At 40.5% G+C, this 144,179-nt stretch overlaps 2 protein-coding genes and 1 non-coding gene across 3 annotated transcripts; 1 reads left to right on the forward strand and 2 right to left on the reverse strand.

The window, feature by feature from the left end:
- Positions 1-23,714: 23,714 nt before the first annotated feature.
- On the forward strand, positions 23,715-23,821 carry LOC149005275 (small nucleolar RNA R71). The gene has a single exon (XR_016170092.1). It is a non-coding gene; the product is annotated as a small nucleolar RNA R71 (small nucleolar RNA).
- A 13,828-nt stretch (positions 23,822-37,649) lies between these two features.
- CUL4 (cullin4) lies at positions 37,650-71,417 on the reverse strand. The gene is made up of 17 exons (XM_089169295.1): positions 70,829-71,417; positions 66,567-66,682; positions 66,115-66,461; positions 64,223-64,403; positions 63,957-64,079; positions 63,554-63,841; positions 61,948-62,073; positions 61,670-61,771; positions 61,519-61,572; positions 39,460-39,566; positions 39,292-39,352; positions 39,041-39,172; positions 38,791-38,928; positions 38,585-38,665; positions 38,415-38,495; positions 38,219-38,299; positions 37,650-38,085 (listed from the first exon to the last, which is right to left on the reverse strand). The coding sequence occupies exons 1-17, from the start codon at positions 71,184-71,186 to the stop codon at positions 37,972-37,974; spliced, it is 2,490 nt and encodes an 829-aa protein (XP_089025421.1). The 5' UTR covers positions 71,187-71,417; the 3' UTR covers positions 37,650-37,971.
- Positions 71,418-84,993: 13,576 nt separating this feature from the next.
- Positions 84,994-85,398, reverse strand: LOC149005277 (uncharacterized). The gene has a single exon (XM_089135832.1). It carries the CDS (start codon positions 85,396-85,398, stop codon positions 84,994-84,996), a length of 405 nt encoding a protein of 134 aa, XP_088991958.1.
- Between the last annotated feature and the right edge of the window lie 58,781 nt (positions 85,399-144,179).

Here is a 144,179-nt window from a genome sequence, read left to right on the forward strand (position 1 = left end):
CTTTAGGATACAGCAGAGGCTCGACACCTTGCAGTGGACTCATCTCTTTACTGAGGATCTGCCGGTATACCCTGAGCTAGTGAGGTTGTTCTTCAGCAACCTTACTTACACCGAGGAGGCTAGAGGTCCAGGGCATCCACTTAGACTTGTCCTCAGGAGCAGGGTCCTTCAGACTCAGATTCGCTTTTCCACCAGATCGTTAGCCGAGATCTTGCGTATCCCTCACTACCCAGATCAGTGCGTATGGATACCTGCAGGAGCAGCTATAGATAGCTACTTGATGCCATATGAGCTGCGCGAGATATGCTCTACATTGTGGGACAGCCGCCGGTGCTTCACTCCGAGGAACAGCGGACATATGACAGATTCTGCACGAGTTATCGGTCGCATTGTCGGTCAAAACATCATGCCAAAGGCTGGACATCATCATAGGATTACAGTGATGGAGGCCATAGTCATCTATCGGATTTACATGGGTTTCGAGATCGACCTTTCCTACATCATACAGCAGGTCATGCTGGATCTGGTTTTGCGGCCTAGCATGCGGAATCTTTGCTATGGGAGGTTACTGACTTTGATCTTCAGGCATTTCGGGTTCAGTTTCGAGGATACACCAGTGGACACTGGTCCACGAGGATACGTCATGGGGACTAGGATGGTACGTCAAATGGGACTGACACAGACAGTGAGATCTCCTGGTCCAGAGGGTGAGGAGGATGATGAGACAGAGGATGAGCAGGAGTCAGAGGATGGTGGAGAGGATATCGGTCCTGACTGTGATGATGATCAGGCCGGAGATGATACTGAGATGCACGAGACAGTGCCGGAGCATCACGATTTCCCTTCCTCGCAGTTCGAGACAGGTGGTCCTTCTCATGCGGTTCCAGAGACTTCGGATCTTAGTGCACAGATGAGATCAATGACTTCCATGCTGGAGAGGATGGAGGTCAGACAGGAGCAACTATATGAGAGGATGGAGTCACGACAGGATAGGATAGAGTATCAGGTGGCTCAGCTATCAGAGGAGTTTCGAGCTTACAGAGATCAGAGGAGATCACCTAGATAGACTGTACTAGGATTTTCATTTATACTTTTCAGATGTAGCAGTTGTAAAACTTTTCTTAAAGTTAACGAAGTTCTCCCTGTTTCACTTTATTATTGTGTATTATGCACCTTTCTTTTATTGCATTAAGTGACAATTGTTTAAGTATAATTATTGTGCATTATTCACAATTATCCAGTAATGCTTCATTAATAGTTTCTAGTCCAAGTGTTCTATTATCCACTTCTAAGAGTAGATGAGTCACTTTTGAATCTATGACTCAGGAATGTTCTGTTACTGTTTTCTGTGGTTAGGATTTCCTTGAACTTTGGGCTCTGATACCATTCTGTCACATCCTCCCAGCCGGTACCCTAACTGGCATACCCGAGAGTGTGATCCACAGCCCCGAAGATCAAGTATCGAGGAAATCATCCTCCCACATATGCAATAACATAATCATGACCAGAAATAAATCAAGGTTTAATATTATAAACAAGGTTCAAAACAAGAAATGAACAATCAGAATAATCAGAGTGCGGAAAGATACCAGATATCCAATGATATCAAAAAGGAGTGAAGTGAGGCGGAAACTCACTTTACCAAAATAGCGGAACGTAGTATAAAAATCAAAAAGGGATTACAACTGAAACAAATGTACTAATAAATAAACAAAGATCAAGGGTCTTCAAGTTTATAGATAACGTCTTCATAAGTATGGACTTCATCAATCCAATGAATCCGTTCTAACTCTATGCCGTTCTCAAAAGTAGTGCGCAGCTTGATCCGCCGGGGGATCATCAAAGTAATTTTGATCGTTGCCAGCACTTTGCGTGTAATACGCTTCATCAGCTTGTGCTTCACTGTACTGCTCGTCATAGTATTCTGTACCTGCAGGAAAATCTAACAAAAAGAAATATACAACAGGGATGAGTTTCGAAGAAACTCAGTAAGGTAGTTAATCCATAACATCATAGATAACATGTGGCAAAACATAACATGATGCAATGCAGTATGAAACAAGTAATGTATGTATGCATCTAACTCTATGTATGCTGGTCTCTATGGCAGACATTCTTTAAGTCATAGCACCGTACTTCTTTGGGAAGGTCACGCATACGGCTCCGGTTGGTAGTGGGTCCGGGCATCCCTCTCGGACAAACCATGGTAAGGGGTTAAGTCAACACACTCTCTCACAACCATTTGGCATAAGTATAGGCGCATGTCAGGGAAAAGCCTAGCCCAATGCAAGACATCTACTCAGTTACATCAAGTAAGTTCTAGATACTTCCATTCCTCCCCTCTCGGGATCCTTTCCGGTATCCTTCACACTAGAGTCACGGATATTACTCACTAGACTCATCAACCCTATTGGTTATCCACATATGGTAAACGGGAAGCTCTCATGTCCTCTCATGGATATAACTCACCGGTCTCGAGCGCCCATGAGCCCAAGTCTAGCCATATGCATCCCTCCAATAAATGGCCCCCACATGTGATTCCCGTCCTCTCACATATATAACTCACCGGTCTTGAGCGCCCGTGAATCCCCATTGCTACCACGGGTCGTTCAGTCTCAATACCCTTCCGAATCGGGTCTGATATAACAGAGGTGTATCCTAGCCAAACACTACTAGGCATCCCTAGGTATGACAACCATTGATTCGGGAAAGCGTCAATGGGAAACCCCGGAAACATCCCATACTATTTCCGATAATGTCCAAGGACAAAAGTGTCAAAAGGACACTTCCCAATCCCAAACCAAACTTAAGCAAACACATTCTCAGATCAGTAATGACATACACAACCAGTAGTTCATCATATAAAAGAGAATGTAAAAGCAACATCAGATTAAGCAGTAATAAGTAATTCATATAACATAAACAATGAAAAGATGATATAAATAAGTGCTACTGTTCCCACAGTAGGAGATCAGAATTAAAATACAATAACAGTAGGTAATCTCATAGTTTCATAAAGTAGAAACCAGAGAACAAGCAATCTATGTAGTTAAGGAATTAACTGTCCTTACCTTCTAACTTGAATGAAATCTTAAAGAATCAAGTATGATCTTGACAAAACCTGAGAAGACAGTCCTAAACAAGTGCACACAACATGTTAGGAAAGATGCATAAAGGAAAAGATCATAAATCAATCGAAACAGACCAATATTGAGGTTGCTGTACTCATTGGTCGATTGATTGGTCTGTTGGACCAGTCGACCAATGAGTCGACCAATGCGCATACGATGGCCTGCAAGAATCCGAATTTTGAGAATCCAGAACCGAATTCGATGGTTCAAAAGGGTACAATTAAGAGGGGAATTATCATGGTAGTATTCTAGGGTATAGAGGATATCAAACCATAACTCAAAACAGTTCTCAAGTTACAACCTAGAAATCATGAGGTTAACCTGATTAGGGTTATCATAGGTTAGGAGGGAAAAAACTAGAAAGATTAAAGATAATGAAGTAGGATATGAAAGAATTCAGATCTAGTAAAGGAAACATAATAATTGGGTTACCATGATTAAACTAGAGGTTCTTGATCTTACCCAAGAATTAGGGTTTTACCCTTTTTGGTTCCCTCAAAAAGTAATTGTTAGATCTGGATGAAGGGAGATAAATTGTTAGCCAAGAATAACAAGAAGGGTCATTCAATGATGAAGTTTAGGTTAACACAATATTACTCAAGAAGATTTTCCTTCACAAGGGAGGTTACCAAAAGTTCTCCAGACAATCACACAGATTAGGGTTTCAAAGAATTAGGGTTAGGGTTTTCAAGAATTCAATAGGTAGGGTTTAAGAACATGATGATGATCATGAGTCTTAAAGAATATGGTGAGATCAAAGAATTGATGATTACAAGAATGCTTCATCCCCTTTCTGATCTCAATGAAAACAGAATAAAAGAAAGAAAATTCAAAGATAGAAGAGAGAGTGGTTGAGATCATACCTTTGCCGTAGAAAGATGAAGAATTCTTCAAGTCTTTGAAAGAGATCACCAAAGAATGCAAGGGAATGGGTTAGATTAGGGTTCTAACTCGTTCCAGAGGCTTAGGAGGTAGAGGAGGCGGAGTATTCTCGAGATTAGACTTAAATAGAAGTGACAAGATTCAAATTGCAAAAACAGAATCAATTGGTCGATTGATTGGTCGATTGATCCAATCGACCAATGAGTCGACCAATCAAGACAGCAACTTCAAAACAGGGAATTGAAGGCTCAGATCAAGTCCAAACATCAAGGGGTTTTGCACACCTCTAGAGTGACATACCTAGGAGTTAGAAATGCCTTTGAATCAATACAGAGACCACTCCAAGACCATCAACTAATCCAATCTTCATCCGGGTGCAGTTTCCACCATTGGAACACTAGCATCAACACTCATGGATTCCAATTCAGCCATCAATTCTTCAACAGAAATGGCCCAAAGATGACTTCTTGCCTTACTTCGGGTCACTGGACCTACAATAAACAGAGTTTCCGGATTAGGGTCAGGGCTGGGTTTCACAAGACCCGTAGACAACCCATGAGAGGACATGAAAGCTTCTCGTCTATTATATGTGGATGACCAATAGGGTTAAGAGTCAGCGTAGTCCGAGTTGGTTGGTGCCATAGGATAAGATGACTCCAGTAGGAAGGATACCGAAGCAGTTGTGAGAGGCATGAGGGGAGGTACCTAAACCTAGGTTGATGTGAATCAGTAGATGATTTGCATTGGGCTAAGTATAACCCTGACATGTGCTAGTACTCATACCAATGGTGGTGAGAGAGCAGTGACCTAAACCCCAGTCATGTTGATAGTCCGAAAGGGATGCCTTGACCCCTTACCTAGGATCTCAAGACCGGTAACCAACCCATGAGAAATTAGAGTGACAATACCTTCCCAGAGGAGCCTGGTGTTCTATCTTAAAGCATGTCTGCCATTAGAGACTAGCATCTATTAGAGTATAGTTGCATTCTTGCATATTGTCTCATCTCACATTGCATTATGTTATGTTCTTGAATTGGATTGAAATTGTTATTTGCATGTGAACTACTCATTGAGTTCTTTTGAGCTCACCCTTTGGGTAAATGGTTGTTTAGATGACTTTGCAAGTGAAGAAGAGATCTTGAGCTCCTTCCCATATACCATATAATTGAGGAAGCAATGGGAGTTGACGGTAGCTCGTGGTACGATCTGGGTACCGGTATGGAGCTCTATTACGACTCCGATCAATAATGATAGAAGACGCCTCACACGCCAATGGGACTACGAGCTGGATATCGATCCTAAATTGCAAGAGTACAAGCCATTGGAAATGAAGGTGAAATTAAAAGAAAACGAACCACTAAAATACTTCGAAAATTTTTGGTCGTTTCCTTTATTCCTTTTAGTTGTATACATTAGGTTTACTTTTACTTCCACACTCTATTACTCTGATTATTTGATATCACTTCCGCACTCTGATATTTGTTTTGAGATCCTTCTGAGATCCTTACTTTTGATTTAATTCTGTAATTATATTAATACATGGATTGATTCTTGCTCATGATTGTACTATTGTGTGGAATGGTTGGTTGATTGTCTAAGACTTGATCTTTGGGGTTGTGGATCACACCTCCGGGTATTCAGGTAGGGTACCGGCAGGGGGGATGTGACAATCTCAATCTCTTATCCACATCAAAATCTCCAGTATCCCGACATTCAAAGAAGTGTAATCATCTCAATTAGGTGACATGTTCTTCCAATTTGTCCGCCCTTTTGACCTTGGTAGGATCTTAGGGCCTTGAGCTTTGTCCATTTTCGGAATTCTTCTGTTCCTTGCTCACAGCCTTGGCTTCTCTCTGTTGGGCATCAATAACATCTGAAACCTCTACTTGCTTTTGACACTTCTATAGTAGATCGGCATATGTGTCAACTTGTCTTGCAGAAAGACCTCAAGCAATCAAGGATGCATTATCCTAGTGTACAATGTTGTCTTCACTGCCTATTCGTCTAAGTTCTCAACCTCCATGGATTCTTTGTTAAAGCGCCATAGGAAGTCCTGAATGAACTCGCTCCATCCTAGTTTGATGGTGAACTAGGTCTTCTTAGTTTGGATCCCACTCTAGAATTGGCCAATAAATTTCCTAGCTAGCTCATCAAAGCCTATGATGGATCCAGATGGGAGACTGGGAGAACCACTTTTGCATTGCCCCGTTAAGGACAAGCCAAACACTCTGCAAAGGATCTCGTTCAAGTTCCTAGCTACGGCTATTATTTTCTGATATTAGCTTATGTGTGCCACCGGGTCTTCACTTCCTTTAAACAATGAAAATGTCGGGAGCCTAAAATTATGGGGCATCTTATACATGGCAATGGCCTCCACAAAGGGGGTTTTCCTAATGACTAAGTATATGTCATCTGTTGTTCGCCTATCAACGAGTTGGCCCAAGCTCTCATTGATGTTGGCCAATTCCAAATTGATCTCCGTTGTCCTAACATTTGGGGTGTGCTCACTCCCCTCATTCAATCAAGAAGTTGGAGTGTGTTTTGACCCCTCTCTCAAGCTGCATTAGTGTCCCGGTCCAGCTTCCGCCTGACCTTACTGGCTTTTCTTCCTCTCCCCTACTAGGCCATTCTCCAATTCTTCTGAGCCTCAAATGTAGATCTCCAACCTCTGCATCCTCTCCATCTCCTCGAGCTTGGTCTTCTTCCAGTGGTTTCCGGAAGTTCTACCCTTCATTCGGTTGGTGATCATGCCTGAGTTGACGATGATACCAAGGAGAGTGACATCTCCTTTCCTCCCGACTGCGCCTCCATGCTTCCTCTTGGTTGTACAAGTTTGGGTTTCTAGGAACCCCAATCTACTGAACTAGGCTCCTCAACAATGCCTACATCTCATGAAACTATTGCTACATGTGATCCATCTATTGCTAGGAAGCTAGGGTGAAGGCCAAGGCTTTATCCAAGAGCCTTTCTCTATCCACCACCTCTTCTTCCTCACATATTGCTTGTAACATTGTCAACTCACCACATGTGGTGGTGGCGGGATTTGGTTCACCTCCACCCCTAGGGATGTTGATTCCTCTAGCTCAAGTTTCTAGTATTGACCATGGCTTTTTGAATCGTTTCCCAGAAATGATACCAAAAGATTATGCGTTTGATTCCTGTTTGACCACCAAAGGCCTACATAACAAACGTCAAATGCAGGTAGATTCTCTGGTTAGGGAGCCGCCTCCAATGGCTAAGTTAGTAGATGCACCACTCCAGTGCTCAAGCCAGTCAGAGAAAATGCTAAGCTTTTAGATTGAATGACAATTAGAGGGAAATGATTCAGTACCTCCCATTCGTGGTGGATGCAGATTTATATATCATACCTAGTTTGGATTTGCATTCGTTGGTACCTAAGGGCGAGTCCTTGATGATCCATATGATTTCTATGTCTACAATCTTTCCTCTCAGCATCCCTTTCCATGATTCTTGAATCGTTAGGGGATCGTGGTCTACAATTAGGTTTTCTTAGGTTAACACTGATGGGTTCGGCCTAGTCTACCACATCCATGCGCCCCGGTTAGAGTTGGTTGTACTCGGGCTAATTTCGCACTTATCAGTCATGAAAGATATTTCCAAATGGAGCATGGACCAGTACCTTTGGGTCTTAGATCTGAATATTGCCGAGCATCTTTGATGCTTGATCTTTTTATTGATTGGTGCGTTGGTTTTCATTGGAAGAAAACTTTATTGTGTTGGATTTTCTCTATTGTGAGTGTCTCTTTTTACTATATTTGGAAGCCTCGAAATGCTTATGTTAAGAAGGGGAATTGTTTAATTGAGGTAAGGTGTTAAACACTATCTTATTTTGGCTTAGTGAGCTTTCAATTGAGCCCCCAGGTAATCAAGTGGATTCCACAGTCCCTTCACCTGTAGTCTCTCATTTAATTGAGCCATTTTACGATTGGCGTCTGGTCTTGACCATACGAGTTTGAGCCCATCACTCTAGAAATCAAACCTATGGAGGTGGATGACCACGATGAAGACCCCATCACTCTAATGGATTTCAAGAGGAGAGAGAAGGTCAATCTAGAAAGCATAAGAAGGAGGTTTTGGCATGTCCTTAACCAGTGCTAGAGGACTCAAAATTCGAGGTAAACTATACCATTAACCAAGGCTTGAAAAGACCTTTTTACCCTCCGAAGCCCATCATAATCGGCTTTCTCATGAAGGAGATAATAGGGCCTATCACACCCACCCAGCCAGTACCCTACCTGGCTACCCGAGTGTGTGATCCACAGCCCCGAAGATCCAGTATTCGAGGAAATTATCCTCCCACATTTACAATAACATAATCATGAACAAGGCATTATATAAACAAAGAGATCAAGATAAGATACAGAGGACGACAATATAATCAGAGTGCGGAAAGAATGATACCAATATAATAATCAAAAATGTAGAGTGTGCGGAAAATCACTCCACAAAATACAGTGGAAAGTAGATCGAAAGTCAAAAAGAAGATTACAACCGATTTCCAAAAGAAATGGAAAGAAATATGTAATCAAACTAAACTAAGGTCTCTTCTAACTTATAAAGAATGGCTTCATAAACATAGACTTTAGAAACCAAGCACGGCCGCTTCCACTCCAAGATAGGGCTAATCCTAGTACGCAGCATGATCACACAAGGAATCTTCACCGTAATCTTCGTAATAGCTAGCACCTTGGGAGTAGTATGCATCATCGGCTTGTGCTTCATAGTACTGGCCTTCATACTCGTCAGTACCTACAAAATAATCTAACAAAGATGTTTGCAAAAAGGAGTGAGTCCAAAAGAACTCAGAAAGGCAAGTTATATCCATAGCAACTTAGTAAAACATGATAACACAACATACATGATGCAAGATGACATGAGACAGACAAAGCATGTATGAATCTAACTCTATGTATGATGGTCTCTATTGGCAGACATGCTTTAAGTCATAGCACCATACTTCTTTGGGTAGGTCTCAAATCACTCTTCCCTCAACCATTTCGGTATCTTGGGTTCTCCGGTGGAAATTGGGACTTGCATCCCTCTCGAACAATCCATGGCTGGGATTCAGGTCACCACTCTCTCACATCACCATTGGTCCAAGTATTGGCACATGTCAAGGTCAAGCCTAGCCAAATGCAAGTCATCTACTTGGTTATATCAAGTTAGAGTCAGATACTTCCATTCCTCCCCTCTCGGGATCCTTTCCGATATCCTTCTCACTAGAGAGTGTATCCTATGGCTACAACCAACTTGGACTACGAACTCATCAACCCTATTGATCATCCACAAATTATAGATGGGAAGCTCTCATGTCCTCTCACGGGTTGGCTACCGGTCTTGAGCGCCCATGAGCCCAAGTCTACTAAATGCGACCCTATAATAAATAGCCCCTCACAATGTGATCCATGTCTTCTCACAGGTTGGTTACCTATCTTGAGCGCCCACAAACCCACATTACTGCCACGGGTTACTCGGTCTCAATAGCCTTCCGAATCGGGTCTGATATAACAGGGACATCCTAGCCAAACACTGCTAGACAAGTCCTAGGTATGACAACCAATAATCCGAGAAAGTGTCAAAGGGCACCATAGGAAATGTCCCATAGCACTTCCACTGATCTCCAAGGACAAAAATGTCAAAAGGACATTCCCCAATCCCAAATCATATCTAAACAATCACATTCCCAATTCAGTCATAACATATACAATTGATATTCCATCATATAGAAAAATACATAAAAACATGATCAAGTAATAAGTAACATTACATGAATAAGTATCCGTACATGATCCAAGTAATATGAGAGTACATGAATAAGGTCCTACTGTAAAATCCAGCTTTTACCTAACCTTGACCCGACCCGGTCATTGTTATGTTTGTAGGTCCAAAGACCCGAAGTGGTGGTAGGAGGGACTTATGGGCCCTACTGGTTGATGACGTAATGTCGGGATTCCAGTTTATGGACATTGATGATGCTGCTCCTTCCTTGAGCACATTACAAGTGCTAAGTTAGAATCTACGCACTGATGAAGAGCGAGACAGTTGAAATAGCAAACGGACTCCTGTGCATAATCCGAAGGTACTCCCTGAAACTAGACCTCTTGAGTGAACTGTAGGAGAAAACCCCATGCAATTTGACCTTGTATAGCCCTCCAAGTCCGCACCTAAAGTTGCTGAACTATTCTGTAAAATTTCTGCAGAGATTGTTTTGGTCGATACTATTGGTCGATACCATCGACCAAAGGTATCGACCAACAAGTCTCGTTGAGCCCGCATTTAAAGATTCTTGGAATATTCTTTTCTATTTATTTATTCCTCGAGACTGGAGCCCTATTCTCGCGTTTTTAACATCTGGGAACGTGAGAGAGCCTCCCAAGAACTCCTCCTTGGTAGTGGTGAAGCATCTTCTTCATCAATCATTGCCAACCACTCATTCCTACTTTCTTGTTCCACTTTAAAGGTATGACTCTCTCTCCTAATCACTTTCTCACTCATCTTTTCTCTATTTTACTGTTGGGACCATGGCCAAGGTGCTGCAACCTTGCATACACCTTGCCATGAACCTTCTAAACCCCATACAATGATGTTTTCACCGATATGACTATGATTGATTCACCTCATGATCATTGACTACACATTTCCATGATTTATTGCTTACCAACTTGCTTTATTTACCAAAACTGAGATGAAGCTCATGATTAACCTAATCTATACCTTGCATATGTGCTCCATGTTACTTCTAAACGATTCCCTACCTAATCCCCCATGTTTTCCCCTAATTTGCATTGAGATATAGCCAATGCCATGATCTACAACTCTTAACCTTAATATGTCAATTTGGGGATTTCCAAATGGACCATTGGATTATGAAAGTTTCTTGATAATTAGTGTCCCCATGTTGTGCTTAGACTATCCTCCAAGTTTCATGTCAATCCGAGACCCGGAAGACCAAATCCGGGCAAGAATCCGAAAAGCCAGCTTGCCGTCGTCCTGGAATTGATTTGGTCGATACTATTGGTCGATACTATCGACCAAATGTATCGACCAATAGAGTTCTTGTCAGCAACTTTTGCCCGATTCCGATTCGTTTGATCTCCGATTGTTCTGATTTCTTCTCTAACCTTTCATATATGCTTGTTTAGGACTTTAAGACTATTTGGGCCACTGCTTGTGATCTTGGACCATTCTCTTCTCCGATTCAAGGTAAGGATAGTTATCGATGTAATTACCTAGGATATGGAAATCTTGACTTGGTATTCCTAACCTAGTAAATATAGTTTCTATTTCATATTCTTATCGTGTTAGACTTGCTACATATGTCTTTTAACAGTAGCTTTGTGTTTTCATTATATTACTCCAATGTTTTATCATGTTTATCAATTTCAATATATGATGACTTATGTCAATGTCATGAATTGAATGTTTATTATGACGTTGTATCTTGTGAACTGATATGATGAACTTGGGCATGTGATTGCTTAAGTATAACTTGGGATTGAGGGGTACCCTACATCGGTGCTTCTGTCCTTGGACATCGGAGGGAATAGTATGGGATGTTCTTCGAAGGTGTCCATTGACGCTTTCCGGGTTATTGAATGACATGCATAGGATTTGTCTAGATGTATGGCTAGGATGTCCCTATCATATCAGACCCGATTCGGAAGGGCATTGAGACCGAACAACCCGTGGTAGTAGTGTGGATTTGTGGGCGCTCAAGACCGGTATCCACTCCGTGAGAGGACATAAATTGCATTACGGTTACCCGAAAGGGGCCATTTATTGGTAGGGTTACAAATGGCTAGACTTGGGCTCACGGGCACTCAAGACCGGTGAAATGATCCGTGAGAGGGATGTGAGAGCTTCCCGTTTACCATTTGTGGATGACCAATAGGGTTGATGAGTCCGGTGAGTAATATCCGTGACTCTAGTGTGAAGGATACCGGAAAGGATCCCGAGAGGGGAGGAATGGGAGTATCTGGAACTGGCATGATATGATTAAGTAGATGACTTGCATTGGGCTAGCCTATACCCTGACATGCGCCAATACTTAGACCAAACGGTGATGTGAGAGAGCGGTGACCGAAACCCCAACCATGGATTTGTCCGAGAGGGATGCAGGACCCAATTCCCCCGGTGATGAGTGACTCGAGACTACCTAAAGAAGTATGGTGCTATGACTTAAAGCATGTCTACCATAGATGACCAGCATACTTAGAATAAAGTCATATTGCATTATATGCCTCATATCATCTGCATCATTTTATGATTATCTTGTGGTTTATGTGTGGTGGGATAACTTCCTTGCTGAGTTCTTTTGAACTCATTCCCTTTTCGTTGCAATATTTTGTTAGGCTATTCTACGGGTGATTACTCCGATGGCACCCTCCCCGAGGCGGACCCAGATACCTCATACTACCATCCGGAGGCTGGCTACGTTGAAGACTTCGGTGACCATACCGAAGAAGATTACCAGGCGTACTGTGGTTAGCCCCGGAGTTGTATGGGAGCAGTCATGTTGGGTCTCCATGGTCCTCAACTTTGAAGAAGATATATTTATTATGGAGGAGACTTATGAGTAGTTACCCCTTCTTTTGTGACAATATACTTAGAAGAATTGTAATAACTTTAACTTACCTTTATAACTTGAGACTTGTACTTAACTAAATTTTGACCTCACTTCCGTTTGGTGAAGGAGTGGATTCCGCCCAACGCCTTCTTAATTTATCCGATTTGATATTTATTTCCGCACTCGATTATGTCTGACACCTTATTTCTGAATTCCATGATCAGTCATTGTTAGTTTATGATTATTATCTGTTCATGATTGTATTATCGTCGATGTGGATTATGTGGTCCCTGAACTATGGATCTTCGGGGCTGTGGATCACATCTCGGGTATGCCAGATAGGGTACCGGCTGGGTGGATGTGACAGAGTGGTATCGAGCCCCTGTGTTCAGTAAGACCCTAACCACGGAAGCGATGATGGAACATTCCGAGTTACCGATCAAAAAGGGTAACTCAACTATTCTTAGAGCTGAATAATAGATAACCGAGATTAGTAACTGAATAAATGAAACTTAACTGATTATGGAATAAGATACAATAATATAAGCAAAACAACTTGATCTCATTAATCACATAAGAAAATTTTTACAAGTCTGAAAGAAAGTACATCTAGGAAACATAAAAAGGAAAACTCCTAATGCTATCTATCTAGGTGATCTACTCCGACGATCTGTCTGAACTAACCGCATTACCAAGCGCCATTTTCTTGACCGACCATGCACAGAGGTCCTCACCTATCTCTATATCAGGAATCATCAGTGTGTCCTCTAAATCCACCTGGAAGTACTGGAAAATGCATGTCAAGACCCGGCCGAAAGCTAAGTTCCTGACCCCGGGAAACTCAACTCGGTCTATCATGATATGCTGCATGATGTGAGCCAAGTCTATCTGCACGCCAGTGTAAATGCAATAGATGACTAGTGCCTTCATAATCGTCACCCTACTGTGATGCCCTGCCTTCGGAATAATGTTTCGCCCGACAAAGCGAGCGATGACTCGGGCAGATGGTATCATAGAAGTGCCACTCCTGGGCATGAAGCAGTTCTCATCGTCCCACAGAGTCTTGCATATCTCGTGTGTCTCGTATGGAATGAGACCCTCCAGAATGTCGGTGTGAGGAGGGATCCACAAGCGAAAGTCTGGTACTGACGGCACTCCCAAGATCCCAGCCAACTCGCTGGTAGTGAATGTGATCTCAACGCCTCTGACCACGGAGCAGATGACAATCCGAGGACCATCTCACGGGTCATCCTCGAATCGGTAGGTCAGGTTACTATAAAAGTACCTGACAAGCTCTGGGTAGACTAGATATGACGTGGTGTACAAAGATAACCATCCCATCGCCTCTAACCTCTCCCGTATGCGAAAGGTCTCTAGCTCATCTAAGACTACCAACCGCCCGTACTCGATCGGTATGTCATAGAAGTAGTGCTCGAACAGGAACTCTGCCTGAGGTGATATGAAGAGGTCCTCCTCGGTCACCTCCTGCCGTGGAGCATGTCCTATACCTCTGTCAGCCCTCCGTCCTCCTCTGGGCATGATGAACCTGCGGAGACAAGAAAGAAATTTCATTTTGATTAATTCCCTTGTTCATTTGTTAGATGAAGGGCATTTTTGTAATTTTTCGAAATTTTGAAATTGTTGTGAAAATGCGATTCGAACATACTAGCATGTGTATAAGACTTGGATAAACATGCTGGGATGTTTCGTTTGGTGAAAATCTAACATCTTGGCCATGTAGAAGTGAAAATTCAGCAAGAAGGTGAAGGAAGAAATCCCTCTTTGGGCTATGTTTGAGATTTTTCAAAAGTTGGAATTTCGGCAAACCGAATGTGGGAACACCTTCCCCATGGTAAATTAGTCATGTGGGACTTGGTTTCATGTCAAAATTCATTTTGGTTTAAAAATGAGGCAAGTATTTGTAAAGTTGGAAATATTGAGATGAATAGTGATTTTTGAATCCAAGAATGTGAAATCTTGTGTTTCATGCTTAGTTTGGCTTGTAAAATGGTGGGAGCATGTTTCTAAACGTCCCTAGACATGATTCTAACCATTAGCATCAACCATTTTGCCGTTTTGAAGAAAAATCATATCTTGGTAAATGAAAACGCAAGAAGAGAGAAGAAGAGAATGAGACTTACTTGTGTTGTTGATCAATGCAAGCTTGCAAGAGTGTTGGAAGTCTCAAATCACCCCTAAAACCCTTAGAGACCTTAAGGAGAAGTTTTCCCCAGAGCCAAGTTTGAAATGGAAATGTTTTGGAAATGAAACGGGTGAACCATATATTCTGTTTTTCACGCATAATGTTTTTGGTCGATACTATTGGTCGATGCCATCGACCAAATGTATCGACCAATAGGGAAAAATTTCTGCTTTTGGGCTTTTGTGGAAATCTGATTTGTGATTTGTTTCTTGTCAATGTTGGACTGTAATCTTGCTATGTTGATGATTTTAAGCATGATTTGGGCAGTCTATTCTATTGATCAAGTGATTTTGACAAGTTGATTTTCGATGTTGTAAATTTCCGATGTTTGAAGAATGGTGCTTCTGAGGAATCGTTTGATTGGTTCTAATAATTCCGGAGTTGAAGATGTGCCTGCTGGGACCCCGGACCAGAAAAGACAAGGAGAGCACCCCGCCCCTAATGGAGTTCCCGATGCTCCTGAAATCGGAAGCTTCAGAGACATTGCTAGCATTATGACCAACATGTCGCAGCAACAAGCGGCGCAGTTCAATCAAATGATGACGAGATTTTTGGCTATGCGAGAAGAGAACCGAGCAAGTGGTTCAAGAAACCCTGGCCGAGCAGCTCCGTATGTGGAGAGGTCCACTGAGATCCCGCATACCAAGCTGATGGAAAGTTTTCTTAAACTCCAAGTACCATCTTTTACCGGAATGACCAAGGACACCCTCTTTCCTAATAGATGGTTGAGAGAATTGGAAAAGGCATTTAGACACCTACAGTGTTCAGATAATCAGAAGGTGTTGTTTGCAGAACAGAAGCTCCAACATGAAGCTGATGCATGGTGGACCTCCACCAGGCCTATTCTCGAGAACCTTCATGCTGGTGTGGTTACTTGGGAGTTGTTCAAGGAAGCATTTTGTAGGAACTATTTCCCTGAGTCGGTAAAGGATGCCAAAGAGGCGAGAATTCATGGCATTGGTACAAGGTGCCCTTTTCAGTGGCTGGAATACCAGCAAAAGTTTGAAGAACTCTTTTTCTTCACTCCTGATTCTTTGAGTTCCGATGTTGCCAAGGCGAAGAAATTTTTCAAAGGGCTACGACCTTCGATCAAAGTCCACCTCACTGCCTTACCTCTTGGAGACTATGCTCGGGCCGTGGAGAATGCGAAGAAAATTGAGGAAACCGAGAAGGAGAATGTGCGAGCACGAGAACCTTGGCAATCCGGACCTTCTCGGATTTGTTGATCGTCTCGACCGTCGTTTTGTGAGGCCTGCACCGCACCCCACTCCCACCTATCAGCCCCGGAGTGTTGGGCCGAGTCCCAGTCTTGCTCATGTAGGCCAAGATGGCCGACTAGTGGGACCCGACCGGCGGGAATTGTTCAGCCTTCTCTACCCGGAATGGTACACCCCGTGCCTGCATTTCGGAGACCTCCAGTGGCAGCTACCTCTGTTGGACCGAAGGATAATGTTTGCTTCTTTTGCAAACAGCCCGGCCATTTTGCCGACCTCCGCCCCAAGAAGTCTGTTCAGCCCGGTGCTCCTGTTCGTAAGAGTGTCCCCGCCCTCCCGCCGGCAGAGTCTTCCAGATATCCTGTACCGACCAAGAAGCTTGTCATGATGTTGTTACAGGTACATTGTTAGTCGCTTCTTTACTAGCATTTGTATTGTTTGATACGGGTGCATCTCATTCATTCATTTCATTTACTTTTGCTGTGAAGACTAACCTAACACCCAAATGTTTGTCTAGTTATTTATCAATTTGTACCCTGTTGGGTCCGATGTTAAACTAGATAAAGTGTTAGAGGAATGTCCTGTTTGTGTTTGTGGTTTGAACTTGAATGCAAGGTTGGTGTTGTTCGATATGAGAGATTTCGACGTGATCTTGGGAATTGATTGGTTGACATCCTACAACGCTGTGATCTTGTGCTCTTCAAAGAAGATCCAATTCCGATTGGAGGGGAATTCAGTTTTGGAGTTCCAAGGAAGGAAGGGAAGAGTGAGCAAGAAGACTTTGACCGCTTTAATGCAAGTCCACTCCCTAGTGGAAGATGTTTCATCTGGAAGCAAGGTTAAGGAAAAGAAGAGACCTGAAAATGTCAGTGTAGTTTGTAACTTCGCTGATGTGTTTCCAGACGATTTATCAGGACTACCCCCTGATAGAGAGGTTGAGTTTTCCATAGACTTAACTCCTGGAGCGTCTCCGGTGTCTAAAGCTCCTTACAGGATGGCGCCTACCGAGCTAGAGGAGTTGCAAGCTCAGCTGAATGAACTCCTGGATAGAGGTTTTGTGCAGCCAAGTGTGTCACCCTGGGGAGCTCCGGTCTTGTTCGTTAAGAAGAAAGATGGTAGTATGCGCCTATGCATTGACTACAGAGAGTTGAACAAGTTAACGATCAAGAACAGATACCCGTTGCCTCGGATTGATGACCTGTTTGACCAGTTGAAGGGCGCGTCTGTTTTCTCCCAAACCTCTGCTAAATCCAATGGGCTTCTCCCAACTCAACATATGGCTTACCTAGCATAGAGAAATGCCTTCAAATCATGTCCAACTAGGCTTTAAGTCCATCAACTAGACTCTTCTACATCAAGGTGCAGTTTCATTTCTAAATCTGCCAAAGCTTCCAAATATGAACACCATCATCAACTTCCATGGGTTCTGGGTCAAACACCATGTCTTCCACTAAGATGGCCCATAGTTGACTTCTTCCTCCACTTCTGGTCTTCGAACCTACAAACAACAGGGTTCCCAAGTCAAGATTAGGGTTGGATTTCACAAGGCCGGTTGGTCGGAGGCAGTTAACTAGCTAGGTCTACCGCCCCTACCCAATTTTGAGGCAGATTCAGAATTTCGGGTTTAAACCTTATTTTATTTTTCTCTAACCCCATAAATGCATTGTTTATGTAAGAGGGAGGCTAAGAACATGGGAGAGAAGGAGAGCTCGTGATTTTGAAGCTTCTTCACTCCTTTGGTGGTGACAAATTGCGAGATATGAAGGAAATCACACAATAAGGTAAGGAGACTTGAAAACCCATTCACAACCTCTCTTTTGATGCATTTATGATGAGATCTTTGCATTGTTGTGGTGGTTATTGTTGTTGAGAAACATTGAATGCTTATTATTGCCCCGATTAATGTTTCCCAACCTTTATGAGAGTTGGTTCGTGCAATCCCTTGCATTTGAAACCGATTCGAACCTCTCTGAGATGCCTATAGGCGGACACAGAGAGCCCAAATTCAGTACCTGTAGAGTAATCTAATAAAAGATATTGCACAAAAAGGAGTGAATTCAAAAGAACTCAGCAAGGCAAGTTAATCCACAACAACGTAAATAACATGATTGCAGAACATAGCATGATGCAATGTGATATGAAACAAACAATGAATGTATAAATCTAACTCTATGTATGCTGGTCTCTATTGGCAGACATGCTTTAAGTCATAGAACCAGACTTCTTTAGGAAGGTCTCAATCACACAACGTCGTTTGGTAGTGGGTCCGGCATCCCTCGGGACAATTCATGGCTGGGGTATAAGTCACCGCTCTCTCACATCACCATTGGTCTAAGTATTGGCACCTGTCAAAGTAAAACCTAGCCAAATGCAAGTCATCTACTTAGTCATATCAACTCAGATCCAGATATGTCCATTCCTCGCCTCTAGCAATCCTTTCTGGTATCCTTCACACTAGAGTCAGCATAGTCCCTGACTACGGACTCATCAACCTTACTGGTCATCCACAAATAATAGACAGGAAGCTAGTCTTGAGCGCCCATGAGCCAAAGTCTACTATTTGCAACCCTACCAATAAATGGCCCCCACAATGTGATTCATGTCCTCTCACGGGTTTGGTTACTAGTCTTGAGCGCCCACGAATCCCCATTGCTACCACAGTCGTTCAGTCTCAATACCCTTCCGAATTGAGTCTGATATAATAGGGGTATTTCTAGCCAAACACTACTAGACAAGCCCTAGGTATGACAATCAATAATTCGGGAAAGTGTCAAAGGGCACCATTGGAAACATCCCATACTATTCCCACTGATGTCCAAGGACAGAAATGTCGAAATGACACTTCCCAATCCCAAATCATACCTAATCAATCACATTCTCAAATCAGTCATAACATACACAACCGATATCTCATCATATAGAAAGATACACATAAACATGATCAATGGCATATGTAACTGATAAGAATAAGTATTCATAAATAAAAGAATACATGAACATGATACTACTGTAGTTAAAGTACTTGCATTAGTAATAGAATAATAAGAAAATACATTTATGGTAGTGAATCTAAGAGAATCCCAAAATAGAAAGTAAGATTCATGCAATCAATGTAATTATGGAAATAATTGTCCTTACCTTAAATAGCTTTGATGAATATCCAAAGATCAAAGAGAGTGGTTCCAAACTTAGCAAATAAACCCTAAATAATCATAGATACATCATTAGGTAAGAGGCCTAAAAGATCGAAGAGCAAACGAATCAAATCGAGCGAAAAACAGAGCTACTATCTTGCGTGGTCAATTGGGTGGTACCTTGGTCCAGTCGACCAAGCAATCGACCACCTGAGACAGTACGAAGCAAAAATGTGATTTTTTATCCGAAACTCAATCTACAAGATCCGAAACTCCACGAAACTTGGAGGAAACCTCTAGAACAGTAATCTAACACTAAAATAGTATAGATTAGCCACTAACAATGATCGAAAATACTACTTACTAATTTGGAATCATGACTTTCTAATTTGGTAAATCCTTAGTTTTCGATGAAAACATGCTATGAATCCAAAGGAAAAACTAAAGATGATCAGATCTCATTCTAGTAGATGATAAGCAAGAGATCATACATGAAAAACATCATGCAAAACAGATCTATCATGCTTAAGTAATCGAATCTAGAGAATGATCATGGTTTCATGAAAATTTCACAAGGATCACAGCAAAGATCAATGTGAATGTCATAAAACCTTACGAATGAAAAGAGCTTGTAGAAGAGATGAGATACAGTAGGAGTAGATCAATACAACATAACAGCGATTACTAACCTTTGATTGAAGAATCGGAGATGAGAAGCTTGAAGTCTTGCAATGTTCTTCACAAACTCCAAGGAGAGGCTTTGAGAGAGTCTTCTGATCGTGTTGCTAACCAATCAAAAATAAAATCCTATACTAATCTAGCAAGGAGAAAGTACGGGGTCGAACTATGGGGAACTAAAAGGCTAAGTTACTAAGATTGAATTTAACAAAACTAAATTTAAACTAAATCTATTAATTAATGCAAAAACTTAAACTATGAATATGTGAAGATCTTTGGGATTTCGAATCCCCAATGCTTTTCCCTAACCGATATAACTCTATACTTCAAAGTAAATTAAGGATGATCTTCCTAGATATGCCCTATTTTCGCAAGACTGTCGTCCTTCACGGAAGCTTGGCATGCTTAGTTCGTTGAGTTATAAAACACCTTTGGCCAAACTCAAACACAATCAACTAGAAGATATAGAACAATCAACTTAATGAAATAAGCATGGTTCATCTACATCCCAAAGAAAAGGAACTAGCTACTCATTATCACAAAGTTCATAAGAAAAATAAAGATGAAACATAGGGAGAGAGAGAGATGTGGTCTTCTTCTTCAGCAATGAGAGAGATCAGAGCCGCATTCGCCGTCTTCTTTTCTGTGGTTGGCTTCTCTTTTATGTCTCCCGCACACCATGAATCCCCTCTCTTTACCCGTCGATTTGACCTTTATTATTTCGGAATTTGCAAAAACTCAAAACTGTAAAGTTGTATATATTTTCAATATCATTCTATAGCATCTTGAATCATCAAAATCCAAGCTCATACGAGAGAGATATGCCCAAAATACTGAAGGTAGGTCTGTTTACCCGATTTTCAGATTTATTACCAATTTTGTTCCTTAGACCTCCACCTGTTTCCAATTTGGCTAAGATCTCACTTTTCATGATTTCTTGAGCAGCAAGATTGAATGCCATGATTTAAAATCCACCAATATCTAATATATTTGCCAATTTTACTTCATAGTATCTCTAATATCCAAAATCACCTTATTCCTGAAAAATACACAAAAATACTCAATTAGCTCTCTTTAATTAAATAAGTATGGGGAATTAAATCAAATAAATAATGGTAAATGCATGCTTATCAAATACCCCCACACTTGAGTGTTTGCTAGTCCTTGAGCAAAACAAGACAATAAAAGTAATACAGAAAATAAAGAAAGAAAAACCTAACTCACTTTCGTAAGAATCACGGTTGCACTTAGCATGTGCAACAAGCCTTTAAACCCCTAGGTTACCCTAATGGACGAGTTGTGTCTCGTGAGTGTTTGCAGAGAATATACACACAAAATTCTTAAGTGTTCTTCTAATTATTCTGGCAGTAGTAAGAGTAGAAAGATAGATTCCAAGACAAAGACACTCCACTAAAGATTAAAGGGAATATAGGCACCCCCACACTTAAGCTCTTACACCCTCTCTCGAGTCTAGCTCTAGGCAAACAATTCAATCGAGAAGTCTCTTCTTATCTTCATTCTACCAATTCACCCTCAGATAAGACTAAACTAGGTACCAAATAATACCAAGAACTCAAGATCTAAGAAATATTGACCTTCTTAGACATTTCTCCTTTATAAGCACATTTATTCACTTCTTTCATTAATGGTCACAGTTCTAGTCCGTGCAATGTCTTGCCTCTTAAGCTTTCTAGATGGCCTATGTAATGAGTGTTGGGTCAGCCGCTCTCAAGCCAGATGGCCTTAAGGGACTAGGTGTAGAATACCCCTCGAACTTACTTACTCAAGCCAATTGGGCTACAGGCCAAGACTGGACCAAAGACACCCCAACTGTTTGATGCGAAGCACGATGTTGGTGACACCGAGACCCAGTTACTAAGAAGGAGGTCTAACCTTTAAATTTCAGCATATTTTTTTTTCTTTTTCTTTTTTCACATTATACTTCAATTCACTTCACATTTAAATAGTCTAAAATCGGTCTCAACTTGTCACCATAAGCACAAGGCAATACAAGATAACTATATGGTCAAACCTTTTGGACTACCTAGAATTCCTATTTTTCGATTCAACCTTGGTCTCAAAATGTAAAACCCATTACTATTCTCTCAAGAGGGTGTTCATTACATCAGATGGGATTTCTAAAACACTTAACTCTCATTTTGTATCTAAGCAAGGAATTAAAACATCTATCTTACCAAAGCCAGAAAAAATTGGGCACTTCTCATCTTTGTGACAATGCTCTACCAACTATCAACAAGTCTTACTCGAGTTGACACCCCCACACACACACTTAAATTATGCAATGACCTCAGTGCATGCTAAGATATATATAAAAAAAATGATAGAAGCAAATAGAGGAAAGAGTGTACCCGATGTTTGAAATCATGATAGAGCACGCAACAGTAAAACCTAACAACAAACAAAGAAAAGAGAAGAAAAAGAACAAGAAATAAAATCTAAACAAATGGGTTGCCTCCCATTAAGCGCTAAGTTTAGAGTCTTCAGCCAGACTCAGTAAGAAGCAGCCAATGGAGGTGGAAGCTCAAATCTAAATGTGAATGGTGACTGCTCCAAAGAAGTGGAAGAGTCTAACAATGTGTTGACTTCCTCAATATTTAGGTTATATTCCCCAAATGGCAAGTAATGTTGTAGGGGATCATCAATAAGAATGTTTAGAATATAATCAACCACTACCTCATCAATAAAGTTAATCGCAAAGCACTCTTCATCTCTATTTGGGCTTAAAGATACATTCTTTATAGAATCTGGAATTGAGGACTCAAGACCTTCAGGGAAGGGGGCTTTGGGAGTGTAAGATTCAGGAGTAGGACCCTCTACAATCGGAATGTGTAACCCCTTACAAGGAAATTGATGGGAAATACTCACAGGTGGTGTTTCTTTACTAGGCTTGTGTGCATCATTGCCAGTCTCATGGGTCAAATCAACCTCTTGTCGACTCTCAAGATCAATGGGCAATGTCTTAGGAGTAGGCAAAGGTGCATAATATTCCTTCCCACTGCGTGTCACAACAGAGATTGCTTGGACTTGTTCCTTCCTAGACCCAATTTGATGATTAGGGTTACTTATTGGTTGACTAGGTAACTGGCCAACCTCCCTCCCTACGATGGCATCAACTAGTTGTCCAAGTTGGATTACCAATTTGTTAATGGATTGAGAATGGGAATGCAACAATTGAGTGTTTTGCTCTAATCCACTAAGTGCTTTTAGTACCTTATCCTCAAATGATGAATTATGTGAGGTTGTGAAGATGATGGTTGCTCATTCCTCTAGGCATTTTGGTGCATATTAAATGGAGGTGGCCTATAATGTATTTGATTAGAGGGATTGGGCATTGAGTTTCGCAATGAAAAATTGGGGTGGTTTCGCCATCCTGGGTTGTAGGCATTGGAATATGGATCATTACCCAATTTAGAGACTCCTTGTGCCAAATGTGCATGCTCCTTAACAAACTCAGGGTATTGTGTAACCAAATAGCAATCACTGACATGATGGGATAGGCTAGAACATAAAGCACATGCTTCAATCTGATTAGGTGGAGAGAAACTTGTAGGAAGTGGAGATGGGGTTTGTTGTCCTAATGACAAGAGATGGTCCAATTTCTTTGATAGCAAGTCAACCTTAGTGCTCATCTCAATGGTAGGATTGATCTCATAGAGACCGCTCCTCTTTGGTTGCCCAATGGATGGAATCTCAGTCCTAGCTGTTGAAGCATGGTGTTGGGAGTTTTCACTAAGGGTCTCAAAAAGTTCCCATGCCTCATTCTCATTCTTGTGCATGAAAGTCCCACCACAAGAAGAATCAACCATTTGCCTATGTCGGTCTCCAAGGCCATCATAAAAGCATTGAACCAATTCCCATTTAGGAATAGCATGATGGGGGCACTTTCTAAGCAATTCTTTTAGTCTTTCCCAAGCCTCATGAAATTGTTCTCCTTCTTGTTGGGAGAAACTCGTTATCGCTCTCCTAATGCTATTGGTACGACCAATGGGGAAGAACTTTTTAAGAAACTCCTGTTGTATTTCTACCCAAGTGAAAATTTTAACATTGTCCAAAAAATGAAGCCAATGCTTAGCTTTATCTTTAAGGGAGAATGGAAAAAGAAGTAACCTTAAAGCATCAACTGAGAGGTTTTGAATTTTAACCGTGGATGACACCTCTAAAAACTCATCTAAGTGCTTATAAGGCTCTTCATTGGCAAGTCCATAAAAAGATGGTAGCATTTGAATCACACTAGATTTGATCTCATATCGAGCCGCCTCTATGTTAGGCAACTTAATACAAGAAACCGGAGTATATATCGTAGGAATGAAATGCTCACACAAGGGCCTCATTGGAGGCTCATAGTTTGCCATGGTTCTTTGCCTTCTAAGGTTGGCCAAAGTCTCTTCTAACTCTAAGTCAAGTGGAGTCAACTCAGGGTTTAGGGACCAACGACCATGCATACAAACAGAAGAATAAAAAAAAAAGAATAAGCTAAATAAGTAAAATTAAAAGAAAATAACAATAGCAAAAGGGAGAGTTTAGGACGTACCTGAAACGCAATCCACGTGATCTTTCGAACAAAAGTTACACATGTGGGATCTGAGGGATGGGGATTTTTAAAAATTAACCTAAACAACCCAATCTAATGCAAATATTACAATTGAAAAGTCCTAAATACAATTATATCTAAGAAAGAAAAGACAGCAACCTAAACTAATTATCGAATCGCTACTCTTGCAGTTACCTACAAAAAAAAAAAAAAAAGAGATTAGTTAAATAAGCAAAGAAAAATTAAAAATTAAAAACACTAAAATTACTCTAAAAATTATGCCTAATTGACAAAAATCAATCCTAGCAACCGTGCTTTGGTTCCCCGGCAACGGCGCCAAAATTTGATCATGTCGCTAACCAATCAAAAATAAAATCCTATACTAATCTAGCAAGTAGAAAGTATGGGGTCGAACTATGGGGAACTGAAAGGCTAAGTCACTTAGCCTGTGCAACAAGCCTTTAAACCCCTAGGTTACCCTAGTGGACGAGTTGTGTCTCGTGAGTGTTTGCAGAGAATATACACACAAAATTCTTAAGTGTTTCTAATTATTCTGGCAGTAGTAAGAGTAGAAAGATAGATTCCAAGACAAAGACACTCCACTAAAGATTAAAGGGAATATAGGCACCCCCACACTTAAGCTCTTACACCCTCTCTCGAGTCTAGCTCTAGGCAAACAATTCAATCGAGAAGTCTCTTCTTATCTTCAGTCTACCAGTTCACCCTCAAATAAGACTAAACTAGGTACCAAAAATACCAAGAACTCAAGATCTAAGCAATATTAACCTTCTTAGACATTTCACCTTTATAAGCACATTAATTCACTTCTTTCTTTAATGGTCACAGTTCTAATCCGTGCAATGTCTTGCCTCTTAAGCTTTCTAGATGGCCTATGTAACGAGTGTTGGGTCAGCCGCTCTCAAGCCAGATGGCCTTAAGGGACTAGGTGTAGAATACCCCTCAAACTTACTTATTCAAGCCAACTAGGTTACAGGCCAAGACTGGACCAAAGACACCCCAACTGTTTGATGCGAGGCACGATGTTGGTGACATCGAGACCTGGTTACTAAGAAGGAGGTCTAACCTTTAAACTTCAGCAATTTTTTTTTTTTCACATTTTACTTCAATTCACTTCACATTTAAATAGTCTAAAATCGGTCTCAACTTGTCACCATAAGCACAAAGCAATACAAGATAACTAGATGGTCAAACTTCTTGGACTACCTGGAATTCCTATTTTCCGATTCAACCTCGGTCTCAAAATGTAAAACCCATTACTATTCTCTCAAGAGGGTGTTCATTACATCAGATGGGATTTCTAAAACACTTAAACTCTCATTTTGTATCCAAGCAAGGAATTAAAACATTTATTTTACCAAAGTCAGAAAAAATTGGGCACTTTTTATCTTTGTGACAATGCTCTACCAACTATCAACAAGTCTTACTCGAGTTGACACCCCCTGTCACATCCTCCCAGCCGGTACCCTATCTGGCATACTCGAGAGTGTGATCCACAGCCCGAAGATCAGGTATCGAGTAATCAACCTCCCACATAAACAATAACATAATCATGAACAATAACAATAAAAGTGCGGAAGATAAACCATAAATCCAATAAGGAAAGAATGAATCATATATAAATCAGAGTACTAGATAAAATCAGAGTGTCTACATCAGATAAGTAAAGTGAGGCAAAATCCCACTCTACAACCAACGGAAAAGTAGTTCTAAAAGAGAATAAGCAAGACAAAATCTAATCCCAGTAGCAAGTACCATGGGTAATTAAATTGTTCTCCACTTTATAGACAACATCCCTATAAGTATAAATCTCATAAACAGCACAAGGGCGCTTCCACTCAATGGTCGGACTAAGCATCGTACGGAGCATAACCACTCGCGGGATCTTCGATGTAATTGTTGTAACTGCAATCACCTTCCTGGAGATATGCCTCTTCGCCTTGCGCTTCTTCATAGGGACCGTCATAATATTCAGTACCTGCAAAATAGTCTAACAAACATTGTACAATAAAGGAATGAGTTTCAAAGAAACTCGGTAAAAAGCGATTAAATCCATAATAACATAAATGGCAGGATTTCAGAACAGACATAAATGCAATATGGTATGAGACAAGCAATGAATGAATGACTCTAACTCTATATATGCTGGTCTCTATTGGCAGACATGCTTTAAGTCATAGCACCGTACTTCTTTAGGAAGGTCTCAATCACTCATCATCAGTTGGTGATGGGTCCGGCATCCCTCGGGACATTCCATGGCTGGGGTTTAAGTCACCACTCTCTCACATCACCATTGGTCTAAGTACCGGCGCATGTCAGGGTTAAGCCTAGCCAAATGCAAGTCTTCTACTTAGTTACATCAAGTCAGATCCAGATACGTCCATTCCTTGTCCCTGGCGATCCTTTTCGGTATCCTTCACACTAGAGTCCTCATAGTCCCTGACTACGGACTCATCAACCTATTGATCATCCACATATGGTAAACGGGAAGCTCTCACGTCCTCTCACGGGTTGGTTACCGGTCTTGAGCGCCCGTGAGCCCAAGTCTAACCATATGCAACCCTACTAATAAATGGCCCCCACAATGTGATTCCTGTCCTCTCACGGGTTGGTTACCGGTCTTGAGCGCCCATGAATCCCCATTGCTACCACGGGTCGTTCGGTCTCAATACCCCTCCGATTAGGGTCTGACATAACAGGACATCCTAGCCAAACACTACTAGACAATCCTAGATATGTCATCCAACAGTTTAGGAAGGTGTCCATAGGGCATCTCCGGAAACATCCCATAATATTCCCGTAGTAGTCCAAGGACAGAAGTGTCAAAAGGACACCTCTCCTTTCCAAACCATACTTAAGCATACACATGCATCAAATCATATCATCACATATATGGTAACTTCATATATGGAAAGAAATCAATAATTACAATCACTTTGTATATACTTGGTAAGTAAATCGTACATGAGTCAATTCAATATGAATAACTAATGCTACTGATATCAAGATAGTACCACAGTAGTATAACATTGTAAGAATCTAATTAAAGAAATAACTTAATCAAGATTTAAATATAGAAACTAAGATATGCAATTTATGTTGTTAAAGAAGTAACCATCCTTACCTTTTATAACTCGCAAAGGAATCCTAAGAAATCAAGTAAGATCTTGGCAAACTTGAGAAGAAGGTCCTAAACAAGTGTATACAACATATTAGAAAAGATTCCTAACAGAAAAGATACCAAAACATCCAACACAGACCAATTGGAGTTCTTTGTACTCATTGGTCGAGTGGATTGGTCGACTGGTCCATCGACCGACCAATGCGAGACGATAGCCTAAAAAGAACAGAGTTTTAAGATATAAAATCCGAATTTGGTGGTTCAAAAGGGTACTAATCAAGGGGTAAACTACATCAGTAGTATCCTAACATAAAGGGGACCTCAAAACACTAATCCAATCAAGCCATCAAGATCCAAATTAGGAAACAAAAAGTTACCATAATTAGATCAACCATGGATCTTGAAGAATTCAAGATAGAAATCAAAGACAAGAACAATAGGAGAATGGATCATTGCTTCAGGTAAAGGTATCATGAAAAGCATACTTAGATCTTCAAGGAAATAGGCTTAAAAGCATAAATCTAAATAAGGAAACAAAACCTACCATATATGTAACTATCATGATTCATGAAGAAAACATGGTATGGTAGAAGAGGAACAACTAGAGATTGATAGATCATGGATCATGAAAAGAAAACACAGCAATTGACTACTATCATGATCAATGTAGAAGATCCAAGGAGATCAGAATTCAAATCAGAAGTTAAACAAAGGCTAGATCATGGTTTGATCATGATTCCTTCAAAAGCTTGCAATGATCATGGTTAAGATCATTGTTTTAGCCATTAATCCTTAGGATGATCATGAGAGACAAGTCCAGAGATGTTTGCAACAGAGAATGCAGCATCTCCTCTACTGTCTCAACTCAAAAAGGAAAGAAAAACAAAGATGGAGGAGAAGAAGAGAGTATAGACATACCTTTGATGCAAAAGGAAGAGTTTTGACGAAGATCCGTCAAGAAAATCACCAAGGATGCAAGGGAGATGACTTGCAGAGGTCTTTGGTTCGTTCCAAAGAGTTTGGAGGCAGCAAATACGAAGTAGACTCGAGATTGGACTTAAATAGAGCAAGCAAAACCTAATTGCCAAAGACAGCACTCATTGGTCGAGTGGATTGGTCGACTGGTCCAGTCGACCAATCAGTCGACCAATCAGTCGACCAATGCAGACAGTAATTCCAAAACAGGGAATTGAAGACCCAGATCAAATCCAATCCTAAAGGGGTTTTGCACACATAACAAGTGACTTACCTAATAGGTAGAAATGCCTTCAAACCATGATAGAGAGCACTCCAAGTCCATCAACTAATCCGATCTTCATCAAGATTCAGTTTCCATAAATAGAACTTCATTATCAACTCTCATGGATTCAAAGCCAGACACCAAGTCCTTCACTGGGATGGCCCAAAGCTGACTTCTTACTTTACTTCGGGTCACTGGACCTACAAATAACAAGGTTTCCGGGTCAAGGTTAGGGCTGGGTTTTACACCCCCCCCCCCCACACAATTAAATTATGCAATGACCTCAGTGCATGCAAAAAAAATAATAGAAGAAAATAGAGGAAAGAGTGTACCCAATGTTTGAACTCATGATAGAGCACACAATAGTAAAACCTAACAACAAACAAAGAAAATATAGGAAAAAGAACAAGAAATAATATCTAAACATATGGGTTGCCTCCCATAAAGCGCTAAGTTTAGAGTCTTCAGCTAGACTCATAGTTCTAATGCAAAAACTATGGGGAACAAAGGAGTCTATGAAACAAAGGAGGCTATGAAACTCGTAGTTCTATTAAATAGAGCACCAACAGACCTAAGCAAAAGATTCTGCCAGATTCTGACCCTGTTGGTCGATTGGCCCAATCGACCAAGCCAGTTAGCAAGGCCAAGATAGGGAATTGAAGGCCAAACTCAAGTCCAAACCTAATGAGCTTCTCCCAACACAATATATGACTTACCTAGTATAGAGAAATGCCTTCGAATCATGTCTAACTATACGTCAAGTCCATCAACTAGACTCATCTCCAACAAGGTGCAGTTTCCTTTCTAGTTCTGAACAAGCTTCCAAGTATGTGAAACACCATCATCTACTTCCATGGGTTCTAGGTCAAACACCATGTTTTCCACTGAGATGGCTCATAGTTGGCTTCTTCCTTTACTTCTGGTCTTCGGACCTACAAAGAACAAGGTTTCGGGTCAAGGTCCAGGGTTAGGATAGGGCTGGATTTCACACCTAGACTGGGCGGTCAACCTGGACCGTTGACTGGCCCTATGTGGCTCAACCCCCTGCCCCCTTATTCCAGTGCATGTTTTACCCCCTTTGATCTGGGACGATCCCCTATTGTTGCTCATTCAATTTCACATGTTTCTAGGATTATTTTGGGTCAATTGCACTCTCTTTTGTGGAATTCTTTGGAACTTGGAGATTGATTTTAACTTGAAAGGTGAAGAAAATACTTAACCATATCTTGTATGATTGATGGTGTTATTTAAATCTTCATCATTTGAAATCTTGTATTATTTTGATATCATCTTTTCTATTATAAAATTGTGTGTGACTTTGTGCAAACGGAAGGTAATATTATTTATATTTGTTTCTATTTTCAAATTTCATGAATTGTTATATGAGAATGGTGTGAATGTGTGGACTTGATTTTGGGACTTTGTACTCTTGTACTTATATGCCAACTAGGGTTGTGGGTTTTTTTTTTTTTTTTGGGGGGGGGGGGGTTCAACTAGGGATGTGGGTTCACCCATTACCCTAGCAACTCTATATATTTATGCACTTAGACTTAAGTATATGAATGATAGGCGTCTAGTGTTGTCTATGTAACCCCATGAGTACTACTACCCTTCCGGTAGGGGTATTGAAGCCGGTTAACCCGTGATTTCAATAGCTGGGTCCTATGAGTATCAAGCAAGCGCACTGCCATCATGAGATGGTAGGGTTGCATACATATAGAGTTTGGGCCCGTGTCACTTTCAGTGCGATATGTGATTTCCACGGGAAAGCCACGAGAGCGTCCACCTATATATATGTGGATGACCACAGGGTTGAGAAATGGAGTCCAACAGATGTCTCCCGTTGAGGAATGATATCTGGACCATATGTAGTATGAGATCATATGACCATGCATTTGGCCTAGAGTTGTCCTTGACACATGCCAGTTCTCACGCCAAATGGTGATGTGAGAGAGTGGTGACCTATATCCCCAACCATTGATTGATATTGTCACATCCTCCCAGCCGGTACCCTAACTGGTATACCCGAGAGTGTGATCCACAGCCCTAAAGATCAAGTTTAGGAACGATCATATCCATTTCGCACAATAACATAATCAAAAGCAAGAACAAATCATAATGTTCAAGTAATTTATAATAAAAGTCAAGAAAAGATCTCAGAAGGATCACTATAGAATAGCAGAGTGCGGAATAACGAGATACCAAATCAAAAGACAACTGTAGAGTATAGCGGAAATATACCCTACAAACACATGCGGAAGGTAGATCAAAATCTAAGTAAAGCTCTAAGCTAATACAAGTAAAGTAAAAGATACGTCTAGAAGAAACAAGAGAAATCTAATCCACATCTTCAGTCAACTCTTCTTCTCCTTCAGTCTTCATCTTCTTCACCTTGTGCTTCCTCATACGTATCGTCATAGTATTCAAACCTGTAGAAAAGTCTAACAAAAGATTGTACAAAAAGGAATGAGTTTCGAAAGAAACTCAGTAAGGCAAGTTAATCCATAACAACATAAATAACATGTGGCAAAACATAACAAGATGCAATGCAATATGAGACAGATAATGTATGTATGCAACTAAACTCTATGTATGCTGATCTCTATGGTAGACATGCTTTAAGTCATAGCATCGTACTTCTTTGGGAAGGTCCACTCACACCCTCAAGCATATAAGATATCTTGGGTTCCCTCACCCATTTAAGGTATTCTTGGGCAGCCGGTTGGTAATGGGTCCTTCAACCCTCAGGACAAACCATGGCAGGGGGTTAAGTCAACACACTCTCTCACAACCATTTGGCATAAGTACTGGCGCATGTCAGGGAAAAGCCTAGCCCAATGCAAGTCATCTACTCAGTTACATCAACTCAAGTCCAGATACTTCCATTCCTTGTCCCTGACGATCCTTTCCGGTATCCTTTCCAGTAGAGTCCTAATAGTCCCTGACTACGGACTCATCAACCCTATTGGTTATCCACATATGGTAAACGGGAAGCTCTCATGTCCTCTCACGGGTTGGTTACCGGTCTTGAGCGCCCATGAGCCCAAGTCTAGCCATATGCAACCCTCCAATAAATGGCCTCTTTCGAGTATCCACAATGTGATCCATGTCCTCTCACGGATCTTTTCACCGGTTTTGAGCGCCCACGAATCCCCATTGCTACCACGAGTCGTTCGGTCTCAATACCCTTCCGATTTGGGTCTGATATAACAGGGGTATATCCTAGCCAAACACTGCTAGACAGCCCTAGGTATGACAACCATTGATTCGGGAAAGCGTCGATGGGCATCTTCGGAGAACATCCCAATCTATTCCCTCCGATGTCCAAGGACAGAAGTGTCAAAAGGACACTTCTCAATCCCAAACCAAACTTAAGCAAACACATTCTCAGATCAGTCATAACATATACAACCAACAGTTCATCATATACAAGAGAATGTAAAAGCAAAATTAGATTAGGCAATAATAGGTAATTCATATAACATGAATAATGAAAAAGATAATATAAAAAGGTGCTACTGTTCTCACAGCAAGAGATCAGAATTAAATTACAATAACAGTAAGTAATCTCATAGTTTCATAAGGTAGAAATCAGAGAACAAGCAATCCATGTAGTTAAGGAATTAATTGTCCTTACCTGATTATCGAAGAATATGATCCAAAACCAAAGAGAGCAACTCCAAACTTAGCAAATAGACTCCTAACAATCATAGATACAACATTAGGGAAGATGCCTAAAAGATCAGAGAGCAAACGAATCAAATCGGGCGAAAAACGAAGCTACTGACTCCTTTGGTCGAGTGCTTGGTAGACTGGCCCAATTGACCAAGCAAGTCAGTACGGAATTGTACAGACTACTTTGGCCATAACTTCCTCGTTTGAAGTCGGAATGATCCGAAATTCGAAGGGGAACTTCATAGGATGTATTAGAATCATATAGGAAGATAAAAACATCAAGTCATGGTTAAAATTTGGGTTCTTGATTTAACCCAAGAAATTAGGGTTTCAACCTTATGATTCCCATAAAAGGTTGAGATCACAGAATGAAAGAAAATTAAATAGTTGACCAAAAGCAATAAGAAAATCATAGGAAAACTAATTTAGGTTAACAGAAACATTGCCCATGAGGTTTCCCTCGCATGGGAGGTTAACAAGAGTTTCCAGAAGATCATACTAGGGTTAGGGTTTCAAGAAAATCATCGGCTAGGGTTGAGATCATGATGATGATCATAGATCTCAAAGAAACGAAGGAGATCACGAAGGGATGGTTGCAAGGATGCAGCATCAACTTCCTGATCTCAATCAAGAACAAGATCAAGAAAAGAAAATTAATAATTCAGAAGAGATACTAACCTTGAATTGTAAGAACAGAGAAGAGAGGCTTCAGATCTGCAGAGGAATCTTCGAAATCACCAGAGAGAGTTTCGGAGAGGTGTTCTCACGTTCAAAAAGTGTTTAGGAGGCTGTCGTAACTAAGAAACTCGAAGTAGGGTTTAAATAGAAGTGAAAAACCCAAAAAATTAAAAATTCTCGGATTTGGCAAACCCAAGTGCTTGGTCGAGTGGTCCAGTAGACCAATCAGTCGACCAAGCAGAATAGCAAGGTTCAAACAGGGATTCGGAGGGCTATACAGGGTCAAATTGAGTGAGGTTTTCTTCTACGAGTCAATCAAGAAGTCTAGTTTCGAGAAATACTTTTATATCATGAATTGGAGTTCATTAGGTCCACCAACTAAGCTCATCTTCTTTGATGCGCAAGCAGGATTTGACAGACATAGTTCAGCAACTTCGGACAAGGATTTGAAAGGTTATATGGGTTCAAATTGAGTGGGGTTTTCTCCTGGAAGTCCATTATGAAGTCTAGTGTCGGGAAATATATTCGGATTGAGCACAGGAGTTCATTAGGTATTTCAACTAATTCACCCCTCTTTGGTGCGCAGATTCAGAACAAAACTGATGGCTCTCATGGAAAGGCTAGGGGTAATCAAGATTCACCCTAGGAAAAGAGAAACAAAGAATGCACAATCTGAAAAGGTGTTGGGAAGTTTCCAACAGATAAAAGAACATTAGGGTCTCAGATATGGTTACCTCTCATAAGAGTTGGTTACCTCCCATGAGAGTTACCCATAATAAACTCTCACAAAAAAACAACCCAAGATAGATAAAGGAACATCTCATTAATATTTCAAAATCAAGAATGGAAATAGGAAGGGTGTACCAATGAGAGAAAAGAATGTAAATAAATTCAAATGAAAGAAATCCTAATATCCCATGGAAAGACTAGGGAGAATAAAGATTCACCCTAGGGAATAAAGCTAAAGAAATCATAATAAAGAAAGTCTTGGGGAGGATCCAATGAATTAATAGAAAATAGAAGGGTTGCCAATTGGTCCAAGGAAAAACAAGGATCAACTCCTCAATCATGAGGACACAAGGGAAGGTCATGGTAATAGTATGAGACCTTCCCCACAATCATAAAGATAGGTAGAAAATTCAGGGAAAGTATCATCTAGATTGTTGGTGGAATCAAATTCAAGAATCATCGCCATATGGCTTCAAGAACATAGAGTGAATTGGGGAATTCACTCTAGGGCTAAAAGAATTAGAGAATAGGTCATTACAGCAGTGTAATACCCTTCTCATAATTAGAATATCAGAAGTAGAGAAGAAAGAGTGAATTATAGAAGAAACGAATTGAATACTAACCTTTTAGAAGAGAAACCGATGAAGAAATCTAAACAGATGTTTGAGGGTCTTTCTTGGCTTCGAAGGAGAGGATCTAGGGCTCTTCCCACGTTCTCCAAAGGTTTAGAACAGATTGGGATTGAAAAACATGGAGTTCCCCCTCTTTAAATAGCACACAGAGTCCAAGAATTACTAAGATTTCACCAAATTGACCAAACTGACCCTGTTGATTGATTGGTTGCCAAAGAGGAAGTTCTAAGGTCCTTTCCACGTTCTCTAGAGAGTTAGAAACCTAGTGGGATTGTTTACCACGAAATTAAAAGAAATAAAGCTTTTAAAAACCTTCAAAACAGAAAATTACCAAAATGCCACTGCCTAGACAGCTTGTTCAAAAATAGGGATTTAATGGGCCTAACTTCAATATTTTTGGATGAGCTTCTTTCAACGCATCATACTACTTACCTAGTATGGAGGGATGTCTTCAAACCAGGTCCAACTAAGCTTTAGGTCCATCAACCAAGTTCTTCTTCACCAATGAGTAGTTCAACACCAAATCAATTAAAGTTTCCATAAGGAAACACCATCATCAATATCCATGGGTTTTGGGTCAAACACCATATCTTCTATTGAGATGGCCCACAAAGACATCATCCCTCATTTTGGGACATTGGATCAACCCTAAGAGAAAGGTCTGACATGGCTTCCTAAGATTTTCAAAGATAGTAAAACTGAAATCACGGTCAAACTTCAAAGTCAACATTAAACAAAACTGAAATCACGGTCCAACTTTAAAGTCAACATTTAAACTAACCCTTCTTTACCCAAAACAGATAGGGTGACTTGGCTAGGTTTGGGTTGGATTTCACAGATATGACTTGACCCAACACCCATAAAGAACCCAACAAACGTCTCTTGTTGAGGGAGAATGATTGAGACCGCCCAGAGGAGACTGGTGTATAGCTTAATGCGTGTCTACCATAGAGACCTCATGATAGAGTTAGAAGCAAGATTTCATATTCATTTTATTATTCATCTTATTACTATAAATCATATATGTGTGGTGTGGGAAATTGTGAATGGATGCTTGATATGTAGTTGAGTTGACCTCACTGAATTTTGTTGAACTCACTCATTTTATGTGTATATTCTTTTAGATCTGACTATAGGTTATGAGGACTCCATTCAAATAGAGGATCTGTCGTCGGCAAAATATTTTGGGGGACTTGCATGGAACTTCGTGCCCATGCCGAAATTGCTCCTATGGAGTTGGGTACATGAGAAGATCCGGCAATATCTTTGGAGACGACAATGTCCCTCGTAGCCTTATGTTTTATCTTCACCTTTAATTATATAGAGAGAGATGATGTCGTCTATCGAAGAACCTAGAATTCTACTGCTAACAATTCCTTCCTCTAAACTGTGATTAGTTTTGATTAACTTTCAATTATGTTTTTAACTTTAAGTTAATGGATAACTGTAACCTCATTTGATAATTTAATTTTTATAACTTTAAATATTGATCTTTGATTTATTATTCTCCTTTGATTATGTTATGTCATATGATTGTATAGATTTAACACTGAATCTTGGTCCTATAGTGTATCACCCCCTACGGGTATTCGGGTATGATCTGATCCAGCTGGGTCAAGTGTGACACAAAGTCCCCCCTGTGAATGAGTGGAGTGGGGTTTCTTTTTTATCCTTGATGGATGTTGCGTACACATGAAGGTGGGCAAGGTGGAGTTTGAGTAGCAGATAGAAGTGGTTGTTGATGGAGCTTGGCATAAGGCTCAATGGTTACTCAAGAAACAGGTCTCGATTCAGGAAGTCTGGACAAATTGAGGGTATTTTTAGATGCCTTCCAGTCCCTAAAGCACTTTCCTGGCCCGTTTATCTATCTCCTGTTTTGTTAGATCTAGATCAATAACTTCCTCATGTTGTTAAATTCTTTTTGGATTTTGCTTCAGTGCTGTGCAACTTTAATTAATTGCGCCGACCTGAGCTCCCTATGGTCTAGATCTAAAGTAGTGGTGAATCTTGACTGTTTTGGCTTTCTTTCTTTCTTCTCTCTTTTCTTTTCTTCTTTTTCTTTTTTTTTTTTTTTTTTTTTTTTTTTTTTTTTTTTTTTTGAACTACACCATTGAAACCCAAAATAACAACAACAAAAAGATCTCGACCACAACTTAACAAAAAGATCTCATCCACAACTTTAGATCCAGACCATAGGCAGCTCAATGTTACGCATTAATTGCACAATATTGAAGCAAAATCCCTTTTTTATGTTGTATTCCCCTGGCCAGTTTGTGTGACGTTTTAAGGTAATGCATCCTATGTGGTATACATACAACAGAGGTTTTCCCGGTTTGAACCTTCAATAGTCGTATATGTTTTTCATTTATAGATAGATATCTAGTTTTCTCCTTCATCGAAAAGGAATAAAAATGGAGCATGGATGCATTCATTGCAGAGCTCAACCGATCAAACATATGACAATCCATCGCCCCTATCCTAAATAGTCCAGCCCGGTTTATGCCTTACTAGAAGGCATCGCCTGGTAAACTCTTTAGCTCGGAAGGCCTTGTTAGACTCTTTAGCTCGGAAGACCCAGTCTTCACAATGCATAACAATAAGGCCAAACTCCGCTCCTTACCTGGAAGAGTCCCAAGTCTTCGACCTTATGCCCTTTACTACAGAGATGAAAGCTTTGAACCGAAAAAAATAGAAAAGAATATGAACTAGAAAAATCAACAATGCCTGGGTGAGATCAAGAAAAGCCTAGGTAATAATCCATGCCCAAGATGTTCCATTTGTTTGGAAACAGTGAATGCATGCTCAAAATAACAAAATCACACAAATACAAACAACCAAATTGATTGAAGGAAGGAATTAATAGATCTAGAGATAAACTTAAAATAACCTTAAGAGAAATGACGAGAAAAGTTAATTTGGAAGCTACAAATTCATGTAGCCAACCCCATTTAATTGGAAGAAATCTTCTTGTTGTTGCTGTTGTAGTCCGTCGTAAAAATGCAAAACCCAACCCAATAAAAGAACTATCGCCAGTCCAGATTTCATTTCTCCAGCAGTGCCTCGAATATTTGAACCGTAGTCATTGCACAAAGTGACAGTCAACACAAATTTTGAGCTTACATAGGTGCCAGCTTACCAGACCCCAAAGCACCACTTCTATGACATAACGTGGGTCTGAAAATTCAATGGTGTGCAAAATGTTGGGATTAGAGAGGATTGCTTCTGAAATGTATAATTAGAGATGAATCAGTGGAACGATTCAATCCTCCCACTCAAGTTCGTAAGTCCCACACAATGACGGAAGAAATTGAGGATGGAAAGAGGATATACTTTACAGTGCTGAACATAACCAAAAAAAAACTAACACTACAGGTTTCTGTACATTCTATTAGATGGTCAAGCAGGATTTGTTGAGATCGCTACATCTTGCCCTTCAAAGAGGATTGGGTACCATTTTGCATTTACAAGGCCGATGACCACCCATAAGAAGATATGGATCAGGCCAGATAGTTGTATATCTGAGGATTACTTTTGTCCCGCTCGAGGTATTCCCTGTCAATGAGACTTTCTATCCTCTTCTTCAAATCTGCTGGCTTTATTGGAAACTTGAGCTGGTTTAACCAAAATAATGGGTCGGCACATTCCCAGATGTTAAAGACTCCAAAAATGGATATAAATATCAAACTAAAAGACTAGATGAACAAAATGTGGAATAGAAGGAAGCTGGGTCTGAATGATGGTTACCTGCTGGAAGAGCTCAGTTATCAAGAGGGTGTGGCTCAGCACCTTCCTTGTCTTCATTATTCGGACAATAGCTGCATCAACCTGCCAATAGTCCATCGTTCACCGAGGTATTGCCAATTAAGTAGTCCATTAATCCCGATTGCAACTACGCTAGGTCTACATAACAGAGTCTGAACAAGACCAAATTTGGTATTACCTGATATTGCCGGTCCTGGAAGACTCTTTCCGTAGTACTTGTATTCTCCTCCACTGTCTCTTTCATCTGAATCGCATTAACCTGCATATTCAAGGTGGTGTTAGGATCCAATTTTACACATTCAATCTCCACCATCTAGTACCATTTCCACCGACTACTAGAAGATTTACCTTTATGCGGTAGAGTGGGGCACTGAATTCTTCATTGAACACAAATATGTCATTATCCTCCACATCTCTCCCTTTGGGGATCTGTGAACACCAACAGAGCCTTCAGTATATATGAACAAATGGCTAGCAGAACTTTTTCTTCTTTTTTTTCCCTTCCCCTTTAAATCAAAAGGCTAGCAAAACTCTATCAAGATGAAATGAACAACCTTTTGAAGTACACGAACTTTTCCACATGCAAGCGACTGCAGGGTTCTCCTAAGCTCTTTATCCTCAATACCTGTTGAATCCTTAATGTCTTGAAGGCTAAGCTTGTGGGTATCATTAAACAGCATCAGAACAACAGTCTGGTGCCAAACCCATGCAAAACAATAAAGCAACATTAATTTCAAAATAAGAGAGAGAATCTAAAGTGATTTAGTAGGAAAAGCACCAGCATAGGAGGGAATTCAACACTACCTGAAATAGTGACACTGCCAATTCCTTTTTACCTTTCGGGAACTCTGCCTTCAGTACACAATGGCCTAGTGAATTTTGCCACATTAAGCGCCTCCCACTGTACTTGCTCAAGTAGAACTCCTTGAATATGTCCTGAGGCACAAAGAAGATAATTGAGGATATGGGCATTATATACCCAAAAAAATATACAATCAATTTATTTGGAAGAATGGAAAGCAGGAATCCTGCATCAGAACTCAACTTCTCCTAACCTGATAAACATTTAGCTCATGTGGAAGCCGAACATCCATTGGCGGATATGTTGGCCAATACCTGCATTTGTTCAAATAAATACCATATTACTATGCCTAGAGAAATCAACATCATGGAACTCTGGGTAAAAGTGAATAACTATTTAATTTAAAACTTTCAAGACCCACCCTGTTGTCAAGACATGGACACTCAGTTCGATTCCCGTCGGGAGTTTTGTCCTTGCCTGGGATGATTGTTTGAAGGACTCATTTATTTCTTTTGACAATTCAATGTCCTGCAAAAGCATTGGCAATACACCACAGTTGACATGCATCAAAAATAGGAACAGGCTACATCATTGGCAAAAGAAACCTTATTTCAGGATCAACCTAGAACAAGCTAAAAACATGCTATACAATTTCACAGCTACTTAGGACTACTATCATGGTGACCATCATTTTTTTTGTGGGGATAAAATCATCATGATCATCGTCCTTATTATTATGGTACGCAATATCGCCGAAATTCAGCGAAATATCACCGAATTTCGGTGGTTTTGGTTCGCAAGACCAAACCACGAACTGGCGCTAAATATTGCCGAAAATAGCGATATTTTCAGCGATATAAGTGAGAGTTCGCCGAATTTCGGCTAATTATCTCACTCAATTTTTTATATTTTCTCTCTCCTCTCCAAACCTCCCCCAGAGCTTCTCTCTCCTAGTTCTTGGCATTTTTGCCATATTTCCGTTCGATCTTTGACATAAAACTCTCACTTCATAATTGTCAGGTATAGCATTGTTCGCGGCGATCAAGCGATATTTCACACAAATCTGGGTGTTTTGTGGAGTTTTTCATCTAAGAGGTACCTATTGTTCTCTAAACTTTTTTTTTTTTTTTTTTTTGAAAATCCATGCTGCAATGTTGTTGGGTGGGTATGAAATATAGTAGGCTGACCTACAAACTCATGGAGTTGGAATTTTTTTTTCGCTAAGTAATTTATTTATTTATTTTCAAGCATCAAAAATTGTATTTTTCTAAATTGCAAATGCTTACTTTTTGCATGCTATGTGTTATATCATGATTGAAAAAATATATGTGGATCTCCATGGGCTAGTCTACAGATTCACGGAGTCTGAATGTTTTTTACCCAATAAATAATTATTTTATTTTTTAAAATTTATTAAAATATTAATATAAAATATAAATAATTATGAAAAAAAAAGAGAAAAATTAGAAACAAATAAGGGAAATGATTTTGAAAATTAGAGAAAATTATGGAATACCTATATAATTATTTTCAAGTGTTGCGTGTGGTTTCATTGTCGGTTTTGATATGATAGCCTTTTCTTTTGTCGAAAAAAATTTAAATATTGTTTAAAATATTATGTTGGTACTGTTTAATTGTTTATGCAATCATTTTCATTGCAACAATTATCATGTCTAGCAGTGGGAGAGGAGCAGGTTCACAGGGAGTATAGCAGGGCCGGGGACAAGGACAGCCACAACCATAGGGAGCTGCAACGACGGGGAGGGTTGATCCTACATGGCAATATTGTGTTACTATTGATGGCAACAAGAGTAACACAAAATGCAACTTCTGTGGTAAGGAGTTGAACTCAGGTGACATAAACAGGTTTAAGGCTCACATCACTGGCAGTTCAAAAGATGTGACCACATGCACTGAGGTGAATGCTGATACAGTGAAGGTAGTTAGAGAGATGGAGAAAGAAAAGGGGAAGAAGAAACAAGAGAACAGGAGGTTGAATAATGCACCGGACGAGGCGGTGTGGGCACCATCATCTTATAGAGTTGGTTCAGATTCTGATCGAGATGTTGATCCCGTTGGTATCAAAGAGCAGGAGGAGAGGGACATTAGACCGGCGATGGCTAAGAGCAGGGAGATGCAATACCAGGAGGAGGAGGAGACGGTCAGAGCTAGATTTACAAGAGTTGGCCCCTCTAAGCCTGTAAGAGCTAGAGCATCTGGATCTAGAGACAGGGGTGGTATACGTGGTGAGTTCAGCCAATCACAGAGTCTGAGGATCACTTCTACGGGGACCACGTGACTATCCACAGAAGAGGGATCCTATCCTAGAGCAGGATCCTGATATTTTCAGAAAGAAGGGGGCCAAGCAGTCCAAGATTACAAGTGCATGGAAAGGGATGGCTAAGAAAGTTAAGAAGGCAATGTCAAAGTGGATGTACTATAGTTTGGTTCTAGCAAACACACCACAGGGTCCTTATTACAGGAATATGATTGACACTATTGTAGATGCAGGTCCTGGATATGCTGGTCCCACCCCTAAAGAGGTGATGACCACCTTACTGATTAAGGAGAAGGAGTTACAGCAGTACATCAATGGTTTGAGACAGATGTGGGGGTCATATGGATGCACCATTATGTGTGAGGGATGGACCGGTCCGACAAGAAAGTCTATCATTAACTTTATGGTGTATTGTGATAGGACCCTTTTTTTTAAATCTGTGGATGCTACTGGGCAAACAAAAGACCACAGGTATATACTTGGACTCCTGCAGGATGTTATTAATGATATTGGGAAGAATAATGTGGTGCAAATTGTCACCGACAATGGCTCCAACTTCAAGAAGGCAGGTGAGGTACTAATGAATACACCTGGATATAATCTATATTGGTCACCCTGCGCAGCTCATTGTCGACCTCATGTTAAAGGATATCAGTAAGATCAATATTATCCAGAGCACAGTGGAGAGGGCCAAGCAAGTAATTAATTTCATCTATAATCATACTGCTGCTTTGGATATAATGAGGCAAGCATGCGAGGGTGAGCTAGTGCAACCCAGTCCTACGAGATTCGCCACAAATTTCGTTGCCCTCAGCAATATTCAAGAACGAAAGGCGGGCCTGAGGTCCATGTTTGCATCAGAGGAGTGGTTCTCATGGGTTGGATCAAAGTAAGTATTTTTTTTCTCTCTACTATTTGATTTAACAAGTTTATAACTTCTTATACATTTATACTATGAATATCTAGTATGTAGTATTTATTACTAACTTAATGTGTTTGTGATAATTTCAGTACATGTAGTGGGCGCACCACACATACGACAATCTCGTCTGATGAGTTTTGGAGGAATGTGAAAATTGTGTTGGAGACTTAGATCCTATAATCAAGGTCTTGCGTATGGTTGGTTCCTCCCTGAGGGGGGCCACTATGCCCCACATTGATGCAGCCCTTGAACGAATGAAGATAGCAATCCAAAGGGCTAATCCTAGAGGCTGCACCGTTTACCTGAATATTAAGCACGCTAGATGGACCGCTCATCTAATGCATCCGATGCATAGGGGGGGTAAGTAATTAGGGTTATTAATTTGTAACTTACAGTAGATATTAAATCTCTAACTATGAGTTTGTGAATTGTGCAGCCTATTATCTCAATCCCAAATATCAATACAGTGAAAATTTGGGGTTGCGGTCAGACCTGCTCAATTTCTTCATGCAGGTTATCTCGAAGTTGGAGCCAAACCCAGTGGTCCAGTCAAATTGCCACATGGAGGTTAGAGCTTAGAACTTTCTTTTTATTTGTGAAAGAATTTAGCTAACCATCAATACAAATTATTACAGATCAAAATGTTTAGGGATGCACTGGGGGCCTTTGGTTCAGATGTTGCTCTACATAACCGACAAAATTATGATCCAGGTTAGATGCATGATTACTATTATTATTACATTTTACATATAAGTATATAATCAAGGTTTAAAGTATCGGTATCGAGTATCGTATCGGTCAAGTGATTTTAAGAGACGTATCGTCCTGTATCGTGTATTGTATCGCTCTGGCTAATGCATTTTAGTGTAATTCAATGGAGAGACGTATCGAGATGTATCGTATCGGTTGGGTCAAATATAGATACGTATCGGCTAGTATCGTATGGTATCGTGGGATACTTTAAACCTTGTATATAATTATATAAGTAGGATTTTTTGTTAAACATTAAAGTATTAACTTAATTTATTTGTGATAATGCAGCTGAGTGGTGAGTTCTATATGGGGGTGATGCAGAGAACTTCCGAAGAGTGGCAGTGAAGATCCTCTCTCAGACTTGCTCTGCCTCTAGGTGCGAGAAGAACGGGAGTACATTTGGCATGATTCACTCCAAAAGGAGAAACAGGTTGGGAAGTCAACGCCTGAATGACCTTGTGCATTGCCACTACAACATGAGGTTGATGTTAAGAGCATGCCAGGTTAAATGGTAACCATGAGATGGACAAGGACATCCAACTGGATGATATCTTCGAGGTCACTGCAGATGAGCAGCATCCCCTCACTGATTGGTTGTTGGATAGGGGTGAGCCAGTGTTAGACCACCCTGGAGGTAGGCCAGACGTAGTCATTGCTCAAGCTGCGGGAGTTGATGTAGAAGAGTATATGGCATCTCGAGAGGGGCAAGTACATGTACAGGCGGCTGCTGCCACTACGGATAAGGATTGGATGGTGGAGCCTGGCACGCATGAGGATGATCCAAATGACTCCCTTGTTCCCAGTCCCAGTTAGACTCGGAGGGATGATGATGATGATGACAATGGTTTTGGTGGTGGTGGTGAAGGAGTACATGAGCGATTACATGTTCCATTATCAGAGACACAACATCCCCCGAGAGATACACTGGAGAAACTCAATGAACGCATGCCACCCAGGATGATGATCATGGTGGTGAGCTTTATCGTCGTCGTCTTACGAGCTACACTCAACCAAGGAGGGGGGAGGGTCATGGGGGAGCAGCAGCACATGCATAGGTATGGGCCGTATGGCTATGGTTATAGTGATGATACTCGATCGTATGGCTTATACGGCTATTTCGATCCAACGGATAGGTTGTCGGGAGCGATGGGGTCCATAAGCTTGGAGGAGTTTGTAGGCTCCACATCTGTTTATGGTTATGGTGTCCTTTCCGCTTATAGACACAATGATACATACCCATCTTCTAGGAGTTCGCACTACCATGGGTATAATAATGGATCTTCCATAAGGCTGGGTTCCGAGGATGGCAACTCATCTACTTATGGGGGTTATGATGGTTGGGGTCATCATCATCAGTGTCCCGCTTATGCCTCCATTTGGCTCGAAAACGACTGCTATGTTGGAGACAGCATACCAATATCCTTTCAATCATACGATGCCAATTGAAGAGCTTCGTTCACGTTACCCCCTGATGGGAGTAGTTTTCCAACCATAGATGATGCTAATTACAGAGCTCTGGTTTCTTTGTACGTCAACAACCATCAGCATGAGATGACATGGAGTAACTTCAAAAAAATAATGGAGCGTAAACTTGAAGTTGTAGCCTTTGGGCCTTGTACCACATTATCACATAACACATAGCTGACGGATCCATCGAGGCATAGTACTTGGTATTGAGTATTGACAGGTAATTAGTTGTATTACTTGTATTTGCATACTAGTATAGTAGTATTTTTTTAATAATGTTTATCACTCTATTGTCATTGTGCATATTTATGTTAGTTTAATTGTTTAAAATAATGTTATATTCCAGTTTTACTCGTATACAATCCAGTATGTGCTGATTGAGAACACCAATTTGGGTGAGTTTTTAGGCAAAACCAGCCATTTCACAGTGTTTATTGGCATCTAATTAGGGTAGACACCAAGTTTCAGTCCAAAATGACCGAAAATACCTCCAGAAATGGGGGCGAAATCTGCCAAAACATGGGATATCACTTGGTTCGCTATCCAGCGAACCGGCGAAACCTAGCGAACTTTCGCACCATGATTATTATTATACTACCACTCCATGTTAGCATTAATACAAGTATGCCTTTTTAATTTAATAATAAAGCGATATATTAGATAACCCGACTGCTAGAATCATGAGAACAACAAGAAAAAGAAGTAGAATAATTTATAGATGATGAAAATTAATGGGATCTAATCGTTCACGGAGCAAAAGTCGTGCCTATCAATCCCAAAGAAAATACCACCTAGAATTTCCATAGGATGGCCAATGCAATGAGGTTCAAAAACCTGGCACAGATCACTTATGACGGGCCCATCCAATTGTAAACAACTCAAATAATGAAGCTGATTGCAGAACTGTAACCAACCAATGATTTGATCCGTTGATAAGGTATCTATGATGGGGTAGGATCACAGTGATCCTACAGCCAAGGTAATAGTTGATAGTAGCAGCAGTGTGAGTGTCGTGTCTGGGGGATTTGTACAATGGGCTATTCTTAACACTGAGAAGCATCCCCAACACTTTAGAGTCCCTCATTAACAGTGATAGCTTGGAAGTGTCACAGAGGTGTCTTGTATCCATCAGCCTCCATCCCTACTCTGAAGAGGTCTGATGTGATGTAGTGATGGAAACCCAATTTTAGGGCTAGGATTCCTACGAGGATTTCCCAAAAATTAAGGGGTTCCCAAGATAATCTTATTTTGAACCAGTAAAATAAGTATCAAATCTGGAAAGGATGGATAATATTGTTAAATATAGTGGGATGGACAAGGAGATCAGTTTGGGATCTAAATGGGGAGGGTTTGGGCAAGATAATCTTCTTTTTTCTGTTTTCAGACTTGCTGCAAGTGAGTAGAGAAGAGAGAGGGGGCCAAAGGAAAAGAAAGGGGGACGAGGGTGCTGTAGTGTAAGGGAGAGCAAGGGGAGGGTTGCAAAGGGTTGCAGGGGTGGGAGAAGGGTTTTAGGGAGTCATAGAGGGCTGGGAGGGTGCTGCCTGTGGTGCGGCAGCAGGGAAAGGGGGTTTCCAGTTTGTGCTGGAAGGAGAACAGGGCGGGGAGGGTTTTGGGAAATTTCCGAGTGTTTCTTGAATCTAAAACAGCAGGGAAGGGGAAGAAGAGAAGAAGTAGGACTGGGATCGGGGAATTAGAGGATGCTTGCTGGAACTTCTTGCTGGATCTCAGGGGTGGCTTGGCTGAAACAAGAGAGCTAGATAACTATGAGGTCCTACCCAATAGGACTCTACCACACCCTTGTTGGCTGCAATTCTTTAATAAATTTATTAGTCCAGACTTGACCAAATTACATAGAAAGAATAGATTTATTTATAGCCTACTAAACAACTCCATCCTAAGCGGGTCTTCTTTATAGATTAGATCCCTTACCAACTAATCTCAACAACCAAAGAAAGACTTAACTATCTAACAGAATGTCCTTGAAAATAGAATAGAATCCCCCTAAGACAAATACTAGAGGAACTCTTCTTGCAAATAAAGACTTGAAAGAGTCTATCTTTAAAGAAGACTCCTAAGGACTCAAGAACTTACCTTTAACTCAAACTAGATTTCTAACCAACCAAGACTGTTCTGAATATTTTATATATATAAGTAAATAAATAAATAAATAATATATACATATATATACATATACATACATACACTGTCAAGGCGGCAAAGTGACCAAAGAGTTGGGGCTTTGCCTAGGCGATTAGGCAACAAAGCGCCGCCTAAGCGGCAATAAGACGACCAAAGCGGTTGGGTCAAATTTTTTCAATAAGACTAGTTTTAAGCTGATAAATTTCTATCATAAGCTAAACAAACATTCAAGAATATCAATTATCCAAAAAAAAACAAGCATTCAAGAATCAAAATTATGAAAGATTACTCAAAAAGCATAAGTTCATCTTATCAAGCATCATAACATATGACTATAACCGATATCAAATTATAAGTATGAAAATGAAAGTAGTAATTTTACAAGTTTACTTACCTCTATGATAGTGTGATGCCAAATAAGTGCCTTATCCATTTAATGATTCATTAATTCTCGATTTCGAAATGACTAACTATTAAGTTTGTAAACGGCGTTTTAGAATAAAATTTGATTTTTAAAAAAATAAGAAAAAGTATTATTATGTACAAAATGTCAAAAAGGCAACCGTTTTGGCGTCTAGGTGGCTATAAGGTGCATACGGCGACATAGTGGTAGCAATTAGATGAAAAAGCAGCAAAAAAAACTGCATGTTAATAAAGCGGTTCAAAACAAGGTGATTGAAAAACCGCCTTGCCTCCTAGGCGGACACTTTGACAACCATGATGGGGAAAGGATCTTTAATGGTATACAATGATAGAATAAAATGAAAAACTACAAATTGTTCAAGGCCAATGAGCAATTCTGAGATGAAGAATGCTCCGCTAGAATGGCCTCCTCGAATGCTGAGAACAATCATCTATTTATAGATAAAGTTAGCATTGCACAGTACTTTGCAATTATTCAAGTAATGGGGTCCACGCACATGGTGGGCAATTATTCATGTAATGGTGGCACTGTAGATGAATAGTGTTTTGTGTCCATTGGTTTGAATATTCTTCTAGAATCTCACCAGGGCATTCCACATGTCAGAGACACTGTTTTCTCCATTGGTTTGGTTCAAATTGGTTAACCCAATTTAATTGAGTAGGGTTTTGGCTGGATTGGTTTAACTCAATTTTGCCAAACCGGGTTTTGGCTGGACCATTCTTAACTCAGAATGATGAACAAGGTTGTCTCTTTACTGATAGGACTTAACAGACTATTCAATGTTGGAATAGTAACAGTAACCCACATCTAAACCTCGGTAATAGGGTGCCGATATTGACGTCATGACTTATGTGCCATTCTTTGACGTTGTCATGGCTAACGATTACCCATCTTCAAGTCCTAGGTACTAGATTATTATTGTTTATGCATTTGATTTCTTGCCACGTCGACCACGGCCTCGTTTGTTTGTGACATGAGTAAAGGGAGTGGATGCAACAAATTCTTTGAGGAGATCGTCATCCTCATATTGGTCCTGGGCATGTTGACCAATGTGGCAATGGTACAACATGGAGTCAGAGATAGATTGTTTGTAATCTTTGTCATCGTTGTCGTCATCATCTTTGAGGGCGGCAATTTGAGCTCCCAGTTGGGCTAGTTTAGCGAGCAATTTTACTTTTTTGTTACTTGTAAAAGCTTAAGATATTGTTGGAATTGGTTCCAATCCTGTAAGAGAATTGATTTAGGGCTGGGATAGCACACTTGGAGATGTCACACGAATCCCACCATTTGATATGATATGCTCGAGCAAGACAAGGTATTGTCCATTCATTTTCCAGGGCTTCCTTGTTCAAGGCATTTGTTTGTTCAAAGAGGATATAATCCTAATATATTATCCATGCCAGCTGGCAATTGATATAGAACCTGAACAGGTTTGGTTGGGTTGGAATTGGTGTAGTATGTTGGCAAAACACTGGTAATGCTTCTGCTATATTGTTCAGAAGAAATGATTCATGAAGTCCCATTGTTGACCACCACATACTAACCAGTATGGGAATGTATTGTCATGGGGGAATTTATGATCAATGCAAAACAACCATGAGTGACGATCATTTAATTCTGGAAGAAGAATGCATGCATCCATGCATCAATATAATCCAGATAATGGTAACATTTGGGCTGGTAATTTTTATTTGAGAACTATGTAAAACGGAGAGGGGCAAGTTCTCCAAACTTCAGAGTCAAGACTTTTAAGGATAATGATGGTAGTGTGGGTCACCAAAGAAGGATCATTTCTATCCATTGTTTGCTTCCAAATGACACATCCAGTGTCAACTAGGATGTATTCATAGAACGCCCTGTATTTTTTAATGCTTGGTTGAGTAAAAATCCCAACCTAAAGTAATTTGCGAGCAATAGCTGTGGGATCAGTATTGCTTAGGTTGGCCCAAAAGGGTTCAATAGGCAAGATTGATTGCAAAAAAGGTCTTGTGATGTATTGACTCTTTCCAGATAATTGGTTGAACTTGGATTGGGACCTAGCAGTCATCTTTTTATGGGTTTGGATTGTTTCTGGTACCACTTTTTGGGTGGTGGTTTTAGATATTGATGTGGAGCTGGCACCAGTTACGACATAAGAGTATTGGGGGGTAAAGGCTACAACGGCCTAAGAATTGATCTGGGATTTGGCTGTGGCTATGGCTGACACTAATTGTTTTCCATAAGAGGTTTTGGATTTGGTAGGAGGTACCTTGGGTGGCGCCCTACTTAAGTGAATGGAATCCTGGAAGAGGGTTGAGAACATTGGGTTAGATTGTTAGGGTATATTTGAGTAAGATAATGGTGCATCCCGTTGTGCAAAGGATTGTTGAAAACCCAAAATCAATTGATAAGAATCCTGTTTTGATAAGAAAACAATGGATAGTAATTGTTTTGAATTTGATTGATTGTAGAAATTGCAAGACATTTTAATCGGTTAATTTTATTGGTTTGAGATTTTTCTAAAAATTCAAAGAAAATTTCTTTTTCTTGAATAATGGCAGTTATTCCTTCATCAGTGACAGTAGAGGATTTAATCATTTCTAGAAAGGGTTGCCCTAAGATAATATTGGTAACAATATCTTTGACAAGGATAAAAGACTTGTCTTAGATTGACTTGGTTATTACAAATGTGAATATTTGAAAATTTGTAATTGACATCGAGGCTTTGTCAATTGGCTCCATAGTTGTCATGGCGACGAGGCGATACGAGGTGGTTTAGGCTAGTTGAGGCGATGACTCCAAGGCGCTTTTAAGGCGGTTGAGGCATTTTAAGTGAAATTTTTAGTGTACATCTCATTCACTCAAATCCATTATAAATCTATCATATCTTATATAATAAAAAAATTAATATTACCCTACCTCAAGTCATCCAACATACTACAAACCACACATAGTAGGTCCTAAATAAAAAATCGCGGGAAGAAACCAAGAGAAGAAGTCGCCTGTCGCTGGCCACTGCTTGCTTCGGAGTGTTGTCGCGGGAATCGAAAAGAAGAAGAGAGGAAAAGCGAAAGAGATTAGGATTAGAGTGAGAGTGTGAGACTCAAGTCAAGAACTTATTCTCTTTCAATTTTGTTATTTTTTATTTTTTTTATTTTGATCCCATGTAGCGTCATTATAAATATGCATATAGGTTCAATAAATAGATACTTTACAATCGGAATCTAATAAGTAATTCAATATATGCCTTCAATTTGGTATCTTTCATGTGATCTAAAAAAGAAAAAAAATCTATATGCCTAAAAATAAGGCGACGCCAATTTGAGGCGCTCCGAAGGCACCTGGACGCCGAGGTGACGATTAGGCAACGATTAGGCGACGCCTTAACAACTATGATTGGCTCTAGAGAGTCGGTGGGTGGTTTTTTCATAATATTGGGTCGAAACAAGGCCTTCTTTGGTGCAATTCAAGGCTGCTCTAGTATCAACCAAGTCCATTGTTGTGATTTTGAAAGATTGGTTAATAACTAGATTGATTTGGACATGCATTTTTCGGTAATGTATCTGATTGATTAGTTGAGTAAATTCTGGATTAGGTGTGATGGGATTGGTAATTTGTTCAAAAAAAGTAATATCTTGATTAGATGTACTGGGGAGTTGCCTTTTAATAAGGATTAATTCTTGTCTAATTTGTTAGACTTCTCTTTTAAGATCACAAGTCATTGTTTCTAGTGTTTGGATTTTTTTAATCTTAGATTGATTGTTGAGGAGGTTTAGACCTAGAGGGTTTAAACCTATTGTAAATATTGTTGATACCATTATTGGTTTGTTTTGTGGGAATTGATTTGGGAACTAAAGATGTTTTAGCTTGTTCAAGGTATTGGTTTTATAGTTATGGGTCTGTAATTTGATCAACAAAATCAAGAAAGAAATTAGGAATAGTTTCATTTCGGCTCAGGTAGATACTATTGTTCGAACACTCACATAATCCTAAGTTTTCCCAAGGACATGTGAATAGGATCCTCTCTGAGTCATCAGAGAGGCTACTTAATTTTGTATTTATGTTGTTAATTTCGTGTTATGAATCAGATGAACTATCTGTTTCAAAATAATTGGAGAACAGTATTTCTGGTTTGTTCATCATCTATAACAAGATTAATACATTGGGCTACAAGACAATATTTTGCCAAGTGTCCAAATTTGTTGCATTTGAAACATTTGCCTTTGAAGGAGCGATTTTGTTTGTTTCTTCGATTTTTTAGACCATTCCTCTTTGGTGGGTGTTATATTTTTATTAAAAGTACTTTTCTGGTTGCATATTTGGGATTTGTAGTAGGGTTCGTAAGACTTATACCTATCCTTGAATTTGTCTTTATATCAACTAAATGTTTTGTTGTGCTGCTTTAGATTTGATTGGAGCAAATCCAAAGTGTTCACGGAATCCAAACAGTGGAACTCGAAACAATCCAAACCCATAGCAAGATGACCACCAGGTCCCAATCCAATTCCAACCAATCAACTGGAAAGAGTCAATACATCACAAGACCTTTCTTGGAATCAATCTTGCCCATTGAACCCATTTGGACCAACCCAAGCAATATTGATCCCACAGCTATTGCGCGCAAATTACTTTAGCAAGGTTGGAATTTTTACTCGACCAATCATGAAAAAACGCAGGAATTCTATGAATACATCCTAGTTGACACTAATGTGTCATCTGGAAGCAAACAATGGATAGAAATGATCCTTCTTTGGTGACCCACACTCCCATCATTATCGTTAAAGTCTTGACTCCTGAAGTTTGGGGAACTGCCCATCTCCGTTTTACAAAGTTTTCAAATAAGAATTATCAACCCAAATGGTACAATTATTTGGATTATATTGATGCATGGATGCATGCATTCTTCTTCTAGAATTAAAGGATCGTCACTCATGGTTCTTCTGCTTTGATCATAAATTCCCTCATGACAATACATTCCCATACTGGTTATATATGAAGTGGTCAACAATGGGACTTCATGAATAAATTCTTCCGAACAACATAGCAAAAGCATTCACAGTGTTTTGCTAGCATACTATACCAATTCCAACCCAACTGGACCTCTTCAGGTTCTATGTCAATTGCATGAATATGCATTGGGATTATATCCTCTCTGAACAAACAAATGCCTTGAACAAGGAAGCCCCATATAATGAATGGACAATACCTTGTCTAGCTCGGGCATATCATATCAAATGGTGGGATTCATGTGACATCTCCAAGTGTGCTATCCCAGCCCTAAATCAAGTCTCTTACAAGATTGGAACCAATTCCAACAATATCCTAAGCTTTTAGAAGTAGCAAAAAAGTAAAATTGCTCCTTAAACAAGCCTAACTGGGAGCTTAAATTGCCGCCCTCTAAGATGATGATGATGACAACGACAAAGATTACGAACAATCTATCTCTGACTCCATGTTGTACCATTGCCACATTCGCCAACATGCCCAAGACCAATATGTGGATGAGGACGACAATCTCCTCGAAGAATTTGTTGCATCACTCCCTTTACTTGTGTCACAAACAAACAAGGCTGAGGCCATGGTGGACGTGGCAAGAAATCAGATGCATGAACAACAATAGTCTAGTACCCAGGACTTGAAAATGGGTAATCGTTAGCCATGACAACATCAAAGAATGGCACGTAAGTTGTGACGTCAATATTGGCACCCTATTACCCAGGGTTAGATATGGGTTAATGTTACTATTCCAGCATTGAATAGTCTGATAAGTCCTATCAATAAAAGAACAACCCTGTTCATCATTTTGGGTTAAGAATGGTCCAGCAGAACCCGGTTCGGCCAAATAGGTTTAACCAATCCAACCAAAATCCGACTCAATTAAATTGGGTTAACCAATCTGAACCAAACCAATGAAATGCCTTGGAGAGGTTCTAGAAGAATATTCAAACCAATGGTCATGCTGAAACCGACAAATCTTATAGCCACAAATAAAGATGCTTTTGATCATAATTGATCCTTCAATTCATTGGCTAGAAGATAAAATAACTTTTAGTCACATCAATCTATCAATCCATGGCTAGAAGACAAAGTAACTTTCGGCCACAATAATTCAACCAATGAGGACAAAAGGTGCTTTCAACAATAGTGTTCTGACAAAAAACATTATAGAAGATAAAATAACTTTTAGTCACATCAATCTATCAATCTATGGCTAGAACACAAAGTAACTTTCGGCCACAATAATTCAACCAATGAGGACAAAAGGTGCTTTCAACAATAGTGTTCTGACAAAAAACATTATTCATCTAATATTGGCCACAATAATTCAATCAATGAGGACAAAAAGTGTTGTCGGCAAAAGATGCTTCGACAAAACTATTTATCTACAATGTCGCTATTACATGAATAATCGTCCACGTCCGTGGACCCAATTACTTAAATAATTGCAAAGGCATTGTGCTGTGTTAATTTCATCTATAAATAGATGATCATTCTCAGCATTTGAGGAGGCCATTTCAGTAGAGCATTCTTCATCTTAAAATAGCTCGTTGGCCCTGAACAATATATAGTTTTTCATTTTATTCTATCATTGTACACCATATTCTGAAAATTAAAATCGGCAAATAATTAGGGTTAGGATGGACAGACCAAACTACCCCTATTGGAGGGTTTCCCCAGCCCTAGGTGCACCACTTTGGAGCGGCCATAGGGCCCACTCCAGGGTTTCAGCTAGGTGGTAAATTCTGGCTCACACCATGTAGTCTCTATGAGGTTGTCAAACATTGTACTAAGACCATAGTGATAATGATGTCCATCGTGGATGGGGAAAACACTTGGAAATTTATTCATAAGGGTCAAAAAATTGTCCTTCCCTTAAACCTCCCCAAAGAAATTAAGAAAAAGCAGGCCATTACAACCCACCAAAGGGACTCCAACACCTAACTGCAGCACTTTGTGGTTGCACGCACAAAATCTGAAGGACCAAGTCAAGAAAGCAACTAGGGGATGAACCCTCTCCACCAATCTGGAAGCTCCATCCAAAGTTAGTGCTAGAAGAGACTGATAAGGAAAACAAGTATAAAAGAGTGGAGGACCAAGAGTTGACCCAATGCCTTAATGAAAAGGCCATGACAGCAGGCAAAGGTGCTACAACAGATCACAAGAACAAGATTGAAGCAGCAACACTTGTGGGAGATGTGTCTAAAGAAGTACCTCCCCTACCAGAAGTTCACCATGCCCTTGACTTGAAAGATGAGAAATTGTTGCCCCAAAGTTTTGAAGTGACACCATTAGTGTTACTTGATCTATGTGACATCCATCATGCCTTTGACCTAACTGATCCTGCTCAATCCAAAGAAGAGGTAATCCTTGAAAGTACAACGAGGGAGGCTATATAGGTAGAGGAGATACTTGGAGAAGAAGAGCCCAAGGCAATTAACGCTGACTGGATGCAAGATAAGGATGAAAGAGAGTGCTACCTTACAAGCTATCAAAGCCGTAGAGCATGCAACCCCCCCCCCGGGCACAAACAACAAAAAAGAAACACCTCGACATGAAGAACCACAAGATGGTACTATAGAAGTTCATGACTACGTGACAAAGATGACAGTACCAAAGGAAGCAAGGGGTAAAGAAGTCTCCAGAAGTATGGCAGCTGACTTCGAGCATGAGCTTATTGACTTTGTCCTACCCCCATGGTTCTTCAAAAAGCAGACCCCCAGACTCTTAAGACTTCATTCCTTGCATTCCTACTTTGCCTGAGTTTTGTCTAGGAATGGTACAAGTTGCAACATACATGTTACTCCACCCCCCCCCCCCCCCCGCCGGGAGAAACATCACTACAACAATTCACATTGAAGATCTCCAGAGAATTGATCCAGAATCGCGTGATAAGCACATTCATCAAGAGATGAATGTTTTCAAGGAGAGAATTGATGTGAACCAGATTCAAGGCCTAAATAGGGTAGCTTCCCCAAACTCTACGGTTCTCCAATACCAGTAGAGGTATTTTGGTAATTTTTCACTATTTCGGTTGAGTGACTTGAGTCCCTAGACAAAAATGCCTGCATTTCGGGAAAACAAAATGAAAAACCAAATATTTCAGAAAAGTAACACGTTCCGACCGAAATGATACGAAATTTCAGTCAAGATGACATGAAATTTCATATCGGGCCAAAAAGTTACGCTCACAGTTATAAATTTTAAACATTTCGATTGAAACCTGCATTATTTTGCAAGTTCCGACAATTTCGACTGGCCAACTCAAGTTTCGACCCTAGTTGCCATTTTTTCTCATTTCTCTTGCATTCTACCCCCATTTCACCTCATTTTAGCAACTCCTTTGCATTCCTTCTCAACTCTTGCTCCTCCATTGTTGGATTTTTGAGAATCAAAGGTAAATTAACAAAGTTCTCCATTTTATATTCATCCCTAAAAAAAAAAAAGTTCTCCATTTTTATTTCTGTTTTGTTTATGGCTCAAATCAACTAAATTGCTTTCAACTTAAAGTATGTCTAATCTAGAATGTTGATCTATGAATTTGTGGTGTCAAAAATAATTTTTTGTTCTTCCTAATATTTTTTTATTTTTCTGTTATTAAAAATTATTTTGTAAATTATATATATTGCTAAAAATGTAGATGTATAATTGTATAGTAGATGTATGAGCTTCAAATTAATGTACGTGAGACACCATATTCCTATGATGGTGTTGAATCAAATTTTTTGTTGTTAATTATCTATTTTTACAATATTTAATATATATTTATATAATTTTAAAATTATTAAACTATTAAAAAATACTAAATAATTTATGTTTTAAATTTAAAAACAAGAGTATTAGTGGAAGCATGTATGGAACTTTTTGGAGCTATTGTGGAGCTTTTTAAGATAATTAGTATGTATTTTATATACTTTTATATTATTTATTAAAAAAATACTTATTTATTTTTATTTTATGTTTAAAAATAGGAGATTATTATTAGAAGCATGTATGTAATTTTTGGAGCATATTGTGTAGCTTTTTAAGATACTTAATGTGTATTATCAGACACTCTTTCAAAGATGTCAGACATAGCTTGGCAATATAGGAGGCCACTAACAGCTGATAGGAAAAAGAACGAGTGTAATTCCTACAAGAAATAAATAGAGGAGGTGGGGCCACTAGACTGAAGGTGCATCTAGTGGGGGAAACAAGGGATGTAGTAGGATGCCAAAAGGTGCCCTCAGAGGTCAATAAGGCAATGGCCTCATACTTGGCTGAGGGAAAGCAAAATAGGAAAGAGAAGAGAACAAAGAGGGAGGAGTTCGAGGATACAAGCCTAGATGACCTTCCAAAGCTAGGAGATCAGGATTTTGATCCAGAGGAGCCAAAAGAATATGGATGTGATCCTGGCCCAAAGTCCATACAGATCAGGAGGGCGATGATGATGAGTAAGGAGCACACAAGGGTTGATGATATGAGGAAGCAACAGAGGGTTATGGGGTTGTGGGTCCTTTAGAGAGCCAACAAGTATAAGAGGTACAGGCAGCTCCCAAGTCCCTATGAGGAGGAGTCAGAATGTCAGGCAGGAGGTTCCTATCCCACGGGCCCCAACAAGGGGTGGAGCTTTATCACCACACCCTACAGATCCGGATCTGGAGATTCTTCGCAACGATCTTGCCTTACTTAGGAGGCCTGAGCAAAAGCAGAGAAAGTTAAAGCACTTATGGGGGAGTGTGAAGGAGAAAGTGGGGATGGTTTTTTCCAAATGGACTATATACCATAGAATTCCAGCACATACAACCCAATGGCCTTACTATAGGATATGATTGAGGAGATAGGCAATGCTAGGAGTGGTGTACAGGGGCCCACTCCATATGAGATATATAATGTGTAAGCATAAAGAGGGCTTGAACGAATATATTAATGGATAAGCCCATGTGGGCTTATTATGGAGTGACTATGATGGTTGATGGTTGGACAACAACCACTAGACAATTCATCATCAATTTCATGTTGAATTGTGATAGGAGGACAGTGTTCCTCAAGTCAGTAGATGCATCCAGTGAGAAGAAGGATGCAAAAAACATTTATAAATTATTAAAACAAGTGGTGAACGAGATTAGAGTGGAGAATGTGATCCAAATTGTGACTGATAATGGCTCCAACTACAAGAAAGATGGGTTGAAGATGCAAAGGAACCCTAGGTATCGAAACATGCTTATACTTCTGGTACTAATTTTCATTTTTAAATGCATATACTATATATTTACATTACATGTACACTTTATGACTTTGTATTGATGCGTTGATGAACACATTTAAGCTCTTTTGGACTCCATGTACTGCTCACTGCATTAACTTAATGCTTAAGGACATAGGAAAGGTCAAGCTTGTGAAGAAGACCGTGAATCAAGCCCAAGAAGTTAGCACATTCATTTATAACCACACTTATGCATTAAAGATGATGAGGGACAAGTGTCAAGGTGACTTAGTGAGGCCAAGCATAATTAAACTTGCTATCAATTAGATAGCACTTTAGAGCTTTAAGAGTAGGAAAACAGGCCTTAAGAGCATGTTTGCATTAAAGCAATGGTTAACTAGGAGGGTTCTTCCTCCATAGGAGGAAAGAGAGCACAGTTGACCATACTCGATGACAGTTTCTTGAATAATGTGGGGACAATGGTGAAGATGCTTGAGCATGTGGTGCATGTGTTGAAGATGATAGATCAGCAGAGAAAACCTACTCTACCAAATATATGGGCTGCAGTAGATAGGATGAAGCAACAAGTTGCTCAAGTCTATCCACAAAGCAACAAGAAAATCCTCAACATCATCCAAATTAAATGGGATTTTATGTTGCAGCATCCAATTCATAAGGCTAGTGAGTCGTTACTTGTTAAGTCAAGTAATCAATTTAATTTTCATTATGTTATCACATTATTAAGTATTGACTATTCCCTCTTATTTTTGCTTCTTCTTATACAACATACTATTTAAATACCAAGTACCATTACAAAGACAATATTAGGATAAGGCAAGATTTGATGGATGCCGTCCAAACTGTAGTGGAGAGGTTGGAACCAAATCCATCTAAACAAGCAATCATCCTTATGAAGGTGAGATAGTGATTTGATATTCACAATTCACAGTTTTATAATAAGTTATTGAGTTGATTTAAGTATTAACCAAGTTATTATTTTTTTCTTTATATATTAGACAAAGGCATTTAGGGATGCCACTAGGAGCTTCGATCGTTCTGTGGCCGGATGGAGACGGGAATCCGCCCCTGGGGGTAAGTTAATTAATTATATTTTATCTTTAACTTTAAAATAACTTGGGAGTCTATGTTTGTTGCAGCTGAATAGTGGTTGCAATTTGGACGTGACTCACCCCACTTGAGCAAAATTGCAAGCAAAGTGCTCTCCCAAACATGTGCCACTGGTTGTGAGCGAAACTTGAGCACCTTCAGCCTCATCCACTTAAAGAGGCGCAACTGATTTGGTGTGAAGTGTCTAAAGGACTTTGTCTACTTAATTATAATATGAAACTGATTAGACAAGGAATGGACAGAGAGGGTAACAATATCAAGTTGGCCGTCATATTTGAGATGGATGATGATGATAACCTAGTAGTTTACTAGATCAGGGACAGTGGTGAGCCCTTGCTGGATGAGGAGGGAGATTGTCTTATTAGACAGATTACAGAGGAGATGGGGGCTGATGTGGAGGATTTCATGCCTCAAGAGGGGAGTGCACATGCAGCGCTTGCCAGTCCCTTCATGCCACACCATAGTGCATCCACTCAGAGTGAGGATTTGATTGTCTGGTCCAACACTGAGGATGTTGCGACTCAGGCCCCTAGCAACGACGACGATGGTAATGACGAGGACGACGACGATGATGATGATGATGGAGGAGGTGAGGAGGGTGTTAGACCTCATAATCAGGATTCAGCTGATCCTAGGGACAAACCACCACCACCAGCAGTATGTGAGAGTCGGGGAGGGGGAGAACGACTATTGAAACTCACAGGCAAGAGTCAGTTCACCCACACGACATAGGATTCCGACTATAGTGAAGCTACGTCTCAAGGCAAAAATGTTTCCTCGACTTATTCGAGGAAGGGGAAGGGGAGAGAATTGATATAGCACTGAGGACACGCCATAATATAAAGAGCTTGGTGGGATTGATGAGCATAGATGATTCCAAAGACTCCACCTACAAATGATCTAAATGGTATAGGCCTACAGAGTCCTCATATGATATTGTTGTGGAGAGTATAGGTTCTACTGGGTTGACTTATGGAGCTTATGGTTATAGACCTTATGGTGTCCCTCCTGGCTGTCAAACTTAGGGTCAGCTACCAGTGGAGCATTATGGTCATGGATCCTATGGAGCTCATGTTGTCCCTCCCACTGTCACCTATCGGAGTCGGCCACTAGAACCTTATTGTCAGTATGGAATTTATGGTGCCCTGCCCCTACCAACGATCAAGGTGTTTCTTTATTTGTTGAACAGATCTTCCACTTTATACCACAGCCACCACCAACATTTTCATATGCTATTAAGCTAGTGCCTTATTTGGAGATTCACAACTTCTCACCATTTAGACATCTTAGGCATGTGGATGAGGCCACATACAGAGCTGAAGTTGCCGACTACGTCGACAACTATATGGGGCAAACATCATGGGAGTTGTATTGTCATGGGGTGCAGAGGGAAGAGGGGGACATGGAATAGAGTAGACTTGTAATCGGTAATATTCTCGCTTCTTCTCATATATACTAGATACTAGAATGTTACCTTTTCAATGGTTTTTTTTTGGTAAACTAATAGTTCAATAGTGTTTGTTACGCTTGAAATACATAGTATGCAAGAATCCAAATCATTTTGAGTCCATATGAGGCCCAAAACTGAAGTTTGAAACTTAGTAAAAAAATCACAAGTTTCGACTAAAATTTCTTCCTTGCTTGAGTCTACTTATGATTTAGTTGGGTTCAATACATTCAAGGGACCCTAGACCGACTTTTGTTTTTTAATTAGAGTCCATATTTGTTAAGTTATTGAAGAATCATTAGGTTAGGATTCCATAGTTGTGAAGGAGTCTTCTAGTATTGTCCTCTACTTGCAAGGATTCCATATCTACTCTTGGATCTCAATTTGATTCTTCTAGATCAAATTGGGGTGCTCTAGACCCTAATTGACTGCTGATTCTTTTGAAGAGGGCCCTAAGGATGGACCCAGATCTAGGGCGATCTAGGGCTTTCATCAATCAATTAAACCCTAGATTTCAGGATCACATCATACACTTGAAATATTTATGAATTTATGTTTAAACTAATATATTTTTAATGAGAAACAGGGGACCATATAGAACATATCTATTTACATTTATATGTCAAAAAATCATAAATTTAAAACATACAAAGAGAACTTGAATTAACCTGCAAACAAAATTAATACGGAATCTCAATAATGAGGTTCTCAACTACAGAGAAGCAGGATTATTTTCTTCATAAAGCATTCAATGGTGAGATATCTCACTTTTTCAAAGAAGCAACACGAGATGGAGATCGAGAGCAGAAAGTTGGGATATCTCGCTTGAGATCTTGCTATATCTCGCCGAAACTCTCAATTTTTGCCTATTTTTATGTGGATTTCAGCTGGATTTTCACTTGCAACTACTCTTAGCACATCTACAACATCGAAGGAAGATCAATCATTCTTTGCTTGTCTCATGAACTGATGATTTAATGACTTATATAGAACTTCTAATGGTTGTATAATTTTATTATTCTATTCTTGAAAATTGAGATTGTGATACTCATATGGATGGAATTTTTATGACATTTAGGTTATTTGATGCATTTGATACACTTGCTTTTCATTTATATGCCTTAAAGGTTCTATATTACATGTTGTATAACCTTGCATTCCCTAATCCTATAACATGTCGATTTCACACTATAGGTAGACTTAAAAATCATACTTAGGGTTGTCTTTGACAAATCTAAGGCCACCAATATGTTCAAAATGCCTTAAATAGGATAACTACCAAGTTTAAGCCAAACTGGGACTCTAAAACGCACCAAAATGGGCCACTGAGTTGATGCCAAAAAATCACATATCTCGACTGAGATCACGCCAAGATGGTTGAGATCTCGGTTTTTCAAGGTAGCGAGATCTTCTACCATGATTCAATAATGTACAATTTATATGAACAGTAAAATGTCCAGACAAGAGGGTGGACCCTAGTGCAACAGTAGGGTTTGCTCCATTGTGACCAGGTAGTCACAGGCTTAAGTCTGGAGAAAGCCTCCTTGGGAAAACAGGGGTATTGGTGCATACAATACAATCCTCCCAAGAAATTCACAGTAGCAGAAGCCTCATGCATTAAGTGTGTTTTTGTAAAAGCTTAATATACAAATAGGCCTTCTCTCTTAAATTTGTTTGCCAAAATAAAACGAATATCACCAACTTTATAAGAAGACCCCCCTAGCCAGAAAGAAGGAACCAAAAACAACAAAATTACATACCTTAAACATCCCTTCAAGCTTATTCGTAAACTGGCTGCCACATTCAGTCTTCAGCTGAAATAATAGACAAGAACTTCCTCGTGAGATCATCGAATAAAAAAATCCTTTAAATCTCTAAAAATATAACTAATCATAGCACTTTTGTCTATACCTTAGAAATCATTGACTTCTCTGCATCAATTGAAGCACTTTTTCCTAAAAGCAACCTTTTGGCGAGATCTTTCTTATAGAATGCTTCAAAAACATCTTTACCCTTAATACAAGGTCAAACATCAGACAGTCCAATCAACACCAAAAGTAGATATTATTTTGAAAAGATGCACTGATGCAAGGAGTAGAAAAGGAGTAGCAGCGCATCATCAGATGATAAAAGAACACAAAAGCTCCACCAAACACAAAAGCTTCCTGATTTCACTTAATGTGACTTACTTGTATAAATCTGAATAAAACCAGCACTTTATCAAGCGTGTTCTCAAGCTCTTCTTCAGATGTACCCTTATTACCAGCACGAAGCTTTTCATCCAGAAACTTAGCAATAAGCTCCGCAGGACGGTTCTATAAAAGAAACCCAACAGCATTTAATTCAAATCGGATAAAAACTGAGATACAATTAAAATTAGTAAAATGAGGCAAATAAGTATGCAAGAAGTATCACATTCATAAATACCCAAAGGCCATCCAAAAGCCAAGACCAAAGACCAAACCAAAAATCAAAAATCTGTTTACACATTATGTAAGATAAAGACTGTTATACTAGTAAAACATCCAGACAAAGACAGGGACTCAGAAATCACATAGAGTTCGAATTACCTTAAGCAAGTTGAAACAGCAATTTTTAACAATTTCTTCCGTTAGACTCCTATTCAACCTAGACTCCTGAAAGCAACATCCAAATGGCTTCACTATTAAATTCCCTATGTTCACTTGACATATGCATACCATCAAAACCCTAGGTTCTACCAAACCCTAATCTCAGATTTGACCTGATAGTTCATAGCAGATCCTGGCTCCCATCTACTAGATATACCTTCAAATCTAGAACCTCATTAGCTAATGATGGTAGTTGACTGTTGTTAGGTTGTTTACTAAGTCAAGTAGACTTATAGCTATTATTTATTTTTATTTAACTTAAATGACTGTACACCATCTAACCCTCCCCCCCCCCAATCAGTAGCCAAGTCGAATATATCTTTATGAAAGAAAAGGTCTCTAAGAGGCTTCTCTCCTCTTTTCTCATTGGAGATCAATACTGCCATCTTCTCCATCGATCCAATGTTATTCCACTTGCTATAACAACTCCTGTGACTTAATCTACAATCTTGTTTTCTGGGTTTTTTTTTTTTTTTTTTTCCTCCTCTATTATTTTGGATCTAAGATTTAGCTACAGTCACATCAGATTTGTTTCTGAACATGGTGGGTTACTATCTTGTTTTTCTCTATACCCTTTTATTAGACATCGAGTATAGTTGCTTAAGCCCGTGATCAGTTAAGATCCATATATTCCTGGATATCATACTGCATAAGAATTTATGACCCCTCTGAGAAAACTAACACACTGAAGAGACCACTGGTCAAGTGCAAAAAAAAACAAAATCTTTCTAGGTTGGCGAGGCTAATAATCTGCTTCTGTCTTCAAATTTTTTGGCTATCAACATCTTTTCTTACTTCTATTAATTTTGATATCTTTATAAATGGAATAATAATAAATTATTAGAATAAATAAATAACACAAGTTTAATCTGAATCAATAGTTCTGACAGTAATCCACGGCAGCTCAATTATTTAGAGCAAAACTTTGCAATTGGTGCCTTATTTGAGGTTCTGGATATGTTTGCAGCACTTCTTGGATATATGAATAGTGCAAGGTAACTTCTTCTACTCTGTGGTAATGCTGTCTGTAAACCCTTTTTTTACAATTATATGACTAGAAACAAATGATGACCAAACATATTATTTCCATAGTCTCATGTCCCTTCGGAATTTTTTATTTACTGATTTTCGTACTACATAATGTAAAAAGAGTATGTATACCAACCTGACGGAGATTAATGAGATGCTCAAATGCATCCTTTATTGTGTTAGAAAATGACTCATTCCTTGAGAAGCTTTCTTCCCAGATTGTATCAAGAGAAAACTTGAACTCCAATAGACAAGGCACCAGATCTTTGTCTTTCTCTTCATCCATGATAATGCCTTGCCCAGTACCTCGGATGTAAGAGCTGAGGGCTTGCCGCAGTGATTCAAGGGCATTAACCCTTGTAAATAGTGTGTACATCCTCCGAAGGTCCTCGATTCGATTTCCATCCATCAGCATCGTGAAACCCTGAAGAAAGAGTAAACTACATTCATCCACCAAGAAGGTGATATCTCATTCAAAAGAATCAGAAAAGCTTCCTGCCATTGAAGAAAGAACCATGAAGGCAGTTCAGGACCCAAACCTTATCAAGTATTGCAGAAGTATGACGTTCAAGAAGTTGTTTCTCTGCAGTTGCCACGAGTGGCTTCCTTGTACTTGCGTCCAAGTAGAGTATACACCTTTCATGCTCTTCATGCAATCTTGACTGCAAGAATGCATAATCTCCATCATTCCAAATTTAATAAAATACTATGCATGAATGACTAGTCCAAGAAAATAACTAGAGCCTGCATGGGGGCATGTGAAATACTTAAATACTGAAGTCAGAAAAGAATCAAACTAAAGCACCTCCACATGCTTCAAGTAATCTGGAACATCTGATTGCTGCATGTACTTCACACCCTCAGAAGCATAGAATTCAGATGTACGCTCAAGGAATGGCTTTTCAAAACTTTCTGAGTAGATTTCTAGTGCAGTAAACATCTTCAAAAGATGGTTAAGGAGTGTCCTATCAGTAGCTTCACCTAATCTGATAGACCAGACAAAGAATGCAGCTATTAGAAGATACAACGACTTTAGAGGAAAAGTGTATAACAGAGGAGTTAAACAATAAAATCATGGCTCATGGCTCATGGCTCATCCGATCAAGTTTTGAAGCCAAACCTAAAACCTGCCAAAACACTCACTCAGCTCACACAATCAATCAGTAACACCATAATGACTTATTTACAAATCTAATACCTTTATGGAATATAGAAATAACTTGCCCTACAGAGATGCCAAAGCAAGATGGCTACGTTGAACAGATATATGACCAATGATTAATTAAAAAAATATATATATACAATAATCCAATCAATGAAAGAAGTTCAAGAACACTTTGAACCTCACGATGAATGGATTGGGGAAGGCCTAGCCCTTCAGAATTTTTGAACAAAGTGATCACCCTCAGACTCAGACCAGAAGCCCAAAGCTTGTTACCATCACATCAGGCAATGGCCCCTAAAGATTTACCACTATATAAGAGCAAACAAAATCCCAACTGTAGCTACAGTTATAAATATGAAGATAGTTAGCACAGAGACGAAACAGCCTCCCAGCAAAAATTGTTGGGGTAAGGCAGCGTAGAGGAATTGCCACCTGCAATGGCAGGACTCTGCTTGTGTGGAAGCCAGATGAGGTTTGACAGTTTGGATCTCATAATCAGCAAACTGGAGATTCAACAATCTTGACATTATTACAGCCCAAAAAAGGGGCAATAATCAGTCCTACAGTGCAAAGGATAAGCATTCTGCAGCAAAGTAAGAGCTATGGCAGTCTGGGGTTTTCACCACAGTCACTACTTCTACCATCTTTCTCTAATGCTTCAAACGAAAGGAACCCAACAGCGAACCCATATACCTACCAAAAAGAGATCCACAACGATCTCATTAATTTTAGTAGTTAATATATAACAGAGAAGATTTTGAGTAGAATTAATGTTATTACTTTCTGGCAGTTGCCAATGGGTTAATTTTAACTCTACCTAGCTCCAGAATTGGTTTTGAATCCCAATTTCAAACTTGGCCTTACTTCATGGTTCAGCAATAGCATTTCTGCCAGATTTTTGAGAAAGCCAGCCAGTCATCTTTCTAAAGAAACCGAGTCTCACAAGTCAAGACACACTTCGGGATAATTATAAGCAATATATAAAAAACATTAGTTCATGGCATGATTTCCGTCTCATAGAATTTTGCTTTTAAATAGGAGCACACTGCATTGCCTTGGTGACCAACAATTTTTTTGGCCAGAAGGGAGGGGTTTAAGAGCTGGGAAGGTAAGAATAGTAATGATCATATCCAATGAAGGCCTAGTGAGGCTCAGTAAGGACTGAAATGCTCCTGATGAAGTAACTACAAGAGCAAGGGGCAGGCATAGAATGACCATTGGAGAAGTTGCGAGGAAGACCATGCATATTCTAGGTCTTGTACCAACTATGATCTCAGAGAGAGACTATTGCAGCAAATCCATTCTATGTATGGAATTGAATTAGTTACACCTGATAATGATATGGTTCTATCAGTCCAAGCAATTTGATACAAGTCTTAAACCATGAAACTCGAAAAACCACCTCTCTTTAAAAGGTTTCATATTATGGTACTATAGTAAAGGATTGATTGATCCCAAGGATAGTTTCATAATATAACCAAGATTCTCATATTGCAAACAAAACTAAGGTATCTACAAGCAGTTGTACTAACCTTTCCTTTTCAATCAATCTCAAAAGACCAGTGACTGTTTTGTGCTCAACTTCTGGAGACAAAGAAAGATGCTTGCGGAACAACTGCAAACCCATATCCCATAACGAACGCACATTTGGGTTCTGTTTCACATATGTCCTATCAAGAAAAAGGGCTATACCACGAATCATCAACATCTGGTCACAAAGATCCTGCCAACATTTCTCTACAAGAGACAAGAAAACCACCAGATCCGGGCTCTGGCCAACCAATGACTGTAGAGCTGCTGAAATGTGTGCTTCACATTCTTTTTCAATTCTTTGATAAAGATTTCCAGCCACCTTGTGCAAGCAGAGTGATTGAACAGCCTAGGAGCAAGATAATTTTTTTCATTACAAACTCACAAAGTGAGTCAATGGTTGAGACAGCATGGTCTGGAAAGCCAAAAACAAAACAATAAGGGTGAAAAGTACCTGATAAAGGTCCTCAGAGTAACAGGGATTTGGTTGCTTCAAAAAGATAGCACTAATAGCTGACTTCAACATTGCCCATGTATCCTCCTCAAAATTGGTAGGAACTATTGGTTTCGCTACATGCAAGAAAAGGAGAAAGTAAGATCAATTGAGCTACTAAAGAACGCTTTAAACAACATTCTTTTTCATAGCTGAAAGTTTGTAATTTGACGTCTCAGGATGCAAAGTATATATAAACACTAGAGGAACTTCTTTTATTCAAGTATCCTGATCATTCACTTCAGTTCAACTCAATTTTTTGTGCTGACTATCTGCAAAGCTATGTAAGTAAATAGAGAATGCAGAAAAAGAAGAGGATACAGCCATTGAACTGGATGTGTAAGAAGACCTGATAACCAGACCTGCTAACTGGCACCAAACTAGATCAGTCGCAAGCACATGCTTCCCACAACCCCCGCACTCAGCATGGAACAACATTGCTTATCAACTTTGTACGAGAAAATGAAAGATGATTAATCTCAATGAAGCAGATCACTGACTTCTCTACAGAATGCTCATCCTGTGGTGAAGCAGAGAAGGATTCCACATTGGCCTAGATCACCCTTTTTTAATCTGTATGTGTTACATGCATAATTCGATAGTAAATTTGTGTATTAATCCAAACTATTAGTAAGTAGGAAGTTGATCAAGGTTGCAACAAAACAACCTAGCATTCAGTCCTCATTAATGGTCCCTTAGAACCTTCTAGCATTGAGAGTCTAACAAAAGGTCATTACTCCTTTTACCTTCATACTATTAGTATGATGCTTTCAACAAGAAGTCTAACAACAACATTCCCTTATCAGAAAGAAGGTTCATGAAGAGAGCTTGTTGTATCTTCAGGTACATGAACGGGGCTTCAGTAAGGAGGCTCATTTTCGTCTGTGCATCATAGTGTTGATCTGATAGGTTTTCCCAGTGTTGATGGGCTGATGTTGGTAGTGATAGAAAGTCTACACAGAATTTTGCGCCTTCATCGCTGGCAATCTAGTCACGTTGGCAAACAAACACCCAAAAACGTGGCTAGATCCAGAGCTAAGGCTGAACACAGAGCTGCCGGCACATACCACAGTTGAATTGATGTGTTTGTATTCATTACTCCAAAACTGGAATTTTTTTTTTTTTTTTTTTTTTTTTGTTTAATTATTCAACCTATGAGTATGTATTTTGATAATAGAACTGCTATCTACATTAACAGCAACGGGGTGTTTCAAGAAAGAACTGTGCAAATTAAAATCCCATTTTATGCAGACCGCTGGCATGAAAAGGCTGGTTTTTATTCTTCTTGTTTCCTCCACTGATCAGATTGGTGAATGTTCACCAAACCTTTGTTTGATCCTACCTTCTAAAAAGGTCATTTCAAGCTGAGCATTGGTGACCTTTATCCTTCAGCTTGAGGAACATTATAGCTTGCATCTTATATGATGTTCATATACTGTTGGGATATGTTTGTCCAGATGTGTATATGAACTGTTGGCTAACCTTTAGTTTCTTATTTGCTTTACAATATTGTATGTTTCATCTTTTAGTTAACTTTCGTTTCCTAGTTTGAATTTTGTCTAAATAGGAGCGGGAAGCTTCTAGGCTTCTATCTTTCGTTCAAAACAAGAAGCCTTATCCCAACTAAATGGGGTCGGCTACATGGATTCTTGCTTTCCAATCAGCTCCACTTGAGGCCATACTAGATACAAGGCCTAAGCTATGCATATCCTTTCTCAACAATTCTCCTAAGGTTATCTTAGGTCTACCCCTGGTTCTTCTAATTCCTTTGATTGGGATTAAATCATTTCTCCATATAGGCGCATTTAAAAGCCTCCACTAAGCATGGTTGTGCGACCTCAATCGACTTTCTCATAGCTTATCGTTCAAGGGAGCTACTCACAGTCCAACTCTAATATGATCATTCTTTATCTTATATTCCCTAATTTTGACACTCATCCATCTTAGCACTCTCATTTCTGCTACATTGAGTTTATCTATATGATGCTTCTTAACAACCCAAACACTCATTATCATATATCATAACTAGTTATACTGGTCTTGTAGAATTTTCCTTTGTGCTTTAAAGCCTATACGAACACATGGGGGAAACTGCTATCTTCAGTTTATCTAGAATCTCAAATCCTCCTTCCTCAGTCTTTTTTGTTCTCTTTTTAATTCTTTCTCTTTGAATGGTTACTGGATTCCGGTCTTTGCTGTCATACATCTTCAATTCTGTGCAACGCATTTCCACGAATGAGATGCATCCGCTTTCTTGAAATGTTTAAAGCATGTAACCTTCTGGTATGGACTTGGGATTGCTATTTGGGGATTACTTCCTGATGTTCTAAATTAAGGGTCACTCCTTGGTCCTAGGGTTCAGTGGTCAATACTCAAGGTACAGTTTATTGTAGCATATGTTTTTGTTGGTTTCTTTTTTATCTTCTGTTTCTTTTACTTTATAATATCCATTTGAATTATTGATTCACTTAACTAAATATGATTTCTTATCTTGGATTAAGGCTTTCTAAGATTTCAAATTCTCCTTCTGTGACTAAAGACATCTTGATATCTGAAGTAGAAAAGTTCTGGAATTCAAAGAATATTTAAATTCTGTTTTGCTTGAAAAGACTAAATTTTAAAGCAAATGAGCGTCACATCTAAAACCAGATTTCAGTTTTACCAAAAGCCATCATGTCGCACTCCCAAGTATGATTTCTTCTGTGCATCACAGTGCACCAACTACCATAACAGAAGCATTATTTCCTACAGGGTGGATCCCACCCCCATCTGTAACAGGATTCTCTGGAGGAAAGGAATAAGCTTCCATTGTCTGTTGTTCACTCTTTTATCAAGGTTTGAAAGACAATAACAGCAATGGGTGCATCAGAGCAAGATGGTAGTAGTCTCACATCTAAAACCAGATTTTCAGTGATGGCTATGCCTATCCCTCTTTTTGTGAACTTCAATATCTTAAGGCATTCATCTTGTCATTTATCATGGTAGGTATTCTCCTTCTAAAGAAATAAGAAAATTTTCATTATAAAATCCAATCGAACTACCTAAATGAGAAAAGACTTTCATTAACTATATGCTCTAATAGTCTAATTACAGTAGCAGGATTATATTATACTCCAACCAAACAGCCGCCAAATTATTATCCTGCTACATCCTAACTGTTAGCTTAGTGATCGGCACTAACAACTCAATCAACACAAGATATGTGATGTAGATATGCAATTCATTACGGGTACTAAATTCAAAATGGCAGTTGGGTTGTTCCACCATCACTTACTTACAAATGGGAGGTCGCAGACTAGTTTGTAGGCACATAAAGAACCAGATCCAACTGAAATGCTACTCAAGCTGAAAAAACATACCCAATTTGTAACATAGGAAGTGAAAAATTAAACATTGAACGGCCTTCAGCGAGAGAGGCAGAACCAATGCTCATGGTTATGATGGTAACAACTAACTAATAACTGGCCTGAAGTGTATAGGATAACAAGTGATTACCAATACCGGAAATTTTTTAAAACAAAGTGAACTGATTCACATTCCTTGTCATGTCTTCTTAAACTTAAAAGGTCGGGATTGACTAAAAGTTACAGAATAGCACCCCATCTGGTTTAAATAACAGGGACCATGAATGATAACCGTTTGATTTACTTCCACTCAATCTGCCTTACAAATGAACCATTAACTACATTCCTGACCGCATTACCTACTTGTATTCAATCAGTAACCCATTTTAAAACAGTAGACCCGAGAAAAAAATAAACAAATGCGAAATTTAATTGCCACTGAAGCCATAGGATACTAAAACTTATCAGCTCCCGAACGTTCATGAAAAACTTAACTAAGTGAATACACTGAATAGTAGAGCCATGCTCTCTCTAATATGCCCGAGGGAAAGAAAAATGCGGATCCCAGTACCTAATGAACGCTTAGGTCCCCGTTTCCACAATTAAATGACTCGTATGAACGTTTCAGCAGGGATCCTCTCACGATGGGCAGCATTGACTCGATAATGCACCACAACGGGTCGACACGCGATTGCAGCATCTTCTACCCCTATTGCCAATACTAGATCATGCAAATACAAAAACACATACAGGGCAGTGGATTTTGTTTTCCCAGGCGAAACAAGCAAAATTTCTCCCTCTCCGGATAGTCAAAGTAAGAAAGTATAAACCTTGGCAGAAATGAAAAACATGACAATATACTAAAAATTAAGGGCGTACCTTTGTTAAGCTTGATAACGAATTTTTTTGTAGGCTGAGGCGGTTGAGCCTTCTTCCTTGATAAATTGGCAGCACCTGTAGGCGTGCCGCTACAGCCAACACCAAGAGCTATGTGAGAAACATCGGAAGCATCACCCTTGAGATCTTCATCAACCATCATCGAGGACTCATCGATTTCACTAACGAAATGATTCTGATTCTGTGGCTGTTGCTGATTAATTCCGTTCTTCTCTATCGAGAAGGAGGTCATAGGCTGTGACTTGGCTTTCTTCATGGTCTGAAAAGGGCCACCACCGCCGCCGCCGCTGCTGCTGCTGTTACAGTTCGGGCGCTTGTTGTTGTGGTGAGACTGAGACATCAATCAATCAGAAGCGCATCGTAATTGGATTCAGATATGGAAATCGACTGAACGAGATAGAGGAGCGAGAGAGATAGGGAGAAGCAGAGACAAACAGACGAAGAGGAATCGAAAAAATGAGAATTTCACTGAATTTCCTCTTCTTTTTTGGGTTTTTTCACAATTTGTGGGTTTGGTATGGGGAGGCCCAAATACCCAACCCCAGCCAGAGCTCGCGATTGATGCGAACAACGAAGTCGGGTGACACAAGAGATAGAGTTCGAACCGCAAGCCCGGGTCTTCGGCCAACTAAAGCACGGGTTCAACTGTTCAAGCTGTGATTGGATCAAGCCAATTCAACCCTTAATAGGCCAGTCTCCTCTTTCTTTCTTTCTTTCTCTCTCTCTTTCCTTTCTTTCTTTCTTTTCATTTTTCTTTTTTTTTATGGGAGTTCTTTACATGGTAGTAAGGGTGTAAATTGTGTAGAAACCGTTTAACCGTATCAACCTGTACCATCTAAAACCACACCGTACCGTACCATTCAAAATTCAGTGTGGTACGTACTGAAACTAAATTTCATCGGTACGGTTCCGGTTTTAAGTACTCATACCGTCGGTATGTGCTGAAACCGTACCAAATTAAGGAATATAAATGTAACTTTACAATTAAACACTTTAACTTTACCCTATCCCTAGTTCTCTGTTTCAGTTTTTCATTTCGTCATTCACTCTTCTTCTTAGACTTACTTGCTTTGTCTCTATTAATATCAAATTCTATTGATTGTTTTGATCACAATTTCATTAGGATCTTAATGAACTAATAACAAAAGTGGCATGGGTTAATTCATACTAAAATTGTACCGTATTAGATACCGTGTTTAAATCGCTTTCCCGCACCAATTTAATACCAAAACCGTACCGAACCATTTTTATAAATACCGAACCATACTGTACCGTGTAAATTCGGTACAGTACGTTCTTGTTTTCGGTATTCAAAGTTGGTACCATACCTATTGACACCCTTACATGGCACCCAATATTATTAGGGTGAAACTAGTGACCACCCACTATAATATTGTAAATTACTTGATACCTATTTGATATTTGATATGAGTAAAATTGCACCAAACCCATTGGATCGGGCCCATAGTTTTCGTCCTAGTTAGACCAAAACTTAATTTAATAAATATAAGGGCACCGCACTTCAATTACCAGTCCGATACTGTCACATCCACCCAGCCGGTACCCTATCTGGCATACCCGAGTGTGTGATTCACAGTCCACAAGATCCAGTATTTAGAGAAATCAACCTCCCACATTCACAACAATATAATCAAGAACAAGACTAAATCAATGTTAACAATATTATTCAATGAATCAAGGTAAAGTAACAAGATATTCATCAGAGTGCGGAAAAGATACCAATAGATATGTAAATCAAAAGTAGAGTGAGGCGGAATCTCACTCCACGAGTATAGCGGAATGTAGTTCGAAAATCAAATGGGATTACAACCGATTCTAAAGACTAGAAAGAAAGATATAATCTAAACTAGAGTCTTTTCTACTTTATAAAGGATGTCCTCATAGACATAGACTTCATCGATGATGCTCAAACGCTCCCACTCCACAGTAGGGCTAATCCTGGTAACCAGAGAGACCACTCGAGGGATCCTCACAAGTAATCTTCGTAGTCGCTTGACACTTTGCGTATGGTACGCTTCTTCATCTTGCGCTTCCTCATATTGTGCTTCATAGCCATCAAATCCTGTAGAATAGTCTAACAAAAGATATTGTACAAAAAGGAATGAGTTTCAAAGAAACTTAGCAAGGCAAGTTATTCCATAATAGCATAAATAACATAGTATCACAACAAAGCATAAGATGATATGATATGAGGCAACAATGCATGTATGAGTCTAACTCTATGTATGCTGGTCTCTATAGACAGACATGCTTTAAGTCATAGCACCATACTTCTTTGGGTAGGTCTCATCACACAACGCCGGTTGGTAGTGGGTCCTTCATCCATCTTGGACAATCCATGGTTAGGGGTTAAGTCACCTCTCTCTCACATCACCGTTTGGTCTAAGTATTGGCGCATGTCAAGGTAAAGCCTAGCCCAATGCAAGTCTTCTACTTAGTCATATCAACTTAGATCCAGATACGTCCATTCCTCCCCTCTCGGGATCCTTTCCGGTATCCTTCACACTAGAGTCAGCGTATCCGACTCTCTCAAATACGGACTCATCAACCCTATAGGTCATCCACATATAGTAAACGGGAAACTCTCATGTCCTCTCACGGGTTGGTTACCGGTCTTGAACGCCCATGAGCCCAAGTCTATCCATATGCAACTCTACCCACAAATGGTCCCCACAATGTAATTCATGTCCCCTCACGGATATAACTCACCGGTCTTGGGCACCCATGAATCCCCATTGCTACCACGGGTTGTTCGGTCTCAATACCCTTCCTATTCGGGTCTGATATAACAGGGGTATAACCTAGCCAAACACTGCTAGACAAGTCCTAGGTATGAAAACCAATAATCCGGGAAAGCGTCAAAGGGCAACATTGGAAACATCCCATACTACTCCCAATGAGGTCCAATGACAGAAATGTCAAAAGGACATTCCCCAATCCCAAATCATACCTAAGCAATCACAATCATAATTCAATCATATCATCCACGACAAATATCACATCATATGAAAGAGTATAATAAAACAAGATTCAATAAATAAGGAAACATACATGAGTAAGTATTCATACATAATCAAGTACATAAAGTAAATAAAGAAATAAGATCCTAATGTACTTGCCGCATTCATATCATAATAGAAACTAACATAACAGTAGCAAATCTATGTAGTTCCCAATTTAGAAACTAAATCTATGCAAATCTATGTTAATATGGTAACAACTTTCCTTACCTTAAATAGATCCGAGAATATTCCGAACGAACAAGAGGATGAATCCAAAGTTAGCAAATAATCCCTAAAATAGCATCACACAATCATTAGGAAGTAGTCCTAAAAGAATAAGCATGATTTGAATCAAATCGGACGAAGAAAACAGTTCATTGCTTTGGGTTGATTGGCTGGGTAGCATTGGCCAGTCGACCCAGGCCGTCTGCCCAAGAGCAAATCCAAAAGTAAAAAGGGAATCTTGATCTGAAACCTATGCTACACAAACCGGAATGCGACGAAACTTGGAGGGATTGTCTAACACAATAGTCTAAGCCTAGAAAGCATAATTTAGACATCAAACCACCATTAAAACATTACTTCCTAATTTAGAACCATAGTTTCTATTTTGGTAAAAATCATAGTTTTCATTGGAAACATGCTATGAATGAAAGAGATAAACTAGAGATGATTAGATCTCATTCTAGTATAAGAACACAGTAGATCAGAGGTATGAATAATCATAGAGAAGCATCTATAATGCTAGAATGAATCAAAATATGAAATATTATCATAGTTTAAGAAGAAATCATAAGAATCATGTTAAGAATGAATGAGATGATCATAGTACAAGAGAATGAAAAGAGATTGTAAAGATATGACTACAAGGTTGCAGCATCTTCATCATAATCTCAGTTCAGAGATGAGAGTGATCATAGAAAGAATAAATCATTAACATGAAAGATAGATTACTAACCTTTAATTGAAGAACAAGAGAAAGAATTTGTAAGATTGCAAGATTAGGTCTTCTTCTTCACTCTTGGAGGCTTGGAGATGGTTTCCCTTCGTTCTCTAGGTGTTATGGAGGCTAGGAATACTAAAATCACAAAGTCATGGGGTATATATAGCAAGATTCTCAAAACAGAAGATTTTGTTCGAGTTCAGCAACTCTGGGTCGATTGGCTAGGTAGCATTGAGCACTCGACCCAAGCACTCGACCCAGGCTGGCAGCAAAGCCAAAAATAGGGATTTGAGGGTCTTCCACTACTCGGAATCAAACGAAACTTTAAACACATATTCTATAACATACCTAGCATGGAAAAATGGCTTTAAATCATATCCCACCAAGCTCTAAGGTCATCAACTGATCTTCTCTTCATCAAGGTGCAGTCTCTTCTCTATATCCAACACTGACTTCAAGTATGGGGCATCATCTTCAATCTCCATAGGTTCGGAGTCGAACACTATATCATCTACCAATATGGCCCATAGTTGACTTTTACTTCTACTTCGGGTCTTCGAACCTACAATCAAAGAGTATCCGGGTTAAGGTTAGGGCCGGGTTTCACATTCCCCCCTCCTTAAAAGAAATTTCGTCCTCGAAATTGAAAGTATACCTGAACTTCCAAAAAGATGAGGAAACTTCTCCTTCATATCTTCTTCCTTTTCCCAAGACGCTTCTTCTGGGGTATGGTTCTTCCACTGAATCTTCACCAAAGGGATAGTTCGATTCCTTAACTGCTTGTCCTTTTTATCCAAGATTTTAACCGGTTCTTCCTTATAAGATAAATCAGCACAAAGTCCTTCAAGTTCTTGTTGTAGTATGTGATCTGGGTTCTCAACATACTTCCGAAGCATTGAAACATGAAATACATTATGAGTCTCAGCGAGTGACGGAGGTAAAGCCAAACGATAAGCAACTGATCCAATTCTTTCAAGAATCTCATAAGGTCCAATATAACGAGGACAAAGCTTTCCTTTCACATTAAACCTCATTACACCCTTCATAGGCGATACCTTTAGAAAAACGTTCTCACCAACTTGAAATTCCAAATCGACCTTCTTCTATCAGCATAAGATTTTTGTCTTGAGTGAGCAGTCTTAATCCTTTCTCTTATCATATCTACCATCGCACTGGTAGCTTCAATCATTTCTAGTCCTAACACTTTCCTTTCTCTAGTTTCGGTCCAAGACTGGAGGTGTTCTACAAGTGTTTCCATATAAAGCTTTAAAAGGAGCCATGCCTATTGTAGACTGATAACTATTGTTATAGGCAAACTCAACCAAAGCTAAATGTTCATCCCAATTACCACTCATGTCAACAACACAATATCTAAGCATATCTTCCAAAATCTGAATTGTCACTCGCGTCATCGTCCATCGGACCGAGGGTGGTGAGCAAGTGATACTCAAATTCAACTGGGTTCCCAAAGCTTTCTGCAAAATATTCCAAAATCTTGAAGTAAATCTAGGGTCACGATCAGACACAATACTCACAGGCACTCCATGCAGACGAACAACATTGTCCACATAAAGCCTAGCTAACTTATCCATAGTGTGAGTGATCTTCATAGGAATAAAATGGGTTGATTTGGTCAATCTATCAACAATTACCCACACAGTGTCATTACCTTTACTTGTTCGGGGCAAACTAGTCACAAAGTCCATAGTAATGTTTTCCCATTTCCAACCAGGCAAGGGTAAGGGCTGCAATAATCCAGACGGAGGTTGTCGAACAGCTTTAACACGTTGACAAGTCTCACACTTAGCTACAAAATCTTCCACATCAGACTTCAATCCAATCCACCAAAAATGTTCTTTCAAATCCTTATACATTTTTGTACCTCCGAGATGTACGGTAAAGATTGACTGGTGTGCTTCCTTCAAAATTTCCTTTTTAACTTCTTCAACTGCAGGCACACAAAGTCTTCCTCTAAACAATAACGCACCATCCATAGATATACTAAAATCAGGGTCCAAATCAGAATTTAAAGAAATCTTCTCTATCTTCTCTTTCAATTCCGGATCTGAATCTTGCAAGGCAACAATTCGATCCCTAAGGGTGGATCTTACTGTCATGGCTGAAAGCATAACATCTGAACTTTGCGAAACAACTTCCAATTCAAAATCTGAGATTGACTTCAACAACGACTTGCTCATAGCATTCAAATCTAAATCCTTCTTGCTACTTTTCCTACTAAGAGCGTCCGCAACGACATTTGCTTTACCAGGATGATACTGGATATCACAATCATAATCAGAGACTAATTCCAACCATCTTCTTTGTCTCATATTTAACTCCTTTTGGGTAAAGAAATACTTTAAGCTCTTATGATCAGTGAAAATCGCAATCTTCTCACCATACAAGTAATGTCTCCAAATCTGTAGGGCAAAAACAACGGCTGCAAGTTCCAAATCATGAGTGGGATAATTCCGCTCATATACCTTCAATTGCCTTGAAGCATAAGCTATCACCTTCCCATGTTGCATTAAAACACAACCCAAACCAATCTTAGACGCATCAGTATAGACTGTCAGACCACCGGAATTATCGGGTATAGTCAAAACCGGGGCACTTGTCAATCTATCCTTCAATTCTTGAAAATTCTTCTCACATGCGTCAGACCAAACAAACTTCTCTTCTTTCCTAGTTAGCTTAGTCATAGGAGTAGCCAACTTAGAAAAGTTCTCAATAAATCTCCTATAATAACCAGCCAAACCTAAGAAACTTCTTATTTCAGACACCGTCTTAAGTCTTTCCCACTCGGCAACTGTCTTAACCTTGTCGGGATCGACATGAATACCTTCGGCTGAAACAACATGACCAAGAAATACCACTCTTGGAAGCCAGAAATCACACTTACTAAACTTGGCATACAACTTCTTATCTCTTAGTCTTTGCAAAGTAATACCAAGATGCTTCCGATGCTCTTCTTCGCTCTTTGAGTAAGTCAAAATGTCATCGATAAAAACAATAACGAACTTATCTAACACATCATGAAATACTCGATTCATCAAGTCCATAAACACAACAGGAGCATTAGTCAAACCGAAAGGCATAACTCTAAACTCAAAATGACCATATCTTGTCCTAAAAGCTGTCTTACAAATGTCACTAGCTTTTACCTTCAACTGATGATATCCGGATCTCAAATCAATCTTCGAGAACACTGCTGCACCTCTTAACTGATCGAAAAGATCATCAATCCGAGGCAGCGGATACCTATTCTTAATGGTCAATTTGTTCAACTCACGGTAATCAATGCACATACGCATACTACCATCCTTCTTCTTAACAAACAAAACCGGGGCTCCCCAAGGTGATACACTAGGCTGTATATAACCTTTATCTGAGAGTTCATTCAGCTGGTCTTGTAGTTCTTTCAACTCGGTAGGCGCCATTCTATATGGAGCTTTAAATACCGGAGTGGCTCCTGGAATTAATTCAATCGAAAATTCCAACTCTCTATCCGGAGGTAATCCTGATAAATCATCCGGAAAGACATCCTTGAAATCACAAACAACTTCCACTTCTTCAAGCTTCTTTTTCACTTCCTTGACTTCACTTTCAGCTGCAAGCACTTTCCACTAATGCACTGAGACTTGCATCAAAGCGGACAAAGTCTTCTTACTAACTCTTCCTTTATCACCTTGAAATTCAAAGGCTGAATTTCTACTAATCTGAAATTGAATTTTCCTCGAAGAACAAACAATTACAGCCTTATGGGCTGTCAACCAATCAATTCCAAGAATCACATCAAAATCTTTCATGTCAAGAATCACTAAATCGGCTTTCAATTTCTTCTCACAAATCATAACGGGACAATCTTCTATCACTTTATCTAGTTTCACAACTGATCTAGCAGGAGTACTAATCATTAAACAACTAGACAAATTCTTAGGTATCAAGTCAGTCTTCCTAATGAATGCAGACGAAATGAACGAATGAGATGCAGCCATATCAAACAATACAAATGCAGGAATAGAAGCGATTAACAAAGTACTGTCACAACTTCATGACTTGCATCTTGTTCAAGTACTAGATATACTAAACACTTTTCCAGGCACAGGGGCAGATACACTCTTTGCTACAAGAACATAGGGCTGATTAGGCTTCTTGGGACAAGTACGAGCAAAATGACCGGGCTGCTTACAAAAGAAACAAACCGGTGGTCCAACTGAAGGTACTACTACTGGAGGCTTCGGACCCATAGGTCGAGGATTCACACTCACTGACTTAGCACTTGGAACATTCGCAATTTGTTTGTTCCCCATTGAATTATGATTGCTGTCCAGTGGTGAAATACTAGCATTTTGGCTCACACTTCTAGGCTGAAAACTAGGAGTAGGATACGGTGTAGGCCTAATGAATCTTCTTTCCGAACGGTCAACCAAACCATTATTCCTTGGTTGCCACGTCCTTTGCACACGTGCACTTTCTTTTTCAGTTTCTTCAATCTTCTTCGAAACTTGAACTACCTGAGCGTAGCTCTCAATCGGAATCACAAGTCAAATAAGCCTTGATTGCAGGACGCAATCCCTTGAAAAACTTCTTTGCCTTGGCACGATCGGGTCTTACGATTCGGGGGCAAAGTAAAATAATTCCTCAAACTTCTGTTGATATTCCAAAACAGACAAAATTCCTTGAGTAAGGGCCATGAACTCAGCTTCCTTTGCATCAGTCACTCCTTCAGGGAAATAGTTCTTACAAAATGCATCCTTGAAAATTTCCCAAGTTATTCCACCAACATGCAAGGTTTCCAAAATAGGACGAGTGGAGGTCCACCAAGCATCTGCTTCTTGCTGAAGCTTTTGTTCGGCAAACAAGATCTTCCCGTGCTTGTAACACCGCAAGTGACGGAATGCTTTCTCTAATTCCCTCAGCCACTTGTTAGGAAACAAAGTGTCCTTAGTAACACCAGTGAAAGAAGGCACTTGCATCTTCAGAAAACTTTCCATCAGATGAGTATGAGGAGTTCCAGCTAACCTTTCCGCATTAGGAACTGCTGTATGAGGAGTCCCATTCACACCAGTACGAGTCTCAGTATGAAGAGTCATGAAACCCGTCATCATCTGGTTGAACTGATTCAACTGCTGTTGCATGATGTTGCCCATGATGTTGGCAATATCACGAAAACTGTTCACTTCCGGAGCATTAGGTATACCGGTCGTATTGTTACCATTCACATTAGTGTGCTGACCAGTAATACCATTATGAGTATCTCCATGAAGCACTTCTTCCTCATTTCCAGTACTATTAGAACCAATATTGCGATTCCTTAGCACAACCATTCTGGAAAATCAAAGTAAGTCAAAAACATCAAAAATTTCCAACATACCATCAATAACCACGTAACCTTAGTCTTAGCGTATCCAAATAAGACTAAAAATCATCATTTTAATCATTAAAAAGTCACCCAAGAATTATATCTCAAAATCCCAAAATTATCCCAAATTTCCAAAAATTTTCACCTTGGGTCGAGTGGCTGGGTCGAGTCTTCAATCCGACCCAAGCAGTCGACCCACGCAAACAGTGCGCGAAAAACACCTTAAAAATCACATTTTTCATTTCATTCTCACTTCAAAACACCAAGCTTCGCGGGAGAGCTCTAGGGCAAGGTTCTCTAAAGTCTTCAAGAGTCATTCTAGGCCATCTAACATCAAGAACAAGTCTTCAACATTCTTGCAACACCATCTAAGGTAAAATCTCTCATTTCCTTGCTTTACAACTTCTAAACTGAGATGCATTCTTTCAAATATCATGATTTACTTGCTAGGATTGCTAGGAAACATGTCTAGGAATGTATAGGAATGTGTTCTAGGTGATCTTAATACAATGCCATGTCTTTACAACGCTTGCTATCGATCTCATGGTTTCTTGCTAACGATTTCTCAACCGAAAACCTTCTTTTGAAAATCTTCTCTCATTTTCAAACCACAAAGAGTTTCCCCTAAAAGTCAATTCCTACATTCTTGCAATGATATGAAGAACTTGCATATCTAAATCGATTAAGCCAATTCCAAACTTCAAAAATCGCATTTTGACCTAATTTGAGAATTTTCCCCCTTTCTATGCTTGCTGAATTTTGTCCTTTAGATCATCAAATTGATAAGTTTTTCCTCAATAAAACATGCTAACCTACTATTCTAAGTATCATGCACATGCTAATATGCTCAAACTGAAATTTCACCAAAATCGAAAATTTCCAAAAAATTACGAAAATACCCTTCATGCTGAAATTTTGAAATTCTACTAATGTCAATTCTCTTCTTGTCTTCTTTACAGCTATATTGACATCATGCCTCCTCGCGGACGACAGGGTGGGAGGAGAGGCAGAGCTAGAGGTCAGGTTCCACTTTTGGAGCCGAGAGACGAAGTTAACCGCAGAGATCTATTCAGTACACCCCGAGCGGAGTACTTATATGAGGCCTTCTTCGAGCGGTGCCGCATTGAGTATGGCAGATTACTCAGGCTACGACAGCTTACCACATTTCGGATCTGTCAGAGATTCGATACGATGGATTGGACGCATCTTTTCACTGAGGATCTTCCAGTTTATCCGGATTTAGTGAAGTTGTTCTATAGCAACCTTACATCAGTCGAGGAGGGTCGGAGACGAGGTCCATTCGAGTTGATCTTAGAGAGTCGAGTTCGAGAGACACGGATTCGATTTTCTACTAGCACATTGGCCGAGATCTTTAGAGTACCACACTATCCTCATGAGTGTGTATGGATACCGGCAGGGGCAGAGATAGATGCTTTCTTACTACCATATGAGCTTCATGTAACTAGTTGCGTCCGGGAATATCTAGGGAGAAACCCTATGATCGGACGACCACTGATAAAGATCGAGACTTCACTCAACAGTCGAGAATTGGAGGTAAGGTCTATATAAACAAGTGATCAACTCACTCTAGAGGTATCTGAATCATTTCCCAACAATTATCATTCTAGTTTATGCTTTGCACTTAGCCAGAGCCTTTTGTGATCAGTTCAATAACTGACTTAAGCTTCGGAGGTGGCCTCCCGACCCCAACGGTCTGGCTATGTCTAACCTTGTAGGCCATTATCAAGAGACTGGAGGCTTAACAATTTCTAAACACAAAGCCTGCAAAGACGAATGGCGGTGATTGAGCAACTTTTCAAATTTCAAAACAAGAGTTTAAACTTGTTACATCCATACACGAGGTGATTATGGCGCCGGTTACGAAGACGACTGGCTTAGGTAATGAACCGCCATTTGAAGCAATTAACGCTAAGTGACGGTTGCGCTTCCTAAGGAAGATTGTGGCACTAAAAGGAAGGCCAAAAACTAGGGATCAGGATCAACTGCAAAAATGCGCGAACATTACATCAAGGAGTAGGATTACCTTGATGCAAGTTTCCTGATCGCTAAAGCCTCTAATTTTTGAATGGGGGACCATATGAAGAAATAAAGAACGAGAACTCAAAAGACTTCGGCTTTAGCTGATCGAGTTTGCCAGAACAAGAATCTTAAAAATCTAAGGATAAACCGAGTACAACAACCAATATCAAGATCGAAGAAAACTTTCATTGAGATCAAAGATGCAAAAAGGGAGGGTCCACCCTTACAAAAAAAAAAAAAAGGACATCATTAGAATCTTCGGAAACATTATAAATTTGCAAGGGGATCGGAGATTTGGTCTGCAACTGCTTCAGGAGTTCGATTTGCAGAGGCCAGATTTTGGGCGTTCGGCTTGGCATTGTTCTCAGCCGCACCCTCCCCCTCGAGAGTCATCGGAGGCTCGTCACTCAAGTACCCTTCAATGGATGGATCAACAGGTGGTGGATTCTTCTTTTCCACAACCCATCTCAGGATAGGTCGCTGCAAATGATCGCAGATCTCTTCATAGATAAGATCCTTGTGCTCTTCGATCAGGTAGGAAGGATCCGCCGCTAGAATACTCTTTCAGACATCGTTGACACCAGCACGATAAGCTATCACATTATACCCATTGAGCAAATTGTAGAACAACTCTGGAAGGCTTGCATCCGCAAATATCTAGATAGTAAGCCTTTTTTCAAGCTGATGAACATTTTCAATAATCAAGCTTATCAAGATGGTGAGAATGAGGTATTCCAATCAATTCTGAAGAGGGACCCGAACTTCGACACAGCTCCTCATCATAAACATTGTCATCCCGAAGTCTTCACCAAACTACAGCTTCCTCTTCCCGATTAGGCTGAAGAAGTGGTAGATTTGCCCGATCCCCATCTGGATATATCGCTCTTTCTTTATGATTCACCTCCTGTGACTCCTATTATAATAGAGCTCTCAGAAGAAGAGGAAGAAGATAACGCCCCAAATGTCAATCCCGAAGGTGTCAATCTTTCTTCCACAACGATCCAAAGGACTACAGGAGATAAGATCTAAGACTCCTCGTCGATTTTCTTTTCCTTCTTACCTAAGCGACCGAAGATGAAGTTTCTTCAACAGCTAGAAGGGAAGAATATTGGAAAAGCTAGACGAGGAGTTTGGGATACTCTTCCCAGTCGTTGGTCAAGCTCTTGTTCTTTTCAGAGAAATGTTCCTCGTCCAAGATATTATATCATCGCTCGAACGCAGCTTTTTTCATGGAAATGTTCCTCGTCCATGATGTTAAAATATTGTGTATATCCCGAACGTTGAAAGGTTGGCCCCTACTGGCCTTTAAATGAATGAAAAGCAAATTTTGTGTTAATCATTGTCTGATTATAACACATTCTTCTTCTTTCGGGAAATTAGCTTGGTCAAACTAAACCATATCTTATTTGTCCTTACTGACAGGCGCGGCATTCGGTTTGATCCGAAGCCGTAGATCTACGAAAATTTCTTTGAAATTTCTAGGCGTTCGAAAGTTATAGTCGGTGTACATCCGATATACCTTCGCCCCTAAGAAAGTCTTCAAAATTTTCATTGACTTTCAAAGGCCTCACTCAGTTTCACCTGAGCATTGTAGTGAGATGCTATATTCATGTGGTATTGTTGAATCTGGACGGTTGCTTTTTCCCAAACCTCGTCTAGTAACTCAAGGTTATCTAACAAACTTTGCTTATTCGCTTTTTCTTCGAATTCTCTTTCTCGAAGAGTTCCTGCCATTATTTTTACTGGCGCTAATGCTTCTGAGCCGTAAGTTAATTTGAATGGCGTCTCTCCAGTTGGTGTTCGAATGGTAGTTCGATATACCCAAAGTACATTCGGCAATTCTTCTACCCATAAGGTCTTGTTGGTCTCGAGCCTTTTCTTTATTCCTTCGAGCAGCGTTCTGTTCGTGACTTCTACTTGGCTGTTACTCTGAGGATAAGCCACCGATGACATCCGATGCTCGATCATATAAGTATTGCAGAAAAGCTCAAACTAGGGGTTGTCAAACTGTGTTCCATGATCGGTTACGAGTATTTTTGGAATCCCAAACCGATGGATGATTGACTCCAGTATGAATTTTTCCATCTTCTTTTATGTACTTGAGGCCAAGGGAACTGCTTCTACCCATTTGGTAAAGTAATCAATTGCTACGACTAGGTATTCCCTTGCCCCTGATGCTTTAGGAAATTTTTGAATCAATGTTAAAATTGTGGTAGGTAGCTTGGGCATGTTCGAATGTACCTGACATTGATTGCATGACCGAACATATCTCATAGCATCTTCTTGTATTTTGGGCCAGTATAAACTGTGTTTGAGTATCTTATGTGCCAATGCCCAACCTCCCATATGTGCTCCACAGATTCCTTCGTGTACCTCTCTTCGCCAGGGCACTTTTGGCTCCTTCCGGTCCGATACATCTTGGTAATGGTCCTGCAAAGGACCTCCAGTAAAGCCTCCCATTCTGAATGGTATATCTGGCTGCCCGAATTCTTAAAGATCTAGCTTCTTTTGAATCATCATGAAGCTTGTTATCTCTGATGTATTCCATAATCAGATCCATCCAGCACCTTCTACTATCTATATAGTGTACCTCGTTCGCCTGAGCACTCGAGGAGTTCAACTCCTCAATATAAACCGATGGGCCTAAAGTCTTTTCTTTAGCATTGGCCAATTTAGAGAGTTCGTCTGCTACTGTGGTTTCCTTTCTAGGTATTTGACATACCTTAACCTCCCGGAACTCTTTTCAAAGAGTCCGAATTAGTTCCTGATATTTCTATTACTGAGGCTCTTTTATCCCATACTCTCCCTCGACTTGGTTGACGATGAGCTGGGAATTGCTGTAAATAGCCATTTCTGTTACTGCCAATGCTTTAGCAAGACGAAGTCCTGTAATGAAGGCCTCGTACTCTGCTTCGTTATTGCTTGCCTCGAATCCAAATCTCAGAGCGTACCGAATAAGAAATCCTCTTGGACTCTTTAATAGGATGCTCGCTCCCGATCTGTATTTGTTACTAGAACCATCAACGTATATGTGCCACATACTTGGGAGAGCAGACTCATTTTCTTCTTCGATTGGGGTTGTTGACTCGACTATGAAATCTGCCAAGGCCTGCACTTTTATAGCAATCCGGGGCTTGAAATCGACTTGAAACTCCCCCAACTCTACCGACCATGCCACCATCCTTCTAGATAAATCAGGTTTAAATAAAACCTTTTTGAGAGGAAAGTTGGTTAATACCTCGATCGGATGAGCCTGGAAATAGGGTCTTACCTTTTTGGTTGCCATCATAAGTGCCAAAGCCTATTTTTCGATCACCGAATACCTCGTTTCTGCATCTAGAAGTACATGACTGATGTAATATATAGGCCGCTACTACTTTTCTTTTTCCCGAATAAGAACCGCACTTATGGCGGATTGTGAAGTAGCTAGATATAGTTGTAAAGTCTCTCCTTTCTCTGGTTTGGAAAGCAAAGGTGGTTGCCCGAGCCTATTTTTTAATTCCTCGAACGCCTTCTGACATTCGTCCATCCATCGAGCCTCCTTGCTTCCTCTTAAGTCCTTTAGGGCTTTGAAGAAAGGTAAACATTTTTCTCCCGACTGAGAAATGAATCGGGTTAAAGCGACTATGCATCCCATTAAACATTGTACATCTCGAACTGTCTTCGGAGGCTCCATGCTGATCAAGGCTTGTATCTTAGCAGGGTTGGCCTTGATTCCTCTTTGAGAGACCATGAACCCTAGGAACTTTCCCGAAGACACTTTGAAAGCTCACTTTTCTGGATTCAGCTTCATCTAGTACTTTCTTAAAATAGAAAATACTTCTCTGAGATCTGCAATGTGCCCTGCTTGCTGGAGACTTTTTACCAGGATATCATCTACATATACTTCCATGTTTTTTCCGATTAGATCACTAAAGATCTTATTTACTGCCCTTTGATAGGTAGCTCCCGCACTTTTCAATCCGAATGGCATGACTTTGTCAAAATAGCTTTCCCAATCAGTCATGAAAGCTTTGAATTTTTCATCCTCCTTATTCATCAGGATTTGATTATACCCTGAGTAAGCATCCATGAAACTTAATGTTTCATAACCCGCATCTTCTGTGTCAGAAAACATTCTTGCTTTCAAGCTCAACTTGTGCTCCTCCAAGTCTTTAGTTTTAGCCTGTGCGATTCAAGCTCTGATTTTCCAGTTTCATCAAGATCACAGTAAGTTTACTTTTGAGTTCGGGACACGAAGAACAACAGATCGCAGAATTGAATAATCAGAATAAAGGTTGTTGAGGACTTCAGGACAAACCTCAAAAATAATGTCTAAGGGACTAATGGAAGGTCTTTTTTATGGTTGAGAACTCTTAGCCGTCGATTTCTTAGGAGTTTTTCTCCTCTTTGAAGAATTCTTTTTAAGAATAGGGGCATTGCCTAGTGGGTCTCTAGGGTTAGTAGGGGTAGATTACAACCGGTGTTCAGTCACCCTATAGTCCCGATCACCAGAGAGTTCTACAGAAGCCGCAAAAGTTCCCTACTCGGCAGACCCATCACCCTCTATCAAGCGATCAACAGAATCGCCCTCTATCAAGCGATCGATGGAATCACCTTCCTCTGAAGTCTTACCACTACCCATTTTTGACAGAAAGGGATGGACGGAATAACAGAGGCAGAATAGACTACAAATGCACAAGAGAAAACAGAAAGATGCAACAAAAGTAAGAAAAGTAAACTGGAAAATCAAAGCTTGAGTCGCACAGGCTGAAACCAGAGACTTGGAGGAGCACAAGTTGAGCTTGAAAGCAAGAATGTTTTCTGATGCAGAAGAACAGAGAAGTGAAAAGAAGAAATGAGGCAAGAAAGGCCTTTTATAGATTCAAAATTCAAATGAAGGCACAAGATTAAATTTGACCAACGGGAAGGATTGTGCTTTGAATCAAGCAAAATGCATATACGACCCAGATGAAAAATCATCGACGGTCTGCATTCAATGACAGTTCGAAAACATTTGCAATGATGAAATAAGTCTGAGATACGACGGTTCGAACGACAGGGCGTGATGTTCGCGCCTCCCCGATCGCCATGTAGCCCACTATACATAGGGAGCGAGGCGTTGGGACGGTTTGACGGCACCTTATTGGAAGTAAATGTTAGAGGCATTAAATGCGAGGATATCCTAATACGAAAAGACTTCTTTTCTTTACTCATATTCGGGAATAATACAAAACCAGACCAAGCATCCCACGGCGTTGCTCGAACTCTCGGTCTATGACATGAGGAAAATTGCGCCAAACCCATTGGACCGGGTTCACAGTCTTCGTCCTGGTTAGACCATAACCGGGACCCACCAAAACCTAATTTAATAAATATAAGTGCGCAGCACTTCAGTTACTAGTCCGGTACGACCTCCCAAACTTTGCGGTAGACGAAGCTGACTTGTAGGAGGCAACTATCAGTAGAGCGGTGAGGGAATCATGTTGAGATTGTAACTACTTGTGTCCCTGAATATCTAGGGAGAAACCCTATGATCGGACGGCCACCGAAAGAGATCGAGACTTCACTCAACGGTCGAGAATTGGAGGTAAGGTCTATATAAACAAGTGATCAACTCACTTTAGAGGTATCTAAATTGTTTACCAACTATTATCATTCTAGTTTATGCTTTGCACTTAGCCAGAGCCTTTTGTGATCAGTTCAGTAACTAACTTAAGCTTCGGAGGTGACCTCCCGACCCCAACGATCGGGCCATGTCTAACCTTGTTTTGCAGGCCATTATCAAGAGTTCTGGAGGCTTAACAATTTCTGGACGCATCAATATTATTGGGGTGAAACTAGTGACCACCCACTATTATATTGTAAATTACTTGATACCTATTTGAAATATTACAAATTACCCATAGTTAAGTTTCGCTGTTAAATTATAGATAAAATTACCTAAATGCCTTTTCTCTTATTTAAGTTATTTAAAATTTAAAATTCAAATCATCCAAATGCCCTACAAGCAATAAATTACCCAAATACCCTTAGGAGGAGGGTGAAAGTATTTCCTATTGCTCGCCAAAACCTCCCACCACTGCCGGAAACCACTGAACCCCCTCCCCTTGTTGGAGACAACCGCCCCCATCGCCAGCTTTTCCCCGCCAGAATTCACATACCAAAAATTTGGCAAAAATGGTAAAAAGCTTCTCTCAAACTAATTGGTCTCTCTAAACCAGTATAGCTTCGAGGATCATCGCTTTGAAGGTTGTTGGGAAATCTCTCGGGAGAAATGGCCTTCGAAGTTGGAGAACATTTGAAGGATGTTATCGACAATTGCCTAGTTATGCCCTAAAGATTTGGTAATGTGGCGATCTACGACAATGAGTCTTTCATCTCCGTTTTCAGCCATATTGACATCTCATAGTTGCTTCTAAAGGTTTTCTTATCTTCTTCTCCTCATTTAGAAATCTCAGAGGGAAGAAAGATGGGAATGCGGTTTTCTGTGTGAAGAATTGTGGTAAATCATCCAAAATCCCAAGGGAAGACAGCTTTGCAGTCAATAAGGAGTGAAGACTTATAATAATAAATAAGAGGAAAGCTAGCAAGATCGAATCAACACGAAGAGAAGAACCTATGGAGTGTGAAGAAATGCTAATAATAAATTTCTGAAAAGGAAAGGTTGAAGCTGGAAGGAGGAGAACAGTGAGCCTGGATAAGGAATTGAAGAACGAAAAAAGAAAACTTTGTTGATCGAGTCAAACTCATATGATGTGTTAACCTTTTCTTTTTTTGGTAAACCGTATGATGTGTTAACCAGTAAGACTAGTTTGGCTCTCTCTTCTCTTTAGTCTTTACTTTTTCACTTTTTGATGTGAATGTAAAAGTTATCTTACTTCCCCGATGATGACTCCAAAAACAGTTTAGCCTCTAGATTCCTTCAAAACAGACGTCAAACATGGGCCGACCGCACGGTCGGGTAGCCACCTCTGAAGGTTAAGTTAGCAGTTGGAAGACCACAGAAAACTGACTAGTTGCAGAGCTTAATTGAATTGCGATAATGGAGGGAAATGATTAAGATACCTTGGTTACATGCGATCCTTTAGTTTATATAGGATTTACCTTTCATCTTCGACCGTTGGATCAATCCACCATCTTTTCTTGTGACCGCCCAATCATAGGGTTTTACCCTTTTCCTCTGAAGGTGGTTACTATATCCTAATTTATCATGATCGTGTATCCCGAATCCTTCAGGGACACATTTGTTTCTTTAACGTAGGGTTCCTTCACCCTCACGTAACTTACTGGTTCATCCCGTTAATCTATACCGACTAGTTTCTCAAGCCCAACCGTGGTTGGACCTGGTTCATTACAATTTTATCCTTATCATGAGCCCCTCAAGCCAAGTGATTGGGATTGAACAATCGATGGCTTAGTTTGCTTCTCTTGGATCACAATCGCCAAACTTGGAAGGTGGGAAGCCAATCATTTCTTCATTCTCTCAATCGTCACATTTACTCCTTTTTTCTGCACGATACATCTCTCGAGCTACACGTGCTTTTCGTAACCTGTGCCAATTAAGCCAGGTAGTTCCTGGCAGTTGTAGCCATCATTACTTTGATGTTCGAGCTGCCAACGATTGTGAACCACCGATTTTCACCCCTTAATCTCATTTGTTGATTGTTATCAGTAGAATCGTTGTTCGTCCTCATCCATTGATTTAAGTCAATATTGTCCGTACACATTCTTATTGGTGAGCCTATTTAAACCATTCCATCTAATGTTTCAAACTTTACTTGTTCATTTCGTGAATTTGCACTCAAGCTTCTAGTATTTTCCTTGTGATTCTCAGTTCTTCAGCTCCAAGTTTGCTCCATCACAGAGTGAACAAGTAAGTTTCTCTAATCTTTCTACATTATTCTTCTCAGTTTTCTTCTTTCTTTTCTTTTTCTGGGTTCGGGATCTTCACTCATTGGGTTTTAGTTCCCTTTTCTAGTAGAAATCCATAGAAAATCCCTTCTTCTTTTTCAACGGGCAATGTAAGAACATCTAATGATGAATCTGCTGATCATGCCGTTGGGAGGGAAGATTCTGGTGACCAACTTTCCCCTTTTGTTTCAATGGAATTGTCGGGTGATAGAGATGGGAGGATAACTGACTGTTGGTTAGCCTCCTTCTGCCCAAACCAAACCCTAAGGAACAAACTCGGAATGAGATGGTGATCAGAAAAACTACTTCTCCTTCAACTTCCCAAAAGCAAAAAGCCCCCAAACAGGTTGTTGCTAGAAGCTCCCGACCATCTAAGAGACCAACTCAAGGTCCCAGCTTCTTTGTTTCTCACCTCAACAATGATGAACTTGCCATTGCTTTTGATTACTAGTCCATGCCCTTTTCTTTCCTCCTTCGGGTACCCAACCCAAACGAGAGGTTTAACTCTAACCCTCCTGAGGAGTTTTCTATCTATCTAGACACCTTAAAGAGTGGTGTTAGATTTCCTTTCTTTTCCCCTCTATTCTTAGAAATTTTGAATCACTGGGAGATTTGCCCAAGAATGCTCAACAATTGGCATCACATCGTTGGCTTCCCCGGGCTTTGCTTCCAGCTTGAAATATACCCCTTATTTCCTATTTTTTCTCATTTTTATTATATCAGCAAGTCCAAGCCTCCAGGTTGGGTTTTTCTTTCCAAATGCCCCAAGACCGAACTGCGGTGGTCGGGCGGTATCCTAGCCGAGGGTACTTGTCCCTACAATCATAAGGGGTGGCGCAATCGGTACTTATTCTGCCGAGCGCTTCCATCTGAGCTTAGCTTCCCAATTGCCTGGAATTGACTTGATTCTTGCACACAAGCAAATCATGCTTTGCCATTGACTCCTGACGACGAACGCGCTGTCAAGAAAATAAAATCTTTCAAGGCATGTTAGGAGATCCATGGCTTGGCAGTGGAGTACGATGTTGTCCTCCAGATGTGGGGTTTAGCCCCCAGTGAGCTCCCAAACCCTTTGTAGCTTTCATTTTTGTATTTTTCCTTGTCCTCTATACTTTATTGAATTTCTTCTCTTTTTCCTTACAGTGCCTTCCAGATATAACCCGAAGGCGGTTAAAGCCTTGGATTCCAAAGGGTTGGAAGCTGTCACACCCCACCTAACTAGATCCAGTCATACCTGAATACTCGTGGGGGGTGATACACCGCAAAACCTAGGTTCAGCGACAATTCCATACAACATATGATATAGTAAAATCAAACGGATAATAAATAAAGTTTCAAATATATAGTTATCAAATATGAAATAATGATTACAAGTATCCATTACTTCAAATCAAAAGTTATAACATCAAAGTTTTGAAAAAAAGAGAGGATATTTTTCTTCGCAGCAGAAAAATTAAACTAGACTAATTCTCTAATGGAATCCAACCCTATAAGAACAGTCTTGACACTGGCATGAAGCTCCATGCAAGTCTACATCTTCTTCAATTGCTCCCTTGAAAAAGTCTGCCGGTGACGAATCCTCCACTTGGAAAGAGTCCTCATAACCTGCAGTATATTCTAATAGAAACAGACATATAGGAATGAGTTCAACAGAACTCAATGAGGTCAACTCAACATCATATCATGCATTCGTTCACAAGATTCCACACAACACATAAAACATGAATATCGATAATATAATTAATGATAATGATATCATCTATGAATGATTGTGATATTATGCTCCTAACTGTATCATGAAGTCTCTATGGTAGACACGCATTAAGTTTATATACCAATCTCCTTTGGGCAGTCTTAGTCACTCTCCCTCAACAATAGACGTCTATTGGGTTCTCCGCGGTTGTTGGGTAAAGTCCTGTCAAGCCATGGTTGGGGTATAGGTCACCACTCTCTCACATCACCATTTGGTATGAGATTTGGAGTGTGTCAAGGATAATCCTAGCCTAGTGCAAAGTCATACGGTCTCGTACTATAAATGGTATAGATACTTCCCCTATGGCACCAACCAACTTGGTTTCGTATCCAATATCTCCCCTCATGCCTAGTGCCCTTTTGGTTTGATACCTTCCCACATAAAGTCATCGTATCCTATGGCACCAACCAACTCAAACTATGTTGACTCTTAACCTAGCGATCATCCACATATAATGGACACGATGCTCTCTATGTCCTCTCACGGGTTGGTTATCAGTCTTGAGCGCCTAGGAGCCCTTATCTATTATATGTAACCCTACTGCTCTATGATGATAGTGGGACTGCTTGACACTCTAAACCCAACCACTAACATCATGGGTTAACAGGCTTCAATACCCCTACCTGAAGGGTAGTAGTACTCATGAGGTTACCTAGCCAAACACTTCTAGACACCTAGCATTCATGTACTTAGGTCTAGATGCATACTCATGTAAGTTCACTAGGGTAATGGGCGAACCCACAAACCTAGTTTGCAACATAAAATAAAAGGAGTAATCTAACTCAACATCATCCATTTTCTTTCATATCAATAATTTAAGATTAAAAAAAAAAAAAAAAAAACTCAATCCATCCAGTCTCATCCATTTCATACATTCTCATATCCCCATTCAAAGAATATTGAAAATTAGAAGCAAACATATTTTCTTACCTTTCAATAGTAAAATACATAACCACAAGATAATACTAAAGCAATGCAAGATATCAATAATGAAAATTAACTAACATCATTATACATGTAATATAAGGTTAAGTATATTCCTCACCTTTCACTTTGATTCTTTTTTCCAAAGTCCCAAAATTCACTCCCACAAGTTGGTGACTAAAAGATACATAAACCTATTTATTCAAGAGGATTAATAATCACAAATTAGAGTCAATTTGGGTTTTAAAAGATATCCCAAAATCTTCTCACGAAAACACAGTCCTGCCCACTAGTTTAAAAAGGGTAGTTCTCAACTTCATTCGTGAATGGTCACTAATTCGCCACCGATTCGAAGTCGAATTGAAACAAAACTTTGGGAAAGTCTTTTGATAGCAAAAGGATCCTACCGGTACCTTCAATTTGAACCAATTCAATCTAGATCAAAAAGCCCCAAATTGGCTCTCCTAAATTGCCCGTGGGCGTCTCAGAGAGTCAAAATGCGAAATCTTTTGCAAGGTTTTGCACCAACAACTCTCATACTAAAGAGTAACCTCAAAACAAGAATTCAAGAGCAGCCAATAAACCTAACATGCTTCCACTACCGCAATCCCACAAAAGAAGAGAAGAGAAACCCCACAAACTATGTTTAAAGAGAAGGGTCTAAGAATTCTCACCTTTCTTCAACGTTCCCGCAATGATTTGAGTTGCAGAGCACCTTTGATTAGATGGGAACAACTCTTCTCCTTGGTTTCTCCTCTTCCCCAAGCCTTAGCCCCGTTCTAGCATTAGAAAATGCGTTTTAGGGTGAGTTAAAACATAAATTAGGGTTTTAAAACCCGAAATCTCGATTCTGTTCCGAAGCTAGAAAAGGGATGGGGGTTGGGGCGGTCGACCGGTCCCACCCAACCGATCCATGTTGACCCCTCAAATGGACTCCAATTTCGGTGATTTTTGGTTTGATGGAAAGGTCTTTTGACAAACTTCGTTTGAATCCTTAATCTCATCAATCGGACTCTCCATCGCTGGTCTATAGATGTGCCAAAATTGCCCTTTTAACACCATCGTTATTAATCTTCTTTCTTCTTTTAAACTCTAGGAGAGTTGTCGAGTCATCACAAGGTCCATCCACCAACATTGGGTCCATTTCCAAACCTTCGAGCTCGACTTGAATGGCCCACAGTTGTTGCTGACTCGAGCCCTAGGTTCTTAATCTTGAAACCATGGGTTAAAGGGGTAGAAATATGGGGGATTTCACAGAAGCTGTTGAAGAGAGAGCTCTAAGGGCCAAAAGGAAAGAGCCCGAATCTGCAGCTGCTCCCTCACCAAAGACTTCCACACACGCCCTAAAGGGGGTTCTAAAGTTGCTCCCTAGTGCTACAGAATGGGGGAAGGCTCCAATAGACTTAGGGGAGTCTACCAAAGATGAGGTAGTTTTGATGAAGAGTAGGCATGACCTCCAAGATGATGTGGCTTCAAAGAAAGCTAAGCAAGTGGGGAATGTATACATTCCCCGATGGTGGCTAACGGAGACTGATCGTGTTTCATTGGACACCAATCGGGCGTTGGAGAGTGGAACCTTCGCCCAAATGCCTGCCAAGAGCAATATCCTTGGCGCTGCCACCAATGAGGAGTTCATCAACTCCTTGGTCAAGTAAGTTACTTTAACTCATATTGTTGTAGAAAATTTTCAGAAGCGTCTAAAATTTTTCTCCCCAACGCTAATTCTTTCTTCTTTTTGCAGGGGTCTTTGCGATAGCTTCCACAACCAAATGGAAGCTATTCTTCGGATCGGTCACCTTAGTGTCCAAACAAGGCGTCAAGAAGAGGAGGTGAAGGCAAAGGGAGCCGAACATTCTTGGCTAAAGGAGGGGAATCACAAGCTAGGGAAGGCCGCCAAGGACCTGGAGGTGGAATTCGGGAGGATCAGTTGATCGGGAGGTCGAGAAACTTCAGGGGATACTGAGGGAGTCAGAGGCCAAGATTGAGGGCTTGGTGAAAGAAAAACAAGAACTCAAAGATTGGGCAGCACCTTCTGAGCTTGAACATATTTCGGTCGAAGCTAGGAAGGCTTATGTTATGAAATATTTGAACAGCAAGCCCTTCAGTGATTTGTTAATCCCCTACAACACCATGGTGTATCGGGACGGACAAAATGAAGTGTGGAAGTCAATCTTGAGGGCGGATCCAAATTCGACACTAGCCCTCATCAAGAAGTCTACCATCCGGAGGTGTTCGAGGCTCTCCAACTACCCCTTTCGAGTGGGTGCAAAAGAAGATGGACCCTCCTATTGTTGATCTGAACATCAAGTATTACCTTAGTGATTCTCCTCCCCTCTCTCCCAAGGTTGAAGTTGTTCAAGAACATATTCCTCCCGAACTTCAAGCCCCAATCCAAGGTCAAGCTCCAAACGAAGATCCAACCCCGATCCAGCAAGCCCCTATCATCACAAAAAATCTCGAACAAGCTCCATGATTTTTCTTCTTTTACTTTTATCGACTGCATTTGGTATTTTTCTACTTTGTTTCTTCTTCCTTTTTTTTTTTGTTTTGGTAAAGGGTGGCCCCCTCTAGCCTTTGATAACATAATGAAAATACTTTCTTTTCATATCTATTGTCTCTGTTCTTAATATCATACTCAATATACCTTTAATAGAACCTACTTAGAATACTTGAATAATTTTCTAAGTGTTGGGAGGTCCCATTCGGGAATAGTCGAAGCCTCTACTTAGAAAATTCTTGAGATTTTCTAAGTGTTACGAGGTCTCATTTGGGCATAGCCAAAGCCCTCTACTTAGAAGATTCCTGAGAATTTTTCTGAGTGTTAGGAGGTCACATTCGGGCATAGCCAAAGCCTCTTATAGAAAATTCTTGAGAATTTTTCCAAGTGTTACAATATTGGAAGGACTCAATTGGTCAAAACTGAAGCCTTTTGAATTAATTGTTCTGCATTGCTATACCCTTCATATGGCCCCTTGTTCAAAAGGTGTTTGGTTTCCAAAACTTGAATTGCATTGAAAATTTGGTTCGAGTCACACAACAAAATTTCGACTATAATAAAAACTAAGGATAGAATTTTTTGAGATGTCTCGCATTCCATGATAGGTCTAGCTCTCGATCAGTTGTTGGATTCTTCAACTTATAGGCCGCCGATCATACTGGTTTCACAATCATGTATGGTCCTACCCATGAAGGATCCAATTTTATTTGGTGATGAGGATTAGAAGCAAGGGTATTCTTGAGAGCTAAATCTCTCGAACAGTATTGTCAATCTCTCGAACAGTATTGTCGGCCCTTCACTCGGGCATTATAGTGTGATGCAACGTTTCTATGGTAATGCTAAATTCGGGCAACAACTATCGTTTGGAGTTCGTCCAGTAGATCTAAGCAGTCTATCAAGCCTTGCTCATTAGTTTTTTCTTCGAATTCTTGTTCTCTAAGAGTCTTTGCCATTACTTCTACCGGAGCCAAAGTGTAAAATCCAGCTTTTACCTAACCTTGACCCGACCCGGTCATTGTTATGTTTGTAGGTCCAAAGACCCGAAGTGGTGGTAGGAGGGACTTATGGGCCCTACTGGTTGATGACGTAATGTCGGGATTCCAGTTTATGGACATTGATGATGCTGCTCCTTCCTTGAGCACATTACCAGTGCTAAGTTAGAATCTGCGCACTGATGAAGAGCGAGACAATTGAAATAGCAAACGGACTCTTGTGCATAATCCGAAGGTACTCCCTGGAACTAGACCTCTTGAGTGAACTGTAGGAGAAAACCCCATGCAATTTGACCTTGTATAGCCCTCCAAGTCCGCACCTAAAGTTGCTGAACTATTTTGTAAAATTTCTGCAGAGATTGTTTTGGTCGATACTATTGGTCGATACCATCGACCAAAGGTATCGACCAACAAGTCTCTTGAGCCCGCATTTAAAGATTCTTGGAATATTCTTTTCTATTTATTTATTCCTCGAGACTGGAGCCCTATTCTCGCGTTTTTAACATCTGGGAACGTGAGAGAGCCTCCCAAGAACTCCTCCTTGGTAGTGGTGAAGCATCTTCTTCATCAATCATTGCCAACCACTTATTCCTACTTTCTTGTTCCACTTTAAAGGTATGACTCTCTCTCCTAATCACTTTCTCACTCATCTTTTCTCTATTTTACTGTTGGGACCATGGCCAAGGTGCTGCAACCTTGCATACACCTTGCCATGAACCTTCTAAACCCCATACAATGATGTTTTCACCGATATGACTATGATTGATTCACCTCATGATCATTGACTACACATTTCCATGACTTATTGCTTACCAACTTGCTTTATTTACCAAAACTGAGATGAAGCTCATGATTAACCTAATCTATACCTTGCATATGTGCTCCATGTTACTTCTAAACGATTCCCTACCTAATCCCCCATGTTTTCCCCTAATGTGCATTGAGATATAGCCAATGCCATGATCTACAACTCTTAATCTTAATATGTCAATTTGGGGATTTCCAAATGGACCATTGGATTATGAAATTTTCTTGATAATTAGTGTCCCCATGTTGTGCTTAGACTATCCTCCAAGTTTCATGTCAATCCGAGACCCGGAAGACCAAATGCGGGCAAGAATCCGAAAAGCCCGCCTTGCTGTCACGGAATTGATTTGGTCGATACTATTGGTCGATACTATCGACCAAATGTATCGACCAATAGAGTTCTTGTCAAGCAACTTTTGCCCGCTTCGATTCGTTTGATCTCCGATTGTTCTGATTTCTTCTCTAACCTTTCATATATGCTTGTTTAGGACTTTAAGACTATTTGGGCCATTGCTTGTGATCTTGGACCATTCTCTTCTCCGATTCAAGGTAAGGATAGTTATCGATGTAATTACCTAGGATATGGAAATCTTGACTTGTTATTCCTAACCTAGTAAATATAGTTTCTATTTCATATTCTTATCGTGTTAGACTTGCTACATATGTCTTTTAACAATAGCTTTGTGTTTACATTATATTACTTCAATGTTTTATCATGTTTATCAATTTCAATATTTGATGACTTATGTCAATGTCATGAATTGAATGTTTATTATGACGTTGTATCTTGTGAACTGATATGATGAACTTGGGCATGTGATTGCTTAAGTATAACTTGGGATTGAGGGGTACCCTACTGGTGCTTCTGTCCTTGGACATCGGAGGGAATAGTATGGGATGTTCTCCGAAGGTGTCCATTGACGCTTTCCCGGGTTATTGAATGACATGCATAGGATTTGTCTAGATGTATGGCTAGGATGTCCCTATCATATCAGACCCGATTCGGAAGGGCATTGAGACCGAACAACCCGTGGTAGTAGTGTGGATTTGTGGGCGCTCAAGACCGGTATCCACTCCGTGAGAGGACATAAATTGCATTACGGTTACCTGAAAGGGGCCATTTATTGGTAGGGTTACAAATGGCTAGACTTGGGCTCAGGGGCACTCAAGACCGGTGAAATGAACCGTGAGAGGGACGTGACAGCTTCCCGTTTACCATTTGTGGATGACCAATAGGGTTGATGAGTCCGGTGAGTAATATCCGTGACTCTAGTGTGAAGGATACCGGAAAGGATCCCGAGAGGGGAGGAATGGAAGTATCTGGAACTGGCATGATATGATTAAGTAGATGACTTGCATTGGGCTAGGCTATACCCTGACATGCGCCAATACTTAGACCAAACGGTGATGTGAGAGAGCGGTGACCGAAACCCCAACCATGGATTTGTCCGAGAGGGATGCAGGACCCAATTCCCCCCGGTGATGAGTGACTGAGACTACCTAAAGAAGTATGGTGCTATGACTTAAAGCATGTCTACCATAGATGACCAGCATACTTAGAATAAAGTCATATTGCATTATATGCCTCATATCATCTGCATCATTTTATGATTATCTTGTGGTTTATGTGTGGTGGGATAACTTCCTTGCTGAGTTCTTTTGAACTCATTCCTTTCCTGTTGCAATATTTTGTTAGGCTATTCTACAGGTGATTACTCTGATGGCACCCTCCCTGAGGCGGACCCGGATACCTCATACTACCATCCGGAGGCTGGCTACGTTGAAGACTTCGGTGACCATACCGAAGAAGATTACCAGGCGTACCAGGGTTAGCCCCGGAGTTGTATGGGAGCAGTCATGTTGGGTCTCCATGGTCCTCAACTTTGAAGAAGATATATTTATTATGGAGGAGACTTATGAGTAGTTACCCCTTCTTTTGTGACAGTATACTTAGAAGAATTGTAATAACTTTAACTTACCTTTATAACTTGAGACTTGTACTTAACTAAATTTTGACCTCACTTCCGTTTGGTGAAGGAGTGGATTCCGCCCACTGCCTTCTTAATTTATCTAATTTGATATTTGTTTCCGCACTCTGATTATGTCTGACACCTTATTTCTGAATTCCATGATCATTCATTGTTAGTTTATGATTATTATCTGTTCATGATTGTATTATCGTCGATGTGGATTATGTGGTCCCCGAACTATGGATCTTCGGGGTGTGGATCACATCCCGGGTATGCCGGATAGGGTACCGGCTGGGTGGATGTGACAGAGTGGTATCGAGCCCTGGGTTCGGTAAGACCCTAACCACGGAAGCGATGATGGAACATTCCGAGTTACCGATCAAAAAGGGTAACTCAATTATTCTTAGAGCTGAATAATAGATAACCGAGATTAGTAAATTGAATAAATGAAACTTAACCGATTATGGAATAAGATACAATAATGTAAGCAAAACAACTTGATCTCATTAATCACATAAGAAAATTTTTACAAGTCTGAAAGAAAGTACATTTGGGAAACATAAAAAGGAAAACTCCTAATGCTATCTATCTAGGTGATCTACTCCGACGATCCGTCCGATCCCTCCTCGATCTGAACTCATCCTCGAGCCGTGTAAACCTCTCACCTAAAGTGTGCATGTATGTCTCCATCCTCATCTGTCGAGCCTCGATTCTCTCGAGTATGGAATAAATCGGAGACTGATGAGAAGTCACACCTGGAGCCTCAGAAGTCTGGTGAGATGGACCTCCATCCTCGGAGAATCGTGGAGCGGGAATCTCCCGATGCCCCCGGTCATCATCCCGAACTCGGAGCATCACCCCGATCATCATCGTCTCCATGCTCATCTACATCGTCATCCTCGGCATCCCCATCGATGTCGGCCTCATTGTCTGATCTAACCGCATTACCAAGCCCCATTTTCTTGACCGACCATGCATAGAGGTCCTCACCTATCTCTATATCAGGAATCATCAGTGTGTCCTCTAAATCCACCTAGAAGTACTGGAAAATGCGTGTCAAGACCCGGCCGAAAGCTGAGTTCCTGACCCCGGGAGACTCAACTCGGTCTATCATGATATGCTGCGTGATGTGAGCCAAGTCTATCTGCACGCCAGTGTAAATGCAATAGATGACTAGTGCCTCCATAATCGTCACCCTACTGTGATGCCCTGCCTTCGGAATAATGTTTTGCCCGACAAAGCGAGCGATGACTCGGGCAGATGGTATCATAGAAGTGCCACTCCCCGGGCATGAAGCAGTTCTCATCGTCCCACGAGTCTTGCATATCTCGTGTGTCTCGTATGGAATGAGACCCTCCAGAATGTCAGTGCGAGGAGGAATCCACAAGCGAAAGTCTGGTACAGACGGCACTCCCAAGATCCCAGCCAACTCGCTGGTAGTGAATGTGATCTCAACGCCTCTGACCACGGAGCAGATGACAATCCGAGGACCATCTCGCGGGTCATCCTCGAATCGGTAGGTCAGATTACTATAAAAGTACCGACAAGCTCGGGTAGACTGGATATGGCGTGGTGTACAAAGATAACCATCCCATCGCCTCTAACCTCTCCCCGTATGCGAAAGGTCTCTAGCTCATCTAAGACTACCAACCGCCCGTACTCGATCGGTATGTCATAGAAGTAGTGCTCGAACAGGAACTCGCTCGAGGTGATATGAAGAGGTCCTCCTCGGTCACCTCCTGCCGTGGAGCATGTCCTATACCTCTGTCAGCCCTCCGTCCTCCTCTCGGGCATGATGAACCTGCGGAGACAAGAAAGAAATTTCATTTTGATTAATTCCCTTGTTCATTTGTTAGATGAAGGGCATTTTTGTAATTTTTCAAAAATTTGAAATTGTTGTGAAAATGCGATTTGAACATACTAGCATGTGTATAAGACTTGGATAAACATGTTGGGATGTTTCGTTTGGTGAAAATCTAACATCTTGGCCATGTAGAAGTGAAAATTCAGCAAGAAGGTGAAGGAAGAAATCCCTCTTTGGGCTATGTTTGAGATTTTTCAAAAGTTGGAATTTCGGCAAACCGAATGTGGGAACACCTTCCCCATGGTAAATTAGTCATGTGGGACTTGGTTTCATGTCAAAATTCATTTTGGTTTAAAAATGAGGCAAGTATTTGTAAAGTTGGAAATATTGAGATGAATAGTGATTTTTGAATCCTAAGAATGTGAAATCTTGTGTTTCATGCTTAGTTTGGCTTATAAAATGGTGGGAGCATGTTTCTAAACGTCCCTAGACATGATTCTAACCATTAGCATCAACCATTTTGCAGTTTTGAAGAAAAATCATATCTTGGTAAATGAAAACGCAAGAAGAGAGAAGAAGAGAATGAGACTTACTTGTGTTGTTGATCAATGCAAGCTTGCAAGAGTGTTGGAAGTCTCAAATAACCCCTAAAACCCTTAGAGACCTTAAGGAGAAGTTTTCCCCAAAGCCAAGTTTGAAATGGAAATGTTTTGGAAATGAAACGAGTGGGCCATTTATTCTGTTTTTCGCGCAGAATGTTTTTTGGTCGATACTATTGGTCGATGCCATCGACCAAATGTATCGACCAATAGGGAAAAATTTCTGCTTTTGGGCTTTTGTGGAAATCTGATGTGTGATTTGTTTCTTGTCAATGTTGGACTATAATCTTGCTATGTTGATGATTTTAAGCATGATTCGGGCATTCTATTCTACTGATCAAGTGATTTTGATAAGTTGATTTTCGATGTTTGCAGAATGGTGCTTCTGAGGAATCGTTTGATTGGTTCTGATAATTCCGGAGTTGAAGATGTGCCTGCTGGGACCCCGGACCAGCAAAGAGAAGGAGAGCACCCCGCCCCTAATGGAGTTCCCGATGCTCCTGAAATCGGAAGCTTTAGAGACATTGCTAGCATTATGACCAACATGATGCAGCAACAAGCGAGCCAGATTCAATCAAATGATGACCGGATTTTTGGCTATGCGAGAAGAGAACCGAGCAAGTGGTTCAAGAAACCCTGGCCGTGTAGCTCCGTATGTGGAGAGGTCCACTGAGATCCCGCATACCAAGCTGATGGAAAGTTTTCTTAAACTCCAAGTACCATCTTTTACCGGAATGACCAAGGACACCCTCTTTCCTAATAGATGGTTGAGAGAATTGGAAAAGGCATTTAGACACCTGCAGTGTTCAGATAATCAGAAGGTGTTGTTTGCAGAATAGAAGCTCCAACATGAAGCCGATGCATGGTGGACCTCCACCAGGCCTATTCTCGAGAACCTTCATGCTTGGTGTGGTTACTTGGGAGTTGTTCAAGGAAGCATTTTGTAGGAACTATTTCCCCGAGTCGGTAAAGGATGCCAAAGAGGCAGAATTCATGGCATTGGTACAAGGTGTCCTTTCTGTGCTGGAATACCAGTAGAAGTTTGAAGAACTCTTTTTCTTCGCTCCTGATTCTTTGAGTTCCGATGTTGCCAAGGTGAAGAAATTTTTCAAAGGGCTGCGACCTTCGATCAAAGTCCACCTCACTGCCTTACCTCTTGGAGACTATGCTCAGGCCGTGGAGAATGCGAAGAAAATTGAAGAAACTGAGAAGGAGAATGTGCGAGCACAGAAACCTTGGCAATCCAGACCTTCTAGATTTGTTGATCGTACTGACCGTCATTTTGTGAAGCCTGCACCGTACCCCACTCCCACCTATCAGCCCCGGAGTGTTGGGCGGAGTCCCAGTGCTGCTCATGTAGGCCAGTATGGCCAGACTAGTGGGACCCGACCGGCAGGAATTGTTCAGCCTTCTTTACCTGGAATGGTACACCCCAAGCCTGCATTTCAGAGACCTCCAGTGGCAGCTACCTCTGTTGGACCGAAGGATAATGTTTGCTTCTTTTGCAAACAGCCCGGCCATTTTGCCCGCCTCTGCCCCAAGAAGTCTGTTCAGCCAGGTGCTCCTGTTCGGAAAAGTGTCCCCGCCCTCCTCGCCGCGCAGAGTCTTCAGTATATCTGGTACTGACCAAGAAGCTTGTCATGATGTTGTTACAGGTACATTGTTAGTCGCTTCTTTACCAGCATTTGTATTGTTTGATACGGGTGCATCTCATTCATTCATTTGATCTACTTTTGCTGTGAAGACTAACCTAACACCCAAATGTTTGTCTAGTTATTTATCAATTTGTACCCCTGTTGGGTCTGCTGTTAAACTAGATAAAGTGTTAGAGGAATGTCCTGTTTGTGTAAAACCCAGCCCTAACCTTGACCCGGAAACCTTGTTATTTGTAGGTCCGATGACCCGAAGTAAAGTAAGAAGTGAGCTTTGGGCCATCCCAGTAGAGGACTTGGTGTCTGGCTTTGAATCCATGAAAGTTGATGATGAGGTTCTATTTATGGAAACTGAATCCTGATGAAGATCTAATTAGTTGATGGACTTGGAGTGCTCTCTATCTTGGTTTGAAGGCATTTCTACCTATTAGGTAAGTCACTTGACTTGTGTGCAAAACCCCTTTAAGATTGGATTTGATCTGGACCTTCAATTCCCTGTTTTGGTCTTCTTTGTCAAGCATTGGTCGACTGATTGGTCAGACTGGGGCGATCGACCAATCCACTCGACCAATGAGTGCTTGTCTTTGGCAATTAGGTTGTTCTTGCTCTATTTAAGTCCAATCTCGAGTCCACTTCGTATTTGCTGCCTCCAAACTCTCTCGGAACGAACCAAAGACCTCTGCAAGTCATCTCTCTTGCATCCTTGGTGTTTTCTTGACGGATCTTCGTCGAAACTCTTCTTTTTGCATCGAAAGGTATGTCTACTCTCTCTTCTTCTCCTCCATCTTTGTTTTTCTTTCCTTTTTGAGTTGAGACAGTAGAAGAGATGCTGCATTCTCTGTTGCAAACATCTTTGAACATGTTCTCATGATCATCCTAAGGATTTGAGGCTAGAACAATGATCTTAACCATGATCATTGCAAGCTTTTGAAGGAATCATGATCAAACCATGATCTAATCTCTCGTTAAACTTCTAATCTGAATTCTGATCTCTTTGGATCTTCTATGTTGATCATGTTAGTAGTTAATTACTGTGTTTTCTTTCCATGATCCATAATCTATAGATTTCTAGTTGTTCTCTTCTACCATACTATGTGTTCTTCATGATGCATGGTAGTTACATATATGGTAGGTTTTATTTCCTTATTTAGATTTATACTTCTAAGCCTTATTCCATGAAGATCTATGTATGTTTTCATGATACCATTACCGAAAGCAATGATCCATCCTCCTATTGTTCTTGTCTTTGTTTTCTATTTCAAATTCATCAAGATCCATGGTTGATTTAATTATGGTAACTTTTTGTTTCCTAATTTGGATCTTGATACCTTGATTGGATTAGTGTTTTGAGGTCCCCTATTTGTTAGAATACTACTGATGTAGTCTACCCCTTGATTAGTACCCTTTTGAACCACCAAATTCGGATTTCATATCTTAAAACTCTGATTTTATAGGCTATCGTCTCGCATTGGTCGACTGATTGGTCGACTGGACCACTCGACCAATCCACTCGACCAATGAGTACAAGCAACTCCAGATTTGGTCTGCTTTCGGATGTTTTGATATCTTTTCTGTTAGGGATCTTTCCTAATATGTTGTATATACTTGTTTAGGACCTTCTTCTCAAGTTTGCCAAGATCTTACTTGATTTCTTAGGATTCCTTTGCGAGTTATAAAAGGTAAGGATGGTTATTTCCTTAATTACATAAATAGCATGAATCTAGTTTCTATATTTGAATATCATTGATATGATTCCTAAATTAGATTCTTACAATGATATACTACTGTTGCATAACTTTGATTACAGTAGCATTATTTATTCATGTTGAATTGATTCATGTATGATTTATTTACCAATTATATACAAGTGATTGTACTTATTGATTTCTTTCCATATATGAAGTTACCATATATGTGATGATATGAATTGATGCATGTGTATGCTTAAGTATGGTTTGGAAAGGAGAGGTGTCCTTTCGACACTTCTGTCCTTGGACTACTACGGGAATATTATGGGATGTTTCCGGAGATGCCCTCTGGACACCTTCCTAAACTGTTGGATGACATATCTAGGATTGTCTAGTAGTGTTTGGCTAGGATGTCCTGTTATGTTAGACCCTAATCGGAGGGGTATTGAGACCGAACGACCCGTGGTAGCAATGGGGATTCATGGGCGCTCAAGACCGGTAACCAACCCGTGAGAGGACAGGAATCACATTGTGGGGGCCATTTATTGGTAGGGTTGCATATGATTAGACTTGGGCTCACGGGCGCTTAAGACCGGTAACCAACCCGTGAGAGGACGTGAGAGCTTCCCGTTTACCATATGTGGATGATCAATAGGGTTGATGAGTCCGTAGTCCGAGTTGGTCGGTGCCATAGGATACGCCGACTCTAGTGTGAAGGATACCGGAAAGGATCGTCGTGGGGACGAGGAATGGAAGTATCTCGGATCTCGACTTGATATAACTAAGTAGAAGACTTGCATTTGGCTAGGTTTTACCCCGACATGCGCCAGTACTTATACCAAATGGTTGTGAGAGAGTGTGTTGACTTAACCCCCTGCCATGGTTTGTCCTGAGGGATGAAGGACCCTTTACCAATCGGCTGCTCAAGACCGGTGAAATGATCCGTGAGAGAATCCAAGATATCTTAAATGGTTGAGGATGTGAGTGGACTTTCCTAAAGAAGTACGGTGTTATGACTTAAAGCATGTCTGCCAATAGAGACCAGCATACATAGAGTTAGATTCATTCATTCATTGCTTGTCTCATATCATATTGCATTTATGTTTGTTCCGGAATTCTCGCCATTTATGTTATTATGGATTTTTAATCGCTTCTTACCGAGTTTCTTTGAAACTCATTCCTTTATTGTACAATGTTGTTAGACTATCCTGCAGTACCGAGTACTATGACGGTCCCTATGAAGAAGCGCAAGGCGAAGAGGCATATCTCCGGGAAGGTGATTGCGGTTACCACAATTACTCGAAGATTCCGCGAGTGGTTATGCTCCGTACGATGCTTAGTCCGACCATTGAGTGGAAGCGTCCTTGTGCTATTTATGAGATTTACACTTACAAGGATGTTGTCTATAAAGTGGAGAACAATTTAGTTACCCAATGTACTTGTTACTGGGATTAGGTTTTGTCTAGTTTATTCTTTTAGAGCTACTTTTCCGCTGGTTGTAAAGTGGGATTTTTGCCTCGCTTTACTTATCTGTTTGATACTCTGATTATATTTAGTATTCTGATTCATTTATGATTCATTCTTTCTTTATTGGATCTATGATTTATCTTCCGCACTCATGTTATGATTGTTCATGATTATGTTATTGTTTATGTGGGAGGTTGATCACTCGATACCTGATCTTCGGGCTGTGGATCACACTCTCGGGTATGCCAGATAGGGTACCGGCTGGGAGGGCGTGACAGTTTGTGTTTGTGGTTTGAACTTGAAGGCAAGGTTGGTGTTGTTCGATATGAGAGATTTCGACGTGGTCTTGGGAATTGATTGGTTGACATCCTACAACGCCGTGATCTTGTGCTCTTCAAAGAAGATCCAATTCCGATTGGAGGGGAATTCAGTTTTGGAGTTCCAAGGAAGGAAGGGAAGAGTGAGCAAGAAGACTTTGACCGCTTTAATGCAAGTCCACTCCCTAGTGGAAGATGTTTCATCTGGAAGCAAGGTTAAGGAAAAGAAGAGACCTGAAAATATCAGTGTAGTTTGTAACTTCGCTGATGTGTTTCCAGACGATTTATCAGGACTACCCCCTGATAGAGAGGTTGAGTTTTCCATAGACTTAACTCCTGGAGCGTCTCCGGTGTCTAAAGCTCCTTACAGGATGGCGCCTATCGAGCTAGAGGAGTTGCAAGCTCAGCTGAATGAACTCCTGGATAGAGGTTTTGTGCAGCCAAGTGTGTCACCCTGGGGAGCTCCGGTCTTGTTCGTTAAGAAGAAAGATGGTAGTATGCGCCTATGCATTGACTACAGAGAGTTAAACAAGTTAACGATCAAGAACAGATACCCATTGCCTCGGATTGATGACCTGTTTGACCAGTTGAAGGGCGCGTCTGTTTTCTCGAAGATTGACTTAAGATCAGGGTATCACCAGTTGAAAGTGAAGTCAAGTGATATCTTTAAGACGGCGTTCCGAACAAGGTATGGACACTATGAATTCAAAGTTATGCCTTTTGGCTTAACAAATGCCCTTGCCATGTTCATGACCTCATGAACCGGGTATTTCATGATGTGCTCGATAAGTTTGTGATCGTATTCATTGATGACATCTTGATTTACTCGAAGAATGAAGAAGAGCATGCGGAACATCTGAACTTCACTTTGCAAAAGTTGAGAGAAAAGAAGCTCTATGCTAAGTTTAGCAAGTGTGACTTTTGGCTCTCAAGGGTAGTGTTTCTTGGCCATGTTGTTTCAGCCGAAGGTATTCGTGTCAACCCGGAAAAAGTGCAAACCGTTACCGATTGGGAAAGACCGAAGACCGTGACTGAGATAAGAAGTTTCCTTGGATTGGCAGGATACTATCGGAGATTTATCGAGATTTTTTCTAGGTTGGCTGCCCCTATGACTAAGCTAACTAGAAAGGAAGAGAAGTTCGTTTGGACCGAGTCTTGCGAGAGGAATTTTGAGGAGCTGAAGGTTAGATTGACAAGCGCCCCGGTTTTGACTATACCTGATAGTTCCTGTGGGTTGACAGTCTACACCGATGCTTCCATGATCGGATTGGGTTGCGTGTTGATGCAACACGACAAAGTTGTGGCTTATGCTTCTCGGCAATTGAAAGACTATGAGCGGAATTATCCCACTCACGACTTAGAGCTTGCCGCCGTTGTTTTTGCTTTAAAGATTTGGAGACATTACCTATACGGTGAGAAGATCGCTATCTTCACAGATCATAAGAGTTTGAAATACTTCTTCACCCAGAAAGAGCTGAATATGAGACAAAGAAGATGGCTGGAGTTGGTTTCTGACTATGATTGTGACATCCAATATCACCCAGGTAAAGCAAATGTAGTTGCGGATGCTCTTAGTAGGAAGAGTCAGAAGAAGGATTTGAACTTGTGTGCTTTGAGTCGACCTTTGTTGCTATCAATGGAAAAGTTTGGCTTAGAAGTGGTTCCTAAGGGTTCGGATTGTATTCTTTTTGCCATGACGGCAAGATCCACCCTTAGAGACCGGATCGTCGCTTTGCAAAGTTCTGACCCTAAGCTGAGAGAGAAGATTGGGAAGGTTGCCACAAATTCAGAGATGGACCCTGCTTTTAGTACATCTTTAGATGGTGCCTTATTGTTTAGAGGTAGACTCTGTGTGCCTGCTGTTGATGAAATCAAGAAGGAAATATTGAAAGAAGCACACCAGTCGATCTTTACAATACACCCTGGGGGTACCAAAATGTATAAAGACTTAAGGGAACATTTTTGGTGGAATAGCTTGAAAGCGGATGTGGAAGACTTTGTTGCCAAGTGCGAGACTTGTCAGCGTGTTAAAGCCATTCGCCAACCTCCGTCCGGATTGCTTTAGCCCCTTCCCGTTCCTAGTTGGAAGTGGGAAGATATATCCATGGACTTCGTGACTAGCTTGCCGCGGACAAGTAAAGGAAATGACACTGTATGGGTGGTTGTAGATAGGTTGACTAAATCAGCCCATTTCATACCTATGAAGATCACCTACACTTTGGACAAGCTAGCTAGACTCTATGTGGACAACGTGGTTCATCTACACGGTGTGCCGGTGAGTATTGTGTCTGATCGTGATCCTAGGTTCACCTCAAGGTTTTGGAATGGATTGCGGAAAGCCCCAGGGAACCCAATTAAACTTTGAGTACAGCTCATCATCCCCAGTCTGATGGACAATCTGAGCGGACGATTCAAATTTTAGAAGATATGCTTAGATCTTGTGTGGTGGACATGGGTGGAAATTGGGATGAACACTTAGCTTTAGTGGAGTTTGCCTATAACAACAGTTATCAATCAACAATAGGCATGGCTCCTTTTAAAGCTTTGTACGGTAACACTTGTAGAACGCCTTTGTATTGGACTGAGACAGGTGAAAGAAAAGTCTTAGGCCCGGAAATGATTGAAGCTACAAGTGCTATGGTCGACATGATTAGAGAGAGGATTAAGTCTGCTCAGTCAAGACAGAAATCCTATGCCGACAAGAGAAGGACCGATCTGGAATTTCCTATTGGAGAGAAAGTTTTCCTTAAGGTATCACCTATGAAAGGTGTGATGAGATTCAATGTGAGAGGAAAGCTTAGCCCCCGCTTCATCGGACCTTTTGAAATCTTGGAAAGGGTTGGACCTGTTGCTTATCGCTTTGCCTAGCCTCCATCTCTTGCTGGAGTTCACAATGTGTTCCATGTTTCGATGCTTCGGAAGTACATAGAGAACCCGGAACACATACTACAGCAAGCACCCGAAGGACTTAGTGCTGATCTTTCTTACGATGAAGGACCAGCTGAAATCCTAGATAAAAAGGACAAGTAGCTGCGGAATCGCACCATCCCTTTGGTGAAGATTCGGTGGAAGAACCATACCCCGGAAGAAGCTTCATGGGAAAAGGAAGAAGAAATGAAGGAGAAGTTTCCTCACCTTTTTGGGAGCACAGGTACGCTTTCAATTTCGAGGACGAAATTCTTTTAAGGGGGGAAGAATGTAAAATCCAGCTTTTACCTAACCTTGACCCGACCCGGTCATTGTTATGTTTGTAGGTCCAAAGACCCGAAGTGGTGGTAGGAGGGACTTATGGGCCCTACTGGTTGATGACGTAATGTCGGGATTCCAGTTTATGGACATTGATGATGCTGCTCCTTCCTTGAGCACATTACCAGTGCTAAGTTAGAATCTGCGCACTGATGAAGAGCGAGACAGTTGAAATAGCAAACGGACTCCTGTGCATAATCCGAAGGTACTCCCTGAAACTAGACCTCTTGAGTGAACTGTAGGAGAAAACCCCATGCAATTTGACCTTGTATAGCCCTCCAAGTCCGCACCTAAAGTTGCTGAACTATTCTGTAAAATTTCTGCAGAGATTGTTTTGGTCGATACCATCGACCAAAGGTATCGACCAACAAGTCTCTTGAGCCCAGATTTAAAGATTCTTGGAATATTCTTTTCTATTTATTTATTCCTCGAGACTGGAGCCCTATTCTCGCGTTTTTAACATCTGGGAACGTGAGAGAGCCTCCCAAGAATTCCTCCTTGGTATTGGTGAAGCATCTTCTTCATCAATCATTGCCAACCACTTATTCCTACTTTCTTGTTCCACTTTAAAGGTATGACTCTCTCTCCTAATCACTTTCTCACTCATCTTTTCTCTATTTTACTGTTGGGACCATGGCCAAGGTGCTGCAACCTTGCATACACCTTGCCATGAACCTTCTAAACCCCATACAATGATGTTTTCACCGATATGACTATGAATGATTCACCTCATGATCATTGACTACACATTTCCATGATTTATTGCTTACCAACTTGCTTTATTTACCAAAACTGAGATGAAGCTCATGATTAACCTAATCTATACCTTGCATATGTGCTCCATGTTACTTCTAAACGATTTCCTACCTAATCCCCCATGTTTTCCCCTAATGTGCATTGAGATATAGCCAATGCCAATGCCATGATCTACAACTCTTAATCTTAATATGTCAATTTGGGGATTTCCAAATGGACCATTGGATTATGAAAGTTTCTTGATAATTAGTGTCCCCATGTTGTGCTTAGACTATCCTCCAAGTTTCATGTCAATCCGAGACCCGGAAGACCAAATCCGGGCAAGAATCCGAAAAGCCGACTTGCTGTCACGGAATTGATTTGGTTGATACTATTGGTCGATACTATCGACCAAATGTATCGACCAATAGAGTTGCTGTCAGCAACTTTTGCCCAGTTCTGATTCGTTTGATCTCCGATTGTTCTGATTTCTTCTCTAACCTTTCATATATGCTTGTTTAGGACTTTAAGACTATTTGGGCCACTGCTTGTGATCTTGGACCATTCTCTTCTCCGATTCAAGGTAAGGATAGTTATCGATGTAATTACCTAGGATATGGAAATCTTGACTTGTTATTCCTAACCTAGTAAATATAGTTTCTATTACATATTCTTATCGTGTTAGACTTGCTACATATGTCTTTTAACAGTAGCTTTGTGTTTACATTATATTACTTCAATGTTTTATCATGTTTATCAATTTCAATACATGATGACTTATGTCAATGTCATGAATTGAATGTTTATTATGACGTTGTATCTTGTGAACTGATATGATGAACTTGGGCATGTGATTGCTTAAGTATAACTTGGGATTGAGGGGTACCCTACTGGTGCTTCTGTCCTTGGACATCGGAGGGAATAGTATGGGATGTTCTCCGAAGGTGTCCATTGACGCTTTCCCGGGTTATTGAATGACATGCATAGGATTTGTCTAGATGTATGGCTAGGATGTCCCTATCATATCAGACCCGATTCGGAAGGGCATTGAGACCGAACAACCCGTGGTAGTAGTGTGGATTTGTTGGCGCTCAAGACCGGTATCCACTCCGTGAGAAGACATAAATTGCATTACGGTTACCCGAAAGGGGCCATTTATTGGTAGGGTTACAAATGGCTAGACTTGGGCTCAAGGACACTCAAGACCGGTGAAATGATCCGTGAGAGGGACGTGAGAGCTTCCCGTTTACCATTTGTGGATGACCAATAGGGTTGATGAGTCCGGTGAGTAATATCCGTGACTCTAGTGTGAAGGATACCGGAAAGGATCCCGAGAGGGGAGGAATGGAAGTATCTGGAACTGGCATGATATGATTAAGTAGATGACTTGCATTGGGCTAGGCTATACCCTGACATGCGCCAATACTTAGATCAAAAGGTGATGTGAGAGAGCGGTGACCGAAACCCCAACCATGGATTTGTCCGAGAGGGATGCAGGACCCAATTCCCCCCGGTGATGAGTGACCGAGACTACCTAAAGAAGTATGGTGCTATGACTTAAAGCATGTCTACCATAGATGACCAGCATACTTAGAATAAAGTCATATTGCATTATATGCCTCATATCATCTGCATCATTTTATGATTATCTTGTGGTTTATGTGTGGTGGGATAACTTCCTTGCTGAGTTCTTTTGAACTCATTCCTTTCCTGTTGCAATATTTTGTTAGGCTATTCTACAGGTGATTACTCTGATGGCACCCTCCCTGAGGCGGACCCAGATACCTCATACTACCATCCGGAGGCTGGCTACGTTGAAGACTTCGGTGACCATACCGAAGAAGATTACCAGGCGTACCAGGGTTAGCCCCGGAGTTGTATGGGAGCAGTCATGTTGGGTCTCCATGGTCCTCAACTTTGAAGAAGATATATTTATTATGGAGGAGACTTATGAGTAGTTACCCCTTCTTTTGTGACAGTATACTTAGAAGAATTGTAATAACTTTAACTTACCTTTATAACTTGAGACTTGTACTTAACTAAATTTTGACCTCACTTCCGTTTGGTGAAGGAGTGGATTCCGCCCCCTGCCTTCTTAATTTATCTAATTTGATATTTGTTTCCGCACTCTGATTATGTCTGACACCTTATTTCTGAATTCCATGATCATTCATTGTTAGTTTATGATTATTATCTGTTCATGATTGTATTATCGTCGATGTGGATTATGTGGTCCCTGAACTATGGATCTTCGGGGCTGTGGATCACATCCCGGGTATGCCAGATAGGGTACCGGCTGGGTGGATGTGACACAAAGCTTCTGATCCATAGGCCAATTTAAATGGAGTTTCTCCTGTTGGTGTTCAAACCGTTGTTCAATAAGCCCATAGCACGTTCGGGAGTTCTTCAACCCATAAAGCTTTATTGGACTCCAATCTCTTATTGATTCCATCTAGCAAGGTTCGGTTGGTTACCTCTACCTGGCCATTGCTATGGGGGTATGCTACTTAAGGCATTCAATGCTTGATCATGTAAGTTCCACAAAATTGGGTGAACTATGGATTATCAAACTGTTCCATGATCAGTCACAATGATCTTTGGGATGCCAAATCTGTGTATGATGTATTCCAGCATGAGTTTTTCTATCTTCATCTCAGTGATTGTTGCTAATGGAATTGCTTTGACCCATTTGGTGAAGTAGTCTATTGTCATGATCAAGTACTCCCGACCACCAGAAGCTTTATTGAATTTTTCCATGATATCAATCCCCCACATGGTGAACGAGATTGGATCTAGAATAGATTTTAAGGGTGCAGCTGGCCTCTTTGACACTGTTGAGTGAAATTGGCAATTCTTACAATGACGTGCATACTCCAAAGCATCTTCTTGTACCTTCGGCCAATATAACCCGTGTCACATGCCCCCAGCTGGTACCCTATCTGGAATACTCGAAGGTGTGATCCACAGCCCTGAAGATTAGTTCAAGGCAATCATATACTCACATTGCACAAGAATATAATCAAGAGCAAGAACAAATCATTGTATTAAAGTAATTTAAGAAACAATCAAGGAATGGATCTCAGAAGGATTGCAAAAGAATATCAGAGTGCTGAATAAATGATACCATAACAAAATTAGAGTATGGAATATAGCAGAAATAAACTATAAAATCAATGCGGAAGGTAGATCGAATCTAATGTACTACAATAGAATAAAATAAAGAAGTATTGAAGTCTATATCTAAACTACATCTTCCATCAGTTCTTCCTCTTGTTCTTCTTTTATCATCACCTTTTTCACCTTAGGCTTACACACTTGCATCTTAGGATCTGCATCAAGTTCACGTTCCCAACGACGAACAAGACAGTGTCTACTACTATCAATAGGTGTCGTCTTGGTCACTAACTTTTCCCACTGCATCATATAATGAAGGGTCCTCTGCACAGAAGCTCAGGATCTCTTCCATACCTGCAATGTCATCTAACAAACGTTGTCCCCGAAGGGTGAGCTCAAAAGAACTCAGCAAGTAGTTTAATCACAAATAACCATTACAATCACAATCCAAGAATAAGGCATGAATGCAAAATGATATGAAACAATGTGCAAGTATGCTTCTAACTCTATACATGCTGGTCTCTATTGGCAGACACACATTAAGATAGAACACCATACTCCTCTGGGCAATCTCAGCCACTCTCCCTCATGGCTCTTAAGCACGTCTTTTGGGTTCTCTGAGGTAATTGGGTCCTAGCATCCTTCTTGAACTTTCCATGGCTGGGGTTTAGGTCACCCCTCCCACTCCACCATTGGTATGAGTATTGGCGCATGTCAGGGTTGTACTTAGCCCAATGCAAGTCATCTACTGAGTCACATCTACTTTAGGGTCGGATGCTTCCATTTCTCGCCTCTCGCAATCCTTTATGGTATCTTTCCCCCTAGAGTCACTGTCTCCTTCTCGGCTACGTAGACTTTTAACCCTATTGGTCATCCACATATAATAAACGAGAAGCTCTCGTGTTCCCTCATGCTTCTCGCACTCTTGGGTGCCCATGAGCCCAGGTCTATTGTGTGCGACACTACCAATGAATGGCCCCCACAATGTAATTTGTGTCCTCTCAGGGGTTGGCCACCGATCTTGAGTGCCTAAAAATCCCCATTGCTGCCATAGGTCACTCAACCTCAGTGCCCTTACCAATAGAGTGTGATATGACAGGGTTTCCTAGCCAAACACTTCTAGACAAAACCTAAGCATGTCAACCAGTAGTTATGGAAAGCGCCAAGGGGCACCATAGGAATGCATCCCATACCACCTCCACTGGTGTCCAATGACAGAAATACCAAAAGGGAATTCCCCATTCCACAACCACAATCTAGGCAATCACATTACAATTTGATTCCATATATCATATATTCCATCCAAATATAATTATACAAGTATGCAACTTAACATAATGAAACATATTCTGGAATTACAGAAGTATAACAACATAGAAAGAGTTCTAAAACAGTAGCTAACACATGCATACAAGATCTAACATGGTATAGAATGTAATGATGTCAATTGTGAGTGAACGTACTCACCTTAAACTTGATTCGTAAACTCCGAAGAAAAGAGATCAAGGGTAAGTCCAAAGTCACCAAAGAAAGCCTAAACAAACAAGTATTGAACATAAGGAATAAATGCTAAAGGATCAGAGTCAAATTGGGGTCAAAATAGAGAAAGTTGTTGTCCAGGACACCCTTGGTCACTTGGGGCAACCAAGGCAGTCAACCAAACCTTTGTGAATGGATAGAAGACCTAAGTTTTGATCGAACACTCCTCGTTTGAGTTCCAATCACTCTGAAATTAATAGGAAAATTATGATATCGTATATGAAGACTATTTATCATGATCTAAGCATCTAACAAGGTCATCGGAATGAAGATCTAACAAATCACATAATAGGATCAATCCACTAATTCTCACAGATAGACTAGAGTGAATGAGAATCCACTCCAGGAGTAAGAAATCAGTAGATCATGATCAGAGAATAACCTAAGAACAGATCTAACATGGTTTAGAAGTCCACTCATTCAAGTGAGAAAAGGTCATGAAGATCATGCTAGGTTTAACATCGAACTCACACCATATTGCTCACTGAAAGAGTAAAGTGAATGGGGATTAACTCTAAGACTATGTAGATGAAGAAGTAAGTCATTATAGTAGCATAATACTTTCTTCACAATCGCCATAATGGATAGAAACAGAAGAGAGAATAGATCTAGAGAAAATGAGATCGAATACTAACCATGTAAAAGAAGATTTGATGGGGATCTTCCTTGGCCTTGAAAAGAGAGCTCTAGGGTTCTTCTCATGTTCTCCAACATTTTAGAGGCAAAGTGATTCAAATTAGATTAAAATTTATATGTATAGGGCTCCGAAAACCTAAATTTTCAAAAATATTCAATTCTGTCTCGAGGACTAGCTTTGGTCGCTTAGGGTGACCAAGGCAGTGTCATTTGGTCAAAATGGTCCTTTGGTCTTCGAAAACCTCAAGCTATAATTGAGTCCTTTTCCAACTTGAGAAAGGGTCTTACCTGACTTTATAGGACCTTTCGAGGATGCCATCACTGTAATCATAGTCCATCTTCCAAGTCCATCTTCATTCTAGTTACATCTTCCAAAGTCAGACAAGGTTCCCAATAAATCATCATCACCATCTACTTCCATTGGTTCCAAGTTAGATCCAATGGGTTCAATTGTGATGACCCACAGCTGCCTTCTACCTGCACCCCAGTTTTTCAGACCTACTATATGGATTTTTGGATTAGGGTTAGGTGGGATTTCACAACCCAAGTTTGAGTATTTTGTGTGCCAGTGCTCGTCCTCCATATGAGCTCCGCAAATTCCTTCATGCACTTTCACCAAGGCGCTTTTCGATCCTTCAAGTCCTAAACATCTGAGTAATGGTCCAGCGAATGATCTTTGGTATAATCTGCCATTTTGGATCATGAACCTTGCTGCTTGAACCCTAATGAGTCTTGCTTCTTTTGGATCCTCGGGCAACTTGTCTTCCCGAATGTACTCTATGGTTGGGTCCATCCAGGATCATTCGTTCTCTATGTGCAATGTTTCTTTCCCTTTAGTACTCGAGAAGCTTAGCTCCTCAATGTAAAGCAAAGGATTATGCATCTTCTCCTTCGCATTTGCCAACCGTGACAGCTCATCTTCCATAGTGTTCTCCTTCCTCAGAATTTGAAAAACTTGAACTTCTTTGAACTCTTTTTTTAGAACTTGTATCATTTCCTGATACTTTTGTAGTCTAGGCTCCTTCGTCCCAAACTCTCCTTGTACTTGATTAACGATGAGCTGAGAGTCACTGTACACAGCTATCTTTGATATAGCCAGAGCTTTTGCTAACCAAAGGCCAGCTAGGAAAGCTTCATATTCAGTCTCATTGTTACTTCCCTCGAACTTGAACCTCAATGCATAACAGATGAAAAATCCCCCTGGACTCTTTAATAGCACTCCTACTCCTGCTCTTTGCTTATTGCTCGAACTGTCCACATAAATGTTCCACATGGTCGGGAATGTTGGTTCAGTTACTTCCTCAACAGGGGCCATAGTTTCCACCAGAAAATTAGCTAAGGCCTAGGCCTTTATAGCTGTTCGGGGTTTGAAATCCACTAGGAATTCTCCAAGTTGTAGCCATGCTACCATCCTTCTTGAAAGATTTGGCTTATAAAGTACTTTTTTCAGGGAAAAAGTAGTTAATACCTCAATTGGGTGTGCTTGAAAGTAAGGTCTCAATTTCCTTGCTGCCATCATAAGAGCCAAAGCTTGCTTCTCGATCTCCGAGTACCTTGTTTCGGCATCTAGGAGCACATGGCAAACATAATAGATTGGCCATTGCTTCCTGTCCTTTACTCGAACAAGAACTGCACTTATGGCTGAGGAAGAAGTTGCCAAGTAAAGTTGTAAAGTTTTACCTTTTTCTGGTCGGGATAATAGAGGTGGCTTGCCTAGCATTAACTTTAAGTTCTCGAACGCTTTTTGGCACTTCTTTGTCCACCGAGCCTCTTTGCTTCCCCTCAGATCTTTCAGAGCCTTGAAGAAAGGCAAACATCTTTCTCTTGACTGTGCAATGAATCAATTCAAAGCTGCTACTTTTCTTGTTAAACATTGCACATCCCGAATGATCTTTGGGGGTTCCATGTCAATCAAAGCTTGTATTTTGACTGGATTTGCTTCAATCCCTTGTTGAAACTATGAATCCCAAGAACTTTTGGGAAGATACCCCAAAGGTGCACTTCTTGGGATTAAGTCTCATTTGATATCTCCTTAGAACAGAGAAAACTTCCACCAAGTCTGAAATATGTCCCGAAAGCTTAAGGCTTTTCGTAAGCATTTCATCGACATACGCCTCCATGTTGTTCCTGATCAGGTCTTTGAATATTTTGTTCACCACCCTTTGATAGGCTGCTCACACGTTCTTTAGCCCGAATGGCATGACCTTGTAATAGAAGCTTTCACGATCGGTCAAGAATGCAGTGAACTTATCATCTTTAACGTTCATTAAGATCTGATTATATCCCAAATACGCATCCATGAAACTCAAAGTTTCATAGCCAGCTATTGTATCAATTAAGAGATCTATTTGGGGTAGAGGGTAGCAGTCCCTCGGTAAGCTTTATTGAAGTCCGTGTAGTCAATACACATCTATCATTTCCCATTTGCCTTCTTTAACATCATAATGTTGGCTAACCAAGTTGGACACTCAATTGGTTGGATGAGTCCCGACCCCTTTAGTTTCTTGACTTTGTTTCTGATAGCCTCATGCTTTTCGGTTGAGAAATTCCTTCTTTGTTGGATTACGGGTTTGGCCTTCGGGTCTATCCACAGTTTGTGTTCTGCAACAAATCGGTCTATGCCCAGCATATCTATCACATCCCCCCCAGCCGGTATCCTAACTGGCATACCCGGGTGTGTGATCCACAGCCCCGAAGATCAAGTATCGAGGAAATCATCCTCCCACATATGCAATAACATAATCATGAACAGATAAAATCAAGTATAATATTATAAAAAAAAGATCAAATCAGGAAATGAATATTAGTATAATCAGAGTGCGGAAATGATACCAGATGTAAGCACATCAAAAAGAAGTAGAGTGAGGCGGAAACTCACTCCATAGTTACAACGAAATGTAGTACGTAAGTCTAAAAAGAATTACAACTGCTTCTAAAGAAAAGTAAGGAAAGAAAGTCAAACTGAACTATGAGTTTTCTATTCTATAGATAACATATTCAAAATAGTGGACTTCATCAATCCAACATAGATGTTCTAACTCTACGTTACGTCTAATCGTAGTACGCAACTTGATCGCTCGAGGGATCATCAGGGTTATCTTCATAGTTGCCCGTACCTTGCGTGTAGTACGCTTCATCGGTTTGCGCTTCATCGTACTGTCCTTCATAGTAGTCAGTACTTGTGGAATAATCTAACCAAAAAGATTGCACAAAAAGGAGTGAGTTCCAATGAACTCAGCAAGGCAAGTTAACTTATAACAACATAAATAACATACAACAGATCATAACAAGATGCAATGCAATATGAAACAGATAATGTATGTATGCATCTAAATTCTATGTATGCTGGTCTCTATTGGCAGACATGCTTTAAGTCATAGCACCATACTTCTTTGGGAAGGTCTCAGTCACTCGGCTCCATTTGGTAGTCTCACATCCCACCCTAAATCCACCAAGGGGGTATCCTATCTGGATTACCCGGGGGAGTGAATCACGGTCCCACCGATCAAGTTTAGGAACGATCATAGTCACTTAGCACAATAATATAATCGAAAGCAAGAATAATTCTTTGTATTCAAATAATTTAATAATAAAAGTCAAGAAAGGATCTCAGAGGGATTACAAAGGACATCAGAGTGCGGAAAAGATACCAATAAAATAAATGATCAACATGCGGAAATGAGGTGGAACTTCCCTCTACAACTGGCAGAAGGTAGATCGAATAAAATTAAAGGTTACAACCGGTTCCCAAAATGACAAGGGAACAAACTAAACTACGGTCTTGACAATTCAAATAAAAGGCTAATAAAGGAATGACACAATATCCCATCCCTAGCACCCAAGTGCAAAACCGGACTACTCCGGATAAGTCTCAATCTCGGACTACTAGTCTTTATCAACCTGTTCACTATAGCCAGTGTGGTACGAGTCACCAACTTGGTCTTCAGAGTGTTGACCATCATAGTCAACAGTAGCAGTACCTGCGATAGAGTCTAACAAAAAATGTTGCAAAAAGGAGTGAGTTCAAAAGAACTCAGCAAGGCAGTTATTCCATAAAACATAAACTGTCACATCCACCCAGTCGGTACCCTACCTGGCATACCTGAGTGTGTGATCCACATCCCCGAAGATCAAGTATCGAGGTAATCAACCTCCCATAGACAATAGCATAATCATGAACATAAGTAATCAATGTACAAAGTATAAACAAAAGATCCAAATAAGGGAAGAATAAATCACATATCATCAGAGTACGAAAGCCAATCAATAGGTCTAAATCATAAAGTAAAGTGAGGCGGAATCTTACTCTACAAACAACGGAAAAGTAGATCGCAAGTCAAAAGAGGTTACAACTGGTTCTAAAGACAAGAAAGAAAGATAAAATCAAACTAAGCTAGCATCTATTCTACTTTATAAAGAACGTCTTCATAAACATAGACTTCATCAATCACGCTCAGACGCTCCCACTCCACAGTAGGGCTAATCCTGGTACAAAGTAGGACCACTCGAGGAATCCTCAACGTAATCTTCATAGTTGCCAACACCTGGCATGAAGTACGCTTCTTCAGTAAAATACTGTAGAGTAATCTAACAAAAGATATTGTACAAAAAGGAGTGAGTTTCAAAGAAACCCAGTAAGGCAGTTAATCCATTATAACATAAATAGCAGGATTTCAAAGCAAAGTAAAATGCTATATGATATGAAACACATGATGCAATATGATTCTAACTCTATGTATGCTGGTCTCTATTGGCAGACATGCTTTAGGTCATAGCACCGTACTTCTTTAGGAAGGTCTCAATCACTCATCATCAGTTGGTAATGGGTCTGGCATCCCTCGGGATATTCCATGGCTGGGGGTTAAGTCACTGCTCTCTCACATCACCATTAATCTAAGTACTTGCGCATGTAAGGTCAAAGCCTAGCCAAATGCAAGTCTCCTACTTAGTTACATCAAGTCCTGGGTTTCACATAAACCATATGATACAAACCATAACATGATGCAATATGATATGAAACACATAATGCAAGTATGATTCTAACTCTATGAATGCTAGTCTCTAAGGTATACATGCTTTAAGTCATAGCACCATACTTCTTTAGATAAGTCTCATTCACTCAATCACCGGGGGGAATTGGGTACCGCATCCCTCTCGGACAAATCCATGGTTGGGGTTTCGGTCACCAATCTCTCACATCACCATTTGGCCTAAGTATTGGCGCATGTCATTGTAAATCTTAGCCCAATGCAAGTTATCTACTTAGTCATATCATGTCAGATCCAGATACGTCCATTCCCCCCATCCCGAGATCCTTTCCGGTATCCTTCACACTAGAGTCACGGATATTACCCACCAGACTCATCAACCCTATTGGTCATCCACAAATAGTAGACAGGAAGCTCTCATGTCTCATCACGGATATGACCCACCGATCCTCAAGCGCCCGTGAGCCCACTGCTGTTTATAGGTCCGAAGACCTGAAGTGGTGGTAGAAGAGACTTGTGGACCCTTTGATTGATAATTATGAGTCGGAGTTCAAGCCCATGGACATTGATGATGATACCCCTTACTTGAGTACATTGTTGGTGTTTAGTGAGAATCTGCGCATCGAAGAAGAGTGAATTAGTGGAAGTACCTTTTGGACTCTTGTGCACAATCCGAAGGTATTTCCCAAAACTAAACTTATTGATTGAATTGTAGAAGAAAACCCCATTCAATTTGACCCTGTATAGCCTTCCAAATCCCTTCCCAAAGTTGCTGAACTAAATCTGATTTTTTGTTGAATCCTGTATTGGTCGATCCTCTTTGGTCGATGCCATCGACCAAAGACCATCGACCAAAGTTTCCCAGACAGACAAGTTAATGATTCTTTGGAATATTCCCTATTCTATTTTTACTAGCCTCGTGTTTTGAGCCCTATTGCAATCATTATCACTCCTGAGAACGTGGGGAGAGCTTCCCAAAGCACCTCCTAGGCATTTGTGAAGAAGATTCCACCCAAATCATTGCTAATCATTGTTCCTTGTCTCCATCAACAACTACAAGGTATGATTTATCATTTCCACTCTCAATTCTATTCTTTTATACTCTTTTCTACTCCTTCTATTGCTGTTGAGACCTTGGAGATGGTGCTGCAACCTTGCAACCATCACTCCAAGTGTCCACTCTTGCTTAACCTATGATTCTCTCCCTTGTCCATTGATGCTATGCTCTCATTTCAAGCCTTGCATATGCATTCCTTGATTTTCTTCTCAACTTCATGCATTCTTGTACAAAACTGAGGTATATAGTATGCTATGTACATGTTTATCACTAGCATATGATCCTAATCAGATTCCTATAAGTTGCCTTAGCTAATGCATGCCTTTTCAATGTCAATGCAATCAATTTCAATCCATGCTATGATGCTTTTCTCTTGAACTTAGTAACTCAATTTGGGGCTTTCTATTTAGACCATTAGATTATGTTAATTCCTTTATTTGTAGTGTCCTCATATTGTTCTTAAGCATCCCTCTAAGTTCCGGATCGATCCGAACCCCGGAAGACCAATTTTGGACCAAAATCCCCAAAACCCATTATGCAGCCCCGAAGGTCGATCCTCTTTGGTTGATGCCATCGACCAAGACCATCGACCAAACTTGTTGCTAACAGCAACCTCAACCAGTTTTGACCCATTTGACATTCGATCTTCCTGATTTCTTCTCTAACCTCTTATTTATGTTTGTTTATGGTCTTAACACTACTTTTGGATCATTCCCTTGATAATTCTTGATTCGTCATCAACTCAACCTCAGGTAAGGATGGTTATCTCCATAAACACATAGGCTATGAACTTATGTTTTGGTGCTTATACTTAGTGAACATAGTCTCTTAATTGCTTTTGAATATTATAGGACTGCTATACATGTTTTAGAACAGTAGTATTATGATTTCATATACTCTTGTCATAATGATTTATTATTCTTGTTACTTGTATTCATGATGGATCAATTCGATGTTATGATTTAACTTTTATCATGATGATGTATCAAATATATGAGATATGATGGACTTGGGTATGTGATTGCCTAGGTATTACTTGGTTTGGGAAGTGTCCTATTGACGCTTCTGTCCTTGGGCATCGAAGGGAATAGTATGGGATGTTCTCCGAAGGTGCCTATTGACACTTTCCCTAATTATTGGATGACATACATAGGATTGTCTAGTTGTGTGGCTAGGATTGTCCTTGTCGTGTCAGACCCGAATCGGAAGGGTATTGAGACCGAACGACTCATGGTAGTGTATGGTTTGATGGGCGCTCAAGACTGGTAACCAACCCGGGGGAGGACATAAACCATGCTATGGATACCTGAAAGAGGCCATTTATTGGTAGGGTGGCAAATAGCTAGACTTGGGCTCACGGGCGCTCAAGACCGGTAACCAACCTGTGAGAGGACGTGAGAGCTTCCAGTTTACTATTTGTGGATGACAAATAGGGTTGATGAGTCCGTAATCCGGGATTACGCTGACTCTAGTGTGAAGGATACCGGAAAGAATTGCCCGGGGCGAGGAATGGACCTATCTGGATCTGAGTTGATACGACTGAGTAGATGACTTGCATTGGGCTAGGCTTTACCTTGACATGTGCCAATACTTATACCAAATGATGATGTGAGAGAGTGGTGACCGAATCCCCTACCATGGTTTGAGAGGACTTTACCCAACTACTACGGCAGTCCCAAGATACGGAATTGATTGAGGGAGAGTGACTGACGACCCAAAGAAGTATGGTGCTATGGCTTAAAGCATGTCTACCATAGAGACTAGCATTTATAAAGTTAGAATCATATTTGCATCATATGTTTCATATCACATTGCATTATGTTATGATTTGTATTTACATGATTTTGAATTATGGAATAACTGCCTTGCTGAGTTCTTTTGAACTCATTCCTTTTGTGCAAATGTTGTTAGATTTTCCCGTAGGTATTGAAGACTCTGATGGCACATTCTACAAGACGAACTTTGATCCCTCATACTACCCTCTGGGTGGTAGCTACGGTGAAGATCAGAGTTTTGGTGCCGAAGAGGATTACTCTACATACCAGGGTTAGCCCCACTATGGTGAGGGAGCGGCCATGCTGGGCTTTCTTCATCCACACTTATGAGGAGACAATCATTAGGATATAAGAAACCCTTGCTCTAGCTTCTGTTATGAGTGAATGCCTATTTAGTGCACCATTTCCCTCGATTATTGTTAAACATTTGGGATATGTAATTAACTTTCTTTGAGTTACTCTTTAAATATGGGATTGTAACTTAACTTGATTTTACTACTTTTCCGCTGCCTTGAGAGAGTGACTTTCACTCATTTTCTCATTCTCATGATTACAATTATACACTTGGTATCATTTATTTCCGCACTCTGATTATATGATCTTATCTTATTCATGATATCTATTATTTATTGCTTTTACCTTGATTATTATTGTTCATGATTGTATTATCGCGTATGTGGGAGACATGGTCCCTCGATGCTTGATCCTTGGACTGTGGATGACATTCCCAGGTATGCCAAATAGGGTACCGGCTGGGTGGATGTGACACCAAGTCTATCCATTTGCAACCCTATCAATAAATGGCTCCCACAATGAGATTTATGACCTCTCACGGATCATTTCACCGGTCTTGAGTGCCCACAAATCCCCACTGCTATCACAGGTCGTTCGGTCTCAATGCCCTTCCGATTCGGGTCTGATACAACAGGGACATCCTAGACAAACAACTTGACAATCCAATGTATGTCATCCAATAACCCGGGAAAGTATCGATAGGCATTTGCGGAGAACATCCCATACTATTCCCTCCGATGCCCAAGGACAAAAGCGTCAATAGGACACTCCCCAATCCCAAGTTATACCTAAGCAATCACATACTCAAGTCCATCATATAGCATACATTTGATACATCATCATGGTAGAAGTTAAATCATAACATCGAAATGATCCATCATATATACAAGTATCAAGAATAATAAATCATTATAACAAGAGTATATGAAATCACAATACTACTGTTCTAAAACATATATAGCAGCCCTAGGATATTCAAAAGCAATTAAGAGGCTAGGTTCACTAAGTTATGAGCATCAAGACATAAGTACATAGCCTATGTATTTATGGCGATAACCATCCTTACCTTAAGTTGAGTTGATGACGATCCAAGAGTCACAAAGGAATGATCCAATAATAGTGTTAAGACCCTAAACAAACATAAATAAGAGATTAGAGAAGAAATCGGGAAGATCGGAGGTCGAACGGGTCAAAACGAAGCAAGGTTGCTGTCAGCAGCATGTTTGGTCGATGCCCTTTGGTTGATGGGATCGACCAAAAAGGATCGACCAAAAGTGGTTTCGGGCAGGAAGTTGGATTTTGGTGATTTGGTCCGAAATCAGTCTTCCGGGGCTCGGATCGATCCGAAACTTGGAGGGATGATTAATTACAATGTAAGAACACTACCTAGCAAGTATTATCACAATCCAATGGTCCAAACGAAAACCCCCAATTTGAGGTCCTATGTTCTAAAGACAAGAATTCTAGCATTCATGAGAAATCGATGTAATTAAAAGGGAAGCTAGAGAATTAGTTGGGGAATGGGTTAGGAACAAGATTACAATCAAATTTCAGTCTAATCATACTCCACATTTCAGTCTAGTATAAGAAATCAAGTTGTTAAGCAAAGAATCATGGTAATGCATATGCAAGGATCAAGATGCAAGTGAGGCATAGCAAGAATGAAGGAAAAGCAAGTATAAATGGGAAGAGACATTCATGGCAAGGTGTTTGCAAGGTTGCAACACCTTGGCCATGGTCTCATCAGTAAAAAGAAGAAGAGAAGTGGGTAGGATAGAGAGCAAGAGAGAGAATCATACCTTAGAAGATGATAGTTGGAGAAGAGAGACAATGATTGCAATGATTGGGAGCAAGAATCCTTCACAAATACCAAGAGAGTGCCTTGGGAAGCTCCACTCTCGTTCTCAGTGGTCTAAATGAGTGTAATAGGGCTCAAAACACAAGGCTAGCATATATATATGAGAGAATATTCCAACAGCATCTTTTACTCGAATCTGGGAAACTTTCGATGCTCTTTGGTTGATGGCATCGACCAAAGAGGATCGACCAAAACAGGGTTCAGCAGAAAATCCAGAAATAGTTCAGCAACTTCGGACAAGGATTCAGAGGGCTATACGGGGTCAAATTGAGTGGGGTTTTCTCCTACAAGTCCATCAAGAAGTCTAGTTTTGGTAAATACCTTCGGATTGAGCACAGGATTTCATTTGGTACTTCAACTAATTCACCCCTCTTCGGTGCACAGATTTTCACTAAACACCGACAATGTACCCAAGTAAGGGGTATCATTGTCAATGTCCATGGGTTTCGGGTCAAACACCATCTCTTTCATAAAGAGGGCCCACAAGGACTTCTTCCTTCACTTTGGGATGTTGGATTTACTCTAAGGAAAAGGTCGGACATAACCTCCTAAGGCTCTCAAAGATAATAACACTGAAATTAAGGTCTAATATCAAACAAGTCTTTCTTTATCTCAAAGTAATTAGGGTGTCCTGGTTAGGTTTGGGCTGGATTTCACAGGTAGTGGCTCCGTCATCCCTCTCAAACAATCCATGGCTGGGGGTTAAGTCACCGCTCTCTTACATCACCATTGGTCTAAGTACTGGCGCATGTCAGGGTTAAGCCTAGCCCAATGCAAGTCATCTACTCATTTACATCAACTCAGATCCAGATACGTCCATTCCTCCCCTCTTGGGATCCTTTCCGGTATCCTTCACACTAGAGTTAGCGTATTCCCTCTCGGACTACGGACTCATCAACCCTATAGGTCATCCACATATAGTAAACGGGAAGCTCTCATGTCCTCTTACAAATATAACTCACCGATCTTGAGCGCCTATGAGCCCAAGTCTATCCATATGCAACCCTACCTATAAATGCCCCCCACAATGTGATTCCTGTCCTCTCACGGATATAACTCACTGGTCTCGAGTGCCCGTGAATCCCCATTGCTGCCACGGGTTGTTCGGTCTCAGTACCCTTCCGAATCAGGTCTAATATAACGGGGACATCCTAGCCAAACATTGCTAGACAACCCTAGGTATGACAACCAATGATTCAGGAAAGCGTCGAAGGGCATCTTCGGAGAACATCCCATACTATTCCCTTCGATGTCCAAGGATAGAAGTTTCAAAAGGACACCTCTCAATCCCAAACCATACCTAATCAAACACATTCTCAGATCAGTCATGACATACAAAATCAATAACTCATCATACAAAGAGAATGTAAAAGCATAATCCAATCATTAAACCATATGTAGTAATAAGCATTTCATATAATCTTGAATAATGAAAAAGAAGACATAAGTGAACTGCTACGGTACTTACAGTAGTACATCAAGAGTATAAATTACAAGAACAATAAATAAACTTAGAGTTTCCTAAAGTAGAAACCAAAGAGAACGCGATCTATGTTATTATAAAATAACTGTCCTTACCTTGATTATCGTTGAAGATAATCCAAAGATCAAAGAGAGAGACTCCAAACTTAGCAGCTAAGTCCCTAACAATCATAGATATAGCATTAGGAAAGATGCCTAAAAGATCAGAGAGCAAACGAATCAAACTGAGCGAAAAACAAAGCTACTGACTTCATTGGTCAATTGATTGGTCTACTAACCTAGTCGACCAATCAGTCAACCAACAGAGTCAATACGAAGCAAATACGAGAATATTGATCCGAAACTCAATTTACAGGGTTCGGAACTTCACGAAACTTGGAGGAAAACTATAGGATAGTATTCTAACACTAAGGGAGTAAAGATTGGGCCCTAATAATGATTAAAAACATTACCCTCAATTTAAAATCATGGTTTCCCCAATTGGGAGAAAACCCTAGAACTCGATAAAAATATACTATGGAACTCACAGAAAAGACAAGGGATGATCTAAATCTCATCCAAGAAAAAGGTAATCAGAATCAAGTACAAGTACGTCATGAAAATTAGAGTCGGTCAGCTAAGAAATCAGATCCATAGAAAGAATTAGGGTTTAAAGAAGAATTTTCAGAGTTAGGGTTGAGATCTCTATGTTGATCATAAACCCTAAAGAAAAGAATGAGATCATGGAAGAGATGGTTGCAAGAATGCAGCATCTTCTTCCCATTCTCAATCAAGAACAAGATCGAAGAAAGAATAAATTACAATACAGAAGAGATACTAACCTTAGACTGACAGATCGGAGATGAGAAGCTTCAGATCTTGCACAGGAATCTTTGAAATCACTAAAGAGAGTTTCAAACGAGTCTTCCCAGAGTGTTCTCAGAGTGTTTTGGAGGCAGAGGATACTAAGAAACACGAAGTGTGTTTAAATAGAGAGTGAAAAACCCTACAATTGGAGTTTCTCGGATTTAAGACACCATTGGTCGAATGCTTGGTCGACTGGCCCAGTCGACCAATCAGATCAGCAAAGTTCAAACAGGGAAATGGAGGATCAAATGGACACTAAACCTCAAGGGCTTTTGCACACACATCAAGTGACATACCTAGGGTGTAGAAATGCCTTCGAACCAAGTCAGATAATACTCCAAGTCCTTCAACTAATTTCATCTTCAAGACAGTGCAGCTTTCTTTCCAAATTTGCACAGACTTCCCAGTATGGAACACCAACATCAATCTCCATGGGTTCTTGGTCAAACACCATGTCTTCTACTAAGATGGCCCATAGTTGGCTTCTTCCTTTACTCCGGGTCTTCGGACCTATAAAAAACCGGGTTTTCGGGTCAGGCTTAGGGCTAGGATAGGGCTGGATTTCACAATATCAGCTGCTGACCATGCAAACACATCTATGTTTTCCCGAAGAAACTTCTTCAATTCTTCTTTGAAGTCTTCTGTTTGTTCTAGTCTGATAGGTTGTTTTTCCTTCGTCGATTGATTCCAATTGGATTCACTCTAGTTTTTCAACGGGTTCAGGTCTTTGCATTACGTCTTCGTTCCGATCATCACGAACTGAAATCGGTAAAGTCATGGCTTTACTTGGTCTTGCTTTGTCCTTCAGATAAGATACATAACACTGCCTAGAGGCCTTTTGATCAGAGGTTACCTCTCCCGTACCCTTGTTGGTTGGGATTTGATCTTCATATCTTTAGTTGACACAATCGCTCCCAATTTTGTGAGGGAAGGTCTCCCGAGTATGACATTGTATGCATTGAGTTCCCAAACGACCAGAAAGTTTACTTGAATGGTAGTCTATTTTGGAAAGTGTTGGGAAATGCCATGTCAGCATTTGCCACATCGGCCTCCAATCAGTTTTGATGATGACAAACACTCTGCTAATGATTCAATGTAGATGTGTTTTGTCCAGCTCACCACTACAGTGAATCTCGATGCAAAATGGCCGGATCAAAGAATTACGGAAAAGTCAAGCTCAAGACCAACTCAAACCATCTTAAACAAAGAACCAAAGTCAAGATGAGTATCAAGACCGTATATCAAGATCAAGTCAAAGATCAAGTCGAAGATCAAGACTTAGGTTGAATTAGGGCTTACGACACTCTAGCATACACATATATGTAAATGCATCCATTATATGTAATTCATGCTACTAGAGTGACCTAGGACATGTTAGTGAGGTGTACAATGCTTAGGGTTGACCAAAAAGTCCAAAAACCCAAGCCATGTCCTAGCCCCAACTCTGTTCAGCAAAACAGAGCTCAGATGGTCGACTGTCTGATTTGGTTTTCTGATTTTTTCAGAAACAGAGAGCTAGATGGAATTTTCGTCTGGCAGATAGAATTCCGTCTGGACTAGTCAAGCCAGACGGATGACCATCTGGAGTAAAATTTCACTGAAATTTTATATCCATTGGGGAAATGGGGAGTGCAATGAGTTGAGGTCTATAAAATCCCAACCACCCCCATTTGAGAAAACCCTCTCCCCCATCAAGCCATATACTCACTCACAAGTGAAAGAGCCAATATTGAGTGTCTTAGCACCATCACAAGCATTCCCACTCCATCCAACTTTGAGGGTCATTCCAAAGTTGCTAAGCAAGCTCATTGAAGCCAAGCTTGGAGTCATTAAAGGTCGTTGGTGCCTTACCTTGATGCATTGCTTTTCTTGAAGCATTCATTCATTGCATCACACTCACACAAGGGGTAAAGTGTCACTCTCCTTGTTTGGTAATATCCAACACTTCTTGTATTTGAATTGGTTGTTGAATTCTAGTCTAGGTTGATTAAAATTTGTTACTGGGTGCTCTTGCCCGTGAACAAAGATTGCTTGGGTGCTCTTGCCCGTGAACAAAGATTGTAAAGGGTACTTTTGCCCCGTAACAAAGATTGTAAGGGTTTGATTCTCTACCCATCGTATTGAAAGAGATTCATTAGTGGAATACTCTCTTGAGGCTAAGAGAGGAGTGGACGTAGACTTGTAAAGTTGAACCACTATAAATTCTTGTGTTGTGATTGGTTGTCTTATTGAATTTCATTTAAATTGTCGATTTACCTTGAAATTGCAATCAAACCGAGAAATTGGTATAATCCACGAGGTACAACCTAATCACCCTCCTCTAGGTTGCACCAACAGAAAGTTTCCAATTGTTAGATCCAGTTGTACTGATCCTTCTACCATCGTCGAAGATCCGACAAAGCCATAAGGTGGGCAGAGGTTAGTTTCAGCAAACCTTCCTCCATCTTTAACTTTTGATACGCTTCATATGATAGAAAATCCGCTGATGATCTTGTGTCTACTAGTACCCTGTACACCTCCTGATGGCCGATCTCGACCTTGATCACGATTGCATCATCATGGGAAGTACAAACATGCCTCTCGTCTTCTTCTTTGAAAACAATGCTTTCTCCAATGTTCAGTCTTTTTCTTTTGACTACCTCTCCTGATCCTACAAACTTTGATTTTGCTTTTAATTTATTGAGGGATTCAGGCTTTGGACCCTCGAATATTGTGAGGATCGGGGATTGACTGGCCCCTACTATCTCCTTCCCTTTCTTGGATTGAGGGGCTTTAGCCCCATGGGTCTCTACTTCTCAAGCAATCCCTTCTCTTCTCTCCAGTAATTCTTTTGTCCCGATCTTCATCTCGATGCTGTATGTAATTGGACATATGTCCTTGGGATATCTACCTTCAAATGTCTATGCTCATTAGTGTAGTGCCCATAATCTCTATGGAAATGATAGTATTTGTCTATGTTTCTTTCTCTAGGTTTGGCAATCATTTTGGGTGGCCATCTCAGGATGTCTTGATCCTTAATTTGCATTAGGATCTTTGATCGTTGGGCATTCAATGGTGTATATTCTACATGATCAGGTGAATGTCGTCTCCAACCCAAACGTGGTTTTCTCCCCTGATCGTTGTACTACACTTTCGAACCTTGGCCTTTCTCTGAAGCCTTTTGTTCTTTAGTGGCTGCCTTCACCTCTCCTTGCTGAGCGTCAAGGATCTCTGTTACTTCCGCTTGTTTCTAGCATCTTTGGACAAGTTCGGGATATGTAGTTGGCATATCCTGTAGCAACAACTCCAGGAATCGCCTGTTAGCAAGGCCTATAAAGAGTGTTGTTTTGGCCACATGTTATTCAAGATTTTTGATCTCCATGGTTGCCTTTTTGAACTTTGCAAGTAGTCCCGAATAGACTCATTCTTTGCTTGTTTGACAATGAATAGAGTCTCTTCGGTCTTCTTGGTTTGAATTCCACTCTAGAACTGATCGATGAACTTTCAAGCTAGTTCATCAAAATCAGCTATTCTTCTTGAGGATAGGTTCGAGAACCACTTTTGAGTTGATCTTGTGAGTGAAGACCCAAACACTGTACATAGAATCTCATTAGAGTTGCCAGCAACAGCCATTGTCTTTTGATAGTAACTCATATGGGCTATTGGATCTCCAGATCCATCAAAAGGAGAGAAGGTTGGAAGCCTGAAGTTGTGGGGGAATTCATACCTGGCAATTGCCTCTACGAACCGAGTTTTTCTAATGATCGAATAGATGTGATTGGTTCTTTTGCCCCTCGTGAGTTGTCCCAATTTTTTATTGATGTCAACCAATTCTCGATTGATTTGCACTGCTCGAGTGCTTGCCGTTCGGACGCTATCTCGGCCTGATCGCTGGGATGTCGCCGTGTGCGTTCACACTCCACGTTCAATCCTGGTGAGAGTTCTTGTTCGACTCCCTTGTGCACGATCCCGAACATCCTGATCATCTCTCCTTGGTAACTCTCTAGTCCTCCTTATTCTCGATCGTTCTTCTTGTAATTCTTGGGCCTTAGCTCCTTTCTTGTTGGAAGTTCTGGCCTTCGATCGAGTGTCTCTCTCTCCAAGGGGAAAGCCCCCTGACTAGAGAATTTCTTCTCTCAGTCCTTCGTGTTTGCCTTCTTGCTTCCTCCCGATCATGGAGATTCTAGTTTCTTGGGGCTCTAAGGGTCTGGCCATCGTTCGGAGCATTTGTTGTATCTCCAAAAGTTGGATTTGCATTTGATTCATCTGTTCTTGAATGACTGGAACTGTTTGAACTTCATCGTTATGGTCATTCAAGCAAACTCCTCTAGCTATTTCTTCTTTTTCATGGATTTCACCTTCACGAACACGATTTCCATTAGGAGGAAGATGATTTCTGTCTGAAGGAGGTTGGAGATTTTGATTCTGATGCCTTTGAATCAAATCTGGTGTCTACCATGGCTTTTTGAAGCGTTTCCCACAGACGGTGCCAAATGATGCATCAAAAAACTGTTTAGCCTCTAGATTCCTGCAAAACAGACATCAGATGTGGGCTGACCGTAGAGTTGGGTAGTCACCTCTGAAGGTTAAGTTAGCAGTTGGAACACCATAGAGCTCTGGCTAGTTGCAGAGGTTAATTGAACTGCGATAATGGAGGGAAAGATTTAGATACCTCAGTTACGTGCGATCCTTTACTTTATATAGGATTTACCTCTCATCTTCGACCGTTGGATCAATCCACCATCTTTTCTTGTGATCGTCCGATCATAGGGTTTTACCCTTTTTCTCCAGAGGTGGTTATTGTATCCTAGTTTATCACGATCGTGTATCCAAAATCCTTCAAGACACGTTCATTTCTTTAACCGTAGGGTTCCTTCACCCTGACGTAACTTACTGGTTCATCCCATGAATCTGTCCCGACTGGGGTCTCAAGCCCGACCTTGGTTGGACCTGGTTCATTACAATTTATCCTTATCATTCGACAAAACTGGTATAGATTTACAAAGATCAAGAATGGTCTGAGAGAAGCATTGTAATTTTGAGACTGGTTAGACAAGCTATGTTGGCTTTGAGAGACTGATTAGTTTGAAAGAGGCTTTTTACCATTTTTGTTAGATTTTCAGTGGGTGAATTCTGGCAGGGGGCTGTTGTCTCTAGCAGGGGGAGGGGTGTGGTGGTTTTCGACAATGGTGGGCAATTTTTGGCAAGGGATAGCTTTGGTAAGGGCATTTAGGTAATTTTACCCACCATTTAACAACAAAACTTAATTATGGGTAACTTGTAATTTTTCAAGTGGGTGCCATGTAATTTACAGCATAATAGTGGGCGGTCACTAGTTTCACCCCTAGTAACCATATAAAAAACTCATATTACAACCAAATTATTCAATAACTTATACAAGCAATGACATCTGCCTTACATAGTTGCAAAAGTCAAGTGTAAAACCCAGCCCTAACCTTGACCCGGAAACCTTGTTATTTGTAGGTCCGATGACCCGAAGTAAAGTAAGAAGTCAGCTTTGGGCCATCCCAGTGGAGGACTTGGTGTCTGGCTTTGAATCCATGAAAGTTGATGATGAAGTTCTATTTATGGAAACTGAATCCTGATGAAGATCTGATTAGTTGATGGACTTGGAGTGCTCTCTATCTTGGTTTGAAGGCATTTCTACCTATTAGGTAAGTCACTTGACTTGTGTGCAAAACCCCTTTAGGATTGGATTTGATCTGGGCCTTCAATTCCCTGTTTTGGACTTCTTTGTCGGCATTGGTCGACTGATTGGTCGACTGGGCCAGTCGACCAATCCACTCGACCAATGAGTGCTGTCTTTGGCAATTAGGTTGTTCTTGCTCTATTTAAGTCCAATCTCGAGTCCACTTCATATTTGCTGCCTCCAAACTCTCTGGAACGAACCAAAGACCTCTGCAAGTCATCTCCCTTGCATCCTTGGTGTTTTCTTGACGGATCTTCGTCGAAACTCTTCTTTTTGCATCAAAAGGTATGTCTACTCTCTTTTCTTCTCCTCCATCTTTGTTTTTCTTTCCTTTTTGAGTTGAGACAGTAGAAGAGATGCTGCATTCTCTGTTGCAAACATCTCTCGAACATGTTCTCATGATCATCCTAAGGATTTGAGGCTAGAACAATGATCTTAACTATGATCATTGCAAGCTTTTGAGGGAATCATGATCAAACCATGATCTAATCTTTGTTAAACTTCTGATTTGAATTCTGATCTCTTTGGATCTTCTATATTGATCATATTAGTAGTTAATTACTGTGTTTTCCTTCCATGATCCATAATCTATAAATTTCTAGTTGTTCTCTTCTACCATACTATGTGTTCTTCATGATGCATGGTAGTTACATAAATGGTAGGTTTTATTTCCTTATTTAGATTTATGCTTCTAAGCCTTGTTCCTTGAAGATCTAAGTATGTTTTCATGATACCTTTACCTGAAGCAATGATCCATCCTCCTATTGTTCTTGTCTTTGTTTTCTATTTCAAATTCATCAAGATCCATGGTTGATCTAATTATGGTAACTTTTTGTTTCCTAATTTGGATCTTGATATCTTGATTTGATTGGTGTTTTGAGGTCCCCTATATGTTAGAATACTACTGATGTAGTTTACCCCTTGATTAGTACCCTTTTGAACCACCAAATTCGGATTTCATATCTTAAAACTCTGTTTTTTTGGGCTACTGTCTGCATTGGTCGACTGATTGGTCGACTGGACCAGTCGACCAATCCACTTGACCAATGAGTACAGCAACTCCAGAATTGGTCTGTGTTGGATGTTTTGGTATCTTTTCTGTTAGGGATCTTTCCTAATATGTTGTATATACTTGTTTAGGACCTTCTTCTCAAGTTTGCCAAGATCTTACTTGATTTCTTTGCGAGTTATAAAAGGTAAGGATGGTTATTTCCTTAATTACATAGATACCATGAATCTAGTTTCTATATTTGAATATCATAGATATGATTCCTAAATTAGATTCTTACAATGATATACTACTGTTGCATAACTTTGATTACAGTAGCATTACTTATTCATATTGAATTGACTCATGTATGATTTACTTACCAATTATATACAAGGTGATTGCAATTATTGATTTCTTTCCATATATGAGGTTACCATATATGTGATGATATGAATTGATGCATGTGTATGCTTAAGTATGGTTTGGAAAGGAGAGGTGTCCTTTTGACACTTCTGTCCTTGGACTACTACGGGAATATTATGGGATGTTTCCGGAGATGCCCTATGGACACCTTCCTAAACTGTTGGATGACATATCTAGGATTGTCTAGTAGTGTTTGGCTAGGATGTCCTGTTATGTCGACCCTAATCGGAGGGGTATTGAGACCGAACGACCCGTGGTAGCAATGGGGATTCATGGGCGCTCAAGACCGGTAACCAACCCGTGAGAGGACAGGAATCACATTGTGGGGGCCATTTATTGGTAGGGTTGCATATGGTTAGACTTGGGCTCACGGGCGCTTAAGACCGGTAACCAACCCGTGAGAGGACGTGAGAGCTTCCCGTTTACCATATGTGGATGATCAATAGGGTTGATGAGTCCGTAGTCAAGGACTATGAGGACTCTAGTGTGAAGGATACCGGAAAGGATCGTCAGGGACGAGGAATGGAAGTATCTGGATCTCGACTTGATGTAACTAAGTAGAAGGCTTGCATTTGGCTAGGTTTTACCCCGACATGCGCCAATACTTATACCAAATGGTTGTGAGAGAGTGTGTTGACTTAACCCCCTGCCATGGTTTGTCCCGAGGGATGAAGGACCCATTACCAATCGGCTGCTCAAGACCGGTGAAATGATCCGTGAGAGAATCCAAGATATCTTAAATGGTTGAGGATGTGAGTGGACTTTCCTAAAGAAGTACGGTGCTATGACTTAAAGCATGTCCGCCAATAGAGACCAGCATACATAGAGTTAGATTCATTCATTCATTGCTTGTCTCATATCATATTGCATTTATGTTTGTTCTGGAATCCCGCCATTTATGTTATTATGGATTTTAATCGCTTTATCGAGTTTCTTTGAAACTCATTCCTTTATTGTACAATGTTTGTTAGACTATCCCGCAGTACCGAGTACTATGACGGTCCCTATGAAGAAGCACAAGGCGAAGAGGCATATCTCCAGGAAGGTGATTGCGGTTACCACAATTACTCTGAAGATCCCGCGAGTGGTTATGCTCCGTACGATGCTTAGCCCGACCATCGAGTGGAAGCGTCCTTGTGCCATTTATGAGATTTACACTTATAAGGATGTTGTCTATAAAGTGGAGAACAATTTAGTTACCCAATGTACTAGCTACTGGGATTAGATTTTATTTAGTTTATTCTCTTTAGAGCTACTTTTCCGCTGGTTGTAAAGTGGGATTTTTGCCTCACTTTACTTATCTGTTTGATACTCTGATTATATCTATTATTCTGATTCATTTATGATTCATTCTTTCTTTATTGGATCTATGGTTTATCTTCTGCACTTTTGTTATGATTGTTCATGATTATGTTATTGTTTATGTGGGAGGTTGATCACTCGATACCTGATCTTCGGGCTGTGGATCACACTCTCGGGTATGCCAGATAGGGTACCGGCTGGGAGGGCGTGACATCAAGGATTAGTCAAAGACCACTTGGTTGGGAGTTCAACCGAAATGTCAACCTAGCCAAAGAATCTTCTACACAAGACTAGTCTCATCTTATATTCCTACCTCATGTGCATTTTATATTATAATAAATTATATATACATCCCCTATGTTTGCAAACTTATTACATTTTCACCTTTAATTTATTCTATTAAAATTCACACCCATTATGTTTCAGATTATATATCAATTGCATCCTTACTATTAGAATAACAATGGGATTAAGTGATGATATTGCATTTTCAAAATTTCCAAACTTGGTACTATCCTCTTTTACCTTGAAAATATTCCAATTTTCTACAGGAGAAAAAAGAAAGAAAGAAAAAGTAGAGGGAGGGTGAAGAGCAACAACAACTAATTTTTAAGTAAGTCTTAGTAAAATTGGCACGCGGAAATGTTTATAATAGAATAAATTCAGGGGATATAAGTGTAATATTGCAAATTCAGGGGTGTATATGTAATTTGTGGTGCAAGAATGCACAAAATTACCATCCTGTGACAATCTCTCAAATAATAAATTATAAAATTACATGTACATTGATAACCTTGTAATTACTTCCGTTGCCCCGTCTTGACTTGGAGACAGACTACACGGTCGAACAACAATCTCTTAAACATATACAAGAAAAGATATTTAGTAAACCATCAAGGTATGGTAACCTAGAACCTTGCATAGTGCATAATATGGCAGACATGAGATTTCTAGCATAGTTGAAAGTGCAATGGGCTTAGATGTCATGTGAATGCTGAGAAGCCTCAAATCTACAAAGTAAATGAAACTCTAATATTCACCCCAAAAAAATGTGGTCTAATTCAGCAAGGGAGACGCGCTAAACGTGAAGGTTTTGATTGAAAATTTGAAGTTTATCTTTATAGACGTCTCAAATTAACCTCATATTGGTATGTTAGCTTACATGGAAGGTAAAATTGTTGAAACGAGCAAGGAGAAGTCCTAAATCACCAACCAAACCTTTGTGAGCCTTGAAATGGATGTTTAGAGCCAACCACTACTCACCTCAGTATTCGCTATAGTTTTGACTAAAGGAGCTATAACATATAACATATTGATACGGAGAGATTATGATCAGACCGGGTTCATACCTGGTCCAACCCTCGACCCCGGTCGAGACGGAGAGATCTGACTTGCTCCCGAGCGAACTGGATCCGGAAGATGGCTTGCTGAAGAAGAAAGCTTATTCTGCTGCAAGCGCGCCCTAATCCTACTTATGGATTAGGGTAATCACCCTAATAATGGCAGACTCGAATTGACGGCTGCGGATAATCATTATCGAAGGGATAATCATCACATAACCTAAAGGTTATCTCAGGAGTCCTCTACTAGTCCAAACTAGTAGAAGTCTATTGCTCAACGGATCTAACTGTTAAGATCCAACGACTACCCGAAGAAGGCTCAAGTGCATCCAACGAAGGAGATTCGAAGGTACACTCTATATAAACCTCACTACCATACAAGGTGAGGGGATCGAAAAGAATACTATCTGAGACTCAGGTTCAGATACATACTGATAGACCTAAACTATCAGCGATCTGCTATCTAGATCACCTTTCCCAGTTCTTCATTCCTTAGCTCTGCGCTTCTAGCAGAGCCGTTTGTGATTAAGTTCATCAACTGACTTAGCCTTCGGAGGTGGACTCCCGACCCCAGCGGTCGGGCCACATCTAACGCTTTCGTTTTGCAGGACATCACGAGGAGATCTAAGGGCTGAGCAGATTTTGGACGCATCAATTGGCGCCGTCTGTGGGAAACAACTTGAAAAGCCATGGTGACTAGATCAGCAGCCACTGCACAACGCAATTTTGATGTTCAGATCCCTGGAGTGAATAATCCAGATATTCCCCAAGAAAGCCAAAATCCTATCGAGGTAGATGGTGGCCAGGGAGGACGTAATCCTCCTCCTGATACAATCCAAGATCAATTGGATCAGGTAAAGATTCAACTCTTGGAGGTGAGCCAAGCACTCCGCATGCTCACCAGATGAGTGGTTTTACCACAAGAGCCTGATCAGCGCGATTCAGGGAGACGTGCATTGCCACGTCACCAGAGATTGGCTGAAGACCGGAATATCGATCAGAATTTTTGTGAAGGAGACCGAGGACTTAGGAGGATCGATGATCAACCGAGGCGAGACGATCGGTTCGACAGACCGCAAGAGAGTACAACTGATTCAAACACAAGGTTGGATACATGGGTAAGAACTCACTCACCCACTGTCAGAAGAACCGTTCGTGATGATCGAGCAGTTCGCGACGAGCGGAATGCTCGGGAAGGATGGGCTGTTCATGATGATCGAGTAGCACGGGATGATTGTGTTAATCGAGGTCGTGATCATATTGCTGAAGATCACTTGACCCAGATTGGTCAGGAATTGGCCAACATCAATGAGAAATTAGGGCAGTTGGCTAAGGGAAGAATAACTGAGGATATTTACTTAGTCATTCGGAACACTCCCTTTGCCGAGCCAATTGTGGGATATTAGTTTCCCCGTAACTTCCGTTTGCCTACCTTTTCAACATTCGATGGCTCCAGAGATCCAACAGCTCACATCGGCTATTACCAACAGACCATGGCGAGTTCTGTGTAATTCGATGAAATTTTATGTGGTTTTTGGTTCATCACTTACTTGGAGCAAGACAAAAGTGGTTTTCGAACCTCCCCTCGGAAGGATCGTAAACTTTGATGAATTGGCGCGCCAATTCATAGGGCGATTCCGAGTGGAATACGAGGTCAAGAAAACGGAAGAAACCTTGTTTCTTGTCAAACAAGGAAAGAGCGAATCAATCAGAGAGTTTCTGAAAAGATTCAACAAAGATGGAGATAGAAAATTTGGATGAACAAGTAGCCAAAACTGCTCTATTCACGGGACTCACTAATCGGAAACTCCTGGAGTTATTACTACAGGATATGCCTGCGACTTATGCCGAGTTGGTACAAAGATGCCGAAGCGGAGTTGAAGTCATGGAGATTCTAGATGCGCGCCAAGGAGATAATAAAGTCTCCAATAAGGAATAGAAGGCTCTGAGCGAAAGCGAAGCCAAAGAAAAATGTTCGTGATCGGGTTGGAAAATCTCAGCCTTGGCGCCAAAGGTCCCCCGGTAAAAGTGAGTACACTCCATTGAATGCTCCTCGGGCTGATATTTTAAATATCCTCAAAAGAAAAAATATTTTAAAGTGGCCGCCTAAAATTCTGTTGAAACCCGGAGAGCAGCAGGATCGAGAAAAGTATTGCCGATTCCACAAGGACTATGGTCATTATACTAATGACTGTCGTCATCATCTGAAGGCGGATATTGAGAGATTAATATCTCAAGGACATCTGTCCAGTTTCGTTAGCAGAAGAAGGGAGGAGCCACGTGAGCCACGTGTGGCTGCTCCGAAAAGGGATCGTTCGGTTAGTTCGGAACGATCAAGGGAGGCCCCGAAATCTAAGAAGGGCAAGAAGGTGATTGAAGCTACTCGGTCACCAATCCTTACCATCTTCGGGGGACCAGAGCCCGAATCACTCCGGAGTCTGAAAACAAAATCCAAATTTGTTGGAACCGGAGAGACGCAGAAGCGGAAGAAGCTGAATGGTGAAGATTCTATCACCTTTAGCGAGGAAGACGAAAGAGATGTTTGTTTACCTCATGATGATGCTATAGTCATCAAGGTAGAGATTGCACGACGGGAAGTGCATAGAGTTTTGATTGATACAGGGTCTGCAGCTGACCTAATTTCCTACGAAGTGTATCAAAAATTGAAGGTGGATTAGGACTTGATGAAACCTTCATCCACACATCTATATGGTTTTGCAGGGTCATCTGCAGTGGCGGAAGGATCGGTCCAGTTGGATTTATCCATTGGAAGTTTTCCTAAGGAAACAACTGTCCGAATCAATTTTTTGGTGGTTCGGGAACTGCCAGCTTATAATATGATCCTCGGGCGACCATCTTTATCCAAGATAGGTGCTACTTGTTTCGACAAAGCACCCGAAGATAAAATTCCCGACTCGATATGGGAATTGGTCAAGTCTCCTCTCGACCGGAAGATCTCTCGGCAGTGTTATGTTGCCTATTTAAAAGACAAGGAGGGCCCGAGGAAGGTAACTGCCCTCCCCATAGAAGTTCAAGATGATCGGGAAGAGACAGAGATGCAAAGACCCGAACCAGTGGAGAAGCTGGAACAAATCCAGCTGTGTACCGATGATGAGAAATTGATTACTTATATCGGGTCTGAACAGCTGGAAGAATTTAAAGATGAGTTGAAGTTATTTCTTCGGCAGAATAAAGATGTATTTGCATGGTCTGCTGAGGACATGCCCGGAATCGATCGGGCCATTGCAGAGCACAAAATCTGGATAGACCCTAAGGCGAAACCAATGATACAGAAAAGAAGAAATTTCTCCATTGAAAAGTATGAAGCCGTTCGAAGCGAAGTTGAAAAACTTAAGAATTCTGGTTTCATAGAACCAATTGAGTGCCCAACTTGGTTGGCCAACGTGGTAATGGTAAAAAAGGCGAATGGAAAGTGGAGGATGTGTACAGACTACACAGATCTTAACAAAGCTTGCCCAAAAGATTGCTACCCGTTGCCTCGGATTGACCTCTTGATAGATGCGACTGCAGGATATGAAACTTTAAGTTTCATGGATGCCTACTCAGGGTATAATCAGATCCTTATGAATAAGGAGGATGAGAAGTATACGGCTTTCATGACTGATCGTGAGAGCTATTATTACAAGGTCATGCCTTTTGGCTTGAAGAATGCAGGAGCAACATATCAGAGGGCCGTCAACAAGATTTTCAAAGAGCTGATAGGAAAGAATGTTGAAGCTTATGTTGACGACATGCTAGTGAAAAGCTTTACAAAAGCAAATCATATTGCAGATTTGACTGAGGTATTCTCAGTACTACGGAAACATCAAATGAAGCTAAACCCGGAAAAATGTGCCTTTGGAGTCTCCTCGGGCAAATTTTTGGGCTTCATGGTATCACGAGGGGAATTGAGGCTAATCCTGCCAAAATACAAGCTCTGATTGATATGGAGGCTCCCAAAACTGTTCGGGATGTGCAGTGTTTAACAGGGAGAGTTGCTATTTAAGTCGATTCATCTCCAAGTCTGGAGAAAAATGTTTGCCTTTCTTCAAGGCACTTAAAGACCTGAAGGGCAGTAAGGAAGCAAAGTGGACTGAAGAGTGCCGGAAAGCTTTCGAGGAATTAAAAGAAGCACTTGGACAACCACCGATCCTGTCCGGACCGGAGAAGAAGGGGAAATATTACAGCTATATCTAGCGACGTCCCTTTCGGCGGTCAGTGCCGTACTTGTTCGGGAAAAAGATAAAAAACAGTGGCCGATTTACTATGTAAACCACGTGTTGCTAGATGCGGAGACAAGATATTCACAGATTGAGAAGCGGTGCTCGGCTCTCATGATGGCCGCCGGGAAGCTAAGGCCATATTTTCGAGCTCATCCAATTGAGGTATTTACAACTTTTCCTCTTAGTAAAGTTCTTAACAAACCCGATTTGTCCGGAAGGTTGGTGTCCTGGTCGGTTGAACTCGGCGAGTTCCAAGTGAGCTTTAAGCCCGAGAGCGCAATCAAGGCTCGGGCATTAGCCGACTTTGTAGTAGAAACTACTGCACTAGTGGAACCCACCATTGAGGATCCCATTATACCAACCACTTGGGAGGTATATGTGGATGGTTCGAGTAATAAAGATGGAGCGAGAGCTGGAATTCTATTAAAAAGTCCAGCGGGATTTATTATTCGATATGCTTTGAGATTCGCATTTGACGCAAGTAATAACGAAGCGAGAATATGAGGCTCGATAGCGGGACTTCGGTTGTCAAAAGCATTATCTATTGCAGATGTTACTATTTATAGTGACTCTCAACTTATAGTCAACCAAGTCCGGGGGAGTATGGTATTAAAGAACCACGCTTGCGGAAATATCAAGAGATAGTGTAGGCATTTCAAAACCAATTTCGGAATTTGAAGATATCTCGGATTTCGAGGAATGAAAATTCGGTGGCGAGATGAGCTATCCCGACTAGCCAATGCCAAGGAAAAGAATCTAGACCCTTCGGTCTACATTGAAGAGATAACTTTTCCAAGTTATCATGAGAAAGAAATTTCTTATATTGAAGCGAACGTTCTTTGGATGAATCCAATAATCGAGTATCTAAGGGATGACAAATTACACGAGGATCCAGTAGAGGCTAGGTTGATCAAGATTCGATCAGCTAGATTTGTCATTCAGAATGGGAGACTATACAAAAGATCTTATGCTGGACCCCTTACGAGATGTATAGGCCCCGAAGGAGAAAAATCAGCTTTGGCTGAGGTTCATGAAGGAATTTGTGGAGCTCACATGGGTGGACGAGCCCGGCTCACAAAATTCTGAGACTTGGGTTATATTGGCCTAAGGTCCAAGAGGCTGCTATGGAATACGTTCGTCGATGTGGTAACTGTCAAATTCATGCTACAGTATCTAAGCGCCCGGCGGAAACTATGACTTCAATTCTAAATCCCATTCCCTTTGCGATGTGGGGAATTGATATCATGGGCAAATTCACCAAGGCATCAGGCGGACAGGAATATCTGATAGTAGCAATTGGTTACTTCACAAAATGGGTAGAAGCCGTGCACCGGCGGCAATTAGCGAGAAAAAAGTGGAGAAATTTGTGCTTGAATCAATCATATATCGCTTTGGGATTCCAAAGATTATTGTCACCGACCATGGTACTCGGTTCGATTGTCCACAATTTGAGCAATTCTCGTGGAACATATATGATCGAGCATCGTATGTCCTCAGTGGCATACCCCCAAAGCATTGGACAGGTAGAGGTTACTAACCGAACGCTACTGGAAGGAATAAAGAGAAGACTCGAAGCTGACAAAGCTTTTTGGGTCGAAGAACTTCATAATGTACTGTGAGCTTATAGAACTACGGTTCGAGCACCCATAGGAGAAACTCCATTCAGGTTGGCATATGGATCCGAAGCATTGGCACCAGTGGAGATAATGGCGGGGACATTACGGGATCGTGAGTTCGAGGAAAAAGCAAATGAACAAGGGCTGCTTGATAGTCTTGATTTGTTGGACGAAGTTCGGGCAAAGGCAATAGCACGAACTCAACATTATCAAAGAAGGATAGCGTCTCATTATAATACTCGAGTGAAGAATCTTCGGTACTTAGCCGGAGATTTGGTGTTGAGAAACACCCTAGCTTCCGACCTGCGTCACCCAAAGAAAATTGGACCCTTCCTGGGAAGGACCTTATATGGTTGTGAAACTGGTCGGTTCAGGAGCTTACAGGCTGAAGAACATCAACACTCAGAAAGAGTTGGATCGTTCGTGGAATGCTAGGCATCTCAAA

Source organism: Hakea prostrata, chromosome 9, assembly GCF_041222555.1.
Source record: "Hakea prostrata isolate BN-2017 chromosome 9, UWA_Hpros_2, whole genome shotgun sequence".
NCBI lineage: Eukaryota > Viridiplantae > Streptophyta > Magnoliopsida > Proteales > Proteaceae > Hakea > Hakea prostrata.

What these genes read in the sequence shown, in the direction of transcription:
- CUL4 (XM_089169295.1), bottom strand. Translation starts at nt 71,186, where the DNA reads ATGTCTCAGTCTCACCACAACAACAAGCGCCCGAACTGTAACAGCAGC. An exon ending in CGTTATCAAGCTTAACAAAG is followed by an intron (nt 66,683 to 70,828) that starts GTACGCCCTTAA and finishes TCTTGCATGTAG; the next exon opens with CGAAACCAATAGTTCCTACC. An exon ending in TGGCAGTGTCACTATTTCAG is followed by an intron (nt 38,929 to 39,040) that starts GTAGTGTTGAAT and finishes GTTTGGCACCAG; the next exon opens with ACTGTTGTTCTGATGCTGTT.
- LOC149005277 (XM_089135832.1), bottom strand. Translation starts at nt 85,398, where the DNA reads ATGGTGGCATGGTCGGTAGAGTTGGGGGAGTTTCAAGTCGATTTCAAG.